General features: G+C 47.6%; 4 protein-coding genes and 1 pseudogene across 7 annotated transcripts; all 5 read right to left on the bottom strand.

Moving 5' to 3' along the window:
• Window positions 1-16125: 16125 nt before the first annotated feature.
• Tbxt (T-box transcription factor T) lies at window positions 16126-23735 on the bottom strand. 3 transcript variants are annotated; one of them, XM_032896342.1, is made up of 8 exons: window positions 23423-23735; window positions 22735-22999; window positions 21954-22088; window positions 21150-21211; window positions 20982-21043; window positions 19434-19607; window positions 18251-18380; window positions 16126-16988 (listed from the first exon to the last, which is right to left on the bottom strand). In XM_032896342.1, the coding sequence occupies exons 1-8, from the start codon at window positions 23626-23628 to the stop codon at window positions 16712-16714; spliced, it is 1311 nt and encodes a 436-aa protein (XP_032752233.1). In that variant the 5' UTR covers window positions 23629-23735; the 3' UTR covers window positions 16126-16711. The 3 variants fall into 3 exon arrangements, with proteins under 3 accessions (XP_032752233.1, XP_032752232.1, XP_032752235.1); XM_032896341.1 differs by having other exon boundaries at window positions 16712-16988; window positions 19434-19610; XM_032896344.1 differs by lacking the exon at window positions 19434-19607 and having other exon boundaries at window positions 16712-16988.
• Window positions 23736-36246: 12511 nt separating this feature from the next.
• Window positions 36247-99726, bottom strand: LOC116892813. Its single transcript, XM_032894691.1, is given in 13 exon segments — window positions 36247-36611; window positions 37016-37126; window positions 40833-41033; window positions 41764-41824; window positions 45797-45903; window positions 46852-46935; window positions 61581-61694; window positions 66644-66744; window positions 68774-68912; window positions 69830-69898; window positions 82538-82543; window positions 89536-89644; window positions 99630-99726. Coding segments are annotated over 12 exon segments (1152 nt in total). The 5' UTR covers window position 89644; window positions 99630-99726; the 3' UTR covers window positions 36247-36560.
• Window positions 99727-104765: 5039 nt separating this feature from the next.
• On the bottom strand, window positions 104766-106809 carry LOC116893509 (annotated as a pseudogene).
• A 10484-nt stretch (window positions 106810-117293) lies between these two features.
• Window positions 117294-119523, bottom strand: Prr18 (proline rich 18). Of its 2 annotated transcripts, none has more exons than XM_032894689.1 (2): window positions 119053-119523; window positions 117294-118762 (listed from the first exon to the last, which is right to left on the bottom strand). In XM_032894689.1, exon 2 carries the CDS (start codon window positions 118753-118755, stop codon window positions 117829-117831), a length of 927 nt encoding a protein of 308 aa, XP_032750580.1. In that variant the 5' UTR covers window positions 118756-118762; window positions 119053-119523; the 3' UTR covers window positions 117294-117828. The 2 variants fall into 2 exon arrangements, with proteins under 2 accessions (XP_032750580.1, XP_032750579.1); XM_032894688.1 differs by lacking the exon at window positions 119053-119523 and adding an exon at window positions 118877-118967.
• Window positions 119524-125101: 5578 nt separating this feature from the next.
• On the bottom strand, window positions 125102-140811 carry Sft2d1 (SFT2 domain containing 1). Its single transcript, XM_032894687.1, has 8 exons — window positions 140627-140811; window positions 133142-133228; window positions 132579-132661; window positions 131403-131484; window positions 130260-130295; window positions 128644-128702; window positions 127554-127583; window positions 125102-125573 (listed from the first exon to the last, which is right to left on the bottom strand). Exons 1-8 carry the CDS (start codon window positions 140687-140689, stop codon window positions 125534-125536), a joined length of 480 nt encoding a protein of 159 aa, XP_032750578.1. The 5' UTR covers window positions 140690-140811; the 3' UTR covers window positions 125102-125533.
• Between the last annotated feature and the right edge of the window lie 2271 nt (window positions 140812-143082).

Here is a 143082-nt window from a genome sequence, read left to right as displayed (position 1 = left end):
TTTAATTTTTTTATTTTTGTTTTTTCAAGACAGATTTTCTCTGTGTGGCCCTGAATGTCCTGGAACTCCCTTCTGTAGACCAGGCTGATCACAAACTCAGAGCTCTGAGAATGGGGATTAAAGATGTGCACCACCACTGTCATTTTGGGGATTTAAAACATTGTTAGCTATATGTGTATCTGTATGAATGTTTGTGCACATGAGGACAGGTATCCATGAGGCCCGAGGCTTTGAGTCTCCCTGGAGTCGGAGTTACAGGCAAATCAGAAGCCAGCCAGTGTGCATGCTGGGACTCGAACCTGGGTCCCCTCTCCAGCACCTATGGTTTTCTGTTGTTTCCTTGGTTCACTTTGGTGCCAGGGTAGCACTGGCTCTGTAGAAATACTCCCTGAAATTCTTCACCTCTCCTCATGTAGTAACCTGAGAGGAACTGAGTTGTTCTTTAAGGGCTGACAGAACTCAGCAGCTTTGCTCTGCAACTGGGAGACTTTCCCTGTGTCCATCTCGCTGATCGTTATCCGCTTGGTTAGGTTGTTTATTATATCTTTTTAACTTTGGTAGTTCAGACATATACTCAAACTATCTGGCTCTTATAGATAGTCTGAGTTTATTGGACTTTAAGGGTTTTTAAGATTTTATTTTATAGAGAATGCCACAGGTGTGGAAGTACCTACGGTGGCCAGCAGAGGTCGGCATATCGTGTGCTTGTGCGTGCGTGCGTGCTTGCATGCGCCTGTGTGTGTCTGTGTGTTTGTGTGTGTCTATGTCTGTGTGTGTCTCTGTGTTTGTGTGTCTATGTGTGTCTGTGGGTGTCTGTGGGTGTCCCTCTCTGTGTCTGTGTGTGTTTATATGTGTGTCTGTGTGCCTATGTGTGTGTCTGTGTATCTATGTTTGTGTTTCAGTGTATGTATGTGTGTGTGTGTGAGTGTGAGTGTCTGTTTGTCTGTCTCTCTGTTGTGTGTGCATGTGTGCATGTGTGTCTAAGTATTTCTGTCTGTGCGGTGTGTGTGTGTGTGTGTTTCTGTCTGTCTCTGTGTGGTATGTGTGTGTCTGTCTCTCTGTGGTGTGTCTCTGTGTCTGTGTGTGTGTCTGTGGGTGTCTGTGGGTGTCCCTCTCTGTGTCTGTGTGTGTCTATATGTATGTCTGTGTCTGTGTGTCTGTGTCTATGTGCCTATGTGTGTTTCTGTGCCTATGGGTGTGTCTGTGTGTCTGTGTTTGTGTATCTTTGTGTTTCAGTGTGTGTGTGTCTGTCTGCCTGTCTGTCTCTCTGTGGTGTGTGTGTGTGTGTGTGTGTGGTATGTGTGTGTGTCTGTGTCTGTGTATGAGTGTGTGTATGTGTGACTGTGTTTGTTTATGTATTTGTGTGTGAGTGTGTGTTTGTGTGTCTGTCTCTCTGTGATGTGGTGTGTGTGTGGTGTGTGTGTGTGTGTGTGTGTGTGTGTCTGTGTGTGAGTGTGTGTGTGTGTGTGTGTGTGTGTGTGTGTGTGTATGTGTGTGTGTGTCTGTGTGTGAGTGTGTGTGTGTCTGTGTGTATGTCTGTGTATGTGTCTGTGTGTGAGTGTGTGTGTGTATGTTTATGTGTGTCTGTGAATGTGTGTGTGTGTCTGTGTGTGTATGTGTGTCTGTGTCTGTGTATAAGTGTGTGAGTGTGTGTGACTGTGTGTGGAGTGTGTCTGTGTGTGTGTGACTGTGTTTGTTTATGTATTTGTGTGTCTGTGTGTGAGTGTGTGTGTCTGTCTCTCTGTGGTGTGGTGTGGTGTGTGTGTCTGTCTGTGTGTATGTCTGTGTGTGTCTGTGTGTGTGTGTGTGTATGTTTATGTGTGTCTGTGTGTCTGTGAATGTGTGTGTGTGTCTGTGTGTGTCTGTGTGTGTGTGTGTGTGTGTTCAGTGGTGGGAATGGCTTGCATTGTCTCATGTTCACCCTGTCAAGAGCTCATTACGTGATTCTTTGAAAATGTTGTTTAGATTCATTTTATAATAAATTGTTGAAAGAGAAGCATATGGAAAATACAGCACCAAGATCCTGACGAGCCTCCATGATCGAGACATCTCCCTAAGCCTGCCCTGAGTCTCCAGAGTCAGTTTGTTGCGCAGAGGCTCCTGAACCACCTCACGGCTAACAGCGCTCTGCCCTGGTGCGCTGTTCTGTCAGATTGAGACCCAGAGGTGGAATCCCCCAAGGACCATTTGACGCACGGCTAGATTGCTCCTCTTTCAAGAAGACGCCATCTGCCATTCAAGAAGGAGACCCTCACTCTGGCCCACACAAGTGTGAATAGTTTTTTCTCAGCACAGGTGATTCACAGATTCCTTGGAAACAGTCACTAGTCCCTAGCAACCACACATCATTTTCCCTAGACATCTACAATCGCTCTGCAGAGACAGTTTCTTTGGCTTCGGTCTTTGTGTGGAGTAGACAGAAAGCCTCAGCTCCCCTCATCTGGTCAGCGTAGGCTCATGTATACTGAGCCAAAGCTGGGAAGCAGCAGTGGACCCAGGGCTACCACAGCCAGGTCACTTCTGTGTCCCTGGAAGCCTAAGGGAACCCTGCAGGAGTCAGCTCCTGCCAATAAGCTTCTGGGGCCCCAAAGGAAAATGAGCCAAGTGGGGTGCAGAGAGCACAGTTTCTTCCTGATGCTGATGTCAGAGCTCTAGTGACAGACACACACACACACACACACACACACACACACACACACACACGGAGAGAGACAAATAGGAGACTGAGCAGAAGGAACCTGGAACTCTGTCCTGGCAAACCTTGGTCTAAGCCAGTCTTACTGTGGCTCCTACCATGACCCCTGGCTCCTAGCTCACACTGGCACCCTGTCCTTACCTCGCCGACAACCCCCTCCCCTCAGCTCTCAGCTCACCAGTGTGGGTCGCCTCTTTACCCCTCCAACTCGCCGCCTAAATAGAGCCCAGTCCCAACATTCTCTCCGCGACATTCTCCAACTTACCATCACGTGTCTGCCTGCCTGCACCTCTTGGCAGACCTGATGCTAGTGTGAGAGAGCCCTAGAGGCCGGAAGTCATGGTGGGAACCAGGATAAGACCCTGGCTTAGAGTGAGGTTTGCCGGGACACAGTTCCTGGTTCCTCTGCCTCAGTCTCCTACAGGACTGTTACTGTGACTCTCGCCTTCTGGGCATCTCATCGGATCTTTGACATCGGCATCAGGAAGAGACTGCACCCTGAACCTCACTTGGCTTCTTAGATGTTACAGCCCAAGTAGGTTCCTGGCAGAAGCTGACTCCTTCTAGGTGTCCCTTAGATTTAGGGACCTCCCAGTGTTCCCCCCTCCTCTCCTCCAGTACGTTTCCTCCTTGACAGAAACCTTCCTGTTCCAGAGAACAAGCCTTGAGGGAAGCCACCCACACACCAAAAGCCAAAAGCACAGAAGCCAAAAGCGAGGGTGATCACTGGGTGTCGCTGCCCAAGGCTTCAGTAGCTGGGGGCATTGCCATAGGCAGATCTGAGGGTGCCTCTGGGTGTCTAAAGTCAGCAGAGAGCCTGCAAGGCGAGGGAGGGGTGTCTGGAGCAAGTAGATGTGGGTCATCAACGAGAGTAACACCCCTCACCGATCCAAGCTGAGGTTTTTCCGCTTACGTGGACAACATTCTGTCTCCTTCCTTGAGTAAGGGTTTCCAGAAATGACCAATGACCACGGTGTGAGAATTAGCACCTTCCCTCACCGCTAGGCAAAGCCACTCTCCTCCCGACACCAATTCTAACCTCCTAAATCTAAGAGGATTGAAGAACAGAATGCAATGACGAAACTAAACTTAGGCTAAGTACACACTGCGTCTGAGAAGCCCCTGAGCACCGCTGCAGGGAAGGCAGAGCGGGACAAAAGCACGGACAAAAGCATGGCAGCGAAGTTTCAGCCCTCCGTGCTGAGCACAGACCTGAAACAGAAGCCTAGTCATGGCCGGGAGGAGGCTATGTGACACATACTGGGTGACATGTGCTGAGACCAAAGGGAGGCAGGAAGGCGATGAAGACTGGAGACCTCGGCACAAGGGCCCTTTGTGAGCTGGGAAGTCTGTGGCAGGCGGAGGCAGCCCAGGCTGCACCCAGGGAGGGACAACAGTGAAGAGATCTGAGTTATAGATTGCACGTCCCACTTCTCGGTTCATATTGATTATGTATTGTTAGTGAGCAGTCATTTGTCTCAGAGATGGTTTTCTCATTGGCAAAATGGGAAAAGAAGAAGTCATGTGTGTTTAAGAATATATATATTATTTTGTGCATATGACCATGACCATTAAAGACCACGAATGTCCTATATGCTAATGTACATTGTGTATGCATATGAATATAAAAGTTTATACACATATATGTGTGCATTCTATCAATATACATGTGTGTATTGTATATGCACTTCAAGATTTATATTTATTGAAATAAAGAAGCCCAGTGTTGCTGTGTGTGCATGAATGTGTTTGTGCTTACATACGTGAATGTGTGGTATACACACCCATGACCATTCCCTTGTAGCCCACTCCATCTTGGCCCCAAAACCACCCACAGCACTTCAGACAGTTCTAGATATACAACTGTATTGTATATAATATATAAATATGTAAATGGACATTCACATATGTATATATATTATATATGGATGAATATTTAAATGTGTACTGCAAAATGAATACATGTGTATGTATTAATATGAACAGTACGCATGTTTACATAGGTACATGTGCTTATATAAATGTATATATTAACATGAATATATGTATTAATGTGAATGGAGTATGCATGGTTACATGAATATATGTATCTGTGAGTATACGAGTGTGCATGTGAACACATGTGTGAAATGTGTGCTGTGTGCACACAGATGTGTGTGTAAAGCACCCACGGCACTTCACACAGTGATGTCTTTCCTTCCCCTCCCCTCCTTGAGAGAGAGAGAGACCTGAGGGGCTGTGCCATCCGCTGAGGGACACAGCAATCTCTGCGGGAAGTAGGAGCAGCCATGTACCTGGGTGCTTAAGATTGGCCTGGCTACCACCTCCCCGAGAGAAGCCCAAAGCTGGTCCTCTTACCCCAGGTATCCTAGCTCGCCCATCCTCCCACTGCTCTGCTCTGCTCTGCAGCTGCCTCCGCCCACCACTCTCTAAACCGTTTACATTTAAACGTTCACGGCTGTATGGATACATTCATCACTGTGCTGACTAGCTGTATGTCAACCTGACACCAGCTGAAGTCATCTGAGCGGAAGGAAGGAATCTCAGTTATAAAAAATGTCTCCATGACATCGGGTTGTAGGCAAGCCTGTAGGGCATTGTTTTCATTAGTAATTGATGGGGGAAGACCCAACCCACTGTGGGTGGTGCCATCCCTGGGTTGGTGGCTCTGGGTACTGTAAGAAAGCAGGCTGAGCAAGCCAGTAAGCAGCACCTCTCCATGGCCTCTGCATCAGCTCCTGCCTCCAGGTTCCTGCCCTGTTTGAGTTCCTGTCCTGACTTCCTTCAGTGATGGAGCCAAATAAACGCTTTCCTCCCCAAGTTGCTTTGGTCGTAGTATTTTATCACAGCAACGGAGACCCCAACAATGACTTACAAAGGCATGCCAGTGACATATAAGGAAGACAATGGCATATATAATTAATTAAATGCATATTTAAATGGCATATAATTAAATGCCTATTTAAGCACACACTTTCACAAGTTCGATGGTGTGTAGCCCTCAGAAGGTTGCAGTCAATAGTGAACACATCCCTCACACCCAAGCACACTCTCCTGTGACCCATCTTTCCTCCCATCATGTTCTGCAGGCTACCACTTACATCATCTCAACCAAGTTGTGTTGTATGCAACGTTACACAGACATGACAACATGTATGTTATACTGTATAGCTTCTTATACACAGCTAATAGCCTTGAGATTCTTCCTTTGTTGCAACTATCAATCCTCTATCCTTTTTCATTGCTAAGTAGTATTTTGCTGTGTGCGTATACCAAAGTATGCTTAGCTGACTGACTATGCTGGAGATTTAAGGTGGTTTCAGGGCTGAGTGTGTCAAAGGGTTGTGGAACGTGTGTGTGCTACTGTTTCTGGAAAACAAGATTCCCATTTCTTTTGGGGAGATGTCTCAGCCAGAGCTCCTATTGATGTGATAAAACACCGTGACAGAAAGCAACTTGGGGAACAAAGGGTTGCAGTCTATTACTAAGAAAGTCAAGGCTGAAACCTGGAGAAACTCTGCTTACTAGCTATCTCCCCATGGCTTGCTTATACTAGCCAGGATGTCCAGCCCAAGGATAGCACCGCCCACAGTGGACTGGCCCCTCCCACAGTGGACTGGCCCCTCCCACATCACCCATTAATCAAGAAGCTGCTCCACAGGCTTGCCCATAGGACTATCTTACAGAGGCATTTTTTTTTTCAATTGAGGTTCCTCTTTTCAAAGGACCCTGGCTTGTGTCAATTTAACACACAAACGCATTACTGCTAAGCCACAGCCTTTCCTTCCTTGTCCACCCCAATATTTCATATTAATATTAATACCACAATGTTAAACACTTCATGTTGGGAGCACAGAGGTCCTTGGGCACACAGTTAGCACCAGGGAGACCAGGAACATTAAATACACAGAGTTATCTTTTCAAAGGGGGTAAAAAAAACATTTTTTAAAGATTTATTTATATATTATTAAGGTTTTTTTTTTATGTGTGTACACTGTTGTTGTCTTCAGACACACCAGAAGAGGGCATTTTTAGAGAGATTTATTTTTATTTTATGCACATGGGTGTTTTGACTGCCTGAAATCGGAGTTACAGACAGTTGCGAGCTGCCATGTGGGTGCTGAGAATTGAACCTGGGTCCTCTGGGAGATCAGCCAGGGCTCTTACCCACTGGGTCATCTCTGCAGCCTTTCAGTGGGAAAACTTATAACCTGTTTTTCACCCAGAAGGCTGAGAATGGAGCTAGCCAACAGCCTAGTTGATCCTTGCACTATGGGTAGGACCAGGCCATACCAAGCTCCCATAACCAGGACCAGAGGTGGCTTACAGCCCAGATGACCTCTACGTGAGACACAGCACATCCTCCCCTCGGCCCTTAAGACAACACATTAACCTCTCTCCACAACCCCTCCTTGTGGAAGAGGGAACATGAACCCTGAGAAGAGCTTTGATGTAATTTTGCTTCCTTGAGCACCGGACATCGTGTTACACCAGGAAACTTTTCCCCAACTGTACTGTACTAAAATACACCTAAAATGAACTGCCCACTGTCAGACTCCAGAAGTCTGAACAACACACCAGCTACTGAGTTGTGTTGAACCCGGCTCCCTTCTTGCTGGATCATTACTCCGCTGGCCATGGCGTCGCCATAATTCCAAACGTTAAACATTTCACCAATTCAGTTTAAAAGTTCAGGGGTTGGGGATTTAGCTCAGCGGAAGAGCGCTTGCCTAGCGAGCGCAAGGCCCTGGGTTCGGTCCCCAGCTCCAAAAAAAAGAAAAAAAAAAAAAGAAAAAAAAAAAAAAAAAGTTCAGTCTCTTTGTCTCTTTCAAATACCCAAAATCTCTTTCAAAGTTCAAAGTCTCTCTAAAACTCCAAAGTCTCTCAACTGTGGGCTCCAGTAAAATCAAAACAATAAGTTTACTGCTTTCTTATCTCAAGAGGGAAGAACCAGGACATGGTCACAGTCAGATCATAAAAAAAAAACAAAGTTCAATGTTGTAAAACACTCAGTTCTTGAGGTCTGGGGCCCACTCACGACAAAGTGCTCCATCTCGCCACCTCTGTCAACCGCAGCACTTGCGGCTTGTCCCTTAGCTTCCTGCTGGCTCCATTCCCGTGTGCTTCTGTCCTCGGTGGGGTTACTGGTCACTGTATGGCATTACTAATATGCTGGGGTCTCCACTGCGCCTGGGCTGCACCTTCACCAACATCCCTCTCCTGGGCTCTCTCTTCAGGGACTCTAGCCCTGACGTATGACACCGAGCCTCGGCTGCTTGCCACGCCCACCCACTTCATGCCTTCAAACCCAGCACCACCTGCGTGACTCTCACACATTACCAGATTCAGCTGCCAACGTGAGACGTCACCTGGGTTACAGCTTCCGCACGCTGACCAGCACCAATTCCCCAGCAAACATTTTGCTTCAGTGATGCTGGTCTTATGTTAATCACAGCCAGTTCTTCAGTCCCAACTGACCAGAACCATAAATTCTCAGTTCAAAATACTGAACGGCCCCCCAATAGAGTCTTTACTTTCCTCTGAAACTTCCCAAGTCAGATCTCCAATGTCCACATTTTTCTCAACACTCTTCTTTTTCAAGTTCTCACAGACAGCCCCCTAAGCTCTGAGCACTCAAGGATTTCTCCATCCCTAAGTTCAAATGCCACCATAAGCGTCCCCAAACCATGGTCAAGTCTGTTGCACCAATGCTGGTACACAACCTGGTACCAATTTACCTCTCCCTCTCTTTTTTTAAATTTTTTATTGATTCTTTGTGAGTTTCACATCATGCACCCCAGTCCTGCTCATCTCCCCATCCCCTCATAGCCACCCTTCACCCTTGAAACCCCCCCAAAAAAATAGAAAATAAAGACACACTAACAAGCGAAACAAAACAAAAAGCATAGAAAACATCTCATCGCGGAAGCTGTAGTGTGTCAGTGCAGCCCACAGGCTATCCCTCTGTCCACACATCTTCCCTTGCAAATGTTCACTGCAATGAGTCTGGGTCGAGATCTCTGGCTTCTGTGACCATCAGTACTGGGTCCTCACTGGGACTCCTCCCGGTTAGTGCCCTGTGTCATGGAGATCGTGTAGCTTTGGATCTGTAGGACCAGTCCCTTTCACACGCTCCAGCAGCTCACAGATGGAGTGATTTGAGGGTAGGCCCTGGGCCTGGGCCTGGTTGGAGGCTGAGCTGGTCAGTCTGCCAGCTCTCCTGCACCCGAACCACCAGGGTAAGCTCCCCAGCGAGGCCACCCAATGCCACCACTGGCAGAAGTCAAGGCACACCTACAAGTCCCCACACCTACAGAACCAGCTCCATTTGCTAACCAGTCTAGGCATGGAGGCCACTCTCCCAAGTGCTGTAGCCTGTGAGGGGCTTGGCCAGCTCTCCAGCTCACACACCCTCCGGACTGGCTCACCAATGCCTTTGGCATCAAGGCCAGCTCCCCTGGGTGCTATTGCCAGTGAGGGGACAGGGATAGATCTCCTGCCCTTGTGCCTCCAGGCCAGCTCCCCCAACTACTATCGATGTTGAGGTGGTAGGGCAAGAATCCCCCTACATCCATGCCACCTCACGACAGATGAGTGGGTGAGCCAGCTCTCCTGCACTCTTGCCCTTGGGACCAGCTCACCTGCACCCCCTCCACGAGCACCAGCTCCACTATGTTGCCCAGGCAAGGCCCACTTCAACTTACTTCTGATTTACAGTTTGTATTGCAATCATAAAAACACCACCACCCAAAGCAACTTGGGGAGACAAGTCTGGTGGGGGAGTTTTCTTAACTGAGGTTTCCTCTTCTCGGATGACTCTCAGTTGTGTCAAGTTGGTAGACACCAAAAGAATTGACCCAATGACCCATAAGATAATGGAAAATGGTTGTAAAGAATAACAACAACAACAACAACAAGATGACTGAACAAATGGTCAGGTTACCTGTGAGAGCTATCCCTCTGTACCCATAGTAATGACCACGGATGTTCCCCCCTGTGCATCAGTGGAGTGAGGTCTACAGATGCTCTGCCAAAGAATAGGCTTTTATACCCAGCCGAACTGTTGACATGTATAAAGAGATAACAACCAAATCCCAGCAGGTTACTCTGTCCCTATAGAAAAGCTAATTCTAAACTCCAAACAGAGATGTAAAAGACCATGAGGACACTGGAAATAATAGTTAGACAATGTATCTTCTGCGATACCAATGCATAGAATTAAACCATCCTCACCAAAGCTGAATGGCCTGTCAAAAACTGAATTAATAAGATGAACTGCTTAAATAAAATACAAATGCCCGGTGTACAAGAAGCATATGCATTTCATAGAAAAATAACAAACAGGGGTCACAATCCAACGAAAAATACATTTTATGTAAGGAAGAAAAGATAGAAAGTAACATAAAATCAACAAGAGTAACAAAATAAATACTAAAAGTATCCTCCATTTAAAATCTATAATGCCAGCTGGAGAGATGGCTCAGAGGTTAAGAGCACTGACTGCTCTTCCAGAGGTCCTGAGTTCAATTCCCAGCAATCACATGGTAGCTCACAACCATCTGTAATGGGATCCAATGCCCCCTTCTGGTGTGTCTGAAGACAGCTACAGTGTACTCATATAAATAAATAAATCTTTAAAATGTTTTAAAAAGTAAAAAATAAAATCTATAATGCAAAAAGGTTGTTCTGGAAACATCAGAGAACTGCATGGTTTAGGTGAGAGAAGAGTGGAAGGTAAGTGTCTACTATGGAAAGACATTGTGTCAGAAAGAGGTGTGAGCTCTGAGGGAAATGAGCAGCAAAGACAGGAGACACATGTGCACCTGCCTGTCCTTGTTCTCAGGGATACAGAAATGAAGCAAAACACTTAAAGCAGCTCACAGCAATCTAGACCACAGGCCAATCCACTTCTTACAAAACTTTCACACGTGGAGTGGATATGTTTCAAAGATCCACACTCAAACTGCTCTAAGTAGATGATTACTGGTCAGATAATAAAATTTAAAATTACAGGTCTGGTGAGATGGCAGTTAAGAGCACTGGCTGCTCCTCCTGAGGTCCTGAGTTCAATTCCCAGCCACCACAAGGTGGCTCACAGCCATCTATAAGGGAGTCTGATGCCCTCTTCTGGCATGCAGGCGTATATACAGCAGAGCACTCACAATAAATTAAATTTTTAAATTTTTTTCAATTACAATAGACAGTTTTCTGTAAGTGCTGATAATGTTTGTAGCACAAGCTTTGTTAACTGCACTTCTGTTTTGCTTTTTAATGTTCCCAATCTAGTAGCACTCTTGGGGAAAAAAACAAAACTAGATTATTCCTAATTATAATATAATTTAAAGTGTGTTCCTTCTTTAACCTCATCTCAATATATTAGGTGACAATATACAACCAAATTATGAGCATTTTAGCTCACAGGAATATTGGTCTTTGGACATCTTCTTGAAAGTGCACATAGTATTCCAAACCTTCTCCCAACCTGAAATGAAAGCTCAAAACGGCCACCCAAATGCACATTGGCAGCCTCTGTAAGAGACATTTTACAAAGCAACCAAGCCATGCTTAATTATCCAACCAGAAATAAATCAAAAAAAATACTATCACTACTGCGTCGAACACTCACCATCTCCTGCTTCCCAGTCAGCCTCCCATCAATCACTCGGACATAGGAATTTTCCTCAGTGCCCTCTGAACCGTGCGTCCATGAGGACATTCTCCTACCTAGATGAGGAATGTCATGCATTTTCCACACTTAGCCTCTAAGAACAGAGCACACAGAACCAGCCTTGGGGGGGAGCTGCCTGAATCCCAGACAGGGCAAGCAGCCAGGGCCACACGACAGTGTGCTCACTGCACTGCTAGACCCACGATGCTCACAGAGGGACCTTTGTGTCTGGGACACTTCTTCACCACAGCAGTACAAACCAACGAAATTTTAGTCTTCAACAAGCAACATTTCCACATATTAGACAGAAACTCTCAGATGTGTTATTTTCTAAGGGAATTTGGCTAGAAGAAAGTAAAATCTGGACTGGAGAGTAATTATCGTCAGACCAGGGTGACTTTAAAAAACCTGTCTCTAGTCTTTACGAAATAACGTTGCAAATCGTTTTAATTTGGCTTCTAATATATTAGTAAACAAAGTTACTAAGAGGGAGAATAGGGTAAAGATGTTTGTATCAAGAAATGAGATAAAACATCACAGCAGTTTAAAAAAAGATTGAGAATGAAGCCACCTCATAAAATTACCATCTACAGAAGGAACGAAAGGAAAGGGTCACTGCTATGGTGTTGGGGTCACAAGCAACCAGGCAGGCATGAGGTGGATGACTGCTCTGCTCACTGGAGAAACTTGGCCTCTTACAGCTTCTCTGAGATTGCTTGCGATGGACCCACCACAAAGACAAGCAACCTAGGACTATGGTTCCCATATGTAAGCTAATATGTAAACACAGGGATATATATCCAGTTATGTACACACACACACACACACACACACACACACACACACACTCATACAGACACACCATCACCATCACCAACCATTTTTGTTGGATCTGAGATGTGATTATACACTCACGTTTTAAATGCTTTTCCCCCCAGAAGGCAGTGAAATTTCAGTTGGGAAGACTTTATGACACAAGGTCTGAATGCTAGGCCAGCAGGGGTGAAGTTTTGAAGGTTAAAGCCACCCCTGGTTCCAGCTCCCACTCTCTCCTGTCTTCTGCCACATGAAGAGCTCTGCCTCATAGTCCTGTGAGCCTGAACTTTCTTTCAGTCACCATGCCTTCCCCACCATGAGGAACTCAGAAACCATGATCCAAAATAAACCAATTCTCTCTTAAGTAATTCTGTCCAATATTTTGTAATGTCAATAAGAAGAGTAACTCATACAGGAAGCTCTTACAGTAAAAGTGTTTGTTGTTGTTGCTATTGTTGTTGAGGTTGTGAAAAGCCTCAATGTGTGTTCTGTAGACCTTTGGGAACTGCCTATGAGAATAATGTGGAAGACCTGAGAAATGCAGACTAGAACAGGAATGCTGGATGCAAAGATTTATGGGAAATTCTGGTGGGAGTGTGGGGAATGAGCCCACCAGTATCAATGTGTAGCAGAGACTGCTCCTAAGGCTTCAGATGCAACATGACTGGACCGTACTACCTTTTATTCACATTACATCCAGACATAGGATCTAGCTGTCTTGTGTCTGTCTGAAAAGGGAGGCAGAATTCAAAGTAATGGGTTCATTTGTGGTAGACTAAGTTTCAAGACAGTACCTGGGCACAGTTACTGCAGGCTGCTTTTAGACATGTTTATAATGAGGATCGAGAGGGAAAAGATGAGCAAAAGGATTTGAAGATGGGAGTTATCGATGCTATAGAAAATATAACTGTTAAAAAGATTAGGGATAGGCTTGGACAGATGGCTCCGCAGTTAAGAGCACTGTCTGCTCTCCCAGAGGTCTTGAGTTCAATACCCAGCAACCACAGGGTGGTCACGACTATGTATTCTGGGATTTGATGCCCTTTTCTGATACGCAGTTGTACATGCAGATAGAGCACTCATACACATAAAATTAATAAATCCATTTTTAAAAACGATTAATGCTATCATTGAAAGGATGAATTGCTGTCAAAAGTCTCAGGGGGTAAAAATGCTAATTCATTTGAGAGTGCCTGAAACAAACAAGACTCCAGGGCACCATGCTAGAAACCGGTTGCATAGAGAAATGGTTTGGGGGTTCAGCCACAGACATTCAGAGGCCACTACAGGTTTGACAGAAAGTAATTTGGCTGTTTCTTGAGCTGGCGGCAAGACGTTGAAACATCCTGGTGGTTACTGTTGGGAAGTGTTTATTCTGCCCTGGGGAAGTGCTCCCCCTACCCCGGAGTCTCCAAAAGGACAGGATTCCTCTCAAGTAGAAGTTAGCAGGGATGCATAGAAAAACCTCAGAACCTCTGAGGTAGGCAAGGTTTAGGAAGAGTGTACTTGGATATAAGGCTCTAAAAAAGTGACTCTGATAAGCCTTTCAGTAGAGAAAATATTCTACCGGATGAAGCTTCCCCCTCATCCTTGGGCAGGGAAGACACACCCACTCCTGCTCCCACTCTATGATCTGATTTATATTTGCTTTCGTTTGTATTGTTTTTAAGAGAATTTTTCTATCCATGTTAATAAACATTATTAATTTGCCTTTCTTGTTTTTAGAATCAAGTTTGGGGACCAGAAAGGTGGCTCAGTGGTTAGGGGCACTTGCTGCTCTTACAGGCCATACAGGTTCAGTTCCTAGCCTCCTCCCAAGCCTTAGACATGTGTCAGTCTCTCAGGTATCTCTCTCTCAGGTGGCTTAGCTGGTCTAAGAGACCATGCAGCAGTATCTCAACCCAAGACCCCATCAACAGAGCTGCTGTCCAAGTCCTACAACACCACGGCACACCTGGCCTTCTGCCTGCTCTCCAAAGCCTTCTCACAGGCATGCTAAATACTTTCTCCGACGTCACATGTGAAGAGCCTGAAGCTTGGGAGGGAAAAGGTAACCTCCTCAGGTCTCCGCCAAGTAAAGCAAATTAACAGGGCACTCCTCCCTCAGTCACAGAGGCCCCTGCCCACGTCAATCTCAGCCTAAAATATTCAGTGGAAATTTTCAGAAATAAACCACTGATGAGGTTTAAATTGTGCACTGCTTTGAGTAATGTGGTTAAAACCTTGCTCCAGGGGCTGGAGAGACGGTTCAGCAGTGAGCTCACTGGTCCCTCTTGCAGAGGACCTGGATTCGGTTCCCAGCACCCACGTGGTAGCTCGCAACCATCTGGAATTCCAGGTCCAGACCTAATACTCCCTTGTGGCCACTGTGGGTACTGTACACACTTGGCATGCAGACATGCATGCAGATCAAACACTCAGAATCATAAAAGTAAATTAAAAAAATTTAAAAAAGCAATCTTGCACAAGTCTGATCCATCACACCGAGGTTAATCTTCTTTCTGTCCAGAAAACCCAGCCTTACACTCTACTCCAGCCCCTCTTACACATCTGTGTAGACATCGGGGTTTCCCGACATACCAACACAGTATGACTTATCTTCACTCAGCACAGCAAATGAGTGGCAGTGACTTTATTATAATGTCCTATAATAACTACTCACTTTTATTATTGTTTATTATTATTATTATTATTATTATTATTATCTTGCAATGCTTAATTATGGATGGGTGGGCAGGTCAATAGACGGACAGACAGATGGACAGATGCATGGGGAAAACCATACATACTCATACTACCCATGGTTTCAGATGTTTAACAGATGTTAGATCCTATCCCCTGTGGATGAAGGAAGAATGTTGAACTCAAATCTTTTCATTTTATGGCCCCTTGTTTCCACTTTATTACCAGAAAGATTGGTACTGCTTCTCTAATTGAAATCTGAATACGTCTATGAAGTTAAGCGGGCTGGGAGATGCCCACTGCTGTGCATAGAACTTGCCCCACTATGATGCAAGGTTCCTCTCAGAGGAGACGGAGGGCTCAATCAAGGGCATGATCACAAGGTAGGACTCGATCACAGGGTGGGAGTTGTCACAGGGTGACACCTGCTCCTACTCAGACTGCTCAAAGTCATGCCCACAATCTCAGCACCAAAATACAGGAAAATGCAGCTGTTTACACTGAAATCCCACATCCTAGTCTTCAAGTAGCAGCCACTTCCCGTCCTCAACATGGTGTGAAGAAGTCAGTGCTGCAGGGTGCACCCCCAACCCTCAGCCTCTTCCTATTTCATACTTAGTGTGCGCACTCTCCAAGCAGGACTCCTGCTTCACTGGTGGCCAAACTGGCCATCTGCAGCCTTAAGAAAGCAGACGTTTAGATTAAACCAAGACCACGGTCAGACTATGGATGCTGCCAGTGGAGAGATTACCCCTGGGACACGCAGCATCTCCCCACCAATGAAAAAGAGCCAGTGATCCCAAGAGCCATGGGCAGACAGGTTCCTATGGCAACTACACTTAATATTAATCCACTTTTATCAACTCATGTATGCCCTTTTGTGTCAGGTGGCTATCCTGGATTTTATGACATTAGCAGGTTTCAATCCTGACATGCACATTCGTCTATGACTCAATGTTACTTAAAGGTACATCATTTTGCTTTTTTTTTTTTCTCTTTCTTTTTTTTTTTTTCGGAGCTGGGGACCGAACCCAGGGCCTTGTGCTTGCTAGGCAAGAGCTCTACCACTGAGCTAAATCCCCTACCCTCGCTTTTTTTTTTTTTTAAGCCGTTAGATTACATAGGTACAGGAAACACATACCTTCAGTTCCACCACTGATTTCGCTACAACCTTAACGTTCATAGCAGGTTAAAGTACTAAGTATCTGGGGGAGAAAGCCCTTCCCAAAAGAAGACCCGTACAGAACAACCTGTAAAGCCCAGGTGCTGTATATTGCCTTTATTGTGCAGAAAAGGCTTCCTGCAGATTGTCTTTGGTTACTTTGTCAACAAAAAAGTATCACACAGTTGACTTCCCAGCACAAAAAGCTACACGTGCTTAAAGTAGGCATCTTCCAGAGGGCAGAACAGTTTCCGGTTCAGTTACAATCCGCTGGCTATGGTGTTTCTGTCCCCAAATTAACTACTCTAAAGCGACAAGGGAGGACATTAGAAGTGTGCCTTGTGTCTCACTAAAGTAGGACAAATTCCAGTATTTCCAAGTCACTTCTATGTTGAAGAGAAATACAAGGTATAGGACCCTAGGCAAAGGACTCTGACTTGCAGTCACAGGAAATTGGACCACAGCCTCCTCTCTGCCCCTGGCCTCACAATGTAGGACACATCACTACTGCAGGTGTTAAGCAAGAGGTGGGACAAGATAATAAGACATGTACTGTTGCTCTTATTTGAAAATGGAGCTGTTGGTAGCAAGCTTTTTTCCCCTTGTCCCAAGAGCCTGCCATGTTGTGCCTAGAAGATCCAGTTGACACTGGTTGCTACAAGTCTCAGCACATGGAGGAGAGTTCAATTCACATGGATGGAGGCGACACGGGTGTCCACGAGGCTATGAGAAGGCTTTGGGCCGTGTCATACTGGCTGTCAGAAATGTCTGTGACGGTAGCAGCCCCCTCATACATCGGGGAGCCAGAGGATGAGGACGTGGCGGCTGAGACCGTGTGCGTCAGGGGTGCGTAGTGTGCAGGGGAGCCTCTAAAGAACTGGGCTCCCAGCCCGTTGGACACCCCAGCTGTCTGGGAGCCTGGGGTGATGGTACCATTGCTCACAGACCAGAGGCTGGGGTACTGGCTGAAACAGAGAAAACAGAAGTCAGGGGCCTAGGAAGAGGTTGCGAATGAGCTACACCTGGATGAGGTGTGGGGGAAGGGCCGGTTTTAGAACATTGTTGTCCATGCTTGCATCACATGGCTGTGCAGTGTCTCCACTATTACCACATGGATAGAAGCTACTGTGTCAAATAAAATCAACAAGGTATGCACAGTCAACGTTAGCATCCCGAGTCCTGCTGAAAGGGACTCTGGCAAGTAGCTCTATGCTCATTGGCATACAGAATTCGTACTGAGCACCAAGGCATTGTGTCCCCAACCACACCACCCCGATCCCCAATATCCACAGAAGAAAGTGTCCCTTAGAATTGCTGGCCCAGGCTCATCCAGTAGACAGGAGGGATTAGCGCATCAACATGGGGCAATATACAAGGGACCTCAGGGCCATTGAGAAGTTTGTCATCTTATATTGGCTTTAAGAGCAGGTTAAGGTGGATTTAGTAATACCTGCCAATAACCCCAACAACTAAGGAGGCTGAGGCAGGAGAATCAAGACCTTGAGCTCTAGGCTGTGTAATGAATTCAAAGCCAGCCTGAGACACTATGTCAAAACAAAGCAAAACCAACCAACCAAAGAAACACTAGACAACTGAATTCTTACTAGTAAAGGGCTTTCTCCAAAACTAAAATAGCTAGGACCTTACAGAAATGTTTAATGTTCTAGACCACTAGTGCTCAATCTGTGGGTTGTGACCCCTTTATCTAATATCCAGATATTTACCTTATATTTCATAACAAAAATGGCAGTTATGAAGTAGCAACAAAATAATCTTATAGTTGGGGAGGTCACAACATGAGGAACTGTGGTAAAGAGACACAGCACTGGGAAGGTTGAGAACACTGCTTTAGACATTTGAGGTCAAGCTGCATGGTGGCTGGCTCACTTCTCTGAGAACTGTCCGGAAATCAGTGTCTTCGGGTTCCTCTCCTCAGTGGAGATTATGTATTGGCATCCAGCTTTGCAGTTCCTTGCTATTGTTTCAGTACCCTGGAGAGCTAACACGCCTGAAGGCAATGTATCACCAGCAGCCGGTTCTCAGCACAGTACTAAGGACTCTTACTCCTTTGTCCACAGAAAAAGTCAAGAAATGGGTTGCCTTTGGTGACTAAGGTTCTTCTGCACTGTTACTTTAAACTACCCATGCCATCTTCATCAGCCTGAGACACTGAGGTTGGGGCTACTTAATACCTTTTTACATATAGTCCCTCCCCAGACATACATACCTAGAGCCAGTAGGTGGGCTGGCGTTATGACTCACGGGCAGCATGCTGGTGTGGGCAGGCACTCCGAGGCTAGACCAGTTGTCATGGGACTGCAGCATGGACAGGCATGCAGATGAATTGTCGGCATAGGCTGAGGGATGTGGAGAGGGGAAGTTACCCGACAGGACTTCCAAAAGGAATAAAATGTAACAAAATGTATCAACTACAGGCCTGCCCACCCAACACTACCAACGAAAGCTACCTGAGTAGACTGGGAGAGCAAGACCCCTAGCCTGCTGAGTTCACTGGTGTGGCAATATTTATTATCAATGTTAATTATTAGAAAATACCCCACTTAACCTAAGATGTCTCATCCCACGAGATGTCCTGCGGGCAGTGATATTGCTGGTCTTTCTTTTTATCTTTATGCTATTTATTATTTTTGTGGCATTGCGGATCAGATTCAGAACCTCTCGAATGCTAGTCAAGTGCCAAGCCACTAAGTGACACCCTAGCCTGGAATGTTTCATTTTTGAAGTAAATAAAAAATACTTGCTACGTTAGCTCGTCTTTCCCATAGAGGCTCGGACTGGCTATGGAAACCATGACCTCACCAAATTAAAAATATGATCTCCCCACCTCAGAGCCCAGCCTCTGGTGGAGTCTCCAAGGCTGTTGCCTTTCATTTTGAATCAGTTGTAATTGCTTAATTGTTTTATGGTGTTCTTTAGCCATTTTCCCCTCCCTCTGGAGCAGACAAAGGTTTGGTCTGAGCAGACAAGTGTTAGAGAATCTGCCAGAGGTCTCAAACTGTCCTGGGGCTGGCAATCCATCTTCTGAGTCCAGAGTGGACCAAAAACGTGCCTGGTTCTCAGGTGACACCCATGCTGAGGGCCTGGGTTCTACACCTGGAGAGTCTGTGGTCTGGTCAGGAATGTTGGTACCTGGCTAATCCAATATGGTCACTTTAGAGAGGTTGGTGGGACATCTAAACCAGGGACCCACTCTGGGGCTCAAGCTATGGCTCCATGGAAAGATCCAGACAGCCGTCTTCAAAGCCTGGAGCATATTCTGAGGAACCTTGACCAAGTCTCTTCAGGAGCCACTAGGAGCTGGGTTCCCTATCTTGCGGCCCTATAGAAATGCCTCTCCAGAAGGATCCTCCCACTACCCCAAAGCTGGTGAATGGAGGTTCAGAACCTACTTGGAGAGTTGTTCCGATGAGCATAAGGGCTGGGGTAGGGCGATGACCGGTGGTTCCTCAGAGCCGGGTACCTCTCACAGCCATGTGTGGAGGGGAGAGAGAGCGAACCTCCAAACTGAGGATGGGAGCTGGCAGGTGGACAGAGGGTGCCAGCTCCAGGAACAAGCCACCCCCCTGCTGTGAGAAAAGCATGCTGGGTAACTGGCCCTTGCTTGAGACTCAGTCCTGTCCTAGCTCTAACCTGGGAGATTCTGGAACTGAAGAATAACCAGTATCCCTCCCTCGGGGCAGACTAGTCTCCAAGTGTCCCTGTGGAGCGTCACACGATGTCTGGGATGCCAGCACTCTTGAGAGGCCCAAGCTAATCCCATAGCCCTGTTTACAAGATTAGACCTAAGACCTCTCCCAGAATAAAATGTCAAAGGGATCGAGTATGAAGATAGAGGACCTCAGTGGGCCCCAGGTAGGACCCAGGAGGCCCCTGACAGGTGCTGAAGCCAGTAGCCATGCTCCTGCCTCAAGAATAGTGAGTGGATCCATTTCCTATTTATTCCTTTCTGTTCTGACTCCACCACATTCTCTCCACTACGCTTCCAAGATAGATCTATCCACTGAAACTAATTTTGCACTCCTACTGTACCCAGACAGTTCTTCAGATGATACTTGAGGAAGATACACGTGTCCACACAGCCCTGGTGTGACCCCAAACACAGTCCATGTCTTCCTGGTCAAGTGAGTCACAACAGGGCCCTGTCTGTTAAATTCATTTGTTAAGGGGTTGGGGATTTAGCTCAGTGGTAGAGCGCTTGCCTAGGAAGCACAAGGCCCTGGGTTCGGTCCCCAGCTCCGAAAAAAAGAACCAAAAAAAAAAAAAATTCATTTGTTAAATTTGTTTGGAAGAGGACATTAAAATACCGGTTTAGACTAGCTGGTCATCATTTAAGGGCAGAGGGCTAGGCTGGTCTGGCAGCCACGGGAGTAGCCTGCAAGACTCTTCTCTTCCTTAGCAATGACTTCGATGTTTGGAGATCCCTCCCTGAAAAGAGGGAGGGGGCCAGGTCTTTTCTCTCCCCGTGTGCCTGCAAGGATCTGCACCCATCATGCCTAGAAAACCTCCTGAAGCAGAATTTTTAAAGAACTAGCCACCATCGAAGCCACCAAACTCAGGAGCCACAGGAACTGAGCAAGGGTCACTCATGTGTGTCTCCAAAGATAGTCATTCAGTTTTCAGCCACTAATAAGTGAAAGCCATCTCCAAGGGGGTGGGGTGTGATAGCTGAACCCTCATCACCCCCAAATCTAAACTCCCAGAAGTCCACTCCACCCTGGCTGCAGCTGAACAAAACAAACAAATCAAGAGTTCTTTCCGCCTGCCAGGGTCCAAAGCCCAGAATAGTTAGGCAGCTTCCAAAGCAAAGGGCATGTGCCCAGGGCACAAAGAGCCTTCCTGCCATCCCAGACACCCAAAGCTTCCCTGTGGGTTCTAATTCTAACAAGTCTAGACCGGAAACAAGGCAGAGAGGGATATGGGGGTGCAACAAACCGTACATTGGGAATATCCCGGCTGCTGGCAGTCCCCTGGCTCCTCCATTACATCTTTGTGGTCATTTCTGCCAAAAAGTATTGGGAATGGTCAAAAGAAGAGGGGCCTGGAGGCAGTGGGTAGCCTTCTTTGCACAAAGTCCTCTGCCCCAGGAGTGCGGTTAGAACTCTCACCTTTCTTTTGCATCAAGGAAGGCTTTAGCAAACGGGTTGTATTTAATTTTAAGGGCCGTAATCTGAAAAACAAGAAATATATTTACTAATACAATGTTTGTTACCAGAGGGTTTGATGGGGGGATGGGGGGATGGAGAAGCATCCTAGGCCTGTCAATCCAGGGGTTAGGATGCTGAGGCAAGAGGACTGTGAACTGAAGGATATCCTGGGCTACATAGCAACCATCAAATGGGGGGCACACTACCAAAGAAGAAAGGAAATTGAGAAAGCACAGGACCCAGTTAGAGTGTTCAAATGAATCGGTCTTTGTTTTTCTATCTGTGTCTGAAAGGGCTGAGGAATCACAAAGAAATGCAATTTGTAAGTGAAACTCACAATATCACGTTGCGATATCCCAACAATAACACGTCTAGTCCGGACATAGCCTGGAGTTGCTGTGACGTTAAGGTCCACAGCAGCAGCCCTGGTGACTAGCGACACATTTTCTGTGATTTGGGGTTAGAAGTAAGGACCCTTGACTGCCTTTGCCAGGACTTCACGCTGCTGAGATATGGGACTGTAGCTCCCTGGCCTCAAGGTTTTAAAACCGTGAGGTTGTGGTTCACGCGCCTTTCAAGCATGTTGTAGATGTGTATTAGATCGTTTGAGATTAACAACGTGCTCAAAAGAGTATTTTAAACTTGTTCCCTCCTAGCCACCGAAGTAGTAAATCTGAACTAAATCTTGCCTGTCTTCTGTACTATGGCTTTACCTCCCAGTCCCCAGGACAGGCGGGGTGAGGGGACTCCCTTCAGAAGCCTCACCTCCTCATTCTGGTAGGCAGTCACCGCTATGAACTGGGTCTCAGGAAAGCAGTGGCTGGTGATCATGCGTTGCGGGCCCCCAACTCTCACGATGTGAATCCGAGGTTCATACTTATGCAAGGAGTTCAGCATGATCTGCAGGAGAAGTTAAGGATCAAGAATGGAGACCTGCGCCTACCTTAATACCACAGCATCCACCAGGAACTGATCAATAAGAAACGTATCCAGCTGCAAATGTCTCCAGGAAACTGCCAGCAGTATGGAGGGTATGGGGTCCATTTTACCCAACGGCTTCCCACAGATGGTCTGGAACTGGGATGAGAGGTATACTACACCCTATTAAACCCTGTCAGCATAAGGCCACAAACAACTTTAAATGCCTGGCTTGGTCGCAACTTGGAGTGAGTTCTCTTGGAACAGGCCCCAATTAAAGACTTTTCAGAAGAGTGGAATGTGCACGTTTGTGTGTGTTCCCTTTTGACTTTAAAAGTGACTGAGGATTCAGAGTCAAAGCTCACCTAGGGCCAGAGTTGGTTCCCAAGCCTCAGGCCTTTATCAACCCTTCCAGAGTGAGTGAGGACTCCCAGTCCCCTTCTCCGGGCCCTGGTATAACCCTCATCAGCTTAATATAAACAGTACTAAAGATTTAATTGGGGAAGGCCACGGTGGCTTCTGTGGGGCTGACAAAGGCTGAGGGAGCCTTTCTAAGCTCCCAGGCTGGGAGTGGTAAAGCCTCTCCCCTCTGGCCCCGGGCCCTCAGCTGTCTCCTGCATTGTCTTACCTGTCCTCCTCCATTGAGTTTGTTGGTGAGTTTGACTTTGCTGAAAGACACAGGCGCCTTCATCCAGTGGGCCCCGAAATTGGGCGAGTCTGGGTGGATGTAGACGCAGCTGGGCGCCTGAGGCTCTGGTTTGCCCCCAGGTACCCACTCCCCATTCACATACTTCCAGCGGTGGTTGTCAGCCGCTACGAAGTCCAGCAGGAAGGAATACATGGCATTGGGGTCCAGACCTGACACATTTACCTTCAGCACCGGGAACATCCTCCTGGAAAAGACGGTGCACAGCAGGAGGACCCATCCGTTGGAGAGAGGAAGCCTGCACAAAGTGTTGCCGTCCAGAGAGGACCCTCTGCAATGCGAACTTCTTTGCCCAGGCTTTCTCAGTCCTGGAACCAAATCGCCTCTCCCACTCAACCACGGGCTTTTGAGACTGCAGAGGGACAAATCTAGCCAAGGTTAAACCTGGCCACACCAGTGTACACCTAGGAACCCTAGAATTCTAGAATACCTCCTTCCTCCCCAGGTTTCGTCAGGGAAAGTTTCAGAGAAACCAGGGTTAGGAATCCCCTGGGGGCTGTTAACTCATAGGGAAAAACAGGAAGAAACAAGCTGAGTGGGGGGGAAAAGGTGCTCTCCCCCAAGGGGCGCTCTCCAGGCCCCAGACTGGCGGCTTGCCGCACGCACCTACCTGCCGTTCTTGGTCACAATCATCTCATTAGTTAGCTCCTTGAAGCGCAGCCACAGCTCGCTCTCCTCCAGGCCCACTCGCAGTTCACGTTCGGTGGGGTCGCCCTTCTCGCTGCCCGCCTGCAGCTCGCTCTCCACGGCGCTGAGCAGGTGATCCACTCGGTACTGCAGGCTCTTCCCTGCGCTCTCTGTGCCCGGGGAGCTCATCCTCCCGCCACCCTCTCCACCGCCCTGGAGTCTTGACTCCCTACCCAACAGCCACCTTCACTTCTCTCGCCACCACTTTTCCAAGAAAAAGGATCACTCTGCGAAGCCCAAAGATTACACCTGGGTCCCAGCACATTCGCCAAAGGAGGACCGGGACCGAGATGTGGGGGGAAGGGGGCGGGGATGGGGGTAAGGGCCTGGGGAGCCGTGGTTCCACTTGAACTCCCGCAAGGCGCGACAAGAGTAAGTCTCTGGGGAGAAAATGGGTCCCCCCCCATAAATACATCCGAGGTGGCCTCGCAGGGGGGCGCGGCGGATTGGGCGGGACACCCTTTGAAGTACCGAGCAGCTGCCCATTGGCGGTGCGCGGCCATATCAGACCGGCCGGGCGGGCCCGGAGGCTGGGGGCCAACAATGGGCTCCCGCGCGCGCTTCCTGTAAGGAAAGCGTCGGGCGCAGTCCCGACACCCCCGCCCTCCCCCAAATGTTTGCACCTCCATCAAAGCGGCGGGGCGGACCCTGGGGAGGGAGGGGGAGGGCGAGAAGCCGGGCCGGAGCTACCCAGGTCCGCGGCTTCCAGAGCGGCTGCTAAACTCTCCACTCCCACGCGCACTCCGCACTCTCCAAGTGCACTCCAGCGCCTATGGCTGTGCCCCGCGGAGTGTCCACGCTGCGCGCACCTGTGCGGGACCACGGCGGATCGGCGTCTCCCAGGTCTCCTTGACCTCTTCGAAGCCTCAGCCTCCCAAAGTGTAGCAGCTTCGGGACACATCCCCTCGCCCGTGGACTGCCACTAACTCCCCACCTCGGCGTCCGTGCCCCCAACGACCTTCACCTGCAGAGAGAGGGAAGCTCAATGCGGATCTGTCCCGAGAGGGAAATAGACGAACAGATAGCGACCCTAGTAGGAGGCGTCCTCGCGTCCCACATAAAAGCTGGACTTAGACTGTGGATGAGCCTGCACCGAATGTGGCCCCGGGAGTCCCTGGTCTCTTTGCTCCGGGGATTGTTGGAACGCACGCTGCGCGCGTTTCCCTACCCGCCTGGCCATGCGGTGTGGGCAGCAGTTGGTTTATTACCTCTCGGTGAGAACCTCAGCCAGAGAGTGAGGGGAAGGTGACAAAGAGCAGGAAATAGTTCAATGGGGTCTCTTTAAACAATAACATTCCTCTAAAACGGGAGCCCAGGAAGCGGGAAGGAAGCTGGAGCTCGCGCCCAGTTCTTTAACGAGGGTCTGGGTTTCAGCCTCCGTTTCCCCGTCTTCCACGCGCCCATCCCACCCCGAAGCTCCTTGGGGGAGGCCCCTGAATCAGGTGGGGGCACTTAATTCTGAGTCCGTTGCCTCTCTGAGAGTCTCCCTAGGAAGTCTTGGGGGTCCGAGTTGTGGAGCAAGCCAGGCCCCCGGCTCCGAGTTCTACCTGCCCCTACTTCTGGGAGAGAGGGTTTTCCAGGAGCCAACCTCAGGGGAAGGTACTCCGGAGTGGGATGGGGACGTGTCCTGGACTACCCTCCGCTGCCCTTTCCCACTGACTACTGGGTTGCTCGGTTGCTCTTCTGTAGTCTAGGATATAAAGAAATCTGAGGCTGACCGGAGGGGGATGCTTCCTTTGACAGAGACACCAAAAGGATCTCCTTTGTGCCCAACCCCGAGCCTCCTGCAACGCCCACCAGCCAGTTTGTGTTGTGGGTTTGCGGAAGTATACAAGGGAGATACCATCTTTTCTCCCTCGGAGACCCTAAGGTCTGAGGGCACTTGGAATAAATCTAGGTCAAGGGGGACGTGAAAGTCGAGGGAGGCTGGGTCCGAAAGTGACTGAAGATAGCTAACCTGTGGAGTGAGGGCGGAGCCGGCCCTGGGAATGTGGTTGCTCAAAGATGGATTTTCTCCATCGTTCAGGAAGCTGGTGGAAGATTGCTCTGGAACTGTTCTCCAAACAGAAGGAGGCAAATAAATGTTACTTTTTCTACCGTGAGCAGTGAAATCTCTCCACTCCACACATGCGCGAAGCCACATCCCCGGTTTAGGGATAAAAGCGACTCTTTCTAGGCTTAGCTATTCTGTCCCTACTCTCTTCTGTGAATAGTGTCTGCCTGATCTTTGTCCCCAGAAAGTTGTCCCCAGCCTTTCGGAGAAGGGCTGCAGTGCAGGACAATTTACAGCCAAAAACACCCTCCAGGCCAGCGGTAAAGAATTCCCAGTTACTAACCTGCGCTTCCCTGGGAGAGGCGTGGCCTCACCGCTACTCGCTGCTTCTCTCTCAAGTTGGCGGTCCTAGGGAAGCCTCAACCACCCCAGAAAAGCTTCGTGCCTGGGCCTCTACAGGGCAACATTCCCACCACGAGCAAACAAAGGGAAAGGCCCAGGAACCATAAATGTATACCCGTCGCAATTCCGGGGGGTGGGGGGAGCAGTTTCCCTGGTCTCACCACTTTTCAGACAACAAAGCCCCCTTTCCTTTGGAGCTGGTATGGGTCCTGACCTCACAACTCCAGAGTCTTCTTTCTTGAAAGAAAGGGGGGATTATAATATATATCCATGTTGCAGAACACAGATACATAGATACATGAGCCCTAATAACTTCACCTTGTACCAACCTAGTCCTTCTCCACTTCCTGTTTCCCCAAGATGACACAGGATTCCCAAATCCCAGGTCAGTGTAGAGACAGCTTCAATGAAAACAATCCTGTCACCAAACAATGAAAGAAAATGGTGGCTTCGGTGAGTGCTTTTAAAAGAGCACAATTCTTTAGTCTGCTTAACACTGAACTTTAAAGGGGACATTATGTTGTTTTCAGTGGCCGTGGTTTTGTAGAAAAGAAAATAGAAGGGCCTTTAAAATGAGACAGCAGAACTATATGTGGCTGGTCATTGTGACTGTAGGAAGAGAGTCACCAGGCTTTAGAGGTTCCAAGCTGCAAGCAAGAGGGAGGTGCTACCCTGTGCAAGGGCAGAACTGGGCGAGGGGTAACTGAAGAAGGTGTTTCTCAGGTCCAATCCTATCCTAGCTGTACTCATGAGTCAGAGTTCTGGTGGTTTAGGGACAGGAGTTGACACATTGAAAACAAATAAACCAGCCAACGTTTCTCGGGAAACCTCCCCACTCTTTGAATCCAAGACTCAAGAGGGGACTCTGTGGCCACTGGCTTCTAGGGAGGGTAGTTCTAGTCTCTACAGCCTCCACACCCAAGCTTTCCACGCCCAGTGGGTTCAGGCCTCCTCAGGAGTAAGTCAGGAGAAGCTCTTGCCCCATTCTTGTCTCGGTGCAGGTCTCCATGCAAGCCTCCAGTAATCTGTGCCTGGGAATGACAAGCCCAGCCTATTTTCTGTTTCTCCTGCTTCTCCCCTGAGGTGTTTCATCTCTGGTCCTTCTGCACGGATTGAGTGGTGTGTGAAGTATTTGCACCACACCACCCTATCAATTTGTCTCTAAGTCACTCTTGGGTTTTACTGCCTCCCATGCAGATTTTATTTCTTTGCTGTCCCTTTGAGTTTCAGGCGGTCCTTGTTCCCCCTGAGTCTCTGCCATGCTATTTCTTCCAAGGTCTTCTGTGGCAGCCTTTTGCTTGTTGGGCTGTTTGTGCTTCCTAGCGGCCACCAGGTTCTGCCTTATACTCAGGACTGAAGGCTGTTTTCTGTGACCAATGTTGGTTCTTTCTTTTTAGTCTTGGGCTGTTCTCCTGGCCTCTCCATTAGCCTTTAGTCCTTTCAGGGGAGACTTCATGGTGTTTCTCCTTCCTCCACTCAAGCCGGACTAGGTCTGAGATAAGTGACTCCACTCAGATGGAGTGCCTCATCTCACATCTTCTCGAACCCAGGGATGGTCATGGAAGGCAGCTGTAACTGTGTCCAGGAGGAGCGGCCACCACACTGAAACCCGCCTGCAAGTGGTGTGACCTACAGCCGACCCAGACCCGGCAGCCCTGCACACCTTCTAAAGACAGGTGCCACAGAAGTTCGGCCATTTTTGTTTTTTTCTATCTGTGTTGTTCTGTTTCCTATTAACTATGAACTGGGCCCTCAAGAAAGAGCTATCTCAGAGGAAATAGAGGTAGATAGAGGCAAGCTCAGAGTTCCTCCAGAAATCATTACAGGAGCTCAATCATTTAGTGAAAGGTTGTATACAAGGAATTTGTACAGGAGATTTCTCCCTCCTGCCCCCCATTATATACAAACCACCAGGTGTCACAGCAGGATCTTCGCTCCAGCTAGGACCTGACATTCACCTAGGATAGCAGAGACACAGGAGGGTTTGTGCCAAGCTCCCTTGGGAACCTGGGTCAAGTGTATAAAGTTCCTCTAGGTCCAGGGGCCACACTGGAATCCTCTATACCTAGAGTGCTTGAGAAAGCTGAAGGCCGGGACCCCGCAGGAGAACGGCAAACTGAGACAGAGCCTAATTTAAATGACAGAGAAGACTCAGCAGTTACTGAGAAAGAACTACAGAGAGGGAGGTCAGAGGTCAGAGCTTCAGGTGTGTGTGTGTGTGTGTGTGTGTGTGTGTGTTCAAATAAAGAACGGGAAAGCTCAGGATGAGCCCAAAGGAAGACTCTGAGAGGATGGACGCCTGCAGGCTTCTTATACAGGGGGAAATTTGATGATCTCCAGGGTCCGGATGGAAGGAATTTATAGTCCCACAACAATCCTGGAGGAGAAGAGCATTGATTTAGAGGCTTTTAATAGGAATTTCCAGGGGCATTCGAGAGAAAGACAGTATCAGGAGCAGGAGAATGATGAAATCGTGAGAGTATCCCAGGTCGGCGGCTAGCTGGGGGAGGTGGGACAGAAAACCGCTGGCAGCTTCCAGGAGGAGTGGGTGTGAGGAAGGAGGCTGCGCCCACCTGCTGACAGCCAGGCAACAGGAAGGGCCTGAGAGGAGGAGAGGTAGCGAATGCCCCCGGGGGAGCTTTACCGCAGGAAGCGGGAGGGTTAAGATAAATCTCCCCACATATCAAGGGCAAGACTGATAAAAATGGGGAGGGGGCTCTTAACACACTCCTGAGAACAGATTCAGAATCAGTGGCTCCCAACACCAGACTCCACCAAGCTGAAGAGCCCAGAAAGGAAAGCCCGCTTGAGAGTCAGAATTAGTACGAGCTACGACCCACCATCCGGGCTTCCAGACTTCCAGACACCAGTCCCACCCTCAAATACAAGAAAGCCTGTTGTATGCAGGGAAGAATTGGGTGCACGCCATTTAGAGGAGCAACCCTGTCAGGGCGCAACAGTCTTCTGTCAGCAAGGCAATTAAAGCTCACAGAGGAGTGGACAATGGAAGCTTTGATTTCTGATTTATTTAAATATATTTTATTTCCACTAAAACACCTTAAGTATGTAGAAAGTAAAAGTGAGGTTTCTTTGCTTTTCCCTGTTACTAGCTCACCGCATTCACACAAATAGGTACACAAGGAATTTGACCCCGGGAAGGCAAATGGGATGCACTTGGCTTCCTCCCCCCCCAACACCCCCCCAACACCCCCCCCCGCCCCGCCCCGAGCTGAGGACCGAACCCAGCGCCTTGAGCTTGGTAGGCAAGCGCTCTACCACTGAGCTAAATCCCAACCCCTACTTTTTCTTTTAAGACAAGGTGCCGCTATGTAGCCTACACTAGCCTGAAACTCACTATACAAACCAGGCTGGCCATGAACTGCCACTGCCTCCTGAATTCTATAATTAAAGATCTTTTCCATCATGTCCAGCGACTCCATTTATTTATTTATTTACCTATTCATTTATTTATCTATCTATTTATTTATTTATTGTCTTTGTATTTTCAAGCTAGGGTTTCTCTGTGTAGCTCTGGCTGTCCTGGAACTGGCCCTGTAGACCAGGCTGACCTCAAACTCACAAAGATCCAGCTGCCTCTGCCTCCCCAGTGCTGAGATTAAGGGTGTGCCACCACTGCCCAGCTGCCAACGACTCCTTAAATCTAAAAAGAAAAAAAAAGTCATAGTCTATGCTCTTTCCAGGAAAACAATTTCCAAAGCATCCAAAGTTTTCTCTTCAATGACCCTGGTCTCTTCTTAACCACAGCTGATTCTTCAGCCCCACCCACCCGAACCACAGACTCTCCATTCAAAATATGGAATAAATGGCCAGAATAGTAGTTCCTCTCTCTGAAACTTGACAAGCCAGGCCTCTGTCATATGCACTACTCCTCCAGGCTCCCACAGAGCAGCCCACTGAGCTGAGTGCTCCCTGATTTTTTCAGGCCAAAATTCAAATGCCACCATCATCCCCCAAAACACATCGTTAGGTCTGTCACAGCAAACCCCACTCTGTACCAATTTCTGCAGTCGTTAGAGTTTCTATTGCTGGGATGAAAACAGCAGGGCAAAAACCAATCTGGGAAGAAATGGTTTATTTCACTTGTAACTTGTACTCTATCCTGGGAGGTATAGGGGGGGGGGTCAGGACAGGAGGAACTCAGGCAGGACTCTGAAGGCAGGAACTGAAGCAGAGCCCTTGAAGGAGTTCTGCTTAGTGGTTTGCTCCCTTATGGCTTTCTCAGCCGGATTATTTACACAATCCAGGAATGCCAGCCCAGGGGTAGCATCACCCTCCCACATCAACTGTTAAGCAAGAACGTACCCTAAAGGTCTACCCTACAGACTGAGTTTATGGAAGCATTTTCTCTGTTGAGGTTCCCTCCTCTTAGATCACTCTAACCTGTGTCAAGTCTACAAACCAGAAAAGAAAACATCAGTAGGAAAATCCATCTTTTCTCTTAACGATGATTTTGATTTTTATGTTTTATTTTTAATGATGTGTGGTGGTACCTGAATAGTGTGTAGCGCCCCCATTAGACACAAACCACACCCCGATACCAATTTCCAAAACACAGCAATCCTTTATTAAGCAAGGCAAAGAGACAAAGTGGCTGAGTCTGAATCCAGCAGAAACAGCAGCGAATAGCTTGGCAGGAGTTAATTTTAAGAGGAAAACATGGGAGGTCTGCGTTGGAATGAGCTGGGGCGGGTTGATAGGTTCTGATTACCTGTTTTAATTAAGGTAGCTAAATGGACACTTTTGATTGCTGGGCCTTGATGAGGTGACCAGCCTCAGGAATGAGTCAGCATAAGAAAGTGGCCAAGTAAGGGAATAGACCTACGTGGTTAGCTTCAGGAATGCGATCTAACGGTTTAGGGGAAGAGCAAACATGCTGGTGCCATGTTTGCCCGGCTCAGGCCTCTGTGTGTGTGTGTGTGTGTGTGTGTGTGTGTGTGTGGTGTGTGTGTGTGTTGTGGATGTGGTGTGGTGTGGTGTGTAGTGTGTGTGTGTATAGTATGTATGTATGGGTGTGTGTATATGTGTATGTGCATGTAGTGTGTAGTGATGTGTGTGTATGTGTGTGTGTATAGTATGGATGTGGTGTGGTCTGTGTGTATGTGTATGTGTGGTATGTAGTATATAGTGGGCTATGTATATATATATATATATATATATACACATGTGTGTGGTATATGTTATGGAGTGTGTGTATGTGGTGTGATGTGATGTGTGTATGCATGGTATGTGTATGTGGGTGTATGTGTATATGTGTGTGTGTGTAGTATATAGTGATGATGTAGTGGTGTGTGTGTGTGTGTGTGTGTGCGTGCTAGGACACACGGGTGCCTACAGAAGCCAGGGGCATCAGATCTCCCCGGAGCTGGAACTGCAGGCACTTTTGAGCTGACCTGAACACTGGGAACTGAACTCTTCTCCAGTTCCCCAAGACTTTATTTTAAAATAATTCATTGGATTTTTTGTGTCTGTTTTGTTTTGTTTTTCAATCATGGTACTGCACATGGTGGCAGAGAAGGGGCAGATCACCGTGAGTTTGAGGCTAAGCCTGGTCTACACAGCCAGGTCTACACCAGCCAGAGCTATGTACTGAGGCATGACATTGTGTGCACATAGATGTGTAAGTGTGTATGTGTGTGGGCACAGCACTCACATGGAGGTGGGGAGCACACATTATGGGAGTCAGGTCTCTCCTTCGGCCACATGGACCCCAGGAATCAAATTCACACACCCCAGAGAGATGTGGATCCCCTGAAACTCGAGCTCCAAACAGCTATGAACAGCCACGTGTGAGCTGGGAATTGAACCCAGGTCCTCTGGAAGAGCAACTCATGTTCTTAACCTCAGAGCCATCTCCCCAGCCCCTATGGCTTCAGTTTTAATCGAGTATCAAACAGCTCTTGGAAGTTTGTCCCTGAGTTGATGATCATACCACAAATGGATGAAAGTCCCAAGAGGGCCCTGGGTCATCCCTCCAGGCCGAGGGTAAAGGTGGGACTCCTGCTTCATGCCAGCCGAGGACCAGAGGCCTTCAGAAACAGGATCAGGAAAGCGCACTAAGGGTTGGGCAGGATCAGCTTTGCTCTCCTACCCAGCCACCATTTCCATGCTGCCTGTTCTTCTGACTGGGCGACAAGGTGTAGGTTTCTTGTTGTGGTTATTTTTATTTTATTTTACTTTATGGTATGTGTTTGAGTATTCTGCCTGAGTGAGTGTAAGCGAGTCACTTGTGTGGTGCCCATGGAGGTCAGAAGGCACAGAGGGCATCAGACCTCTGGAACTGGCCTTAGAGATGTGAGCCATCATTGAGTACTGGGGATCAAACCCGGGGCCCTTTACAAGAGGAAGAAATGCTCTTAACCCCTGAGATGTCTCTCCAGCCTCTGTTACAAGGTATTTAAGAGGCAGATGTTGAGAGATCTTAAAGTCTGTACAAATATTCCAAAATCTGGAAGACTCGAGTCTTAAACACCTCTGGTCCAAGCATTTTAGCCAAGGGACCCTTAACTTGCATAAACAGGTTGGCTAGTCTTCAGTCTTCTGGGTCTGTGCTGTGTACCGAGACCTCTGATGTTTAGAACAGAGAGAAAAGGCTGTGTTTACTCAGACCAGTTCTTTTTCTGGCTCACTGGCTGATGAGGAAGTGGCAGCCTGCCTTTCTTTCCTTGAGCTCCTCCCTCTTCCCACCTGTGCTTCCTTCTGTCCTTCCTTCCTCAGTAACATGTTGACCAGGCTGGTCTCGAACTCATGGGCTCAAAATATTTTCCCATCTCAACTACCCTAAACTCCGAGATTCATATTCATTCTCTCTCTCTCTCTCTCTCTCTCTCTCTCTCTCTCTCTCTCTCTCTCTCTCCCCTCCTTTCTCCCTCCCTCCCTCCCATCCTTTCTCTCTCCCTCCCTCCCACCCTTTCTCTCTCTCCCTCCCTCTTTCACTTTCTCTCTTCTCTTCCTCCCTCCTTCCCCCCACACCTCTCATGAATATCCGTGTTGCACCAATGACATGCTAGCAGTACTCAATGTATTTATCAGCGTGGAATGCAGAAACTCTATGACCTTCTTATTTTCTGAAGCTCTACCCTGTAATTAATTTTCTGGTTTTCCCAAGAGCTCAGACAACTCATCTGTGGGAATATATACTTCTACAGATTACAACTCTATTTCCAAGATGACTTGACCGTCCATTTTCCTTGTTAAATATTTATATAATTGTTCCTTCCACTTCATCAAAAATCTTCCAAGGTGGCAGCTTTTCCTAATGTCTCCTAAAGTTAAGCACAGACTGTCTCCCTGAAGGGCTATAAGATAAAGACCATGGTTACAACTGTGTTCGTGAAATACCAGGTGGCCTCGGAAGGTGTAGGCAAGAAAGCAAGGACTAGAGCATGGCTTCTGCTTTCCTTCTGAAGAACCTGTGAGTACCACCTCAGAACCTGGGTCTTTCTTCTCCTCGGGACCTTCTGAGACTGAGACAAGTATCTCACCTAAAGTTAAAACGTATTTGAGTATCTTTAAAGTTCTATTTACTGGACTGGAGAGATGGCACAGTGGTGCAGAGTACCTTTGCTCTTGAGAGCACCCAAGTTTGGATCCCAGCACCCACACACAGTCCCCAGTTCACAACCACCTGTAATTGCAGCATCAGGAGATTGGACATGTCTGGTCAATCACGGACACACACACACACACACATACACACACACACACACACACACACACACACACACAGAGTGATGGTTTGTATATGCTTGGCCCAGGGAGTGGCACTGTTAGGGGGTGTGGCCTTATCGGAATAGGTGTGTCACTGTGGGTGTGACCTTTAAGACCCTCATCCTAGCTGCCTGGAAGCCAGTCTTCCCCTAGCAGCCTTCAGATGAAGATGTAGAACTCTCAGCTCCTCCTGCACCATGCCTGCCTGGATGCTGCCATGCTCCTGCCTTGATGATAATGGACTGAACCCCTGAACCTGTAAGCCAGCCCCAATTAAATGTTGTCCTTTATAAAACTTGAATTGGTCGTGGTGTCTGTTCACAGCAGTAGAACCCTAACACACACACACACACACACACACACACACACACACACACACACATTTAAAAGTCAATTTTGGGGGTTGGGGATTTAGCTCAGTGGTAGAGCGCTTGCCTAGCAAGCGCAAGGCCCTGGGTTCAGTCCCCAGCTCCGAAAAAAAAGAAAAAAAAAAGTCAATTTTGAAAAATCTGCTTATTTATAGAAGAAATGTTTCCAGTAATTAAACACAGCTAACTTTTCCTGTAGCATTTAAACCGTACAGGAGGCTCAGAGGCTCAGAGCACTGGCTGCTCATCCAGGGGACCCAGGCTCAGCGCTCAGCCCTGACGCATCAGCTTACAAACACTTGTAGTTACAGTTCCAGGGGACCCATCATCCCCTTCTCAACTCCTCAGCACTGTGTGCATGTGGTACACAGATACCTGTACACATAAAAAAATAAAATAAATAAATAAGCTTATAAACGATGATAGTTTATCCTTTTTATCCTGCCCTTGTACAGGTCAAGCTTCTCCTACAATATTGCGCAGGAATGGAAATGACATGGGGCCTTGTGTTATCCCTAACCTCAAAAGAAAAGGCTGCACTAGCTCACTGTTGAACACACCTTTTTCTTTATAATACACACACACACACACACACACACACGTGGTGGGGAGAGGCGACTGAGATGGGCAGAAAGTTAGTAGATTGCCATTGTGATTTTAGGAGTGTTGCCTGTGTCATGAGGGACTGTGTAGGTCTGGTTTTGTGACTGAGAATACACTGCCCTGAGGATACACTGCCCCCACAGGAGGATATGCTGCCCTCACAGGATATGCTGCCCCCACAGGAGGATATGCTGCCCTGAGGATACACTGCCCCCACAGGAGGATATGCTGCCCCCACAGGAGGATATGCTGCCCTCACAGGAGGATATGCTGCCCTCACAGGATATGCTGTCCTCACAGGAGGAGCTGGGAACTGTTCCTTAGGCCCTTTCTCTAGAGAATTTATGTTTGAGTTCTATTGTCTCCTCCTTTTGCATCTGCGGGCTTCAATGGCTGGAATGGTGTGCCTAATGTTTCCTTACTTTCTTAGAGGGAGAAAGAAAGTGGTGGGTTTGGCTAAATTGTTATGGGACTCCTAAGGGTTTCAACCTCTTACAAAGGTCCAATCTGCTGTTACTCCCACTAGGGAGCCGTCTACACTTCGGGTGTTTATTCCTTGGTGAGACCTGCCTTTTTCTTTGACTCCTTTAAGGACCTCCATTTTCTGCTGAACACTCTTTTTTCTACTATCCACCCCACCCCCGCACCCCGCTCCCCACCCCAGTAGACTTGCCTGTCCAGGGGAACTCCCTGTATAAACCAGGCTGGCCTCAAACTCAGAGATCCACCTGCCTCTGCCTCCGGAGTGCTGGGATTAAAGGTGTGTGCTGCGACACCTGGATGATTTCTTTTTAACCATTCTTCATCTTTTATGTGCATAGGTGTTTTGCCTGCATGGATGTCTGTGCATTGCATGCATGCAGTACCCACGGAAGTCAGAAGAGGGCATCAGTTCCCTGACATTAGACTCACAGACAGCCGTGAGTCACCCTGTGGGCTCTGGGAACTAAACCCTGGTCTTCTGCAAGAGCAGCCAGGGCTTTTAAGTGCTGAGCCATCCCTGGCACCCCCCTTTTATTAGTATTCTTGCAATGCTAGGGTTTGAACCCAGGGCCTTAAGCATCAAGGCAAGCATTTTCCCACTCAGCCACATCCCCAGGCAGTGCTGTCTGTCATTTCTTACTAGTGTTTGTGGTTTTTTTGGGTTCCCTAAATCTGAGTTGATATTTTCCACCCCTTCCGGAAATCCCTTTCCCTTCAGCACGGCACCTTCCACAGCTTCTCCACCATCGATCTGGACCTGGGGTTTAACTCCCTGGTCTGTGAAAGCCAGCGCTTTGTCTCTTAGTGCTGCACACCCAATCACGTCTCTGCATCTGTTCATGCACTCTATCTTCGGGGTACGCCTGATCCAACCCCTTTTGGAATCCACTTCCACTCGTCCTATTTTCCTACTTACAATGCTCATTTCATCAAACACCCTTGATTCATTTTCATCAATGAGATCCTTATCCATAATTTGAGAGCTGTGTTTTAAAATAATTTTTAAGGCTGGAGAGATGGTTCAGGTGTTAAAAGCACCAGAGGTCCTGAGTTCAAATCCCAGCAACCACATGGTGGTCACCACCATCTGTAATGGAATCTGATGTCCTCTTCTGTCATGCAGGCATGTATAGAGCACTCATGTTTAAATAAATAAATCTTACAAAATAATTAAATAGAAAACACGTTTTTATTTAAGACCCAGGCAGAAGGACCACGAGTCAGAATGAATAACCATGGGCTGAAGCCTCATTCAGCTTCCTGCTCCTGCCCACTGTGCTGTCTGTCTGACCGTCCCCGTCATCTGAGTTCACAGTTCGGGCTCTGCACGACGGTGCCGTTGCCACCTTTACAATGAAAGGACAAAGTGCCAGGCATCTCCTGTCAGGTACAAGCTTCTTCACCAGAGAAGTAATGCAGAACCAAAGAAAAAGAAAGCTGTCATTTCCTGTTTGGATTTTGCCTAATGACTGTAAAAAAAATTCTTATTCATCATCCACATAGTTCACCCAGTACCGACTTGCTGTCTTGGCCTCCTACAGTGAATGAAAGAGAAAAAAATAAATAACAGGTATTCACGTGAACTCTTTCGTTGTTCTCAACAATACACTCTGAGGGTTGCACTGTGCGCTAACTTTGCTAACACACAGTCACCCAGAGTCATTGGCTCCAAGTCACCCAGGGAGCTGAAAGCCATTAGAAAGCTATCCATTCCTCCCTGGTGCCTACCATTAGCCTGACATCTCCCATACTTCATCTCTAGGCTGCCGGCCCATCTAATCTCCAGCCCGGAAGTCCTCAGAAATCTCACACTTGCTGGCATCCTGCTCTGCCCCACCTCCCGGCCTTCCACCATCTCCTGCTCTCCTCTGTCCTTTGATCTCATGGAGAGCTACAGCGGCCTCCACCCAGCACAGGCAGAGAGAAAACAGGAACCTACCACCACGGGATGGGTCTGGACCACGTGTGCAAGGGTCAGGGGTGCTGTAGCTCTGGGGTCTGGGGTCACCCTGGCAGGAGCAAGCTTGCTCCTCTTGTGTTCGAAAGCTTGCTCCTAAAGCAAAGAGAGGAGAGATTCTCTTAGGGATGACATTCAGACTGTTTACTGTTTACAAAGTCAAAGTGCTGTTAACACCAGTGCAGGACAAAGGGCTTTCCTCCACTTTATTCATCTTTAAGACATTAACTTTTTTTGGATTACAGACTTCCTCAATGTAGTCTAAGAATTTAATACAATTTAATGTGTATGAACGCTTTGCCTGCATGCATAAACCTCATGCATGCCATGCCCATGGACGCCAGAAGGGGGGCACTAGATCCCCTGGAACTGGAGTAGTAAGCAGTTGTGAGCCGCCATGTGGGTGTAGGGAATTGAACCTGGGTCCTCTGTAAGAGCAGCCAGTGGATACATACAATCAAATGTGGTATATTTCAAGGAGGCTTTCACCCAACAACTATGAGACTTAACCATTTCACTCCCAGAATGGTTCCTCTCTCACTGGGCTCTGAACATTGCTCTCGTGGTGTGTCTGCCATATTGTATCAGCCATGGGCTCTCTAACTTCTTTCTCAGTAACTTGAACCCACAAGGACATTTTAGCACAGACTGGAATTGACCGCGAACAAAATCACAATAACCCTAAAACTAACAAATTCGATAAAGTTTGGCACTACCTTGGCAGATGGTTTGAGAGCCAGATGCTAAGACGGCGCCTGCTTCTAGAGCCTTCTTCTGATCCTCATCAAAGGTCCTTGTCAGAGAAATGGAATCAAATGGCAAAAAGCAAGGGCACGTGTGTGCAAGCGTGTATCTATGTGTATCTGTGTATGTCCACACATGCTCGCATGTGAGGGTATATAACTACATGTATCTGTGTGTTTGTGTGTGTGTGTGTGAGTCCACACATGCTCACATGTGAGGGCATATATCTACATGTATCTGTGTGTGTGTGTGTGTGTGTGTGTGAGAGAGAGAGAGAGAGAGAGAGAGAGAGAGAGAGAGAGAGAAAGAGAGGAGAGAGAGTCCACACATGCTCACATGTGAGGGCATATATCTATGTGTATCTGTGTATGTCCACACATGCTCGCATGTGAGGGTATATAACTAGATGTATCTGTGTGTGTGTGTGTGTGTGAGAGAGAGAGAGAGAGAGAGAGAGAGAGAGAGAGTCCACATATGCTAACATGTGAGGGCATATATCTATGTGTATCTGTGTATTCCACACATGCTCGCATGTGAGGGTATATATCTAAATGTATCTCTGTGTGTGTGTGTGAGAGAGAGAGAGAGAGAGTCCACACATGCTCACATGTGAGGGCATATATCTACATGTATCTGTATGTGTGTGTGTGTGTGTGTGTGTGTGAGTCCACACACACTCACATGTGAGGGCATATATCTATGTGTATCTGTATGTATGTGAGTGTGAGGGCATATAGCTATTGTATCTCTGTGTGTGTGAATGTGTGAGTGTGTGTGTGTGCATGTATTTCTGTGTGTGTCTGTGTATGTATGTGACTGGGTCTCTATGTGTCTGTCTGTATGTCTGTGTATGTCTGCATGCATGTATCTGTGTCAGTGTGTGTGTGTATCTGTGTGTGTGTGTGTGTATGTGTGTGTGTAAATATCAGATATCCCGAAACTTGCATGAAGATCTAAAGAAATGAGAGATTTTTCCCTGCCCATTATGTATGTGGGACTACTTTGTGTGGGTGGCTCCTGGGGCTCTCCTGGAGAAGAGTCCCCCAGGATGATTCCTCAAAGTCAGGCAGCCGAGTCAAAGAACCCTGGCCCTGCCTGCTGCAGCCATGGTACTGCAAAGGAAGCCACAAGAATGGCATCCATGTCACTTTGAAGGCCAGAAATCAGGGTGGCTCTTGAATGCACAGGAACACTGGATCCCACCTATCAACTCTGGCATGATGCCAGAGCCTGAGCAGCACCAGAGGCTCTCCTGTGTTGCCTGAAATAATCTGGCCAGAAAGCTGTGTTGATTTACTTTTTAGATTTATTTTATGTGTATGAATGTTTTCCCACCAGGTATGTATACCACACGCATGCTTAATGTTCTCAGAGGCAGAAGAGGGCGTCTGATCCGCTGGAACAGGAGTCATGGATAATTGTGAGTGCTGGAAGTTGACCTTGGTTCTTCTGCAAGAATTAGGGCTTTTAACCCCTGAGCCATTCCCCCAGCAAGCTGCTTCTAAAGGACAAGGTGTATGATAGTGTCATTCTAGGTTACAAGGTGCTGTGCTGAAATGCCCATTCTCCTCATTACACTCAATCTAGAAAGGATTCCAGACAGAAAAGCGGACGTTTGTTACCAAAGTAGCTCAGGACTAGAGGGAGCGTCCTATTGGAAGGCTCGACCAAGCCTCACTAAGCTGGAGTGCAGCCAATGTGGCTGTCCACAAAACCACCCTGCAGGGCATCAGAGGGCATCGGGGGCCAGACTGAGGCTGGACAGGGAGCGTTTGCTCAGGCAGCACTCACAGTGAATAATCCTACATCTGAGGCTCCCTGTGATTTGCTGTCTTACACAAGTGTCCGCACCTAGGGAGCATCTAACAGGACAAGCAGGAGTTGACTCTAACCTGGCATGACCAGTGAGGACTGGCTAACAGCCTGCAGCCCTCCATTTGAGATTATGAGATTACCCCCTTATGAGATTACTGGTCAGGAGGGTGAGGAACCGGGTATGGACTAGATCCCAGTCACAACTGATACACAAATGGGAAGGACATTAAAAGAGCTGGTATCACAGGGTTTACATCCCTGAACGTAGTCTTCCAACAGCCCAAAGTGCAGGTGTCATCGTGTACTCAATGTGAGGTGATGAAACACACTGAGCGTCGTTGAGATGGGAGAAGGAGACACAGCCGAGCCCACCTGTGTCAACAAGCGACAGCAACCAAGCCGCAGTAGGGACCAGGGAGTGAATGTGTACAGAAGAGAAACTGCAGGCGTGGGGTGTAGCTCAGTGGTATAGCATTTGCCTGATTTTGGAAAGATCCTAGGTTCAACCCCAGCATGGTAATAACAGCTAAAATTAATCGGTCAATCAGTTAATCAATAAATTATAGATAGTTGATTAATAATCAATTAAGTCCCCCCCCATGGGGTTTCTCTGTGTCACTCTGACTGTCCTGGAACTCACTCTACAGACCAGGCTGGCCTGGATAAACTAAAAGAATCTCACGGGGTGTCTCCCATGAGTAGGGGGTGGCAAGCAGGAGATGACAGGTCACACACCTGAACTCAGGAATGAAAGCCTGTTATGGAATTTGGAGGCAGCAGGGGTAGGCACCTGCCCAACCCAGGGTCCCTGTGAAAGACAGTGGAGAAAGTGGTCTGAGGCTGGCAGAGACCCAAAGTGGGAGGGAACATGGGAGTGGAACCCGAATTACCTACTTCTCACTTCTCCCCCACTCTGAATTCTTCTAATGTCACAGTATAGTTCTGTTTATAGTTCTGTTATTTACTCATTTGCTTTGGCAAGTATCTCATTTCTGACTTATTTTTTTATTTATTTAGTGCATGTGTATGTGTTATACACTTCATGCATGTATGCATGCATGTGTATACACATGTGTGTATGTGCGTGTGTGCAGGATATGTGGAAGTCAGAGGGCAACTTATGGGAGTTGATTCTCTTCTCCACCATGTGGGTTCCAGGGATCTCAGGTCGTCGGGCCTGCAACAAGCCCTTCTGCCCACTGAGCCATCTCCCTGGGCCTGTACACATCACTTTGATGACTCACATGCCACACAGGGTCACTTGGTGTCTTCCTGTCTTCAAGTGAGGACTTCTCTGTGGACTTCCTGGGCTCTGGCACTTCAAAAATCGGAGGGCAGGTCCTGCTCGAGGCCGCTGGCCAGGGGCCGGGGAGTCCTCCTCCCCCGGTTCTCTTGGTGGAACATCTGCCTGTGTATGGCCCCTGGGAACCATGTAGTCAAGCTTGGGAAGGAAAAACACTTGCATTTTGTCATCATGATCGAGAACATGAGAAATGGATTTAGATCAGAACTGGGGTGATAATGATCTACATATTCACATTTGAAATGTTTTGCTGTCTAATGTGTGCCACTATATAAAAAAAACTACACCTTATCACCAACAGCTACCACTTGGGTCTGCCTTCACATTTGCTATGGGAATCCATCTCTTCTCCATAACCGGGCCTATTGACCCGGTGTATTTCAGGAAAGAGCAGAAGATCATGGGAGGTGGGGTGGTCCGAGCTTTGTACTGTTTTAAAGGTAGACTTGATAATTTTCTTTTGAGACAGAGTCCTCAGGTATCCCAGGTTGGTCTCACACTCACTGTGTACCCTAGGATGACTCTGAGCTCTCAATTTTCCTGCCTCTACCTCTCCAAATGCTAAGATTACAGGTTCTTGCCACCATCCCCTGTTTACATGATGCTGGAGTTGAGGCCCAAGGTTTCCTGTGTGCTCGGCAAGGACTATTAACTCAGCTGCAGCTCTACCCCTAGACTTAAGATTTTACCTCACTACAACCCAAATGAACCTATTTTTCTGTCCCTGGGCATGGCCACAAAAGATCCTGATTTGAGTAACAATTCCAGGAACTGGATCTTGTAGCCAGGAGACAGTATACATCCCATTCCAGCCCCCTCTGTACCATCCCAAGCAGGATGGATGCCGTTGGGCCCACAGGACACTGACCAGGCTTCTAGCTCTGTGCTCAGCATCCATCTCTGCAAAGCGACCATCTCTCTCCAGCAGTCTGCCCCGGGGTGGTACCAAACCGAGAAAAGCAAACACAGAGGAAGCTGTCAGGCTCAGCACCCCTTGAGTACACAGAGGCTGCAGTCACATGTCCTCAGGCTGGATGCCGCAGTTGGCTGGGTGATCCTTCAGGAGGCCACGCTGACAAGACAGCTCTCACAAAGCTTGTAGTTATACTGTATAAGTAGCCTGGATTTCAGAGGGCATCGTTACGATGTATTAAAAATAAAGTTTGTCAGAAAAATGGGTGTATTCCGGGAGAGCCTGCAGCTGAAGGAGCACACTATGGTAGAGGGAAGGCTTATAAGATAGTATGCTCTGAAATGGCTGACTGCATTCTTTAATGGACCCTACTAGCTCCCCCAAGCCTAGTTGCAGGTCTGCAGTGAATGGTGAGGGCTGCCTGCCTTTATAAAGATGCTGTTACAAACACACGTCCCACACTGCTCATCATGAGGGAAAGGTGCACCTGATACTCAGTGTTCCTCACCTGCAAGGGGCAACAGACACATGGGATACTGTGTATCCGTGTGTGTACATGTGTGCTTGAGCATGTGTGCATGTGTGTGCATGGAAGAGTGTTTGTAGAGGTATGTGCAAACATGTGTATACACTGTGTGCGTGGGGAGGGAGTTTCTTTTTTTTTTTTTTTTTTTTTTTTTTTTTTTTTTTTTTGGTTCTTTTTTTCGGAGCTGGGGATCGAACCCAGGGCCTTGCGCTTCCTAGGCAAGCGCTCTACCACTGAGCTAAATCCCCAACCCCAGGGGAATTTCTTTTAATATCTTTGGCTAGCTCCAGAAACCAGAGGAACCTCGAATAAACCTTGGCTCTGTCCCAGGTTAAAGTATAGACTTCATTGTGGTCTCAGGAACATCCCTCTATTAACGTCCTCCTGGGAGTTCTTATGTGGTTCTCAGACCAGCTCTATGGGAATCCAGGGTTACCGAATTGGGACTATTTTTCTGTCTGTTTTTATGAGACAAGGTCTCACTACATAGCCCCAGCTGGCCTAGTACTAACTATGTAGGCCAAGCAGGCCTCAAACTCACAGAGACCTGCCTGCTTCTGCCTCTGGGGTGTTGGGATTAAAGGTCTCTGTGTTACTTTGCCAGGCCCTGGCACTGTTTGTGAGGTCCTAAGCTTGAGAACCAATAAGTAACCACTCTGTGTTAACTTGGCTGAGGAGTGCAGCCATAGTCAAGGTCTGTGGATACTTTCCATTGCTTCCTGTGTTGTCCTGATGTGCCCAGAACACCTGAGGCAAAGAATTAGGCCACCCATGCCCGAGGGGCTCAGCTGAGCTCACAACACAGCTGGGATCTCAGGGCTAATCTGCGGGGTCACCAGGGAGCAAAGGCAAGCAGTCTGGGCTGGATTCAGCTGAACTAGGACAGGACAGGTGACATTTGTCTTTGTACACAGGGAACAACAAACACCTAGGTAGAAGCCCACAGTCTTTAATCAGTTGGGAACAGCTGTTTGACAAACTGCTTTCCTTGGAGAAGACCCGCCTGTGGGTGGACGCTCGCTAATTAGGACCCTGGGTGGCTCCTTTGAGGGAACTGCAGCTGGAGAATGTAACTCACTGTCAGAGTCCCAGGGTTACTTGCTCTGTGTGCACCAGGGGTGGGTGGGAGAGGGCTGTCACACAAGGCCTCCTAGAGGCTGAAGCCAGCCTCAGAGGGTGGCCATCTCCCATTTCCGGGAGAGTAAGGAGGGAGGGAGGGAGGCACAAATGTGAGGGGAAAGCTGCTTACTTGATGCAGGCAGAGACAAAGCTGACTCTCGAGTAAGCTATGACTGGAGCAGAATGCAACTTCCTTTTCCCTCAGTGGGGTGCCAGAAGTCACTCACATTCTCAAGAACCCCCAATCTTTAAGTCCCTCTGTGCTCTACGTAAGAAAATATAAACCACAGTGCCAACCTCAGAAAAGAGGGAAGAAAATGGAGGATTTCTGCAAACGCATCCTTCCATCGTCTCTTTAACCTAAAACTTGAAGCTCTTGTTACTTTACCAAAGTAATAGAAGTAATTTATGGGGTTGGGGATTTAGCTCAGTGGTAGAGCGCTTGCCTAGCAAGGACAAGGCCCTGGGTTCGGTCCTCAGCTGGGGGGGGGGGGAGGAAATAAATTACACTTCCAGGTCATGTAAATTAAATACCGCAATGGTCTGTACGCAGTGCCCTGGAAAGGGCGGGTCTTTAACCCACTGGGCTGTGAGCATGAAGTTATTAGGGTATCGGTGTTCAAGTGGCCCTGTCCTTGGCTTCAGCCCCCATATGTGAGATGGGAATGGGCAGATTGGCTTTGTGGTCTGGACCTGATGTGTTCCCATGACTGTGCTGATTGGCTTAATCCAGACAGAGAGAATATTTTGATGGCACTGAAAGAAGTTCTGAGGGAAGTTATGGCAGTGGGCAGGGACGGGACCCCAAGCGCTGCTGGATCTGGGGCTCACACGAGGGGGGGGGGCTTAGAGGTGGGCCTGGTAGCACTCCCAGACCAGACAGCAGTTGCTGTTTCCCTCATTCGAGCTGATTAAAGGACACCAGAGAACAACTTACTCCTTAAATTGCAACAACAAAGGCTCGCCTTCTCTGTTCAATCAAAACAACTCGGCTGCCTGATTCAAATGCTAATAGTGGGGCCAGAATTGGTCCCTAAATGAGGGAAACACTCCCCCAACACCACCCACCGCCCCACAAATGACCAGCTAGCGGCTTCTTTGCCACCAGAATCTGTTAAGCTTCTCCCAGGTGTATGCTCTGTTAAATGTTTCATGGGAAACACCCTAGTGGCAGGAGAACAAATTTCCCAGAAGGGAGTAGGGGGTTGGGGTGGGGAGGCCTCCATCCACACAAGCCTCTGACTGGAAAAGAACTTGGTCTCCTGTAGGACCTCCTCCCAATGCAGCAGATACAGGGCATTTTAACAGGTTGGATGAAGCTTTTGAATGTTTCCGAGGAGGAAGACCACAGCCTCAGTTCATCACAGATTCTGACAGCCTCTGACCTGTGGACTCTGAATGAGGGACTGGGTTTCTCTGCTCTCTGAGAGGCAGCTCCCTATCAGTCAAGGACATTGGCAGACAGAGCCTGCTTGCTTTCCTGAGCTCAACAGGGCAGGCCAGAGTCAGACGGGACCAAGTTCAACTTCTAGGTGGCAACTCAGGCTACGTCCTGGACCGTGCGCTGGGGTTCACTGCATCCTTGTCAGTTTGGGGACAGTGAGGGCAGTGGCTGCATCTCCATGCAGTTGCAGAAAAGTGCATACGGACTGTGGAGAGGCTGCCTCTGCCTTCGGCACTGCGTGTTTGCTTGTAAATCTCTACATTACCTCTGCCTAGTCTGTTACTCACAAACGATGCTCACTTTGACCTCACACACTCCCACCCCACTTAGCAGTTCTGCCTCCAGGGAACGGTGCACAGAGGCCCTGCTGGTGCACAGGTAAGTGTGCGACCATCCTAGTACGTGTGTGCTCATTGCTGGAGTGGGTACTGCATTCAAGCTCACGCCAAGAAGCTTCAGTGATTCCCCACCCCGGGTAGACTATGAAGCCCTGACTCTGCCTTTTCCGTCCCACATTTCTCCGCTGCCTCACAGGGTGGCAGAGCCTTTGTCTCCGTCTTTCACTACACCAAGTTCCCCCTTGTGATTAGATCATAGACTCCTCTTCCTTTTGTTTGGTAGTGACAGTTCTTTGGTGTCTACGTGAACAAAAGCAGTTAAGGTGACCGTAAGGGGACTGAGAAGCAGTCGCTAAGTCCCTGACCTATGTGGGTTTAGAGGGGGGCAGGAGGGGGTGAGGAAGGAAGGAGCAAAGAATGAGGAAGGGAAGGGGAAGGGAGAAGGGGAAAAAACCTAGGTACAGTGGTTCCCATCATAATCCAGTGGGATTTTGAGTTTGGGCTGCAGAATGACCCCACCCCTACCCCCAAGATGCTGTCTCCTAGGGGAAGGGAACTTACCTTCGGGAGAATTCCATGTTAGCAAGGGAGGTGAAATACATCTGATACAACCTGCTGAGATATGTCTTGCTTTGGGAATCCGTCTTTGTCTTACACATAATCTTGCTCTGTAAGACGCATTTCACCCCCGTGAGCACATCTTTTATACTCACAATCCACCCAGCAGCTAGCATTTGAATTTGTCAAGAATGGGACACAGACCCCTTTGGACTACCCTGGTATAGACTGGCAAGCCAGCCACATGCGGTAGCTGTCCCCTGTCCCGCTTTTCATGATGGTTAAGAGGTCACACGTACTCTCTCCCGTTTTGGTTTATAGTGCCTGTGGTGTGTGGACATTTTGCCCTTGTGTTCCTCCCCAACCTCGCATTCCTGGAGGTGTGATGTTAGTACTTAAGCTATTCTGCCTTCATCTCAAAGGACAGCACCAAGAGATGGAGCACGGTGGGGGCTGGGGGGAGCTCAAGGGAGCCGTACCAGCCCAGCACTGGAAAGACCAAACGTCATTTTTTAATAACAGCTAAAGGTAACGGCCAGTGCGTTGTTTAGGATAGTATTTTAAAAACCTAAACACACTGTTAGGAACTACACCACTCTTTAAAAAGTGAGAAAAATATTTATACTTATCTAAACATTTACTCTTTTTATTTTTCAGTGCTGGGGTGTCAAACCCAGGGCTTCAAGCATACTGAACCTCTACTCAAAACACTGGGCTATATCCCCATGCTAGAAATTGCTTTAGAAAAGACAACAAAAGCAAAAAGTATACACAATTCAATTGCAAATGACAGACCACTGGGTGGGAGGGATGGTCTAAAAATAAGAAAATAGACCTTGAAATTGTGAGACTGTGAATCTGGAGGGGAAGGATGGATGGAGGAAACGCCTGAGCTGAGGGCGCGTGCCAGCCCCTAAGGCTGAGATAGATAAACATGCATGTGCAGTGTGTAAATAGACATCCCACTGAGACCTCAACCGTTTGCAAGGGCTAAAGTTGTTCTCAAGGCCCAACACGGGAGAGATCACCCAAAGATGAGGCAGAGCCTCACACCTCACCTCCTCAAGTCCTCGATACAATTTCCAGGCAGTTTCCCACTGTTGACATCTTTTTCTCCATTTCGTGAGCCGATCCAGAAGAGTCTTGGAAGAAAACGAGAGAAGTCTTCTTACAAATGTCCTCCCACGGGCCCTTTGCATCAAGCCTGGCAGCCATGTCCTGGCCCCTCATGTCACCTCTGTCACCTCATGACAGCCCCGCCCTCAGTGTAGGACTCCAGGCTGTGTCCACCCTCACTCAGAGAAGAGAGATGGTTAGACACCGCCCACCTCGGGCTGGAGTAAGTTAAGTCAGACCATCAGAGAGCCCCACCTCAGGCATTAAGTCAGACCATCAGAGAGAAAGTGGGACATAGTGATGAGAGATGGGAACTACAGAAGAGGGAAGAGATCTTGGACTCTGAGCGCCACTAAGATACACATAAACACTTCCTGCAGGGGCTGGGAGGGAGAGCAAGAAAAACCTGAAGCAACGGAACTCAGTGAGAATACAAGACACAAGGTCAACATGCCATTTAGAAGCAAGTAGATCGTCTGTAGAATCCCAGCGAAGCACACAGAACACAGACTTCAAAGTTATACAGTGTCACTGAAGAAATCAAATATCTAACTATTAAAGAAACAACAACAGCTAACCACATTCATGGATGGCGTGTATTTAGTAAAATGGATTTATAGGTAAACACAATTCATACCAAGAGTCCAGCCAAGAGCTGAGGAGACGTCTCACTGGGTTAAGCAGCGCGCCAGTCTCACAAGCCTAGTTCAAATCCTGGAGCTCCAGATGCAAAGCTTGTATCTGGGGGTGCACCTGTCATTGGTGCACATCTGTAATCCCAGCATGCCTCAGGAAAACAGTGGGTGGAGTCAGGAAGACAGAAGCCATGGGCCACACAGCCTAGAGCACAGAACATTACAGCAGCAGGAAGAGGAAGACACAGGCTCAAAAAGGGACAGGCAAGGGCTGGAGAGATGGCTCAGCGGTTAAGAGCACTGACTGCTCTTCCAGAGGTCCTGAGTTCAATTCCCAGCAACCACATGGTGGCTCGCAACCATCCGTAATCGGATCTGGCGCCCTCTTCTGGTGTGTCTGAAGACAGTGACAGTGTGCTCATATACATAAAATAAATAAATAAATCTATTAAAAAAAAAAAAGGGACAGGCAAGATCAGTTGCCCTGTCACCTCCACATGCATTCTGTGGCAAGTGCATAAGTGTACACATGCTTGCACACACATACTAAATACATAAATAGTTTTAAAAAGATTCCATCCAAATCTTTATAAACATAGACTAGTGTACTCTAACCTGTATGGAAAAGTAAAAGCCAGAAAGAGGAGAAAAGGGCTGAAACAGAATTAAAAGGACAGGTGTCGCCCTTCCAACAGGAAGGCTTACAACACAGCGTCACTGATAAGAACTGTATGACACACAGTCAGCTATCAGTAGCAGAGACACACACATTAATCAGGGGAAGAAACAGACCATCCACAATGCATCTATGAGCTGTGCCCATGTAATAACAAGGGTGCATAGGCACACCCTTTCCCACAATGCACCACGTGATAACAAGGGCACACACTTTCTCACCAATTGCACTTAAGCAAATGAGCAACCATGAACAAAAGTGTATACACACACACACACACACACACACACACGGTTAAAACAAACAAACAAAAACCCCAGCAAACTAGAAACCTGTCCAGAAGTGAGCAGGCTCCCCCTCCCCACCAGTCTACCCCCCACCTCCCACAGTCCGTCAATAGCTCCTGCCACCATGCCTCCCCACCATAATGAACTATATCCCCTTAAGCCATGAGCCAAAATAAACCTTTAGTTTAGTGGCTTTAACCTGGTTATTTTACCACAGCAATGGGGAGGGACCACACACTGGGGAGTATCAGCTAGGGTGAAGGGAAGCCCCAGACATTTGCCTTCTAATCAACTCCTTTATACTCCCATATTTAATTCTCACAACACTCCATTCCTTGGCCTTCTTTGTCATAGGATGAGACAGAGAATGAGGGCTCAGGGCCTGCTGATGCCACATAGCCAGTCAGGTACAGATTGCCTCACAGGTTCTTGAGGTTGGCAGTTCCCAGAAGTAAGATTTGTTGTTTTGTTCTGTGCTCTCTCCCTCCTCCCCTCCCTCCTCTTTCCCTCCCCCTCTCTCCCTTCATCCCTCCCTCTCTCTGTTTCCTCCATCCCTCCCCTTTCCTCCCCTCCCCCTCCCTCTCTCTCCTTTCTCCCTCCTCTCTTCTCTCCTCTGTCTGTCCATCTCTGTCTCTCTCTGTCTCTGTTTCTGTCTCTCTCTGTGTGTCTGTCTGTTTCTCTCTCTCTCTCTCTCTCTCTCTCTCTCTCCTCTGAGACATTTCATGGTAAACTGTCAAAAGGTGACCAAAAAAAAAAAAAAAAAAAACACAAAAAAAACAAACAAACAAACAAAAAACAACCCTCTAAACTCCTGGAATTCTTTTATAAACAGAAAAATATTGTAAACAGAGTGGAGGGAACAGAGACTAAAACTCAGCTATGAAATTAAGAGGAGAAATTCTGCGTGTGCCACAGTTCAGTCCACTAGGTTACCAGCCCTCCCCTGAGTTCAAGGAGGCCAAATACAGAGAAAATACATGGGAAACATACAGGAAGAAAGCCAGCCCTGTGGTATCTTCAAATTTAAACTTTGACTCCGGAGTGTTCTCTGCATGGGAACCTCCAGTCAAGGGTTCCCGTGGGCTCAGCCCAGGGCTCCTGTGACACCAATAGCCAGCCATTCAGAGCTGCATTAAACACTGAGGACACAGATCTTGGGGACGGAAATGCATCCTTCCTTGTAAAGTTAGCTGGCAGTTGCTCTCAGCATAATACCTGGGACACCGGGTGAAGAGGAAAAGGAAGTGGTCAAAGTCATGCTTTTTTGCAAACTTCAAAGGTCGCCCCTCCCCCCTCTTTACATTTTACTGTCTGGGGAGCTAACTTGTCTGCAGCTGTCCCTGTGTCCCTGTGTCAAACCTGCCTCCTCCTGGGCTCATAAACTACAGCAGGGAGGTGGGTACAGGTGTGGAAGGGGAAGAAAGAAGTGTCCTAGTGAAGTCCCTAACGTCTCTGGGAGTTGCTGAAGGCTAAGGGCCAGGCCTAGGGAGGTGCCAAGCACACACAGCAGACCTTGTGCTGGGTTCGACCCTGTGTTATACCTGGAATGAAGATCCTGTCCCCCAGCATAACAGGTCCTGTGTGTGCCTCCCAGTAAAAACCCCTTGCATACAGACCTCTGAGTCAAAGAACACTGGAAGCAGAGCAGCCACCAGAGATCTCAGATGCCTTACAGACCGGGTTCTGAGATGGGATACAAGCAGGCACGGGTACTGGATTTACACTCCTCACCAAGAGAAATGAACCGAAAGTAGTGTGGTACACACCCCAATCCTAGCACTTGGGAGGCTACATGAAAGAACATGAGTCCCAAGCCAGCCTGGGCTACATAGTGAGCCCTCGCCTCTAGACACACACCACACACACACACACACAAAGAGAGAGAGAGAGAGAGACTAATACAGAGACAGAGACACAGAGAAACAGAGACAGACACACAGAGACAGAGAGACACAAAGAGATTTTAAAAATCAAATATGTATGTTTGCCAGATAACAGGCTTATGTTGCTACAGGACAGCACACAAAACACTGCCTCTTTTCCAGTACAGAGAAACTGGTCATTTGGAAGAACCATTATATCTTACTTATTTGTACCAATGTCTTGAGGGAAAAGAGGGGAAAAGAGAAACCTGACTTATTTATACAATGTTAAAGGGTTCACGTTGGTTTTATGGAGCAGATTAAAAACTGAACATGGTTACTTCTTGTGCCACCTTTATTATTAGAATCATTATGATCGAGTTTTTTTTTTTTTTTTTTTCAAGACAGGATTTCTCTGTGTGTAGCCCTGGCTGTCCTGGAACTTACTCTGTAGACCAGGCTGGACTTGAATATTCACAGAGATCCACCTGCATCTGCCTCCCAAATGCCATGCACCGTGCACCATAGTACCCAGAAATTTTTTTTTGAAAATTTCACATTAACACAGTGTGTTCACCCTACCCTCTGCTGCCTCCCCTACCTTCTCTCCCCAACTCCATTGCCTGATGGCCTCTTACTCTAACACACACACACACACACACACACACACATATACACACACACATACACACACATATACACACACACATATATACACACACACATATATACACACACATACACACATACACACACATATACACACATACACACACGCACATATATACACACATACACACACACATACACACATATATACACACACATATATATATACACACATACACACATACACACACACGCACACACACAACCTACCAGTGTGTTTTGCTCTGCTCATATGTGCGTGTGACAAACATACTTCTGTTATGTGAGTGCTGGGGAGCTGAGCTCTGCCCCATGCTTTACCCCACACCAAGTACTTTCCTTCTTCAGTGAGCTTCTGCCCAGGTCCTTCGCTGGCTCTGTGGTTTCCTCAGCCACATGACATTTTTCTCAATGAAAAAGTCAGTCTGTGGAGCATGTCACCAAGGCCCTGATTTCTTACGCAGCCAGACCACGTGGTCAGAACAAACATATTTTGGATCATCTGAATCTCACCAAACACCCTCACATCCCCAACCCCTCCAACAGCCCCTAGTCTCCCCAGCCGAGCTCTGTAGACCAGGCTGGCCTCAAACCAGAGATCCACCTGCCTCTGCCTCTGCCTCTGCCTCTGCTTCTGCCTCTGCCTCTGCCTCTGCCTCTGCCTCTGCCTCTGCCTCCTGAATGCTCGGACTAAAGGTGTGTACTACCTCACCGAGAAGATCATCTGAATTCATAAGGTCCCTGGTGTCTAACTGCAGGGAATCCCAAGGCCGGTTTCCCTTGGGGACAAGGCACGTTTTGGCTAACACTGAGGACACACCCATTTGGCACTGACCCTGTGGTCACAGCTAGTTCATTGCATCTGCAGGGTTTAAGCAAATCTACATCATTATCTGCCAGGAGCAGAGTATAAAAGCCACCAGTGTCTGCTGAGAAGTCTGCACTCCCTCTTTCTATCTCCCGGGGACAATCAGTCATCGGAACTTCATGCATTTTACATTAGCTTGAGCACACTGGACGTGAGTGGAGAGTCACACATTTTTTTTGTGTGTGTGTGAAATTAAGGGAAAAGCTATCAGCCTCTATTTATTCAGAAGCAGAGACACTAAAAGGAAAGAAAATCAAACAAGGAACTTATTTGAGGCTCCTCCTGGTTTTATTGACCATCCAGTCACTAAATACAAACATAACGAAAGCCATCTCCTGAGATCAGATGGGAGCATGGTCCTGTCTGAGAGCAGAATACCAGAAGTCCCGGAAAGCCACAGTCCCATTTGGCTCTGTCTTTCCAGGTCATTAGTGCCATTTGTACTATGAAGGACTGTGGCACATCTCGGAGCCCTAGGATCCAACAGGGAGCAGAGTGGAGTTGCACAATATGATGGACCTACAGGGTCTGAGCCCCAGCATTTTGTCTGCCACAATTAGGTGACTGCCTAATAAAAGCCCCCAACGGCAGTTGGGAGGGAGGGAGAACCAACAGCTGGTTCCAAATCTGGCTAAGTGCCAGCAGATCTTATAGCAACAACTGCCCCATCTTCACAAAGCCGGTTCCCGTCCCTTGACACAGAACTTACAGAACAAATCTTAACAGCCCCAGTGGGTTCTGTTGAGTTTCTAGGTTTGGAAAGAAGACTCGCTTCCAAATAGACTGTTCGTTCACGATATGGCTGGATGGACTTGAGGGCATAGGAGGCTGCTGGCTGACTTTTGTTTGGGGGGGGGGGAATATTCAGAAGCATGAGTGGAACTCTCTTTTTCTTTAAATGGTCCTGAGGATTGAACCCAGGGCTTCACACATTCTGGGTGTGTGCTTGGTTGTATCCACAGGGGGCCCTAAGTCTTCTCACTTAAATGCCCCGAGTGGAGTGAACCAGTGTTAGTGCATCTGAGTGTTAGTGCTGCTGGCCTTGCACCCTTGAAGCAGAAGTTCTGAGCCCAACTGAGCCAGGGTAGGAAGCTAAAATGTGGAGCCATGGCTTTTTTGACTCAGTAATGCCCTCTAAGGCCCTCTGACCAGCACTCTCCACTCTGTTCACATAGGACGGAATGGTCAAGTGTTCAATGTCACAGGTAACCCTTCTTTAAGGATATGACATAAGTACAGAAGCAGCTATGGCGTTATCGGAAACCTGGATTTATTCTAACCGCAGCACGGAGGCTCGTCCTGGGAGACAGACGTCTCTCTTGACTCTGCTTTCATTTCTCATTCAACAGCTCGACCAAAACAGTTGTAAATGGCTCGTGGCTTTCTTTCGAGTGGAAATAAGTCGCAGAGCTGCTAAAGGAAGCACTTTGTATACACTTTCTATAACTTAGCGTGTTTATGGAACAGCGTAGCCCTGTGGAAGTTCAGACCCTCAAAGGGCCAGTTAGACATGAAAACCGAAACCTGGGAGAATTGGGGTTTGCCCAAGGTCTGCAAGACATAGCGGGAAGAACAAGAGTGGAAGGATAAAGCAGCTGGGTTTTCCTTCCTTCCTTCCTTCCTTCCTTCCTTCCTTCCTTCCTTCCTTCCTTCCTTCCTTCTCCCTTCCTTCCTTCCTTCCTTCGTTTGTTCGTTCCTTCCTTCCTTCTTTCTTTCTTTCCTTCATTCCTTCTTCCTTCCCCAAATTCCCTTTCTTCTCTGCTGCACAGCCATAAACACTATGGGTTTCACTGTGCTTGGCAGAAGTCTGTTGTAAGGCACTGTTATCACAGTAAAGGAAGAACCACCCCCAAATGAAGAACAGAAGTGTTAGGGCACAGGAGGCCAGGCCAGGAGGCCACTCTGAGCAACTGTCTGCTCACCAACGCATCTGAGAGGGACACTGTACACTTGACAGCCTTTAGTCCCTTCTAAGCTCACCTGTAACTGAACGTGAGTAGACGGGAGAAGCCAGCATGCCAGAGCCAGGGAAAGGTAAAGCCAATGGCCATGGACTTGGTAACACCGATTCTCGCTAACTGTCCCTGAGATGCATACGGACCAGCAGGAGAATCCTCTGCCCTGGAGATATTTCAGTCTAAATCAGATGATATGAGCTGAGGATAAAACATGTAAGTAAAAGGGAGGAGCCTACACAAGCAACAAGGGATAGAAAAGAACTCGGAAACGAACAAACAACAACACACCAGCCCGGATACTGAGTGATGGAGGCCTGGGGTCAGGAGCACGGATATTCCACATAAAAGAGTCCAGGCCAGGGGTGCTCCACACACCTTTAATCTCACCACTCCAGAGACTGAGGCAGGTGAATCGCTGAGTTCAAGGCCAGCCTGGTCTACAGAGTAAGTTCCAGGACATCAAGGGCTACACAGGGAAACCCTGTCTTCAAACAAACAAATGGATGAACGAACAACCAAATAAAGGCAGGAGCCCCAGCCAGGCAGTGGGTTTGGACCCTGCTCTGGGCTACTCTGAGACGATGAGGTAAAAGAGCCACCAGAAACCAAGGGGCACACACCAGCACAGGGACCACAGGAGCCTTGAGGGGAGATAGAGTGTCCTTCCACTGTCGCCATAGAGAAGGCTTGCAGAGGTGCTAAGGTATGAACACGGCCAGAGGACATCTGCAGGGGTGGAGGAGGCAATGGCAGCAAGGAACAGAGGACAGGGGACAACAGCTGCTCCACCTGGGGCGGCAGGTGACAGAAAGCCCTGCCTGCATGCTGAGTTTGTCAGACATGGTACATATGTGAAATGTATCTTATGCACGCATGCAGACATGGTACATATGTGAAATGTATCTTATGCACGCATGCAGACATGGTACATATGTGAAATGTATCTTATGCACGCATGCAGACATGGTACATATGTGAAATGTATCTTATGCACGCATGCAGACATGGTACATATGTGAAATGTATCTTATGCACGCATGCAGACATGGTACATATGTGAAATGTATCTTATGCACGCATGCAGACATGGTACATATGTGAACAGACATATCTTATAATCTCTCTGGTCTTTGTGACATATCAAAGGCTGAATGTCAATCCCCCTTCTGCACACTAGAAATACAGTGATAAAATGAAAGATAAAGAAAACAGAATAAAATATAAATTATGTTCAGAAGTGGTAAGGGTTAAAAAGGAAACTAAAGTCACAGATGGACATCCATCCCCCAGCACGGGAGGAGATAGCCAAGGCACAACCCTTAAATCAAGCAAAGACCTGAAGGGAAGGAGTGGGCAGGGACACGTGGGGTTCCCAGGCAAAGAACCTGCAGGTGCCAAGGCCCAGGGTGGGAATGCGTCAGGATGTGTGAGGAACAGCAAGGGGCTGAGGGGCTGGCCAGAGACCACAAGGGGCAGGCAGCTAATAGGAGGAGAACACAAGGTCTGCAGACTAGGAGGAGAGACCCTCAAAGGGACATCCAGAAGCAAGCATACAGTGCTGTGACATGAATGTCGTGACAAAGGGACCTCACTTTCCACTGTGACACTAGGCACATTTAGATCCCACCACAAAGACATCCACTCAGCTCCATTCCTAATAAAAGACACTAGCTGATCAAGTGTGATAGACTGAGTTCTCTACAGGCCTTCTCTCAGAACCAGGGAGGCTCTGCAGGGCACACACACACTCATATCACACACACACACATACATACATACACACATACACATATCACACGCACAATCACACATTCTCACACATATACAACACACACATATACAACACATACACTCACATACTCAGAACACACACTCACATACATACAGCACACACACATAGCACATACAGCACACATACACAACACACATCCCCACATACACACCAGACACACACTCATATACCACACATCACACATGTTCACTCACACAACACACATGTACAGACACATACACACACCACTCATACTCATATACATACACAACACACATACACTCAACACGCACCACACTCACACACACACACACACACACACACACACACACACACACACACACACACAGGGTAGGGGCAGACAGTGAGATCCCAACCAGGTCACACTCTACCTCCCCTCCACTGCCTCACAAGCTGGTCTTGGGCTACAATGTGCTCTCCTGGAACCCCAGCTTTTCTCAAATGGAGAGTGAGAGAGAGACTCAAGCTGTCTGTGAGAGGCAGGGAACAGAGGCTCTTCTGTCAGTACCTCTGCCCTGAGGAGTCAGGGAGGAAGACTAACAGAGTGGTCTATGCTGGCAAAATGGGATCACCTTTAAGCTGAGAGTAAAACATGCTGTAGCATTTACAAGCTAGGCAAATGTCCAAAGAGGCCTTGGGCATGGAGAACAGATGGTAATGAGGAGACAGGGATGGGGTGGGGAGGTAGGGGTGGGGAGGAGGTAGGGGTAGGATGAGGAGGCAGGGGTATGGTGGGAAGGCAGGGGGTGGGGTGGGGAGGCAAGGGTGGGGGAGGAGGTAGGGGTGGGGTGGGGAGGCAGGAGTGGGATGAGGGAGATGGGGTAGAGTGGGGAAGGCAGGGGTGGGGTGGGGAGGCAGGGGGGGGTGGGAAGGCAGGGGTAGGGGTAGGGAGGCAGGGGTGGGTGGGGAGGCAGGGGTGGGGTGGGGAGGCAAGGGGTGGGGGGGGAGGCAAGGGTGGGGAGGCAAGGGTGGGGTGGGGAGGCAAGGGTGGGGTGGGGAGGCAAGGGTGGGGGGAGGAGGTAGGGGTGGGCTGGGGAGGCAGGGGTAGGGATGAGGAGGCAGGGGTAGGGGTGGGAAGGCAGGGGTAGGGGTAGGGAGGCAGGGATGGGATGGGAAGGCAGAGTTGGGGTTGGGAGGAAGAGGTGGGGAGGCAGGGATTGAGTGGGGAAGCAGTGATGAAGTAGGATTAGAAGCATACAGTATCATATCTATTTTAAATGAGAGATTTTAAAGATATATTATTTTTCAATGTTTACTTATTTGGGGAGGGGGCACACACCACACGCATGCAATCCTGCCTCTGCCTACCAGAGTACTGAACTGCAGACGCGTACCCTGAATCTTGCTGCTTCTGTGAGTTACAGTGGCCGACCTCGGATCACCAGGTTGCAAGACCAGCATTTTTGACCACTGAGCAATTTCACTGGCCATAAATGAGAGATTTCTAATGAATGAACGTGTGGTGTATTTCCAATGAGTATATAGGGAGGCTGATGGACAGGCAGGTGGGTAGGTAGATACATGGATGAGTAGTTAGATGATAAGTAGGTATTCAGATGGCTAGAGGGAGAGGGACGGACCAACGGGTAGACAGTGAGACTTTGAATCTATGGGAGAGTCAGTGGGTGGGGGTCATGAGGGTAGGCAAGTGTGTGGATGGGCAGGAGAGCGATATTTGGTTAAGGTTAGAAGTAAGCATTCGATTTTAACAACACACAGCCTCTTATAGATCACAGCTGCTCAAACAGTGGGTCATAACCTCACATAACGTACAGCAACAATGTGGAGCTCACCAAGTGTTGCAACATAATTGAATAATTCTGAATATTTCCCCAGCCCCTCCCCTTAGCATGTGCCTACCAAGTTAGTACGTCTTTGGATGGTATTCTGTGGAATGTTTGACTCTAAACATCACTAGTTGAACTGCTTACCGATTTGAATTTGGCATTTTCAAAATATTATTAAATAAATCTTGATTAGGGATTAGAGGAGAATCCCGGAATGATTTTAGAATGGCTGCCAGCATGCTTCTGCTACTAATCATCATGTATACTGTATACTTCTGCCGTTACCCTGTCTATAGGCTTGGCAGGGTCCTCGGCATTGAAGACAAGGTTTCTGCTCTCATTGTTATATACATATGCTTAGTGACATTTTCAGCATTGGAGATTATAAAATCTAAAGATCTACTGACTATGATAAACACTGAATATGTTATGTCCTGAAGGATCAAATATTCAATATAAATTAATTATTTTTTTAAAAAATATTTATTTATTTATTATGTATATATTATACAGCTTTCTGCCTGCCTGCATGCCTACAGAAGAGGGCATCAGATCCCATTGCAGATGGTTGTGAGCCACCATGTGGTTGCTGGGAATTGAACTCGGAACCTCTGGAAGAGTAAACAGTGCTCTTAATCTCTGAGCCATCTCTCCAGCCCTAGAATTAATTCTTTATGTGAAACAAATAAGCGATCATCTCATTAGTGCGCAAATTTGTCTTTAATAACCAGTGACATGTGCTAGCAAAAACTGTTAACATAAATGTCGCTATGGTTTACTATTCACAAATGTCTAAGTACATCAGGGCTTATATATCCAGGATCATATAAAAAGGTCTTGAGCAATAATGGATCACAAGGGGAAAAAGTTTTCTCCTTCTTTTGTGCTTTTTGGTGTGTCTCTGTGTATGTTTGCATGTGTTAGTGTATGTGTGAATGTGTGTGTGTATATGTGTGTACATGTGTGTATCTGTGTGAGAGTGTATGTGTCTGTGAGTCTATGTGTGTCTGTGTGTGAATGTCTGTATGTCTGGTGTGTGTGTGTGTGTGTGTGTGATCTGTGTGTCTGTGTTATGTAAGTGTGTGAGTGTGTGGGTATGTCCAGTGTGTGTGTCTGGTATGTGTGTCTAGTGTGTGTATCTATGTGTGTGTTTGCATCTATGTGTGAGAGTGTGGGTGTGTATCTGGTGTTTGTGTCTGTGTGCAGTGTATGTATATGTGTGTATGTGTGTGTATACATATGTGTCTGTGTGTGCTTGTCTGGGTCTTGTGTGTGTGTGTGTGTCTAGTGCGTGTGTGTGTGTGTATGTGTGTGTGTGTGTGTGTGTGTGTGTGCAGGTGTGTGTGCATAGATCACGAGACTAGAAAGGGTCCAACAAAGAGAGGAAAGAGATCTCACGGAAAGGCTGAATCGGGGGTGTGTGATAGAATTCTGAGTGATGAAGCACAGAAGAGAGGACTGTATGGGGAGAGGACGGGCAGCTAGAGTGGGGGGAGGGGTGAGTGGGGAGGAGGACAGCAAAGTGTAATGGCATATCGTGCGGAGATGCTGCAAGGAAACCCATTGCTTCATATGCTGTCTTAAAGTCCTCCCCACCTCATGCTCCAGACAGGGTTTCTCTCATGAGATCAGGCCAGCCTTGAACTCCCAGATCTGCCTCCTTCTGCCTCCCACGTGCAGGGGTTAAAGGTATGCACCACAACCTCCCAGTTTAAAATATTTAAAATAATACTTTAGTGTTGAACAACGTACAAGGATGGACAAGAGAAATAACAGTGCAGTAAATGGGGACCCGACAGGCAGGATGAGTCAGGTTTAAATCCCCAGTACCCACATAAAAAGCTAAGCTGGGGTACAACAGCACATGCCAACGATCCTAGCACTGGGGAAGGAAAATTACCGGGGCTTACACTGGCCAGTCTAGCCCAATCAGTCAGGGGTTCTGTCTCAAAAAGTAAAGTGGAGAGTGATGCAGAAGACTCCAGGCCCTCACAGGCTTACACACATACACACACACACACACACACACACACACACACACACACACACACACACAGAGCAAAACCAAACTGATGAGAGTCACCAACAGATCTCTCTGTGACTAGTGACTTTTTCCAAATGCTTTGCTGTCCCTTTCCGTCTCCTTCCTATCCCTTCCCCGATTTTCCTGGCCCCAGATTCTCTCACCTCTGCCCAGCTTCTGTGCAGAGTGCCCTGTTGGGCTGTCTGCCTGAGCTACACCCTCATCCGGGAAAAGACAAGGGCGCAGCAGAACACAGCGCCTGCCGAACCAGCGGGCTTATCTGAGAATCCTCCAAGTAGCCGGCCATGCACATTGTGCTCAGACCTCACTGGCTTTATCAACCTGGGGGAGAGGGGTTGGAGCTAAGAAATGTCTGAGGCCTAGGGGATGGGCCCTCCATTTGATTAGGAAGCACACTGGTTTACTTTTAGTGACCAGGTTGGTCACTGTGCCCCTGCTCAGGCCGTATGCCTGCAGGCTGAGTGATGAAAGGCAGGGGCTGTGGTCTGATGGGCTGTCAGATCCACCTGTTGGAGGTAATGCCTGGTGCACAGCTGCTAAAGATGGGACCCATACGGAGGTAATTGGGCCACCAGGCTCTGCCCTCTGGAATGGGTCAGTAGACTTCTCTTGGATGTGGGTAGCTGGCAGAAAGATTAGTTTGTGTATACAGGTGCCCTGTTCTATTCCTTCCTCCCTCATAATCTCTCTCTCTCTCTCTCTCTCTCTCTCTCTCTCTCTCTCTCTCTCTCTCTCTCTCTCTCTCCCTCCCTCCCTCCCTCCCTCCCCTCTCTCTCCCCCCTCCCCTCTGTCCCTCCCCTCTCCCTCCTTCCTTCCGTCAAAGAGTGATGGATGCCTCAAGAAGGTTCTCTCCAGATGCAAGTCCCTTGACCTTGAACTTCCCAGACTTCAGAAGTGTGAGAAATGGGCCTCAGATATTCCATTAGTGCAACACAACATGGACTGACAGCAGCAATCACACACACACACACACACACACACACACACACACACACACACAAGTCTAAGTCTCCCTCTGCTTTCCACACTAGGGTCTTTCAATGCCCTGTGGCCACTGTCCCTTACACATTCCATGTGAGCTCACAAACACAACAAAGCCACTTGGTCTCCAGTGCTCTTGGCGGGATGGTGATTGGTGTGTGTGCTCAGTGAAAGGGCTGGTGTGCAAAACACTGAAGTCAGGCAATCTGTCCTAACAGATCCATAATGGAGCTCCCAATTCAACGTGCATGTCTAATGCCTGAGTTGAGCTGGTGCCTAGCTAGGGTCTCAAGCTAGGGTCTTACACCAGAAGTCCCTGGAAGATTGGCCCAAGCCCAGAGTTTCAGATTCAGGAAGTGAGGATGACCAAAGGATTTACATAACCCAGGGTCACTAATCCGTATCACTCAGCCATACATGTGGCATAGCCTATAGGCTTGGTTGTCTTTAGGGCTACTGCCCCACCTGTGTAAATAGTGACCCTCTGCACCATTTTCCTGTGAGAGGGCCACCTGCTCTAGGACAGGTATGTAGAGAACACCCCCTAACCCCCAGAAGTTGACCTACATTTGATCATCAGCTAAGCTGACTGGAGCTTCAGTTTGCTGCAAAAATGCCAGCTCTCTTTTTACACATCAGACTGACCTCTCAACTGGCAAAGGGGCTAACAGCAAGGTTGATGGGTGCACACTGTTTAAAAGCAAAGCAATACCAAGGAGGTGACAGTGGTCATCAGTGAACAACAGGAAGGAATGGACAGTCCCCACAGTGGATAGACACAGCAGACAGACAGACGGATGGATGGACAGATGGACGGACAGACCCATAGCTGCTCTCAGGCTTTCTGAACCATCGCCATTGGCATCTTTCCTTGCATCTCTGCCGGTGAGGGGGACAAACAGTTTTCCCCATGGGACAAAGGCTGCTGGGAGTTGCATCTGGTCCACACAGGCACCATGGAAACCCTAATTCAGAAGACCTGTGGCTTGGTGGTTTACACCTCATTTAGCATCGAATTCAGGACGCACCAACCCAAATCTCATCTCTAATCGAAACCGAAACGAGCACCACGGGGTTAGATAGCCTGCGTGTGCGTGCGTGTGCACACACAGACACAAGCTGTGAAAACATACCGCTGTGTCCCTTGGGTGCTTGAGTGGATCCAAGCCAGGTTGGTGCCGGCCGCGTTTTTTTCTCTCCTTCTCTGGTCCATCCTCCACAGCTTCCTGTGCCCTCCCTGGATGGCCCTGCTTGTTGACAAGATACCGGCCATTACCTTAAATTCATTTTGGATTTAATTTTGGAGGTACTTCTTCTCCTTTTCATGTTTAAAAGAGTCTTGTCTCATTTCAGCTTTATTTTTTCTCACCTTGCTGTGAACCATCCCCTCCTCCTGGCGGCCTCCTGAGTCACCATGTGGATCCCAGATGTGCGTGCCTTGCTCCTTCAGACCAAACAGGAGCTTGGCCTCCCGTGGGCCAGGCCAGATTAAAGGAGGGGAGGGGCGCTTTCTCACAGCTTGGTGCGAGCTGCATCAGCTTCTGTATGGAAACTAATTTCAAATTCACCTGACTTTCCCCAGCAGGGAGGCGAAGAGTAACATAGCAGAAAGCAATCTGAGGAAGGCCTCTCAGACTTAAAAGACACTGAATTACTCATAGATTTTGACATTGGAGGCTGGAAAGATGGCTCAGTGGTGAAGAACTTGCAGTTCTTAAAAGGGACCAGAGTCCAGTTCCCAGCACTCACTGTGACTCCAGCTCTAGGGGATCTGACACCTTCTCCTGGCCTCCTCCTTAGGCACCCTCGTGCATATGCACATAGAAACACACACATAAGCAGTAAAATGCATCCGTAAAAATAAGCATACAGGGCAGGAGATATGGCTCGGTGGTTAAGAGCACTGGCTGCTCTTACAGGGGTCCTAAGTTCAACTCCCAGCAATGACAGGGTGGCTCACAACCATCTGTAATAGGATCCGATGCCCTCTTCTGGTGTGTCTGAAGACAGCAACAGTGTACTCACATACATAAAATAGATCTTTTTTTAAAAAATAAATAAGTACATTGTTGGAATCATAAACTCACAGTCATTGTCCATGAGAAGTTTCCCTACATGCACTGTCCTATGAATCTGGTAACCTCCAGTTTGGGGAGACAGCACACAGTTAGGCCAGCCTAGGTTTAGAGATAGGCTGGGCCGATCTGTACCCAGTAGTTAGCTGGTGACATGTGTGACCAGCTTCTCCCATGATATTTTTCCTAACCTCTAAAGTGAGTCTACTATAAAGTTTAAGTATGCCACTTCCCAGGCTGAGAGGGTAGCATAACCAAGACAGCGTCCAGTCCATATCCAGCACCATTTGTGGTGGGCATACATCTCACTGCCTTCCATGAGGACCAGGGTTCCACACGTCAAACACTTAACAAGGACACTGTTTATTTTTAGTTCATTGTCTAGAGTCTTCCCCCAAAGCCCTTTAATTGTTACAGATGGTCCTTTAAGTAAGACCCATTTAATTTTGGAGGAGGTTATAATAATATTAACACCCCCATAGAAAGCTACTGAGTTGAAGTTGGGTATGATGACACAGGCCTGTCATCCCAGCTAAGACAAGAGGATCGAGGGTTGGAGGCAATGAGGTGGAGAAATGACTCAGGTGTTAAGGGCAGCTGCTGCTTCACCAGAGGACCTGGGTTTGGTTTTCAGAACCCACTAAGAGGCTCCCAAGTGTTTGTGATCCATTTCCAGAGGATCTGACAGGTCTTCTGGCCTCTACAGACGATGTATGTTCCTGGTGTCCTTACATCCATACAGGCAAAACACTTGCACATATAAACTAAAAGAATAAATCTAAAAACTGATTAATGGCTTATACAGCATTAAAGAGTATGCATCTTGGCTGGAGAGAGAGATAGAGGGCTCAGCAGTTAAAAGCACTGACCGCTCTTCCAGAGGATGCAGGTTCAATTCCCAGCACCTGCAAAGTGGCTCACAAATGTCTGTAACTCCAGTTCCAGGGAACCGGACACCCTCATACAGACATACATGCAGGCAAAACACCAATGCATGTAAAATAAAAGTAATTTTAAAATATACACATTTTATCGATGAAGCTTCTTTTTGCAGCAGGAGGAGACCATTTCATAAAGCCACAAACAGCCAAAACACAGATAATAATTGACCAGCCTTAAATGACACATCTACAACATAACTCCTACCACTAATGCATAAGAGCACCACAGACAGCAGAGTGGACAGATTGTAAGAGCCAGAGGCCCAGGACAGCTGCTGCAAGGTGATGTCTTCTCTATTTGATAGGGAAGCTGCACCCATGACATAACGACAATATGGTTACCTCAACAAATAATGACATCACCAGTTGACATTGTTGGCATTTAGTCTGGGCTCCGCCCCACAGTTACCTGGCAACAACCAGGTGTTCCTGACTCACTATAAAATGGGGTGCTTGCCCCATCCTCACTCTCTTACTCTCCTGACCTTACTCCCTTACACTCCTCCCCCTTTTGTCCCATTCCCCTACCCCACCTCTCTGCTCATGGCCAGCCTTTCCTCCTCCTCCTCCTCCTCCTCTTCCTCCTCCTCCACCTCCTCCTTCCTCCTCCTCTTCTCTCTCTCTCTCCCTCCCTTCCCCCCTTTCTCCTCCTCCTCCTCCCCCCCTCAACTCTCCTACCCACTCCCTGAATAAACTCTATTCTATACTATAATGTACTGTGGCTGGTAATTTTGTTTCAAATTACCAACAAATGCAGCTCTCTAGCAAATGCAGTTGATAAATAAATTAAACCTTTGGCTGTAAATTAAACCTTCAGCCAAGTTCAGCCATCTGACAGACTGCCCCTCCCCAGTTTGGTCTGCGTAGCAAGCTGAAGATGAGGCGCTCCTGGCACCTGAGTGTGAAGCAGCCTTCCACAAGAGCGTGGTTCAGCTCGGTTTACAGACTGCACAGGGTAGAAACAATGTGTCTAAGTGTGTCAGCTCCCCCTTGGGCTGAAATAGCTTCCCGGTAGACAAGTTCAAAACACCACACATTAAGTTAATAAAATTATTAGAGCTGAGTGTAGTGGTACCCATCTACAATCCCAGCATTTGGAATGCTAAGACAGGAGGATTGCAAGTTTGAGGTCCAACCTAGAACTATGTAGCAAGCCCCTACCTCAAAAAGAAAAAAAAAAAAATCAATGTTCACACGACCATCTATGGTTGAAAAAATATTCTTTATAACAATTCAGTCTTCATTCTTATCCTCAGAGCAATTGATACCAGGACTTTTCATGAGGGTTCCTCTTACGAGGACCTTATTTATTTATCTATTTATTTACTTATTTATTTGTTTGGTTGGTTTTTTTTTTTTTTTTGGTTCTTTTTTTTTGGAGCTGGGGACCGAACCCAGGGCGCTCTACCACTGAGCTAAATCCCCAACCCCGGTTTTGGTTTTTTGTTTGTTTTGTTTTGGTTTTGGGTTGTTTTTTTTTTATTTGTTTTGTTTTGTTTTTGAGACAGGGTTTTGCTGTGTAGCGGTGGCTGTCCTGGAACTCACTCTGTAGACTAGGCTGGCTTCAAACTCATACATCTGCCTGCCTCTCAAGTGCTGAGATTAAAGGCCACTCTGTGCCACCGCCACTTGATTTTATGAGGACATTTCAAACATTGTTTCTGTACCTCTAGGAAGACATGACTTGGTGGGGGGGGGGGTCACTACCCAAACCATCTATTAGGGAGAGTGGTCAAAAGGCAAGCTCAGTTTTCCTTCCCCAGGACTAGGTTTCTCCCTCACCATGACAAGTGTAGAAGTTAACACTTAAGCAAGTAAAACTGAAACAGTGCAGCCTGGACACACGTGCATGGTCCACACTGACTCCTGAGATCCTTCAGTCTTCAATATCCAAACTGTGGCCCTGAGGCTCCTTAGCCTGGTACCAGTTAGCTGGAGGGAAAGGGGATGCACGGAACAGCAGGGTAGGGTGGGGACTGGAGGCTTGTGGTGGGTCAGATCACCGGCCCCATGTCCTGCGGCAAAGTTGAGCACTGGACAGAGGCAAAGCCAAGTGTCTCAGGAAGGTAGCAGTTGAAAGCAGCTCAGCGGAGCAGCCTGCACTCTGCAGAACAGAGCCCTCCCTCATCAAAACCAAGTCCTGTGAGATTACAAGAGGCGTGTGTGTGTGTGTGTGTGTGTGTGTTGTGTGTGTGTGTTTGTGCGCACCATGCCCATGTGCGCTTGCGCTCACATGCATGCGGGCGCTCACATGCACGCGCACCATGCCCGTGAAGGCCAGAAGGTATCAGATCTCCTGAAGTGGGAATTACAGGCAGTTGTGATCTGCCTGATGTGGATGCTGGGAACTGAACTTGTGGCCTCCTGGAAAAGCAGCAAGCTCTCTCAACCACTGAGTGTTTCTCCATCCCCAACAGGGCTTCCTGAATTGCTTGTGCTATAGGTTTATAGAATAAAAACACTGAATAATTTTCATTCCAAACAATTGCTTCCAGTTGGCCACTGTCGCGGTTCTACTATGACGTACTCCCCGTAGTCTCTCATAGTCCTCATTCCCTGGCTACCGGCATTATTGGAGAGACTGTGGACCATTTGAGAAAGTAATGCCTGGCTGTTGAAAGTATGGTCCCCAGGGATGGGCCTCTGAAGTTTCCCCTAGGTTCAGCTGATTTCAGCTTCCTGTTCGGCCATGATGGGAGCTGCCTTACCACATGCTCTCACAGGCATGAGCACCATGTCCTCCCCATCACGGTGTACCAAGAGTCACAACAAGTATGTATTCTGTTCCATGTGTCTGATGTTTTGCCCATAGTGATGTAGAAATAACTCACTTAAGTAATAACTTAACCTGTCCCTTTCCTTTCCTGGGGCATCTTGGAAGATGTAAAAACAATACCTTTCAAGTAATAAGAATTTAAAAACTTCAGGTCACTCAATTGCTTTCTTTCTTTTTTTTTTTTTTTCGGAGCTGGGGACCGAACCCAGGGCCTTTCGGTTGCCAGGCAAGCCCCCTCCCCCTGAGCTAAAACCCCAACCCCTCCAATTGCTTTCTTAAATGGCTATTTTACCACTAAACAACAAGAAGGACTGTAATGTGGTAGACAGGAAACATTTTTCCTTAATAGAGAAAAATTTGCGTTGAAAAATGCATTTCTTTTTCATGCCAGGAGGAACTCTTACCTGTGTCCCCTGGTGTGTCCCATTGTCCTGACGAGTGGTCACCAGCATCCTGGTGTCCCTTCTCCTGGAAGCAGCTGACCGCCAGGGCCTGGGATTCATCACTGGGGAGAGAGACTAGAGGGTTATCAACAGTCACCTTTGTAACTGTACAGATGTTTGTTTTCCTATGTGCAGGAGAAGTGTGAATCTGTGTCGAGGTGGGCTGCTTAGGGTTAAAAATCCAGCTCGGGGTTTGAGCAGACTGTTCCCTTGGGCATAAAACTAGAACTGTACAAGCGTTTCATCTACGCAAGACTTACTTTTGAATCTCAGCATTCATTTGTCTAACTGGTATATCTAAATGACACTAGATATTTTCATTTATGGAGCTAGGTGTGGTGGCTTCCTTCACCTGAAGCCCTGGTACCCAGGAAGCTTAGGAGTTACTGCCAACAGAAAGGGCGGGGACGGGAGGCGGTGTTTGAGAGAAGCTTGCTACACTTCATACTGAGATCTTGTCTTTCAAAATGCTTGAAGTCATAGAGCAGGGGCTGGTAGCCGACTATAAGTTTGAGGTCAGTCGAGGCAACCTAATAAGGGTGCCTCAAGGGGGTTGGGGATTTAGCTCAGTGGTACAGCGCTTGCCTAGGAAGCGCAAGGCCCTGGGTTCGGGTCCCCAGCTCTGAAAAAAAGAAAAGAAAAAAAAATAGCAACAAAAAAAAAAGGGTGCCTCAAAATGGCTACTGTTGCTGCGGTTGCTTCTGTTTTCATTTTGTTTTTCAAATAAAGAGCTGAAGATATAAGTGTTAGAATACTTGCCCAACAAGCTTGTGGACCTGGGTTCAATTGAGATGCAATAAAAAATATGCCACTGCTGTATATTTGTGTGTGTCCACAGGTGTGCACATGTGGGAGTGTGCATGCATATATGTGTGCACAGGTGTGCATGCATGCTTGTATGGGCATATGTGTGTGTGTGTGTGTTTGTGTTTGTCCGTGTCCACAGGTGTACACATGCGGGGGTGTACATGCATGCTTGTGTGTACTCGTGTGCATGTATATGTGTGTGTACATGTATACAGGTTTGTCTGAAGACCAGAGATTGTTATCAGGTCTGCCTCAATCACGCTCCACCTTTAAAAAGTGAGTCTCTCGCTGCCCAGGAGTTCACTAACTCAGCTATCCTGGCCGGGCAGCGAGCCCTATGGATTCTTGTTCTCTGTCTCCTTGATATGGGATTACATGTTCAGCCCCACACCTGGTTTTACATGGAGGCTTGAGACTGAACTCAGGACCTCATGCTTGCACAGCGAGCACCTCATTGGCCGAGCCGACTTCCTAGCCCCACACTGCTCTTTTGAAAATAGAGACGATCTCTAAGGGCCGAGAGCAGCTCTAACAGCAGACACACTTCTAAACTGACATTGGAAATGACACATTTTATCTTCACACAAAGGTGTTTTCAACAATGAAAATAGTTTGTATACTGTAACTCCTGCAGACAGTTTAAACCCTTTGCCCAAGCTGCATGGCTGGCTCTGTTCATCCAGAAACACTTAGAGCCTATGAGTTTCCTCAGAAGGCTTCAGACCCAATGGCACACTGACAGACAGCTCACTGTGAAAGCTATGCCGCCATGTACCAGCTGGGCCACCTTCCTGGAGCTGCCTCGGGACAACTGTGTTGCCTTCGGGGCAGGGTACCCACAGACACAGGCGAAGGATCTTTCCTTCCAACATTCCACTCATTTGTCACATACACTCATGTGGTTGGTTCTTAGCAAGAGGTCAACAGTCAATAGTTAACGAAACAAGTATCTCTACTCTAATGTGAGAGGGGGGAAGCCCTGGCAAGATCCAGGGGGAAATTCTGTAATCCTATTTAGCGAGGACCCAGTTCCCAACGGGGCCAACTCTGCTGACTCAATGGCAGAAAGCACATAACTGGTACTCATTTTGTCAAAAAAAAAAAAAACTTCATTGTATTAATAAAATTATTAGAAATCAATACAGCTTTAAAATCTTTAACCACAGCTGTCTTGAGAGCTCAACCCAGATGACAAACAGAGCACTTGTTGCTTCTAAGAATAACCAAAACCCCTGCCAAAAGGAACAAAAACCCCTCAAGGGAGGGGGAAAGAAATGTACAAACACTTAAGTTTTATCTTCTGGAGTTTTTCCTCAGTTTCTACTCCAAGAGCTTCCTCCCGAACCAGTTTCCAGAAATCCTCGTAGTCACTCATGTTCTTCAAGATTCCGCATCTGGTCAGCTCGTTTTGCAGCCCTACAATCTTGTTTGCAGAGAGAATGGGCATTCAGATTAATACAGACCGCTGAACGACATTTTAAATGGCAAATGTTAAGTCAGAAAATGAGTGGGAAAGTAACTATATATTTTTTTTCTGAACATCAGAGTGTAACTTCTGGGTAACCTCGGCTTACTCAATTCAAGCTGTCAAAGAGGGACACGGGAACTCATACCACACATCGCACTTTTGGGGTTTTTCTCTCCCTAAATTCTGTGCGTTGTACACACGCCGGCACACTTGGCATCAGGCAGACGATAAGCAGTAAGTCACTGCTAGGTGCCTGAGAGGAGCCTAGTGGAATCGCCCACAAACTAACAATGTACCTGGCACGAGAGACCAGTGAGTTTGATCTGATCTACGGGGGCCTGGGTAAGATCTCCTGCAAAACAATGCGGCCTGAGATTTAACAAATCCAGGAGTAAAATAAAATCGGCCATGCACTGCCCTCTAGCTACGGGCTGGTTGGTGTTCATTCGCTTGTTTTTTGGATGATCAAAATGCAGCTTACATTCTACAGACACCACCCGACCCCCGTCTAATTTCTGATGCAGAGCTGGAAGGCGGGTTAAGTTGGTGAACTACCTCAGATTCAGGCTGTGGCTTCCTAAAGGAGGACCTCTTACCCTCTGGGAAGTGACTAAAGGACCAGGGCTGGGAGTAGGGGACCCTGCCTACTCAAGCCTTAGCCATGCCTGGAGGCTCAAGGTGTGTAGGGTTTGGGTAGAGGTGTTGGGTCTCTCTCTACCTGCTGGGCAGGAGATCAGCGGTCTGTCTCTGGTGGAGGGATTTGTGACAAATGCCCGCCTGGCACAACAGGGAACAGGTCCCCCTTTCCTGGGCCTTTGGGATGCACAGTGTGCTCCTGCACACAGGAGTACATGCCCCGGGTCCTGTCTTACCAGGTAGGCGTCGGACCTGGGAGGGAACCGGGTTGAGGCTTTGGGCGGGGATGCTGGCCAAGCTTCAGGCTGCAAACAAGCAAAGAAAGGTGGTGAGCAAGGCGAGCGGTGGCCAGGAACAAAGCCTCCGGCAAAAGAGAAGTAAACAAGCAACCACAGGAAGCCATTAAGCAGAGTGAGCGCTAATGAGTGCGCGGCAGGGCCCTGCGCACCCGCCCCGCTAAAACCACCGGGGACTGCCTAGCCGGGCAATTTGGAGCCCAGAGTCCTGCTGGCAGGCTATAAACCTGTTTGTAGTCCCCATCGGTTCCCCCTTCAAGTTTGCGTCGTTAGGAGTGAAGAGGAAAGACCATCGGATGCTGTGATCTCTTCTCAGGACCTGCAGTTGCAGGGGGCAGATGGGCTTCCAACTCCAAGGTAAAGGACTGCCTGCCCCCCCCAACCCCCAACACACCCTTTGCTGGCCACGGTGGGAGACCAGGGGTGTTAGGTCTACCTTCCAGAGTCTTTTGAAAGGTTTTCTTCTTTTAAAAGAAGTCATTTGACTTCCCAAACGTTCCTCAGAATTTCCGCCAAGTTGTAAAGCATGCTTCCAAGTTGCTTAAAGGAGCAGTGGCTTGTTTAAGATATTTCAATGCTTACCGCTGGGATGGAATTCGTCCACAGCAGGGGTGGGTCCTAGCCTCCTGCAGACCCTGTAGGGGCGGCCCTACTTCTAGCGCACATTTGGAACATCCTTAGAGATGCGGGTCCTTGCACCTTCTTGTCCTTACAGCAGCGACACCCAGCGGCCATTCTTTGCACCTGCCATTCCTGGTCCTGGGTACCCAGAACCTAGAGAGCTTTACAAGTTCTTCTCACGGACATTTCCCCAGACCACACACAGAGAGAGTGTTAGGAATTCCCAGCCTTTAGAACCCTCGCATCTGAGATGGTTCAGGAAGTGTGTGGGAAAACCAGCTGAGGATACGTTTGCAGAAATTTTCTGAGGATCGCCTAAAACTCCATTACGGTCCTTTATGGGAAGACGGGGATGTATCATCTAAGTAGATCGCCGTAAATACCTTAGTCATATTTAAAGAGTCACAACAAATCACTTTTAAACGACCCCAGTAGGAAGTGTAGTAAAGAGTGAGTGTCTCCTGGGGTCCTTGAGTGAGCCTGTGCACACCTGCCTTGCTGAGGTCCCTGAGTGTGTGCACACATATGTGCACACATGCCTTCACTTTCACATTCCTGTCAATTCATTTTACTCAACGAAAATCAAATGTATTTTCATGTGTATATTTCATGTGCCACGCACTGAATATTAGAAAGCATATTACCAGTTTGCAATGGAACTTCTGACATATTAATCTTAATTTAACTAGCAGGAATTTAATACAGGGGACATACACACACACACACACACACACACACACACACTTTGGGTCCTGAATCTACAACTTCTTGATTTCTTGGACTCAATGCCTTCTTCAGCCCCTAATGCAGCTAGGAGACATAGTTCCTAGTAATTTTATTAAGATATCAGAGTACAGGTGCGTGGTTTGTAATAACTCAAAGTGCTCAGAAACCTTAAAACATCAGATTCCCTACTTTAACCCCCATAAGTGACAACACTCTCCCATAGTCCATTTTCATTGAATATTACAATGTGACCAGGCAAGGAACAGAAAAATAAGCACCGTGCAAGAGAAGGAAGGGTGTGCACCCCCACCTTTCCCTCTCCTCCTCTCCTTTGGATATATAGTTTTGACAGGTCCTGTGATGGTTTGTGTATGCTTGGCCCAGGGAGGGGCACTATTAGAAGGTGTGGCCTTGTTGGAGTAGGTGTGTCACTGTGGGTGTGACCTTTAAGACCCTCATCCTAGCTGCCTGGAAAGTCAGTAGTCTCTCAAAGCAGCCTTCAGATGAAGATGTAGAACTTTCAGTTCAGCCTGCACCGTGCCTGTCTGGATGCTGCCATGTTCCCACCTTGATGATAATGGACTGAATCTCTGAACCGGTAAGCCGGCCACAACTAAATTTGTTTTTATAAGAGTTGTCTTGATCATGGTGTCTGTTCACAGCAGTAAAACCCTAACTAAGACAGGTTCCCTTTCTTGTTTGTTACGAGAGCCCTCTCAGAACAATGCAGACCATCCAGACACTCTTTCTTACACAAATCTCAGGTCTCCTGGGAGATTCTCCTTTATTGTTTAAGGACTAACTCAGCCACACTATTTTCCCAGAATTCTCCACATCAGACCTTCAACCTCAAAGGAAGTTCAGTAGCCCGGTTGTTTGTTGGCTTATATCAGTAACCAGAATGTTCAAAGCCTCTATACCACACCCCTTAATTCATTTCCAGGGCTCGCATCTGAGAGGGAAGTTAAATCTATCCACAGGATGATGAAAATCCAATTACTGTGGGAAATTTCAGCTCTCAGCTGTTATAAATATTAGGATCTATATGCTATATTTTTATAAAGTAAATTCTGCAATGTAAAGTTTGACTCTTTCAGTAAATATATGTAATCAAAGGGTACTTTTTGTTTGTTTGTTTGTTTGTTTGTTTTGAAGATAGGGTTTCCCTGTGTACTCCTGGCCATCCTAGAACTCTCTCTCTGAACATCAGGCTGGCCTCAAACTTGGAAGCTACCCTGCCCATGCCTCCCACGTGCTGGCATTAAATGTGTGTACCACAACTGATTCTTTCAAAATTTCAAGAAAATATTTCCCATAGAAACACAGAAAGACATGTGTAAATACGAAAATATTTAAAAGATCTTTTATTGCAGTGGTAAATTGCCAAAACCTTGGAAAAGGTTAGAAAAGTCAGCTCTGACACTGGTAAGAAAAAAGGAAGGCAGAGGATGGAGCTGGGAGATGTTCAGCTACAGAGAGACTAGGAGTTTTTCCTCTGCCTTCCCAGCTCTGGGAAACCTGACCCCCTCTTTTGGCCTCCAGGGGCACCCATACATGCACACACTCACACAAGAATACACAGAAACTCTTTTCAAAAGCTAGAAGTGAAGAGAGCAATTCTGTGATGTTGGGTAGACGCCCTCTTTAACCTGCCCGTAAGCAGGTGTATATGGCGAGACTCACGATTTACTACTGACTTAACTGGAACGCGGACCCCAGACTGGAAGTTCCTATGAGAGGTGAAGCTCTCTTTCCAGTGTAGAGACAGCTGCACAGGCTGTGGGATGATAACCTGCTTTACATTATTGGCAAGCATGATTCAGCCATTGTCTGTTGACCACTGTGTAGCCTTCACACGCCAACCCCCTTTCTCATTTTCATTAGTTCTTTCAGAGTCTTGTACAATGCATTTGATTCATTCATATTTACCCACCCCCTTTTCTACCCACCCAAATTTCTGGTTTTTTTATTTTTTATTTTTTGTATCTTTGTTTTAATTCATCAAGTACACTTTATGCTGCCCATTCACTAGTAGGTGGCATTCACTAGAAGGTGGCCTACCTACCAGCGTCTACACCCTTTGTCTTGGTTAGGGTTTTACTACTGTGAACAGACACCACAACCAAGGCAACTCTTATAAAGACAGCATTTAATTAAGACTGGCTTCCAGGTTCAGAGGTTCAGTCCATTGTCATCAAGGCGGGAGTATCCAAACAGACATGGAGCTGGAGGAACTGAGAGTTCTACCTCTTGTTCCAAAGACAGCTAAGAGAAAACTGGCTTCCAGGCAGTTAGGATGAGGGTCTCAAAGCCCAAGCCCACAGAGACACTTTTCCTCCAACAAGGCCACACCTACAACAAGGCCACACCTCCAAATAGTGCCACTCCCTGGGCCAAGCATATTCTTTTTCTTTTTCTCTTTTTTCTTTTTTTTCTTTTTCTTTTTTTTTTTTTTAAGACTTTATTACAGATGGTTGTGAGCCACCATGTGGTTGCTGGGATTTGAACTCAGGACCTCTGGAAGAGCAGTCAGTGCTCTTAACCTCTGAGCCATCTCTCCGGGCCAAGCATATTCAAAGGTATTACACCCTTAAAATTGGCTCTCCCTCTCCAAGCAAAGATCAACTTCCAATAGCCCTTAGCTGGGGGTGGGAGGAACTGCATACCACGCCCCCTCCCCAATGCTGTAATCTCGTCTGGCCTGAGCCTGAGTCTTGTGCACGGTCTCAACTGCTGAGGATTCTTATGTGCAGGTGCTCTGCTGGATCCAGAGTACATTCTTCCCATGCAGTCATCCACCACCTACAGCTTCTATAATCCTTCCGCCCCCTCTTCCTTGGGTGGAAGGGTTGTAATGGAGGTGTCCCACCCAGGGTTAAGCCTTTCAGAGTTTCTTATTCTCTGCACATTGGTCAGTGGTGGGCGGCTGTTGATTGATTGCCATCTACAGCTGCTAAAAACTTCTCTAGTGATAGTTGACCAATCCACTAATCAAGGGGTGTGATAATAAACCACGAGGAGTCAGTTAAATACTGTGTCTCTGGGGCCCATGACCTGTCTAGCCACAGGTTCCTGGCTTCAATAATGGGACCAGGTTATGGGTTTGAATTGGTGGAGTAGGACTTAAATCCAGTCAGAAAATGGTTGGTCACTCCCAGAACATTTGTGCTACCACTGCACCAGTGGGCATCTCTTGACAAGTCAGTTATTGCCACAGCTCACAGCGTTCTCGGCTGCGTAAGGCTGATGACTACTTTCCTCCTCTGGTAGCATTTTCCAGCTGTATAAAAGCTATCCAGTAAGGACGAAGCTTCCGAGTAAGTACCAGCATGATTTCTCCATGATCGGTTTTCTTTTTTTAAGATATCTTTTCTTGCATGTATGTCTGTATACCACATATGTGCAGTCCCTGTGGATGTCAGAGAAGGTTGTCAGAGCCCCCGGAGCTGGAGTTAGAGATAGGCTGTGAGTCACCATGTAGGTGCTGGGCATTGAACTTGGGTTCACCAGAAGAGTAGAGTGTTCTTAACCACTGAGCTGCCTCCCCAGCCTCTCCTTGTGGTCTGTGACTCAACTATGTGGTGTCTTAGTGTAAGGGTCTTACTGTCAAGCTCTGGAGAATGACTGAGAGCATTGGCTTAGCCTTTAGATTGTGGGTCCTAGATCATCTTCGGCCTGTAGTGTCTGTGGATCCTAGAATATTGGCCTGTAATGTTTGTGGGTCTAGGACTTCAATGACCAACAACTCCAAAGGAGAGTCAATCTTAACATCTAACTTATTCTCTTGGCAACTATTTTGTTGAATTAAATCTTTGCTGTGCATATTTTTTTAGATGTATTTATTTTACTTTGTGTGTATGAATGTTTTACCTGTATGCAAACATATGTAGACAGAATATCTGTGTATTGTATGGATGCTTGCCTGTCAATTAAAAAGCCTACGGCCTATGGCTTAGGCAGGAAATAGAAGGTGGGACACCTGGGAGGAGAAAGAATTCTGGGATAGAGACATGCGCAAGATGTGAGACAGACATGTGGATACCTGAACACAGGTAACCAGTCACATGGCAGGACGTAGGTTAAAATAAAGGGGTTATCTTTAGTTATTATCTAGTCAGAGTAGAGCCTAGCATTTGTAAATCTATTCTGAGCTTGAGTCTTGTTTCTGGGAACATAGGATTGGGAGGAAGAATTAGGTCTAAGTTCTACAAAATGATACTCAACTTACAGCAGTTGGAACTGGAGCTTACAGCCTGAAAAGGCCGAAGTAAAAAGTCAGAAAAGGTGAGGCTAGCAAGACAAGCGGTCTGGTCTCTTAAAAGGAAGGAAGGAAGGAAGGAAGGAAGGAAGGAAGGAAGGAAGGAAGGAAGGAAGGAAGGAAGGAAGGAGAAAGAAGGAAGGGGGAGGGAGGGAAGGAAGGAAGGAAGGAAGGAAGGAAGGAAGGAAGGAAGGAAGGAAGGAAACAGATCAAAGCCTTCCAGAACATCCCAAGACAAGCAGTTCGGGAAGGACGTTTCCTCGCCAAGGAGCAGAAACTACAGAGAGACAGTGTGGAAGGTGGCTTCTTAAAGAAGCTCCTACTAAATCTAAAGGCAGAGCACAGAAGTTGGGGTTTCTCACCAGGGCAGAGCCCAGCAGCCTCTGAGAGGGAAGAACCAGGCTCCTGCTTACACTCAGGCTGAAAGCAGCCCATAGGGATGGCAAAATCTGGAGACTTCAGGAGAGCACAGCTGTGGGATACGTCACTTCAGGTCTCCCAAGCTTGGTACAGCAAGTTGGCCCAATCCTGTTTTACGGATGCCTTACACTCAGGGCATGCAAATATGCATCCTGAGGTTGGCTGCTACAGAAGGCTAAATCTCTCCCTATAAACAAAGGGATGGGAGCGTGGCCAGGCGCAGCACAGCTTCTGGGCTCTTAACAGCAGACACAAGAGACAGAGACAGGCAGAAAAAGGGGAATGAATATAGGTGTATTTACCCACATAGATATCAATCTCCAAGGAAGATAGAAAGAAATGGGGGTTGATATCAATGTTTTCAAAGGTACATAGCTAATAAATCAATAACTAATAAGTAAGTCCAGGCCCTTGATCTCAATATTTGGGAGACAAGGCAAGGACAGATAGGTTCCTTGTACATTTGAGGCCACCCTAATCTGCAAAGCAAATCCAAATTAGGCTACACAGAGAAACCCATCTCAATTAATAATAATAATAATAATAATAATAATAATAATAATAATTAATAGTTTCAAATTATCTTAATTGTTTTAAATTAAAATGAAGGTGGCTATAAGTTTTATGGTTGTAATGGTATACAAATCCTCTATGAGAGAGGTCAAAACAGAGCAGACCTATGTAAGAAGGAGGCTGCTGGATTCAATCAGTCCATACTCTCAGTGTATGGACTGCCAGACCAAGGACCAGTGTATGTTATGACAGAGGCTCCGTGTTTGTGTTACAGAAAAGAAGAAAAGGCTCTGGACTCTTCCCAAAGGAACAAGGATCAGATTTGATAGAGGGAGACCTCCCCCACAATGATCTTGGCTGTAGTAGGAGAAAAGCAGAAGGACCAGATGCACTGGTAATGTATGATACTAAACTCTATTGAAACAACTCTGAAACTGACCAGGACAGATATACGTCTCCAGCCAGAACTTCAGCTTACATGGCGGATAAATTTTGTTGGCTAGAGGATCCTCATGACGTCATTACATACCGTCCTCTCAGATGGCATGAGTGGGGATTTATATTCCAGTTTGATTGTATGATCAGACGACCTTCTGAAGAAAGGTACTAGCCTTTCACCTGCTCAAACAAAAGGCAGGAAATCGTCCTTAATTAATCCGTGTACCCTGCATGCTTGTACTGGCTGGTTCTGTGTGTCAACTTGACACAAGCTGGAGCTATCACAGAGAAAGGAGCCTCCCTTGAGGAGATGCCTCCATGAGACCCAGTGTAAGGCATTTTCTCAATTTGTGATGAAAGGTGGGAGGGCCCATTGTGGGTGGTGCTGTCCCTGGACTGGTCCTTCCTTTTAAGAGACCAGACCTCTTGTCCTGCTAGCCTCACTTTTTCAGGCTTTTTTACTCTGGCCTTTTCAGGCCGTAAACTTGGGTTCTAACTGCTGTAAGTTGAACACCACTTTGTAGAAGTTAGGCTTGGTTTTTTCCTTCCACCCCCATGCTCCCAGAAATAGGATTCAAGCTCAAAATATATTTACAAATGCTTTGGGTTCTGTAAGAAAGCAAGCTGAGCAAGCCAGTAACATCCCTCCATGGCCTCTGCATCAGCTCCTGCTTCCTGCCCTGTGTGAGTTCCAGTTCTGACTTTCTTTGGTGATGAACAGCAATGTGGAAGTGTAAGCTGAATAAACCCTTTCCTCCCCGATTTGCTTCTTGGTCATGATGTTTTGTGCAGGAATAGAAACCCTGACTAAGATAATATCCCATATAAATGTCTTTATACAACTATGTGTTGCTTGTAAGATTTATATACTGCAGAATGGAAGACCAAAAGGGCACCCCTGATCGGATTCCCCCCTGGGAATTCTGAGACCCGCTGTTCTAGCTCCCTGATTGATCCTGCCTCGAACTGATGCTGCCTCCAAACACTTGCCTCCAGAACAGCTTCAGAAAGCACTGTTAATCCCGGATGACCTTGGCTCATCCAGCCTTCCAGACAGTTCCATTCGGGACTTCAGTTAAGCCTTGAACTTTCTCAGCATACAGAGACTGGACAACAAATGCTACAGCTAGCTTTCTTAAGATTAATCATTTTTCTAATTTTCATGGGCCCACCGAAAGGAATTCTTTGCCCCAATTCAGCAGAAAGCAATTATAAAAAGACTGTCATCCCAGTTCCTTAAGTTGGGGTAGATAGTTTTGGTCACTTGTGAATTATGTTGTCTTTTAGGGGATGATTACAAGTAATTATGGTCTCGGATGGGGAGAAAACAAAACAGGGAACTCAGACTCAGACTTCTATCCATCCTTTTCTCTATCCTTTCTTTCATACAGAAAGGGCAGGGGGTTGAAAAGAAAAAAGAAGAATATAGAAATATAAGAAATTAGACAAATAGGAACAGGTTATTGAATATACTCTTAAAGTAAATATTTTATAGCCATAATCTTACATTGTTAAAGATCTTTATATTTTGATGCAAAAATCAATGTTATGTTTTATTATATTTATAGAAATTCATTTATTGATACAGAAATAATGTTATTTTTGATACAGTGGTATAGGTTATTATATATTGATATAAATTTAAGGCTTGTTTTTAAAGATTTATTTATTTATGTATGTGAGTACACTATCACTTTCTTTAGACACAGCAGAAGAGGACATCAGATCCCACTACAGATAGTTGTGAGCCACCATGCGGTTGCTGGGAATTGAACTCAGGATCTCTGGAATACCAGTTAGTGCTCTTAACTGCTGAGCCATCTCTCCAGCCCCTTAAGGTTTTTTTTTTTTTTTTTCTTTTTGGAGCTGGGGACCGAACCCAGGGCCTTGCGCTTGCTAGGCAAGCGCTCTACCACTGAGCTAAATCCCCAACCCCAAGGTTTTTTTTGATACACATGATGTATATATGTTTTTAATGTTTATTTGAGGTATTGTGCTTATATAATTCTTAAAAATTGCATATAAAGTTCTAGTACTTTTAAAAGCTGCTATTACAAACTGTTAGAGATGATGAAAATGCAAATTATGAACTATTAGGGATAGTTAAGAAATACAAATTAATAGTCATAGTCAAATTCATGGTCATATTAGATACTAGTTTAGTTAATTACAATAAAATGTTTTCAGGGTTATTCAGATAGTATATAACTAAGAATAAACAATGTTTGACAATTCAGATAGTATAGGTATATAATTAGTCTTCAATAACCTCAGAGATTTACAGAATATGGCATTTAAAAGTATTTCATTATTATAAGATCTTTTAACTATGAGTCATGTCTGCTCCTGACAGTACTTCCATTCCATTTCAAAGATGATAAGCATCAGTAACCTCCATGTGGAATAGCTTCAACTGTGGCAAGCTAGACACACTGGACAAGAAAAGGCCCTGACTTCATCTGCAGACAAAATGCTGCCCAGAAAAGACAAGCAGACACAGGGAAGTCAACTGCCTAACTCTGCCAAGACAGAGTAAGCAAGTCCTTCATAACTCCTACTTTTCAAAAGATCCGTCAGCTGTTCTGGGCTAGAAGGCTGAAGATGGATGCTCCAACATATAGGGAATATTGGCACTGTCTAGGTGGTCAGCAATCTCTGTCATTTTTATTATTTTTGGAAGCTATGTTCCAGCACCTCCTACATACTCAGGTAATATTTATTCCTTCTCAGGTCTAGGATGGATTAAAGACTAGTCATAGTCTTACTATCAGCTTAAGTTGTTTAGAATTTAAAAAGATATAAGTTTAAGAAAATATCTTTAAGTTAATAGTACAAATTAGGATAGAAATTGATTTAGATGTAGAACTCTAAGTACACTAAGATAGGATAGACAATTGAAATTTTTCCTTATCGGGGTTGGGGATTTAGCTCAGTGGTAGAGTGCTTGCCTAGCAAGCGCAAGGCCCTGGGTTTGGTCCCTAGCTCCGGAAAAAAAAAAAAAGGAAAAAAAAAAAAAAGAAAAATTTCCTTAGTTGCCAAGTACTATGGATTGGACATTATAAATGTATACATAGTTTTCATAATTGTCTCATAATTGTTATAATTGTATTCAATTTATATTTGAAAGAGAAGGAGCTGTTTATTGGACTAAAAAGGGGAATTATAGAGAGAATATCTGTGTATTGTATGGATGCATCACCTGTCAATTAAAAAGCCTGTAGCCTATGGCTTAGGCAGGAAATAGAGGTGGGACATCCTGGAGAGAGAAAGAATTCTGGGATAGAGCCATTTGCAGGAAGATTACCCTGGGAAGATGTGAGGAGATGGACACCTGGTGCCTGAGCTCGGGTAACTGGTCACGTTGTAGAATGTAGATTAAATAAATGGGTTAATTTTAGTTATAATCTAGTCTGGCCATGGCATTTGTAAATATATTTTGAGTCTGAGTCTTATTTCTGGAAGTATGGGGCTAAGAGGAAGAACCAGGCGTGACTTCTACATGCATGTGTACCACGTGTGCATCTGCTGGATCTCCTGGAACTGCAGTTACAGATGATTGTGAGCCACCATACAAATGCTGGGAATCAAACTCAAGTTCTTTGCAAGAGCAAAAAGAGCTCTTACCTTCTAAGACATCTCTCCAGTCCTGGTCATGTTTAGCTTTTATTTCTGTGGAAACTGTTTTCAGCTTTGTAAGCAGTGACAATTAGAGATACTGGAATGGCAAAGTGTTTTCATGTTCCAGTTTATGCTTCCTTACCCTGGGTTCTCTACAGGTGCTTCCATGGCTCTACAGTTTAAAGCAGCCTGTCACTGTTATGGTAACAATGTATCTGGTGCTGTTTTTGTGAATGGAGAATATTGTTTGAGAATTTACTCAAAAGTGTTTGTACACTGGCATCAATTCAATCGTAAGAATTTAGCATGTTTCCACATTTACTGTTTTATTTGTTTGTTTGTTTCTCTGTGTAGCCCTGGCTGTCCTGGAACTATCTGTGTAGACGAGGCTGGCCTCGAACTCAGAGATCTGCTTACCTCTGCCTCCCAGTGACAGGACTAAAGGTGTTAGCCACCACTGCTCTGCTCCACTCCATTTACATTTAATTGTTTTTCTTTCTTTTTTTTTTTTTTTACATTTTTACATTTCATTGACTTTCTTAAAATAGGAAAGATGTTTTCATTATACTCTCTATATGTTCTTTGGGGAAGCCTAAAATCCTGTTCCCCAAGAGACAAAAATGAACTTCCCTTCCAACACTTAAATGAGGAAATTGAAAATTTGCTTTTCGTACTTAAAAACTTATCCATTTAAAAACTGATTAAAAACAGCTTTGGCTCTTTGGGGAGCCTGCGAGATTGCTTAGTGAGTAAAGGTGCTAGCTGCCAAGCCTGACTATCTGAGTTTAATCCCTGGGACCCACATGGTGAAAAGAGACAAAATACTCCCCTAAACTGTTCCCTGATCTCCACCTTTTTATCACAGTGCATGTGAAAGAGCCAGAGTTGGGGCCAATCTAGGGCCAGTGGGAAAATTCCCACCACAAACCTCCGAGCACAAGGACCCCTCCCTTCCAGGAAGATAAAAAGCTGGTTTAGTTCCTGGAACAGCTACGCCAAACTGTCATACAAAGCTACCTGTGGCTTCCAACTGACCCCCCCTTGGGAAAGTCTTGAACAGTATACTGAGTCCAATCTGAAAGTTGTTTCCCCCCACCAAATTTGCATAGTACCCTGCCTAATTACCATTTTGCAAATTCTGCCCCAATTGTTTGAATTCTGCCCCAATTGTTTACAAGGTACATAACTCTCTGTCAGAGTCTCCCCTTGAAGTAGGAGGACCCCAGCATGTCAGAATTAAACTCCTCTTGTTTTTGCATCGATCACTGCCACTGTGAGTCTCATTCAAGAGGTCCTGGAAGAGGTTCAATTTACTCCCCTAAATTGTTCCCTGATCTCCACCTTTGCACATATACATACACATGGGAATAAATACATACACTAAAAAGTGTGTATCCCACTAGTGGTTAGGATACAGTGCATGAGCCACAAAGTGGAGAGATGGTGCTGACTCCACACCACTCCCTTTTCTGCTGCTGCTGTGTATCCCAGGCTTGTAATGTATGTGCTGTACTCCTGGTTCAGAGCCCCCTTCACTGTTCTTCCATGAGTCTAGAGCTGTCTCAGAGGGTGCTGTGGGATGCAGAGGCCCCAGGACACCTTGGTGACCTCCAGCCACCCATCTAAGCTTGCTGTGGTAATGGTCTTAGGCCCAGTCAATGATAAGCCTGGCTTTCACTCCTCTGTTACAGCCCTATGAGAGTCCTATGCCATTCTTCCTGTTTTATCTCCTGAGCCTTTTCATTTCAGCTTGATGGAGAAAAATAAATAAACATGGAAAAGTGAAAACAGAGTTAAATCAAGTGATTTGGCACACAAACCTGTGATATTTCCTCGTAAGGCATCATTGCTTAGTAAGTCTCAGAATAGCACCTTCGAGTCAAAAGTCTGGAGAGACACATCAATGCAATGTACTGCTGAGGAAATAACCCACTTGAAAACGTGCAGCTGATTGAAAACAGAGTAATTTTTAAGGGTCTAAGAGACCATTAGTATCATTAAGAGATGAACATGTTTGAACTGTTCCTATCAGTCAGAGGGTAACACACAAGCACCTGTGACTCCTGGAGGCAGGAGACCATCATGCTCTGTAGAGTTAGCTCTTGGGACTGAAGAGATGGTTCAACAGTTAAGAGTACTGTCTGTTCTTGCAGAGGACCCAGGTTTAATCCCCAACACCCAAATGACAGCTCACCACTGTCAATTCTGGGGATCTGACACCTCTCCTGGCCTCCATGAACACCTCTTGTATATGGTTTGCAAGTTCGTGTTGTGTGTGCATGCATGTGCATGTGTGTGTGCATGTTTTGTATGTGTGTGCGTGTGTGTTTGTGTGTGTATGTGTGTGTGTGTGTGTGTGTGTGTGTGTGTGTGTGTGTGTGCAGGCAAAATACTTAGACACATAAAATAAAAATAAAACTTCATTAGAGTTAGCTCTGGCTAAGATGGCGTCCCTGAGCTAAGGCTTAAACTCAGCAGTGTGTGAACCTAAGCAGTAGGCCCTGGGATTTTACTCCTAGTGTTCGTTACCTCCCCAGATCCAAACCAATTAAAAAAAAAATATCAGAGTGGAAAAGCTCCTTCCTCTCACTTCCTTATATAGCTCTAGGATCCACCTCATTTCTCTTCTGACACCAGGACCTTCAAACCCTACATCTGTCATCTTCTCATTGGACAGTCACTCTGATTATGTCTCCTGCAAAATGACGGTGTGACGCCTGCCTCTAGTGTAAGAATGTCTTTGAAGGCGGTGCCTACCGTCACTCTATGGTATCTGGGAGGAGCCAGGCACATGTCACCTTTGAGTCTCATTGCTAAAGTGGGAAGCGAGAAAGAGCGACTCGGAGACCATGTGCCCTACACTTGGTCCATAATCTCCCTGTGTACATCAGCACCCTGCCCCTTACATGAGGCCTCCCAGCAATGGGTGAAAGGCCAAGGAACCTTGAGTTTTCGAATACTGAAATTCTCATCTGGGCTCCATTAACATAGACCTCAAACTCTACTGATGTTTTTTTTTACAAACAAATGCAGATGATGTGGTTAACCAACACAGCAAAGGAAGAGAAGGAGGAGAAGGTACAGTCCCAGACAGTCGGGGGCTGCACAGCCAGACTCTGTCTCAAAGACAGACAAGCGTGCACACACACACACACACACACACACACACACACACACACACACACACACAGAGCAGGGCCTAATTAGACCCGTGAAGGAAGAGAGTCATGAAGGACCCAGATTGAGGTATACACACACCGTGAAAGTACCTTCCAATCACTGCTAATTTGCAAAACAACAGATGGCTTTAGTGAGCAAAAATTGTTGAATACTATTTCAAAAATAATCATTTATGAAGCATTTCATTCAAAATATCTGGGCTGGGATTTCACCTTCTCATAGCCACTGGCATATTCCTAGACTCTCTTGTCTTTGTTGAAAAGCAGGGCTGGAGGGGTGGGAGGATATATTTGATATATTTTTAAAGTTTGTGGAATTTCAGAAATGTATTTTTGTTGTTGTTGTTTGTTTGCTTGTTTTTACAATTTTCATTGTTAGGGTCAAGAGGCAAAAATGAGGTCACTAACAAGTTGTTATAACTTTAAGTCTTGACTAAATCTGTCTCAGAAGCAAATTGTCGCTCAAAACAAATCATTGGTGTCTTGGAAGCTTTAACCAAATATCTGTAAACTATGTCTGCTGAGGGTAGTTAAGCTCTTTTTTTTTTTTTGTTCTTTTTTTTCCGGAGCTGGGAATGAACCCAGGGCCTTGCACTTCCTAGGCAAGCGCTCTACCACTGAGCTAAATCCCCAACCCCCCGGTAGTTAAGCTCTTAAGACACCTGAACTCAGTCTCTCCTGTCTGTACTCTCTGTGGGTAGCATTTTAAAACACAATCATGGATGGAATTTCCATTTGGAAACCCAATCTTTTAACACCCGCAAATATTTTGTTAAAGATATTTTACATTGGTTTATGGGAACGTAATTCAAAGCATATAACATTTTAGTAATTGTTACACACACACATTACTTAAGTATTAGTATAGATTCCAGACCAAACACAAAGCCCTTTGTAGCTCCTAAATTTCCTGGGAATGTATATGAGAATCTCACCTACAGCCTTAGAGAGGGACCCAGAAAGGGCTGGTTGAGTGCCACTCAACTGTCGGGGAAAGTGTGTTTGGGATGGGGGGGGGGTGGTTCACTTTAAAATGGAGATTCCCCTTTCTTTTAGGAAGGAAACTGAGGAAGTTGTTTCAAAACAAAATAAACGTTCAGGCCGGAGCTGGAAAAGGGTGTGAAGGAGTGCCCTTTGATTTCCCAACTTGTGTATTTGAGCTCAGACAACATCTAGGTGCATATTAATCAAATGGTAATCCTTGCCTCCTGCGTGGACCGTGGCATTTGACACTAAGTCATCTTGTCAACAGAAGGGCATGGGAGTATTTTAATTCCATCAAGGGGGAGTTGGGGGTGGGGGAGAAGGTGGGAGATCCCCATGTCAGGTTTGGGGACTAACTCGGGCCAGAAGATCGGGTGACAGGAGGAATTATTACCATATCAATGGCCTCTTTGAAAGGCGTCAACTTTGCCCTCAAAGCTTTCATTCAGGTAAAGTAAGGTACTTACTTACCTACTCTGCCCGGGTAAACGTTCACAAACTGGAGTGTGCTCCCAAGGGTGAGCTTGAGGGGTCCACCCCAGGGGCCCAGCAGCAACTTGGGGACCGACCACTTTGGAGACTAAGGGTGCCCTAGCTTTACTGTTCTCTCAGATGTGCAAAACTTGAGCGTCATCCCAGCAACACTGTCTCCAGCTCATTTTGTCCATGTGCCAACGATATCTGGAGGGAACCCTAGAGGTCAGGTTGCTAGGTTGGGAGGCTACAGACAGCTGTAGTTTTATTTTTGTGCCCTAGTGACTCTTAGAGGGCTCTCCTGCATGAGATGGGACAAGCTCTCTCAGCTGTCCACTGTGGGCCAGGTCTTTAAGTTGTTTCTCCTGTACTTTAATTTAAAAAAAATGTTATGTGTATGAGTGTTGTTCCAGATAGTTTTATGTCAGTTTGACACAAACTAGAGTCACTTGGGGAGAGGAAATCTCAATTGAGAAAATCCTCCCCACTACATTTGGCCTGTGGTACATTTTCTTCCTTACCGACTGATGTGGGTGGAGCCGCTCCCGGCTGGTGGTCCTGGGTGCTACAAGAAAGCAAACTGAGCAAGCCATGGGAAATCAAGCCAGTAAGCAGTGTTAGCATTTCCTCTAGGCTCTGTCCAACAGTTACCTAGCAATGGCCAAAAACAAGCCAGGAGCCAGGCATATAAAGGCTGCTATGCTCAGGGTCGATCTCTCTCCTTTTCCCTCTCCCTCAACTCCTCCCCCCTCCCTTCCTCTCTCCCCTCATTCTCCATCTATCCTCTCTCTTCCCATATGTCCCCAGTTGGCCTCTTCCTCGCTTTTCTCTTTCTCTCTCTGTCCTTCTTTGTCCCCTTTCTTTCTCTGCCTCTACTCCCTTCTCCAGACTCCCTTTCTAGGTCTCAAATAAACGTCCTTTTATCCTAGGCCTGTCAGTATGGCCGATACCTCGTGGGGGATGCCTCTGCATGGGTTATAAGACCCAGCAAGCAGTGCTCCTCCTCGGTAGCTTATGCTCCAGTTCCTGCCTCTAGATTCCAGCTTTAACTTCATACAATGGCTTCCCTAGATGATAGGGCACAAGCTGTAAGTTAAAGAGACCCTCTCGTCCTTGACTTGTTCGGGCCATGGTGTTTGATCGCAGCAATAGAAACCCTAAGGATGGAAAGGTGCTTACCCAGCGGGTATATTTACACACCACTTGTATCCCAGTTGTGTCAGAGACGGAAAGACAGCGTCAGGTCCCCTGGAACTTGAGTCAAGGATGGTCGTGAGCCACCATGAGGATGCTGGGACTCAAGCCCAGGTCCTCTGGGAGAGCAGCAAGCACTCTTAACCACTGAGTCATCTCTCCAGCCCTATTTCTCTTTATTAAATAAGTCTGTGGGTACTGGAGAGATAGCTCAGCAGTTAAGAGCACTGACTGCTCTTCCAGAGGTCCTGAGTTCAATTCCCAGCATCCACATAGTGGCTCACAACCATCTGTAACGGGATCCGATGCCCTCTTCTGGTGTGTCTGAACAGCAACAGTGTACTCACATACATGAAATAAATAAATAAATAAATAAATGTGTGAGAGTGTGGGTGGGTGGGTGGGCACACGCACATGTGTGCTCCAATCTGTATTTGTAAAGGCCAGAGTCAACCCTGGGTGTTGTCCCTCAGGACACTGTCCACCTTGTTTTTTGAGAGAGGGTCTCTCATTAGCCTAGACCACACCATTCAGGCTAAGCTGGCCGGAAGGTGAGCCCCAGGGATTCTGCCATCCCTCGTTCCCATTGCTACAGTCACAGGTGTGCCCTCACACCTGACTGCTTTATATGGGCTTGGGGGACAGAACTCAGACCCTTATCCTTGTAAGGAAAGTGCTTTACTGTCTCTCCAGTGTAAAAAGTAATTTTTTAAATAGGGGACTATTTACTCTGAAGCTCACACTATCCTCCACCCTACACTATAGAAGCTTGGCTTCTGTCTGGCCATCTTGTTTTTTTGTTTTTTGTTTTTTTTTTTTTTTAATCAGGTTTTTCGAGACAGGATTTCTCTGTGTAGTCCTGGCAGTCCTGGAACTCCATTTGTAGGCCAGGCTGGCCTTGAACTTACAGAGATCTGCCTGCCCCCACCCCCACCAAGTGCTGGGATCAAATGCGTGTGCCACCACCACCCAGCTTGGCCATCTTTTAAAAATAATGTCTTCTTGGTCTTTGTGTGTACGATCATGTATGTGTGCATGTGTGTGGGCTTTCAGGGGTTGTGAGATGGGCATGTGGCATTGAAGGCTAAATCTATACTTTTTCTGGTACTGAAACTTGGGGTTTTTTTTTTTTTTTTTTTTAAGAAAGCCATGGATCTCTCATCAGAATCCTTTAATCTGTGAACAAAAATAAAGGTGGTGCTTCATTTGCTGTGCTTAATTAGAAATCTAGTGTGCCATGAGATACTGAAAGCTGGGACCATTGGTGACTGTGCCCTAGGAGTCTCAAATGCCTCAGTGTGTCAGGTGAGTACCAAGAGGGTCAGAGGGAGTCCTTCCTGCATAAGAGCGCCCCCTGTTCAGAGCACCCACAGGCCCAGTTCCTAAGGCTCTTCAGATGGTCCCTGGCCCCAATTTTTCCTCTGTCTTTGCCAGCCCTTGTTCTGTCTACGCTGCTGCACTAAGTGTTTTAACCGTGGAACTCCCAGCCCCGGCCCATTCACACGAGTGTCACCCGCCAAGCAGAGGGGTGAAGCAGAATTGCTTGGGCCCAAATGGTAGGACCAAGGTCCCAGGACTGATCCTCTATACGCTGGTCCTGCTCCGCAACCCGACATGCTCAGCAGTGTCCCTGTGTCCTGAAGCCTGCTTGCTGCCTGATATATGCCACAGCCATTTCCGAGGCTGCCCAGTGTCTCCAACCCACCACCTACCTCAGTGGCCAACTGGCCTCCTTCAAAGTCTGCAAACCTACCTGCCTGGCCTGCTCTCCCTCACTAGCTGGGATCCTGAGGAGTGGGAATGGCCCTCCTACTCAGAACCTTGGTCTCAGAATCCGCCAGAGGTAAACACACAATCTTTCCTCTAGACTTCGAGTTTCTGGATTTTGAAACTCCAGGGTAAAAGAATGAGAGGGGGGGGAGGGAGGGAGGGAGAGAGAGAGAAGTCAGGTGGTGGTGGCACATGCCTTTAATACCAGCACTTGGGAGGCAGAGGCAGAGGCAGGTGAATCTCTGTGAGTTCCTGGCCAGCCTGATCTATAAAGAGTGTTTCAGGGTAGTCACAGCTACACAGAGAAACTTTTGTGTTTATAAAAAGATAAAGAGAGGGGGATTATATTCTATGGAGGTATGGTGAGGTATGGGGAAAGGGGGTGCCTCAGCAGGCCCATGCTGAGACATCCCTTACCCCTGAGGGACCAGCCACACGATGGTAAAGTATAGAATAGAGTTTATTCAGGGCATGGGGAGGGGAGTTAAGAGGGTTGTAGGGCAAAGAAATAGAGAAGTAGAGAAAAAGAAGAGGAGAGGGGTAGAGGCCAGCCATGAGCATGTGGAAAGAAAGGGGGAAGGGAATGGGGAGAGAGGGGACAAAGGGAGAAGAGGGTAAGAGCAAAAGAGGAGCCAGAGAGAACAAGAGAGAGAGGAGGGGGCAAGCAGCCCCTTTTATAGTGTCAGGCATACCTGGTTGTTGCCAGGTAACTGTCGGGGTGGAGCTTAGACAGAATGCTAACAGAAACCCTGTCCCGAAAAACAACAACAAAGAAGAAATTAAGGGTGGGGCTGGAGAGATGGCTCAGTAGTTAAGAGCTCCAACTGCTCTTCCCGGGTCCTGAGTTCAAATCCCAGCAACCACATGGTGGCTCACAAACATCTATAATGGGATCTGATGCCCTCTTCTGGTGTGTCTGAAGACAGCAATAGTGTACTACTCGTATACATAAAAAATAATAAATCTTTAAAAAAAAGAAAAAGAAATCAAGGGTGGATTCACAGAACACAGGAGGATTTGCAGAGTTTGATCCTTGGTGTTACAGTGACTGGAATGGAAACCAGGGAGGCATTTGGGTCCTGTTTTGCGCCAAGTGAGTCCCTCGCTTCAGAAATGCTACTTCCTCTCAGCCCCACCAGAGGGCGCCGTAGAACAAGGAGCCTTTGTTCATAGACTTTCCATATAATTCTTTTGGGTGATTTTAATTCACCATGCGACCTCAGATGACAGACTGCGACTGACTTTAAGAAACAAAAAAACAACTTTGCCGTAATTTTATGTTCTCACATTTTAATTGTCTAGAGCTACTGACTGCGGCTCTAAAGTGCGCGGTGGTATGTCTCATCACTCATTGTGCTTTTGTGGTCAGCATATGTACTGAGACGTTAAATAGAGAAAGATCAAAGACAAGGCGGGCTCCCTTTGTTCACAACGACACAAACAGTGGCTACCTGTTCCGGCAAGATCTGCTGTGCTGCCTTCTCTTTGTCGTCCACTTGGGTGTGGCGCGCCCTTTGTTTCTTTGGCGTTATTAAATGGTCTCTCAATATCTGGGACATCCTAAGTCACAGGAACAAAAAAAGAAAGAAAGAAAAGAAAAAAGAAAAAAAACCACGTCAAATTTTGAATTACAGCGTTTTAAAGATAGAGTTAGACTTTTTTTTTTTATACTCTGACGTGCTGGACACTTAGCTTGCCTGTGCCTGTGTGTACCCCAAAACAAAAAGATGCACAAGCCAGTTCTGGAAGCAGTTGGGAAAGGAAAGCCCTTTCACAAAGTACACCGAAACAGCAGCTCCTTGATGCTGCAGACTGGCCGTCTTCCCGTGCTGGCTGACGCTCAAAGTGGGCACACACAGGAACAGTTACAGAAGGTGAGGAAGCAGGCGAGACAATTCTTAGCCTCCCAGACGCCGCTGGAAAGGAAATTGCTTTTCTAGGCACAGCAGCAGGATCCTCTAGGCAGGGAGGGGCTGCGGACCACAGCGCTGCGCTGCCTCGCTCTGGCTGGCCACAAGCTCCGCCTCCAGCACAGCCCCCTCCCACGAAGCATGCTCCTTCTGTTTCTTGGCTTTGTGATCCCAGCAGCAAGCAATGCTATGATTTCTGTAGCTGAGCAACGGGACTGAGGGGTGCTGGATGGTGGAAAGCAGCCCTGGCAGGTGGTGGTCAAAGACGCTGGAAATGGGGGCATAGCATTCTTAGGGCTTATAAGGGAGACTGGCAGCCATCGAAGACAGTTATCACAGGGCTCCCAAAAGACGGTCTTCATGATTCCACCCTTCCCTTCCCTTCTCTTTCCCCATAACCACCTATATAACCTCTTCTTGACCTTTGCAGGACGTTTTCATATATAAAAGGTTGGAATAGGAACTGGAGAGACGCCTCAGAGGTTAGGAGCCCATGTGCTCTTGCAGAGGACCCAGCACCCATGTGAGGCAGTTCGCAACCACCAACTCCAGAGGTATCTGACGCCTTCTGGCCTCTTCCCATATGAACATAGCCCTCACACAGACGTGCATATAATTAATACATGTAATTCATTAATCACATAATTAAACCTAATTCAAAACAGTTTTAAAAACTGAGGCACGTAATTCGTATACTCGAAACTCACTCCTTTAAAGCTTCGGTGGGTTTTTCAGAGATGTGCAATTGTCACCATAATCAAGTTCTGAGCATTTTTGGTTGTCCCAAAAGGAACACGGCGTCAGACACTTGCAGCTTTATCTACGCTCCGGCTTTAGAGATGTTACAGACTGTTTAGACACAGTCCCCAACAGTCACAAGTGGAAGCCCCAACCTCAGTACCTCAGAATAGGACTGCATTTGGAGACAGGGCCTTGAAAGGGGTGATTGAGTTAAATGAGGTCACAGAAAGGGCTCTGATCTCACCCAGTGTCCCTGTGAGAGGAAACGTGGCTGCACAGACATGGGCATGCATGACAAACCATCAGGAGCACGGGCTGCCAGCAAAGAGAGTGGCTAGGGAGCAACAGGCCATGTGGCAGCAGCTGAGGCAAGAGGCTTCCGTCCTCCATGCCCTTCTGCCGAGATCTGACCTGACAGAAGTTCAGCCGACCACATACCCCACTTCACTGTGAGCCCACATAACTCTCCTTTCTTATTTCCACGGGTATTTTGTCATAGCGATGAAACCCTAAAACATCTTCCTGCCTCTCGGGAGCACTGAGGTCACTCCAGATCACTACACAGAAGACAGGAGCCTGCAGGACAAGCAAGCGAAGACTCGGCTATTTGGTGGGGGAGGGGCAGTGTGCTGGCTCATCTTATGTCATCTTGACACAAGCTAGAGTTACCTGAAAGGAACAAACCTTAATTGAGGAAATGCCTCCTTAAGATTTAAGACATTTTCTTAATTAGTGGTCAATGTGGGGAGAGCCCAGTTCATCGTGCCTGGTCCCATCCCTGGGCTAGTGGTTCTGGGTTCGATAAGAGAGCAGGCTGAGCAAACCATGGGGAGCAAGCCAGTAAGCAGCACCCCTCCATGGCCCCTGCATCAACTCCTGCCTCCAGGTTCCTGCCCTGTTTGAATTCCTGTCCTGACTTCCTTCATGATGAACAGGAGATACCCAAATATCCCCCACCAGGCAATAGAAATCCTAAGACAGGCAGAAACCAAAAGCAGAGACATCCAACTAAATGTTTGGTTTTGTCATTCAGGGCTGGAGAGATGGCTCAGGCATTAAAGGTTAGGCTCAAAACCAAAAATACTAGATTTATTTTATGTGGTTGGGTGTTTTGTCTGCATGTATGTGCACCATAGTGCCTCATGGCAGAGTGTTTTCTGCCACTCACAACAGACCCTAAGTCTGAGATTGGGGCCATACCAGATGATCCACTAACTCATGGCCAATGACCGGTGTCCTGTCAAACTCAAGATCAAATTTCTGCTTCTCCCCAAAGTGTGGTTTAACTTTTTATTTGAAGTTTTAAAAGTCTTTGCTTTGGTCACTGAATCTTTGTCGTTCATTTGTTTGTTCCATCGAGACAGGGTTTCGCTATGTAGCCCAGGCTAGCTTTGCACTTAAAGCAGCTCCCTGGGCCAAGTGCCCAGATACTGAAGGTTAACCCCACCCCCCCAGCTGTCATTGAATCTTGATGATAAAGCCCGATAGCTTAGTAGATTAGGGGAAATAGGCGTTGACTTAGCATCCTGGTCCCAAACAAGATTTCACGTAAGGATCAGAAGGAGATATATATTAATTCTTTCCACACTCTTTATCTTACATTTCTTCCAAGGCTTTTATGCCAGGCTGTGGTAGAGCCCCTGCTTTGCAAGCATGAAGTCCTATGTTGGATATCCAGTATTCTTCTAATAAAAAGAGAGGAACAGAGCTAAGGAAGAAGGGGGGAGGAAGAGAGAGAGAGAGAGAGAGAGAGAGAGAGAGAGAGAGAGAGAGAGAGAGAGAGAGAGATTAACAAACTGGAGTCTGGCTGTGCTCTTTTTAATGAGTAATTAGGGTTTACAAAATACTCCTCTTCTGATTGTTGGCCAAACAATGAGGAAGGTAAGTAGCTTCTGAACTTGTGGACAATGGGACTGGAGAAGGATGTCATGTCTGCATCAACTCTGGAATACTCCCTGGAAGAATGACATCAGCTAGCCTCTCCCATTCAGCCTTGGAATGGGGAGGGAGGAGAGAGGGGCCTGAGCCATCACTTGTCAGGCATATAACCTGAACAGGGCATCCCAAACTATGAAACCACTGAGGTCGTGTAATCAAGTAGGTGTGGCCAGCAAAATATCCTATGTGATAGAGAAAATAATGTACTCTGTTCTATATAATATGGGAATGATTTTCATTTACACAGTGAGGGTAAACATTGTCTCATTAATCTTTTGTTCCAAGTACACATGCACGTACGAACACACACACACACACACACACACACACACGCATGCACGCACAGTCACTATGTAACACACATTTCTTTGAGGGCTGGATCACAGACAAGGTCAGAACAGATCCTGCTTGAGGAAAGGAGGGAAACCAGGAAGAGGTAGGAGAGCAGGTGGTCGGGGCCCAGGCAGCTTCAGGGAACTTCACAGCACACGAGTGCAGCCTGGCGTTAATTAGCTCTGGAAACAAAGCAGGCACCAGAAACGCAGAGCCCGCAGGGCTAAGCAGAGGCTGCATCAGGTAGTGTTACCATGGCGAGATGGCCATAGCAAGGAGGGATCAGGCACCAGATGTCTGTCCCCGATTTTCTCCTGAAGCTGAATTCAATACCTAAGGTGAATCTGAGCAGGAGGGGAAGTGTGCCAGCCCCTCGGAGACCAACAAGATACCGACGACGTCATCTGTAGTGTGTGTGCTATGATGCAGCATCCCAAGAGAGGCCTGCTGCTGTGTTGCCATAGCAACATCTTCCCCAGCCTGTCACCATTATCTCATCCTGCCGCTTCCTTTGGCTGTGAAAACTGGCTGCCATGCTGGGCAGAGCCCCGCCCCCCACAAACCTCCAGCCCTCTTACTCCCCCCCAACCCACCCACCCCTAAACCCCCCCCCTGCAACCTCCGGTTGTCACCACCACCTCCACAAGACAGGTGGGAAGGAAGGCTTCTCAAACAGGGCTACACAGGCCCAGCCCTAGCAGCTACAGGGTTTTCTGTCTTGTATCAGAGACTGGTCTAGAGACGGGAGGGGGGTGGCAGACACGATCCTGCTTCCTCAGTGACAGCAGAGCAGAAACTTGGATCAGGGCCCAGCAGAAGATTCAAACCAGTTCCCCTGCAAGTCAGCAATGGTGAAATGAAAGAAAGGAAGAAGACCCGGGTGATTCAAAGGCTCCAAGGAGAACAAAGGCCACCCCTCGCGAACACCGGAGACAGCTGCAGGCGCGCTAGCGCAGAAAGGGGGATTGGCTTTTGGATCAGAGTCAGGCCTTCATCCACTCTCTGCTTCATGCCCGCAAACACATTTGCATGCCGATGTTTCGGTCACTGAAGGAAGAGAACTCAGGTTCTTAAAGCAAAAGCAACAAATGAAAATGTTTAAGCAAAACAAGAGCTGCAGCTGCGCCTGCACCCAGACCTGTGGGCTCTGCGTTGCTGCTACACTTTCCTTTCACGGAACTCTGAGTCCTTCTGTTACAGGATCTTTGAGTGTGACAGCTTGTTTCGCGGCTTAGATGGGTTTAACACAATGAACGAGGAGGGCTCTGGAAATGCAGTGGCCACCCAAGTCACTCTGAACGAGAAAACACTGATACACATAAACGTAAAAATATTTCAATGATTTATTCTTATTGTGTGTGCCCTGGCATTTTGCCTGCGCGTGTGTCAATGTGAGGGTGTCAGATCCCCTGGAAGTAGATACAGGCAGTTGTGAACTGCCATGTAGGTGCTGGGAATTAAGTCAAGATTCCCCTGGAACAGCAGTCAGGGCTCCTAACCACTGAGCCATCTCTCGAGCCCCCAAATAAATATATATTTTTAAAAAGAGTAGCAAGAACTGCTGGGCGTGGTAGCATGTGGGTTTAATTCCAGCACTCGAGCGGTAGAGGCAGACAGATCTCTGTGAGATCAAGGTCGTGAGTTCAAGGCTAAGCAGGTGAGCGAGAACAATGGAAGATCCAGCAATAGTTTAAGGAGGCAGAGCGGCAGGTCCCTACAAGGACCCTGGCTGGGTCCCTATTGTGCTCAGTGCATGAATCTGGATGGGTAATAAAGTAGGAATATTCAGGCTTAGCAAAATCCTATCACAAAGTTTTGAGAGAGAGGGAGAATCAGGAGTCGAGAAGAGTAAGAGCTGGCAGTCAGCTATAGTTATCTGGGTGAGGGATTTTAAAAATCTGGTGGAGCACATCTTTAATCCCAGCGCTCACTCACGAGGCAGAGGCAGGCAGACCTCTAAGTCTGAGGCCAGCCTGGTCTACAGAATGAGTTCAAGACAGTCATGGATGCACAGAGAAACCTGTCTCAGAAAACCAAACCAAACTAAAACTCTGAGCTAAATTTACAGAGAATTGAGTTATCCGGGCACTGTGCTCTCAGGCCCACTGCAGTTCTTGCATTCAGCTCCTTACCTAATTCCTCAGCGTTTGGGACCCAGCTTCTGCATTCACGATCTGTGCAGAGTTCATGGAGAAAGCGTCTGCTAGTTTGCAGATATCTCTCCCCGGGGTTAAGCTTAGAGCCTCTGCCTGCACGGAGTTCACCAGACGAGCTCTGCCTGCTTAGGAGAGGTGTGTAAGGTGTGTGTGTGTGTGTGTGTGTGTGTGTGTGTGTGTGTGTGTGTGTGTGTGCGCGCACGCGCACGCGTCTAGGGTCCTCTTATCCTAATCTGACTGCCAAAAAAGGAAACTGCCTTCCTCAGATCTCTATCACTTTCCCTTGAGGTCAAGGACTCTCAAGACTGCATTGAGACGTCAGTCTTCAAACAGGCAAGCTAGTGGCTCCACAGCAGCACCAGAGAGACCCAAGTTCGATCCCCAGAGCCCACATTACCTGGTCTGGGTGCAGGGGTATGTACTACTACCCCAGACCCGGGAAGGCAGAGGCAGGCAAATCCCTGAAGATCCCTGGCCAACCAATTTGACTTACTCAACAAGTCAGGCCAGGGTCAAAACAACAAACACAAGCTGAATGATATATGAGGATTACATAGTGCTGGGGATGTCATATACCCAGATACGTATGAAAACACACAGGAAAAATAGTCAAAAGTATCTCTTATTGAAAAGATACAGGGATGGCGGGGTGGTGATGGCACATGCCTTTAAACCCAGTGTTTGGAAAACAGGGATGGATGAAGGATCTCTGTGAGTCTAGGACTAGCCTGGTCTACAGAGTGAGTTCTCAGACAGCCAAGGCTAGACAAAGAAACCCTGTCTCAAAAAACAAATAAACAAAGGAAGGAAGGAAGAAAGGAAGGAAGGAAGGAAGGAAGGAAGGAAGGAAGGACTGGAAACAACCCAAATGTTCGTCAAGATGTGATTGGATAACCAGGTGAAACAGGGCACCACATGACTCCAGCGAGATCAGCTCTCTGAGACTAGCATGGCCAAAGAGTCCAGATTGAATTGGAGGATTTTTCACATGGAAAATTCTAGACATGCAAACTAAGCTACAGTGAGCAAAAGGCACTTGGAAGTTGCTCTAGTGTGGAACTGAAGGAAGCAGGAGGTGGCACCCCAAGGGACCTGGGCCTGGGGGTAGAAGTGTGTTCAATGTTTCAACGAGGGGAGGTACGTTGCATGTGTCTGAGCCCAGACCTGGGGACATGCAGTGTGTGTTGTGTGATTCCACAGCCCAGAAAGGCTGTGAAAACCAGCAAGCGCCCGTCTTCGCTTCTGCAGGCCCCACACCACTGTCACTGCCTGTTCTCTCCTTCACCTTCATGGCCTGCTCCCCCCGATCCACACTGTGCTCCAGTTTCTACTGCACAGCCCTGGGGACGTGCTTCTGCATCATACCCAAGGCCAAGGGTGGGTCGTACTTACCTAGGGGGCATCAGCATTTAGACCAGAGCCCCAAACAACACTGGACCAGTGTTCAAAAGAACCCCTGCTATGCCTCACCTCCACCCGACTCCAGCCAAGTGTCCCCACCCTAAAACACGGGTGGCGTGAGACGGAGGAGATCCAGCCCAGAGGGTGTGACCATCACCTCCTCAAGCCTGCACATTCTGCTGGCCATAGCCATCTCCGCCTCCCCAGTACTATGTTTGCAGAAGGAAGGTGTTCCTGACTTGCTGTTCCCTGTGTGTCCAGTTCTGTGTGTGTGTGCACGCACTCCCTGTGCATGTGGCCCTGTTACCTGCCCAGCTCGCTCCCTCATTACCACGTCTCTCTCCTCTGTCAGTTGGTAAACTTCACTAGTCCTCCCCATCTGACCTGAGATCTCCCTGTCCCTCCTCTCTGTGTCAGTTGTGTATATATGTGTGTGTGTATGTATATGTGTGTGTATGTATATGTGTGTGTTTCATTTTGCATAAGTTTTGTCTAGAAGTTAACACTACCATGTGTAGCCTAACAGTGGGACTGGCATAGCCCAGACTCCTTCACATGCTTGACACTAGAAAGAACACAGTAAATGTCAGTTGAGTAAAAGTTCTCAATCAAGAGGGAAAGCAGAGGGATCCATCCATCTGTACCCAAATCAGACAGCCGTGAGTGTGTTCAGAGATGCTGCTGGGTCTTGTGGGCAGCAAGGACTGTGGGGTAACCCCTAAGCAAGCCAAGTGTGTTCCCAAACAGATTCTGAGACAGACTTAAAGCTGGGAGTTTTACCTAAGCATGGATCATGCAACAGGCACCTCTCTCTCAGGAGCCAAAGCAGGCAAGCCCACACTCGCACATGTTAACGTCAGTGCCCAGACAGAACAAAGGGGTGCTGTTGAAAAGTAATCTTGGTTTTTGAGACAGGATTTCTCTGTGCAGCCCTGGCTGTCCTGGGACTCATGCTTCAAACCAGACTAGCCTCTAACTCAGTTATCCACCTGCCTCTGTCTCTGCCCCTCCCTCCCCAGGGCTGTGAGTAGAAGCATAAATGCCATATCTTAAAAAAAATTAATCATTTCAATGGAAAATTACAAAGAAAAATAAGACATGTAGGGTTAAATGGGAAAAAAAGATAAAGCCCCAGGAAACGATCCAGTGCATGTGCGAGCCAATTCTCTTGGTCCATTCGTGGAGCTACAGCAGAGCCACACAGGCTGGCTAGTTCTCAAAGCACGAAAGTCTGTCACGTAACAATTCTGAGGCTGAGGCTGCAGGAATAGAATGGGCCACTAGCATGTGGTGATGTCCATAGCTGGGCCGACCCTTGAATGACAGAAAGCAAGAGAGGAGAGGGGACTGTTGAAGCCTCCTCTTACAGGGACCTTGACCCCACTCTCAGGAGGGTACCCCATGGACTGATGGCCTCCCTAAGGCTGGTTTCTAAAGATTGTCTACCTGCAACACCTGGACTTTAGGTTAGACGCATTCAAGGAACTTAAGTAAATGCTTTCCTTCTGTTTATCCTTGGTGCTGTGACCACTGAGCAGTGAGGTGGCTGGATGTGGTGGCCTCTACAGGGATCAAGCACCATGTGGCTTTTGGAAACAGACTATGGAAACTGTGGCATGGAACAGCATGCCTCCCAGATTTGAGGGGTGGCTGAGCCAACGTCGGAATAAAGGCAAGCACAGGAGGTCTCTTGGTTCCTTCCAGTTGTCTAAAATTGGGATACAGGTTTGGAGTGCCATTAAAGTCTGCTCCACCAAGCAAATCCACAGCTAACCGTGCAGTTAGCCTTCAGGCCACACGGGTGCTCACAGGACAGTCTTCCCAGATGTAGCACGTAGTTTTATATCTGCCCCATTTTAAGCAATCGGCCCCTGACCTCTTTGCTGATTGCTCACAAACCAATCGGGAAACAGGACCTTAACATCAAAACCACCCTCTACACATAGACAGCCACCATGTTTGTTCACTGCTTTGGAAGGTGTGAGCTCTACTGTGCCTTTTAATTTCCAACTCTCTTGCCCCTGTAGGAGCCAGCATGGGGCTGCTGCTCCGAGGGACCACAGATGTTTCTCCCATGACATGTGTTGCAAATGTTAATAGCTAGAAGGGCTGCTGGTTTTGTTTGTTTGTTTTGCTACCTCCCTGAGCTTCTTCTTTTTAAAAATTATTTTATTTTTGTGTATGGGTGTTTTGCCTACATGTGTGCTTGTGTACCACATGCACGCCTGGTGCGTGAGGCCAGAGAGGGAGACCAGAGTAAGAGATGGTTGTGAGTTATATCCGGGTGCTGTGAAAACTCTCGTTCACCAGGCTGCTGCCCCTTGGATGCTCCTTTCCCCATGACCAAAGGTGCCATAGACTCTGGGTCTGTGCACCCTTAGAGATGAATCTTCCAGAACAGAGGAAGGAAGAGGTCAAGCGACCCATTGATACATTCTGGGCCCCAGATGTGCAAGAGTCCCTAAGACCCTAGTCCCTCTCTAAAGGGAACCCTGGACAGAGCAGTGTGAGAACAAGAATATGAATCCCAAGAGGAAGATGCCATGTGGGTTTTCCACTGGCAGAGCCATCGAGACTCATTGGCCACACCCGAGCAACAGAGCCTCATCTTCCGAGGGCAGCTGCCTCCAGGATTGGAGGTGGCAAATGGAGTTCCAAGTCTCCCTTGCCTTTCCCTCCTCAGAATGCTCCTACTCCTCCCTCTTCTTCTGACTCCTCCTCTTCTCCCTCATTGACCTGGCCTTGCCACACCACCGGAAGGCACATGTCCTAACAAGGAGGGTCCTCACTAGAACAGGACTTTGATTTCTCAGTTTTGTTGTATCATGGAGTTGAGTTCAATATTTTACACACACACACACACACACACACACACACACACACACACACAATACTTGACTGAAAGGAGTTTTAGCTGTGTTAACATTTACTTGAGCATGTCACCTCTGTGGCCAAGAGCTAGAGAGCAGCTAGGATTCTCTTCCGGCTTCAGTCATGGGACACACGTGTCCCTTCCCTCTTAGATGTAGTTCCTTATCCTCTCTGGCCGCTCTTCCAAGCAATTACCTGTTGGTGAGGGCTTTGTGCTAGGCAGCTTCTCAGGAGAGGCAGAGTCAAGCCCTTGTGGTAAGTGTGGAGGCCCGTGGGCATGTTCTGAGGAGTTAGACCTGTGGAGATAGAACACACTTAGCGCAGGGCAGGCCTAGAGCCCGGCCTATGGCTGTGGGGAAGGAAGAAGTCACCTGGCTGAAGAGAGAGGCTTACAGGTGATGGGGAGGCTGAGGGCAACATCCCCAGGGCTCAGACACCTCCGCTATAGCCATGTGACTTTAATTACTGAGCCCAAAGCCACCTGGCCACAAAGTACAAGTTCTTCACAGGTGAGCCCAACACCTTAGGACACTCGGTCTCCCTGTAGATCCAAAACCTTGTTTGCCAATGGAATTGTTGATCCTGAGTCAGCATTCAGGGTTCTACCCTAGGACGATCTACCCCAGGACGCCCTATCTGCAAGGAGAAGGGCGTGTTCTATCCAGACTCATATCAGCCTCATTTTACCTGACTCCTCACCACTGCTTTAGAGAGGGTTCAGCTATGCAGAAAGTCAGACCACAGCTTTCTTCAGATTGAGAACTAATTTTTCTCTCGGACTTTCCAACTCCTCCCCTTATACTCCAAACATGGAGTTTTCCTTCAGAGTGTATCTCCATGAGGGTTGGAGAAGGAAGAACAGGGTCTACAGGTTACCTGAGTGGATATCTTCAGACAGCTTGTAACAAGTGTCTTAGGAAGTGCCTCATATGGTAGACTCACTACGGAGGCAGGCGACATGCCCTGGTCATCCCCCTAGAGCCAGACGCACTGCCTGCTGGCCTAGGTTGGTGGGTTTGTTGGTTTTTTTTTTAAGCAGCCAGGACTGAGCCTGTCCGTTCCTCACACAAAACAGATGGGAAGAAAGGCAAGAGGCTTGACACTTTCACTCTTTGTCATTAAAATGGGAGTGGGACACACGTGATCACAGAGAATATTCAGGGATGTAATGAAGAATGTTTTTTATATTGGCTTATATACCCCAGGCTGCCCTCTAATTCATCATACAGCCAAGGATGACGTTGCACTCCTGATCTCCTGCTGTATCTTCCCAGTGCTGGAATGACAGATTTGGGACCTCAGAGTGTATGCTGTGCTGCTGCAGATCAAATCAAGGGTTCCGTGCATGTTAAGTAACCCACTCTGTAAACTGGGCTACAACACCACCCCCTGATTTTTCTGCGTCTACATGAAAATTAGAGGGGACAGCAATCTGACACCAGCAGCTAGATTTAATTTTGCAAAAGACACCTTTCCCCACCAGGTACCAAACTACCTACCATCTCACTAAAGCCAGGGCTATTGTGAATGTCCTCACCTCCCAGGCCTGCCACCTCCAGTCCCTAGAGAAATTCATCAGGCCACAGGGCCTTTCTGGACTCACACAGTTGGTGTCCAGATGCCCTGAGTGCCTCAGCTCCTCCTCATATCCCACCCACTTCTACACCAGGGATCTCAGCTGTGCCCACCCAACGAGGCTGGGACCTTGTGGATCCCACAGTCAGACTCACCACGGACTCCAGGACACTTTGTTGTCACAACAAGACAGCCCTGGTAACAAGAGGGCAGGAGTCTTGGTGTGTTCTGCCCGCCCAGTGCTCGGCCTCTGGCCCTATAGCTCTCTCTCTCTCTGGCTCTGAAGAGACTTGAGTTCTCCCAGCTCCAGCTTTCTTGCTCTTCTTGGCTCTTTTTACCTAAGTTCCTTTTCCTGTGGGGATCAAACTCTGGCTCTCAATAGCTCAGCAATAGTTCATATCCGTGCAGAAAAGCCTCTGAGCACTGCAAGCTGCTAACATCCCTTCCACACCCAGTTAGGCTAACTGTGGAAATGCTGTTCATTCTTCCATGGGGAAACGGAGGAAGCAAGCACTTTGAGCTCAGCTCCGCGTTCCTGGGTCCTACCATTCCAAGTCTTGAGCGTGATGTGCTTGCTGTAATCCCAGCTCCCTCAGGTTGTGAGAAGCTTCTTCTCGGGGAGCATTTCCCTTGCCAAGTACTGAGAAGATAGTGCTTGGTGGTCTCCCAGGACCCAGAGTAGGCTCATGTTATGAGGAACACTCCTGGGGCTGGAACAATGGCCCAGTGGGTAAGAGCATTCATTGCTCTTATGAAGGGCCTGCATTCAGTTGGCAGCATCCACATGGTGGCTCACAACTGCCCGTAAGTCCAGTTCCAGGGGATCTAATGCCTCCTTCTGGCTTCCTGACCTCCCGGGCACCAGGGTGCACATGGTGTACACACACACACACACACACACACACACACACACACACACACGCCCTCACACCCTCATGCTCATGCTACCTGACTAGGGTGCCAGGGTCATCTTTGGCTCCTCTTCTGGGCAGTCCCATGCTCACCGCTGAGCCACACCCTGGTCCCTCTGGCCCTGCCCCCTAACAGACTGTACACCCCAGAAAGGGCAAGTGACCCCATGCATTTCCGTCTTTGCCTTCCTGAATGCAGAGTCCTGCAGGACTGATCTGCCTCCTCTTACCTCTCCCAGGCCTCTTCTAGACTGGTGTATGGCTCAGGCCCTCTGGTCCTTTGTCCTTTGCCTGACCAATCTCCACAGGTGTTTAATGGGGGCACTTGCTGCAGTCACCTCCCCAGTGACAATACTCGGAGTTCCTAATTTAATTCCGCCCTGCCCAACGCAGGCTCTAATGAAACCAGATCTGCTTTTCCTTCCCCGGCGACGGCGCATGTCATCTAATCCTATGCCTTTTCCACATTGTTTATGAACTGCTGCCTCTTACCTCACGAACGTAAGCCCTGAAGGCCTCCTCAGCTAGGGATGCATCCAGCTCTCTAGCCCATGCCTCGTTCGTAGCTGTCACAGGGTAAGGAAACAGTGGACACTACTGCCCTTTTCTGTTCCTTTGCGCTGCCTCACTAGTTCCTCCTCTACCCCTCCACCCTTTACAACACTAGTCACTCACCGCAGAGCAACTGTCAGTGGTCACCTCACTGCGTCCTCCTGAGAATCCCTGTGAGCACCCTCAGACCAGGCAGGTTTGGAGATGGTTGGTGTGCTGGCTGGTTTTATGTCACCTTGACACAAGCCAGAGTCATCTGAGAGGAGGGAACTTCAGTTGAGAAAACGCCTCCAGAAAATTGGGCTGTAAGGAAGCAAGCCTGTTGGGAATTCTCTTAATTAATGATTAAAGAGAGAAGGCTCAGCCCATTGTGGGTGGTGCCATTCCCTAGGCTTGTTGTCCTGGGTCCCCTAGAAAGCAGGCTGAGCAGGCCATGAAGAGCAAGCCAGTAAGCATCATCTCTACCGCCTCTGCATCAGCGCCTGCCTCCAGGTTCCTGCCCTGACTTCCTTCAGGATGAACAGTGTAAGCCAAGTTAACCCTTTCCTCACCGAGTTGCTCTTGGTTGTGGTGTTTCCTCACAGCGACAGCAGCCCTAACTAGGGGAGCTGGTGCAGGAGAGGTAGCAGTTCCAGCCCTCCCCACGATAACTTCGTTGTTCAGAAACACAGAGCAGGTCTCCTGCTTTCTTGGTCTTAAGATTTTAAAAGGAAAAATAGTTGTCACTTATGGGTCTGTGTGTCAGGGTGCCCACAGACCAGAAGGCTGCACGGATACCCTGGAACAGGAGTTACAGGCACTCAGTGGATCCAGGGTGCTAGAAACCAAACGTGGGTCCTCTGGAAGAGCAGCAAGAACTCTTAAGCTCCGTCAACTCTCCAGCCTGTTGTTGTTTTGGTTTTGGGTTTTGTTTTTTTTTTTCCAAACAGCATTGTGTATGTATGCGTGGACAACATTTTTTTGGCTGTCCTGGAACTAGCTCACCAGTCTGGTCTCAAACTCAGAGATCTGGGCCTGTCTCTGCCTCCCCAGTGCTAGGATTAAAGGCACACAGCACTGCCACCTTGCTCTCCAGCCTATTTTTGTTTGTAGCCAAGGATGTTCTTGATCCTCTGATATTTCTCCAGTTCCCGAATACTGGGGTTGCAGGTTTGCACCTCCACCCCTGGTGGAGCTTGGGTAGAACAGGTGCTTTATGCATGCCAGGTGAGTGCTCTACACCAAGCTACCTCTCCCACCCAGGTCTACTGCTGTTTTAGGGCTCCTTTTGTTGCAATGAAACACCATGACCAAAAACTCAGAGAGGAAAGGGTTTGTCTTACACTTCCACATCACTGTTCGTTATTGAAGGAAGTCAGGACAGAAAACAGGGCAAGAGCCTGGAGTTCTTACTGGAACCTGGAATTCTTACCTGGAGGGGGCTGCTTATTGACTTGCTCCCCTGGCTTGCTCAGCCTGCTTTCTTATGAAACCCAGGACCACCAGCCCGGGGATAGTATCCCCCACAGCAGGCTGGGCCCTCCCCCATCAATCACTAATTAAGAAAATGCTGTGTAGCTGGATCTTATGGAGACCTTTCCTCAATTGAGGATCCTCCTTTCAGATGACTCTAGCTAATGTCAAGTTGATAGAAGACTAGTCGCAATAACTGACCCCTTGTCAAGTGGACACACAAACACATCACTTTTTTTTTTTTTTTTTTTAGAAATAATACTCTTTTTAAAAAGTTTATTTTTTTTATTGTTTTTGTTTGGGTTGGGGAATGTAATAGAATTTGAGAGCAGGTACATAGGAAGCCATGGGGTCAGATCCCTTGAGTTAAAGGTTATTTATTGTAAGGCAGTCTACATAGATGCTGGGAGCCAAACGCGGGCCGTCTACAAGACAGCCATACTGGTTCTTGAACCGCAGACACATTGCTCCAGTTCCATAATTACATATTTACCAACAATGACTACAGAGCGGGTGAGATGTAATTTAGCATTGTCATGCCAATTTTACTAACTATAAAGATTCCCTTCCCAGCAAATAGAGGGTCTCTATACACAGTCCAGGCTGGCCTTGAATTTAGTGATCCTGCTGCCTCAGCCTCTAGAGTGCTAAGGCTACAGGGACATATCACTACGTAGAGCTAGAAAATATTAATAATATCCACTGACAATGTACCAACTCATACATGTTGAAGACCACTTGCTCATTAGTAAACCGAAGTGTTTTCTCCGATGTGAAATCATTTTGCTTAATTTTTTTCCTTTAAATCCAAACTAGGAATAGGTAACTTTTCTCCTACAAATTAAATTGCTTTATTGCAAACTGCTCCTCTGATTTTATCATCAGTCTGCTCTAAGGATATCCACGTGTTCCATATGCTCACGTGAAGTTTGGCCCACACCAAATGGCTGTTTATCCCAAATATCTGAGCAGCAAACTGAGTTGGTCCTTCTGGAGAAAGTATAGTTGAACGGCCAAGACCACTGGGCAGTCAAAGAGATGACCACATATCCTGAGCATAGACTGGTGTGACTGGGGGACAGCTGATAACTGGATATGTGGCATTACCAGACATCACTGGGCCTAGTCCATTGCTTCTGCCTGCCACAGCGACAAATATAGTAGATATGCCATCCCCTTCAATGTCTGCTTTCATCCTCAAAGTTTCATCTGGCCCTTTATGTGCGGATGTTACTCTAAGGTCACATGGAATCCCAACATCTCCATAAGCCTTCTTACTTTTCTCACAGTGACCAAGGTCAGAGGTTGAACCCATCAGCACTACCTTCCAGAGTTACTTCTTTCAGATCACAGTAACTGTTTGTCTTTCTGCTGGCTCCAATCTCCCGATGGCCATATATCTTCAGGAATCATTTTCTATGACATTGGCAAGGACAATCTCTTTGGTGGTTACATCAACGCCAAATTCAATCTTCATATCAACCAACGTACCATTCTGGGGCAGCCAGGATTTCTCCAGAATTTCAAAACTAGCTTGTGTGGCATGACACGTGATGTCCACTTCAGTCTGTCCTATAGCAAGTCCAGCAAAACAACATTTTGCAGCTCTGAGTTGCTCCTAAGACCACTGTGGGTCATTATTGGTATCATCCTTGACAAACATCTCTACTTTTGGTGGATAAAACTTATACCCCCCTTCACAGCAGGGTTCCTTTTGAGAAAAGATCCATTCAATTGGAATCATTTCACATTGGGGTGCAGTGAAAGCAGTCTCCCCACATTTCTTGGTGAAAGCCGTTTGTGTACCAGCTTCCTCTAACAACTAACGTATGCGGCTGGTGACCTTGGTGGAGATGGGAGCTTTCCCTTCCAGGTGGTTCTTTCTAGCTGCGTTTCCTGCTGTAATCTGGTCCTCGGACTGCAGGAGGACTCTTCCTGGTTTATCTAACAACCCATAGACTTCTTTTGTTTTACCTTCATATATTTTCCCCCCAAGGTTCCGTACTTCAGCTGTCGACGTTATCCTAGATAAACTGGAGGAGCAGACCACGCGGGGAAAAAGAGCAACACATCGCTTTTTAATTAGAACTTTCCCTTTCTCACTTTCCCTAAGATGGAGTATTAATATTAATATCATAATATAAAAATAAGTTTAAAAGTTCCACAAATCTTAAAACTTCAAACACATTAAAAGTTCAGTCTCGGGTTGGGGATTTAGCTCAGTGGTAGAGCGCTTGCCTAACAAGCCAAGGCCCTGGGTTCGGTCCCCAGCTCTGAAAAAAAAAAAAAAGTTCAGTCTCTTTCTCTCTTTTTTCAATCTCTTTAACAACCTGAAATCTCTTTTAAACGTTCAAAGTCTCAGCTGGGAGGTTGGTAGCACACACCTTTAATTCCAGAAGATCTCTGCGATCTAAGGACAGCCTGGTCTACAGATGGAGTTCTAGGACAGTCAGGGCTACACAGAAATGCTATCTAAAAAAAGTGTGTTTGTGGGGGACAGGGAGACAAAGAGCCCCCAACTGTGGGCTCCTGTCAAAACCAAAATTAAGTACTTTCTTTAAGAGGAAAGAACCAGAACAAAGCAAAAGCAAACTTCAACAGGGTAAATAATTCATTGTCCAGTTATCTGGGACTCACTTCCAGTCTTCTGGGCTCCTCTAAAGGGCTTGGGTTACTTTTCTGCCCCCTCCTGCTGTAGCACACAGAGCTTGTCTTCTAAGCTCCGGCTGGCTCCGCTCCAGTGCTGCTCTGGTTCTTGGTGGTCCTCCCACGGCACTGACATCTCCAAAATGCGGGGTTTCTGGCTGCACCTGGGCTGCACTTTCACCAGTAGCTTCTTCGGGATTCCACTCCTGCCTCACAGTGCCCAGCCTCAGCTGCTCCATGACCCCGTCATGCCTTCAAAACCAATACTGCCCGGGTGACTCTTACACTGCCAAGTTCGGCTGCCGGCGCAAGGCACAGCTGTTCTCTTAATCACTGCTAATTTCTCAGCCCCAGCTGCCCAGCCCTGGGGATCCCAGCAAGGGAAAGGTTTCACTTTAGTCGTTCTGGTATCTTGTAAATGATAGTTGATTCTCCAGCCCCAGATAACCAGAACCACAGATTCTTCACCCAAAAGGCCTGGTAAAGTCTTTGCTTCCTCTGAAACTTCACAAGCTGGGCCTCCATTGTCTCTGTCACTCTCAACGTTCTTACCTTCCAAGCTCCTACAGAAAAGTTCACTGAGCTCCCAACACACGACAGCTTTTCTACCCCAAAGTTCCAAAGTCCTTTCCCAACACTCCCCCAAATACAACATGGTCAGATCTATCACAGCAATACTCCACTATCCTGGTTCCAATTTGTCTTTTTTTTTTTTTTAAAGATTTATTCATTTATTACATATAAGTACACTGTAGCTGTCTTCAGATACACCAGAAGAGGGCATCGGATCTCTTTACAGATGGTTGTGAGCCACCATGTGGTTGCTGGGAATTGAACTCAGGACCTCTGGAAGAACAGTTGGGTGCTCTTGACCACTGAGCCATCTCTCCTGCCCCCCCCCAAGTTATCTTACTTTGGGTTTCTCTGCCTGTGACGAAACACCATGAACAAAAAGCAAGTTGGGGAAGAAAAGGGTTTATTCAGCTTACACCTCCACAACACTGTTCATCATTAAAGGAAGTCAGGATAGGAACTCAAACAGGGCAGGAACCTGGAGGCAGGAGTTGATGCCGAGACCATGAAATGGTGCTGCTTGCTGGCTTGCTCCTCCTGGCTTGCTTGACCTGCTTTCTTACAGAACCCAAGACTACCAGCCCAGGGATGGATCCACCTACAGTAGACTGGACCCTCCCCATCAATCACTAATTAAGAAAATGCCCTACAGCTGGGTCTCATGGGGGCATTTCCTCAACTGAAGCCCCCTCCTCTCTAACAACTCCAGCTCATGTCACGTTGACTTAAAATTAGCCAGTGCAACTGCTTCCAGCCCGTTGTCTTGCAATTTAAAACTCCGTCTTTCCTCAGCTCCTCACTTGTCTTTCCAACCAGATCCACAGTTCTCCACAGTCAGTGGAGCCACACACAAGGAAGTGTGACGTACAGGACGATGTCTGCTTCCCCTGGTCACCAGGGTCTGATTTCTTCCTATGCTGGTGTGAGAGTCCACACCATCCCCCCACCCCCTGCAACTGTAACGTGTTCAAATCCCTACCCAAGTGCCTATCATCTGTGGGGCATCAGCATGGCATAGCTGAGGGGCTTCGAATTGCTCTAAAAGGTCTGACAAGGCACCATCTGCAGGAAATACATGCCCCAGGGGGGCATTTAGGGCTGAAAATCTTAGAACAGCATAATAGGTGCTACTGTCCGCAGCGCCCACCTTTCTTTGGCAGTCACCATTTTGTACATGTGAACTTGGGTGAGCATGCATCTGAGGGTCTCTTTAGCTGACATGTCTGCCGTTGCTGCTTCTCCACAGAACTGACACAGGAGCGGGCCTGATCAAAGGGCCCTTTGTCCGAAGTCGCTGTGCCTCAAGTGTGTTTTGTTCCCGAGTGTGATGGCACCACAACCAGAGGATTCAGACAGGGGCAATTGTCTCAGAACTCTTTGGCTTGATTGTCCCCAAACTGCACATGTTGTGGTCAAGTGAGGCTCACAACCTGGGGCAGTGCCAGAGAATTAGACTCCATGGGGACAGAGGATAGCAAGGATCATGTTATTGTGTGCCAGGCCCGGCCTCCACACTTGGGAGACAGCAGGGACAAGGGAGGCTAAGCCGCTGACTGAGGCCTGAGCAATGAGCCAGGTGGTCGGATTCAGGCATAGCCTGGCAGTGTGTGGTCTACCTAGAAACATTGTTGCCAGTGTTCCCTTGCTTCGCTATCACGTTATCAGAGGCTTGGCTTCTCCCTAATGTGTCTTCTAGCAGCTCCCAAGAGGAAGGAGTCCGTGCTTTGAGGACATAGCTAAGTGGCCCCATCACTGCACTGTCCTGTGATGTGAGTAGGAAAGTTGTCACCTGTACTCTCTGAATAACCAATGGCCTGAATTCGATGGAACCAGCCCCCTGCTGTGAAGAGTGAGAAGGATGTGGGGGGTTTGGCCAGGATTCGTTAGTGGGAATACCTTGATCCCTCTGGGCATGTGCACAGAAGGGGCAGGGTGGTCACAGAAGGACGCTGACTGCACAGTTGTCACACTCACAGCAAAGTCTCTCTTTAACTAAAGGTTGGGCCAAGGCAACGAATTGCATTCGAATCGAGGACAAAGAGCTCAGAACGAAGCCTGGTCCCTTTGCTGTGTTATAAGGAGGTTATGGTGACTGTCCCTTGGCATCTCTCCATCCTCTGTGCTGGGATGGAGAAACTCACTAAGGCCCAAATCTTTTTTTTTCTTTTTTTACTATGCCTTCCTTTCCATGAGTTCTGGAGATTTGAACTCAAGTCCTTGTGTAGCCATAAGCAATATCCAATCTCTCTTTTTTTATGTCTTTCTTATTGGATACTTTTTATTTATTTACATTTCAAATGTGATCCCCTTTCTCAGTTTCCCGTCCATAAACCCCCTATCCCATCCCCCCTTCTTCTATGAGGGTGTTCCCCTACTCATCCACCCACCCCTTCCTGCCTCCCCACCCTGACATTCCCCTACAAGGGGGGAGGGGTCGAGCCTTGGCAGGACCAAGGGCTTCTCCTCTAATTGGTGCCCCATAAGGCCATCCTCTGCTACATATGCAGCTGGAGCCATGGGTCTGTCCATGTGTACTCTTTGGATGGTGGTTCAGTCCCTGGGAGCTCTGGTTGGTTGTTATTGTTGGTCTAAGGCCCAAATCTTACTCCATCTGGACTCCAGCATGGGGCAGGGAAGGTAGATGCCCAGAGATGCCACATATACCCCTCTGCTGAGCACTGTGGTTGGCACATCAGGATCTGGAAACAGAGCAGAGTACTCACAGGAGGCAGTGACTACTGGAGAGTGCTTGCTTTCACTGATAAAAGGTTAGCTTCAGTCTTGTGCATATCAGATGTCCTGAATGGGTGACCACTAGGGGCAATCACAGGCAGGATAGTTTTTCAAAAATAACACAAGCTTATTGGTTAGAGTTCATTCGAACACCATCACTGGTAGCAGACTAGAAGGTCCAGTGTGAGAGCATGTATGAACCCATACGCACCACACATATATACATACATACACACATACACACACACATACCAGACACATACATACAACACATACATACATACACACATACACACACCACACACATACATACATACATTTATATACATGCACACATACACATATCATACACATACATACACACACAGAACACACATAATTGCACACACACATATACCACACATATATACAGACACATACACACTCACACCACATATACCCCCCCCACATACACACCACACATACACACAAACAGACACACACACTTAATGTATAAAAATAAATGTAAAAAAATCACAATAAGAGACAGGAAAATAAGGCATAAACAGAAATCAGCAAAGTCCAAAGTGGGTTACTTTAAAAATTAGTTGTATTGAGCACATTCCCACACGATTGATAAAGAAATTTAAAAACGTGATGAACTCTCTAAGATGAGGGCTAAGAGAAGGCCTTTACCATAGTTCCTATGGGTTTCAGTGGATTGTCAGAGTCCTGGACAGTGTCTCACTAGTCCAGGCTAGCCTTGAATGCACGGAAACCTTGCTGCCTCTGCCTCTTAAATGCTGGGATTAAAGGTGTGTGCCTCTAACACTAGCAAAGCCTTCTCTTTTGAGCTCCCCAGTCTGTGGGTTCTGCTACGGCTGCTTGAGCAGACACTGACCAATGGCTTTTGAAAGGATCTGATCAGTCCAACCTCCCGTTGCTGTGGACAAACAATCCCTCAAAGGCCTCTTCCCACAGGCCAAGTCAGTGAGGTCTGTAGGGACCAGGAACCAGCAGAAATGACATTCTTTTCCAAATGAAACGCTGGATGATTCTCTCCCACTGGTGGCTGTCCTGATGAAAGGGCTGTGGCTGTGAGTACGGGTTGGAGTGGGCGAGACACAAGATTCTCACTTCCAGAAAGTGAGGGCAAACCCATCCTGAATATGAGCAGTACTGTCTCGTGGACCGGGATTCTGACCAGAATTCTGGCCGGGAAGAGGAAAGTGAGCTGGGCATTAACGCCCATCTCGACTTGCTTCCTGACTGATGCAATCTGATGAGCCACTCACATTCCTGCCCCACAGCCAAAGACTGGCACTGTCACGCCCACATGGATTTCAACCTCAAACTGTGATCTTAAACTCGTCCTCCCCAGTCCCTACTTCTTTCACTGCTTTTTTTCTGGTGCTTTGCAACAGAAACAGGGAAAGTAACTAAGGCTCCTCCAGGGGCCTTGCTGTGATACGTGTGACCATGTGGTTCATAGACCTTTGGACCTGGTTGTGGGGGAAACGAGGAAGAGTTTGAAGCCTAGGGCCAGAGAAGGGCTTGATGAACCATCCAAATGAGACTTCAAAAGACCAGGGACTATGGGGACTGTCAAGGCTCAGTTCACGAGGCTTCAGGGTGGAATTCGAAGGGACTAGAGGACATTTACATGCTATTCAGGCAGAGAACCTGACTGAGTTTTTCCTTTATCCTGAAAAATATGAGGGAAGCTAAATTTAAAAGTAATGGAGCTGGGTGGTGGTAGTATACTCCTTTAATCCCAGCACTGAGATGCAGGTCTACAGAGTGAGTTCCAGGACAGGCAGGGATAAACAGAGAAACTGTCTGTAGAGAAAATAAAGACTGTGAGGACTGGGGGGACTTAGTTGTTTGTGGAGGAAATGTTGTAAGATAGTATAACATTCAGGCTGTGGGAGGGTTACTGCTCACCGCTCTTAGATCTACAGTGAATGAGAATAGAAATGTTGCGGGAGAGGGGGGGTGTGCTGTTTGGAAAATACAAAGAGTGTAGATGAGCTCAAAGATGCCAACAAGAAGGGTACAGACAAAAGAGCTCTGAAAGAGAAATTAGAAGAGCTGGAGAGACGGCTCAGTGGTTAAGAACGCTTCCAGCCTGGGTTCAATTCCCAGAACCCACATGATGGTCCACAGCTGTCTGTAACTCCAGTTCTAGGAAATCCAACGTCCTCTTCTGGCCTTTATAGGCACCAGGTACACGAATAGTGCGCACACATATAAGCAGGTGAAACCCGCATTTACATAAAAATAAATACAAAAACAAGATAAATGTGCCAGCTGGTAAAAATGCAAGATTATTAAAAGAGAGACTGAGCTGATGTCATTGCTAGAAGGCTTTCCCACTCAGAAACATCTATTCCAGGAAGTGTTTTCCAAGGTTCATCTCCTGCAGTCCATAGAAGCCACTACTGCTGTGGTAGAAAGATACAAGATGCTATGTCCAGCTGGCAACAGACCTCAGCGGCAGCATCTGCATGCTGACATTTTTGTGGCGTGGGAAAGGCAAAAGTTACGGGATCATAGAGCTTTGCACCCAGGTTCCAGAAAGTTACCAAGGCTTGGGAATGTGCAGAAGAATTGGATTCCCTACAGGAAGCCCAGAGAAAGCACTAAACCCTAAATCAGAGTGGAGACCCGGGATGCTGGAGATGCCCAAACCGTGGTCTGTCCACCATGGGAAGCTGCAAACACAGCGTGGAGACCTCAAGGGAGAGGCCAGGTGTGCTGCAGATGGAGAGCTGGAGGGAAAGGCAGCTGTGCCCAAGGCAGCTGGGCCCAAGGCAGCTGTGCCCAAGGCATGGAGCTGCAGCACTCAGTGTCTGCCTAGCTGTGTGTTGGTCTCGCATTGGCCCAATCCTTCTTTGCCATGTTTCTGTCCCTCCTGTTTGGAACAACAACATTTATTGTGTGACACTGTGTGTCAGGAGCACATAACTTGCTCACTGGTTTTTATAGAGACTCAAAGTTACAAGTTTATCTTGAGTCACAGAAGAGACTTTGGAGCAAAGTAGGGACTACCAAATGTTGCAGAGGCTTTCCGATGTATTTTACTTATAACATTAATTTTTTTCAAACCTTATTTTTAATGATGGCTCTTAAATGCTTCAGCCTTTCTTGTAACCTGCCACCCACCAGAGGTAGTGGAAAAGAAAGGACACTCGGAAAGTGGACCCATTTAGAAAGGTTCTTTGGAGCAACTCCTATCTGTGTTGTCTGGAAATCAGCAGTACATCCCACAGGTCAGCAGGCAGCGGCAGCTCGACCCACTGGCAAACACCTCACAGATACACCAGCAGTCTAGTTTGGTAGAGTCGGGTTAGGAACATGGTGATGTGACCTAGCAGAGACAGCCAGACCTCAGCCTTGGCTCCAGTCAGCAGGAGGGACCACCAGGAGCTCTTGGCTGTGCCCCTCTCAGTGAAGACAATAGACTCACAAGGGTTGCACAGTAGCTGTACCAGCAAGCCAAGCTCTGCCTCTGTCACTCCATGGAGTCCTATTTATATCCTCCAAACATTATGTGTCCTCCATGTGTCTTGCCTTAGCACATGCATCCAGTCAGCCCGAGTCCGTGGAAGTGACAAGAAACAGCAGCACACCACCAGAAGGTTTTTGTGCACTTCTCTCTGTGGAGTCCTGACAAATGCAGCTCAACTATGCAATGGAAGGTGAACCAATACATGGGTATCGTTAACAAATAATCCGTCATCACATGTCCTTTCTTATGCTTGCTTTAGCAGGACATCCTCTCTCCTGTGTCTGCCTCAGCAAAACGTTCCTTCACGAGTCCACGCCTTAGCCTTTCACACCTGTGTCCACTTTAACAAAAATGTTCCTTTATGTGTTTGCCCCAGCAAAGCACTGTCCAACTGACTTTCCAAAGAACCCTTAAATTTCCACTTCATTTGCTAGCATGCATTTTACTAGCTGGAATGAGCTAGTAAATGTCCCTGTAAGGGACAGAGGTAGAATGCTTCCGTTTAGAAGTACTGTGTCTGGCTGTCCCCGCGTTGCTAAGGGGTGGTGTGGTCAATATAGAATCACCCAGGGGACTCGCCACATCTGTGAAGGGGGTTCCAGAGAGGCTTAACTAAGAAGGGAAGGCCCTCTTGGAATATAGGCAGTGCTATCCCATAGGCTGGTGCTTTAAAAGAAATGTAATAAATAATAAATTAAAAGGGGAAAGCAAGCTGAGTTTCAGTGTCCCCCTCCCTCCTCGTTGTTTCCCAAGGGAAGATGCAATGAGCGGCGCTCTCTTGGCCATCAGGTTACTAACTTCCCCTCCACAATGGATTTGATCCCTCACAGACTTAAAGAAAATCCTTTCTTCTTTTTTTTTTTAAATTTATTTATTTTATTTATATGAGTACACTGTAGCTGTCTTCAGACACACCAGAAGAGGGCATCAGATCCCATTACAGATGGTTGTGAGCCACCATGTGGTTGCTGGGAATTGAACTCAGGACCTCTGGAAGAGCAATTGGTGCTCTTAACCGCTGAGCCATCTCTCCAGCCCAAAGAGACAATCTTTTTTTTTTTTTTTCCAGAGCTGGGGACTGAACCCAGGGCCTTGCGGTTGCTAGGCAAGTGCTCTACCACTGAGCTAAATCCCCAACCCAAATCCTTTCTTCTTTAAGCTGCTTTTGTCAGTTATTTGTAGCAAGGGGCGAAGTAACCAGTGGATGAATTTCTCACAGTCACAGTGGCCTGTGCACCGAGGTCAATGAATGAGTTGCTTGTGTGGTTGGAGACCCTTTCTTTCAGTGACATACACAAAGTTACCATGCTAAGAAAAAGCAAAGTGGGGGTTGGGGATTTAGCTCAGTGGTAGAGCGCTTGCCTAGGAAGCGCAAGGCCCTGGGTTCGGTTCCCAGCTCCGAAAAAAAGAACCAAAAAAAAAAAAAAAAAGAGAGAGAGAGAGAGAAAGCAAAGTGTCCTAATGGCAAGATTAACTCGCTTGGACCCCACAGGATCCCAAGATCAACCACCCTGAACTGAACTGGACCGTTTCAGAGGAAACCACAAAACTAAAGGTCCTGACATTTTGGCATTGATTGCTATTCTACAAATTAAGGAAAACAGTAACAATACCTATCTGAAAGTGTGGGGTACCCTCTAAGTGTCCCACTAAGTGTCCCCGCAAGGTACGGAGATGACGTCACAGTGTCAAACTCTGGAACTCAGGCACACACCACGGGCATGGTGCACGATTTTCTGTCACTTCACCTGCAAGGTTACCGTCTTGGATGTACACCAACCTATCCCGTAAACATATGGGAGAAAGAGAGGGAACGGTTCGTGACTTTACCTTCACCATTCTTTTCTACAGGGGCTTGAGAGTTAACGACAAGTCACACTTACTACACAACCCAGTAGCAATCCAGCCTGTTACTCAAATGGACCATTTACTTCTGGCTGGGATGGCCTACAAGGTGGAAAGTGTGTTAGGCGGAAGCAAATGTTTCACTGGGTGTACGCAGGACACAGTGTCACCAAGGTTCCATAATCTGCCTGAAATACGTGTGTGCTAGACGCACTGTTCTCGTTCTGTGGCGTGTATTTGGAATGAAGCGACAGGGGTGTGTTTGGGACAAAGCTTCCACGGGGAATTTGCAATCTCTCCCAGCATCCTTAGAAAGAATTTTGTTCTTAAATTTCTCAGAAATCCAGACAATCTCTAGTAGTGTGACCTTTGGTGAGCCCAGAAATCCCCAGGCCTAAAGAGGGCAGGCATCTCAGGGGTCGTCCTAAAACTGTTCGAAGGTTCCTTTCTGGACCGTTATCCATTATCTTCTCCAAGAAGCAGCACACAGCATCCAGTTACTTTTTTTCTTTTTTATTTAAATGTAAAGAAATTGTAGCACAGTGACTAGAAAACCGTGCTCAGGATGTCAGCAACGAGGAAGAGGCCTCACAGGTCACGTGCGGGCCTTCCTTTTCTTACAGAGAGTCGCTGGCCACCCAACACAAACATGCCGCCATCTCTGAAGTGAAGAGCCTCGCTAACCAGGGAGAGCAAACTGAGCTTCTCACTGAGGCCAGTCAGAAAGGGGGGCTGCCTGGAGGAGACATCGAGGGAGGAAAAGCAAACCAGACAGACAGGGATGGACAGAGTGGTATGCAGACCTACATGACGGACAAAGATGGAGGAAGATCTCCCTAGAGGCCACTCCTTTAGGAGGTACCAGGAACGCTTTCCGGTGTTGTTAAGGCTGCGGAGGGCAGGGCGCTGAGCCTGTCAAGTACTGGCAGTAGTGATGAGTGCAGACAGGGCGGAGCCCTGCTGTGCCAGGCTTGGGGGCAGAGGCAGTGCTCTCTCCACCTGACCTGCCTGGAGGAACAGCCTCCCCCCCCCAATTTTGCTAATTTTCCCCCTTTGGCATTAACCATTTACAATCAATAAGAAGCTTTAAAAAAAAAAAAACAAAAAAACAAAACTCATCCGTGTCTGATGTAGCTCCTTCTAAACCGAGGCCTCTTGGTTGGCAAAGCTTGCGCCAAGAAGGAAAGAGAAGAGACGGAGACAGAGAGAGAAAGCAAAGATCTCTACAAGGAAAATATATAATTCGTCTTTAAAAGTGTAAGGCTTTGCTTTAAAATACAGTAGAGAACTGACACGTTAAAGTCTAACAAGACAACATTAAACTGGTTATTGACTTGCATAAGAAATAAAACAATTGAGGTAATGCATTATGTTTCCACGGGCAACCTTATCTGATTAGAACAAACACTTCCTCCTCATCCTTGGGGTTAAATCCACTCAGGCACAGAAGAAATACAAAAGACTCGTCCTCCAGTTAATGGGAAGGGCTCGGCTACTAAGAGACAGTTTACCCTTCAAACAATCAACAGAATGTAAAAAGTCAGTATTTACAGCTTATAGAACTTCTATGTCACTGATCTTCACAGTGATGAAAGACACCTGCCCTCACCCTCAGCTACTTCCTGTTTCCGCCTCAAACGCTCCGGTGGGCAGACTTGCCCTGCCTTGCTTTCCACCCAACGACTTTTCTTCTCTGTGCTTCTGAGCTCCTTCCCTAGCTAGTGAGGGAGACCTTGCTGTGCCCTCAAACAAAAACTGCACTTACTAGGCAGCAGCCCTGACTCCCGTCCCCACCTTGATCCAACTCTTGAAAACAATTCTAGCTGTGCCCCGGGAGACACCTGCGTGGGGCTGTGACTCCCTGCACATGGCCATGTATCCACTTGTCTGTGAGAGTGTCGATGTATGTGTTGTCGTGGGCATGTGTGGTTAGCTGTGTATGTACGCATGCGCGGACACATGACTGCTAGTGGCATGAGTGTGTGTGGGCATTGACAGGGGAGTGGTGTGTGTGTGTGTGTGTGTGTGTGTGTGTGTGTCTGGGATGCTGAGTGCTCAGCTGGCAGGGGGAGCACAAGTCTCACCCAGTGGCAATAGAACACTGCTGCAAGGCTGCTGGATTACAAGTTTTAGTTAACCAGAGTTTCCAGTACCCGACTTGCTGATTTGTAAGGAAACAGATCATATACATAGCACCATGTCCTAGCTCTGCAACAGAAGACCACTCCACCCTCAGTGGTCACAGGCTTGCAGAGTCCCCAGGAAGTGGGACGCCACCTGGGGCAGAGGACCTCTGGGTCCAATCCTTAGTTAGGGTGGGAGGTTAGAAGGCATTTCACAGGTCCTTCCTCCCCACAGGGGGGCAGGAGGAGCACGGGACAGTTGCTGGAGTCAGGTGAGTCTGCTGTGTCCCACACTGACCTAATTGCACAGGAGGTGGGTGGTGGGCGTTAGAAAAGGCTGTGGGTCACTCATGAGTAAGCACACCTGGGTGAGGTTCCAGGCAATAGTCCTGTCCCTTGCTGGCCTACCTGGTTCACACGAGCCCAGGTGTGCAAAGAGCGCAGGAGGCGGCGGTGGGCCTCGAGCAAGGCTGGGTCCCACAGGCTCGCCTAGCTCACAGCGTGCTCAGGTGTGGCAGCGAGTCCAGATGCCCAGTGCGGCCCCTCGCAGCTGCCGCCGACTCCACCCCACGCAGCCACTCTGTGCACTTGCGCACGAGGCCCTCGTCCACCACCTCCACCTCCTCCTCGTACTCCTCATCATCATACTTGTGCTTCTCATTGAGCAGCGACACCTTGAGCACTGGGCGCAGGCTGGAGGGGCGCGGGTTGGGCATAGTGGCCTGCAGACCTCCTGGCAGCAGCGAGGCACGGGGTGGGCGGCTGCTGACAGCCACAGCTAGAGGCGCGTCGGGGACACTGGTGGGACCGCCCCTCCGCAGGGTCGAAGACCTGGTCCGGGGACAGGGGACCAGTGGGCGCCGCGGGTCAGCCGAGGGCGCGGGGAAGGGCCTTCGGGGTCGCGCCAGCAACTGCTTCTCCAGGTGGCGCCTCTGGATGACCAGGATGGCTTCTGGGGTGAGGCTCAAGGAGAAGCGCGTGGCGTCGTCGGGCCCAGCCCCCGCCCCCGCCGAGGTCCCCGAGGCGGTGGATCCCGCTGGGATGTGGCTGCAGGCGACCCGCCGGGGCGCGGAGCACGTGGCCGAGGTCCCCCCACGGCCTGGAGAGGGCTGGGGCGGGACGCGTGCGGAGGTAGGGGGCTGCGGGGTGCCGGGACCCAAGCCCGGGCCGCGCCGTGCTGGGGGCCTCTTCAGGGTGGCGGAGGGCCAGGAGCTGGAGAGTAGCATCTCGGGCGGCCTCCTCTTCTTCTCGCCGGCGGCGGCGGCCGCAGGGGCGGGCGGCGAGGGTGCGGGCGGCGCGCAGGGTCTCCGGGATAGCTGGCGTGCGGCGGGCCCCCCCAGGGTTCGGGCGGGCGGTGGTGGTGGCGGCGGCGGAGGCGGCATAGGCGAGAATGACATGACTCTGCCGAGCAAGCGGAGCATCAGTGTCCTGGAAGGAGAGGGGCGGGTCTCAGTCACCGCGAGCGGAGCCGCCCCACTGGCCCGGCGACCCCCGGCGCCTCCCCATCTGTTGCTGATAGCCGCGCGCTCCCCTCACACCCACCTGCCAGCAGCCGCAGCATCTCCCACTCCCTCCCAGTCTCTTCAAGCGATGGCGCCTCCCGCCCCTCCCTGGACTCCGTAACCCCGGGAGCTCCCTCCGTGTGCTGAGCTGGGTCCTTCGGGCACCGCCAACAGCCGCCCCACTGCTGGAGAATCTGGACGTCGCCCGGTTCGCACCTCCGAGATGCGCCGGGCTGGGCCAGGCGGCAGGAGGAGGAGCGCGCGCTGGCACGGGCTTGCCAAGTCCCGGGCTGCGCGGGGCTGCCGCTGTCGCCGACTGCTGAACGCTGGAGACAAAGTGCCCAACATTCGCAGGGGCGGGAGCTGGTACCCAGTGCTCTGAGGCTCTCCTCTCCGGTTCTCCCATGGCCCGAGAAGTGAAGAATTAATCCATCAGAAGCCAGGAGCTAGGTCTCGAGGGAACCGGTGGCACCAAGTCACTGGTGGAGCCCTCCCTGCACGTTAGACAGAGAATCCTTTGAGATGGCTCAGGAGAGAAATTTGGAGCCAGGCTGGAATCACAGGGAAAGCAGCCAGTACCCGGCGGGCCGTTTCAGGGCTACCTAGGTTTCCTCAGCATTGTTGATGCCACTCCTTGGGGGTTTACACATTAAAATCATTTGTTATCTATGAATAGGCAAGGCGTTTTGTTATACGATAGCAACATAGGAAACATAAGATGTTCTGTTTTATCAAGTGACTTCCTCCAACGTGATGTGTTGTTATACAGACAAGGGGAGCCGGCTGTAAATACAGGGAAACAACCACTGAAAGATCCAATAAGCGGGCCATCCAACAGTTATGAGACAATGCTCCCAGAAGTCAAAGGGTTTTACCAGGCACCTGTTTCACTTAAAGAGGAGCAACAAACAGCTAGAGTTTAAAAACTGCTCCCCAGCACAATGAATAGCTCTGGCCCAGGGCGAGCACGTGGGAAAGTGGGTAAGCCTCTGTGCCAACAATCACCCCCACCCCCTCTTCTGTTTGTCCTTTCCAGCAGCAACTGGGTAGCCAAGGAAACTTGGGTGGCGGAAGCTTTTCTCATCAGAACAGCCAGGAAGTTGGCATAAGGCCCCACAACCACCGCAGGCATCTTCATTACCTTCTCTCTATGCAAAGGCAGCCAGCTAGAATCCAGAGAGCTGTGAGTGGGGCTGCCAGGGGGCCCAGGGCAGTAGCCTCCGCCTTGAGCTCAGGCCAGAAGCACACAGCTTAGCTCCCAAGACACTGAAGCACCCTTGTGTTGTTTTGGTTCGGGTTCCAGTTTCTAGGTAGTTGTGGGGTAAGCATGGTGCAGGTTGAATATTAAGGGGAAGCAGTCAGGAGCCATTTCTGTAGGTACAGCTGGGGAGGTCATCTTTGGAGGAAAAGTAACAAACTGCTGGACGCCCAGATGTCCTGTGTGACAATGGAAATGTGCTATGTCTGGAGGCCACTGCTCACCCCCCCCGCCCCCCATCTGTGTGTTCAGATTGCTTCCTAAGACTTGGGTATTCAGAAGTAATGCTGTGGTTGGGGTGAAGGTCAGAGGTGGGGGTGGTAGGCAGTCTCATAACTTTGAGAGGGTGACATATTGATGTACCTTGTCCATTCTACTGTGAAGGGGTGGCACTTCCAGAGGCTCCAAAATGCAGTGAGAGACAGGACAAGACGCAGCACCTCGTGAAAGTCCAAAGCCAGAATGGGCTATTACACTAAAGACAAGGAAGAGTCTGTTGGTTGGGGAACCCTCATAAGTGAACCCCCCTCTCATTGGTAGAGATTGGCATGTTAAAAGCCCAGAGGAGCAAGTGAACCATTACCAGGCTGACAGCTAGGTCCAAACTAGGTACTGGAATGTTCCATGTTACCTTAGCAGCTTGCTCTAGGCCAGGAGCCTTCAACCTGGGAAGCTGAGCATTCCTTCCCAACCCCCACGCTCACCCCCCAAGAACTCAGGAGGAATGGAAGCCGGAAGCCTGAGTCCAGGCATGACCTCAGGGGACTGCATTCCAGTACCTCATGCGAGCTGCCTTAGCAGGAGCATTGCTCACTTCTGACTCAGGGAGCAGTGTCTACCCATCAGTGGCACTTGTCTGTCTGCCCCTCTCCCTCTGCTTCTTGAAAGAAGTTAGGAAGACCAGGGCACCTGAGAGGAAGCATGAGATGGGTATCTATCTACCCTTGACTCAGTCACCACACTGGCTGTTATGGAATCCATTAACATTCACTTTGGTGGGAGTGTTTGGCAGGTGACAGCTGGAACAATAAGTGATGGTGGTCAAATAATAGACTTTCAAGGAGGAGTTGCAGAGCCTGGCAAGAGAGGATAAAGACACTTGCTGCCAAGCCTGATGATCTGGGTTCGAGCCCCGGAAGCCACACAATGAAAGAAGAGAACTGGCTCCTGTGAGTTGTTCCCCGAGCTCTGTATATGCACTGTGGCAGGACACAGCCAAATGCATACAAAAGTAAATACACACAAAAACAATCTAAAGTAGGTTTTCTTTAAAAAGCAAGATGCGGGGTTGGGGATTTAGCTCAGTGGTAGAGCGCTTGCCTAGTAAGCACAAGGCCCTGGGTTCGGTCCCCAGCTCCGAAAAAAAGAAAGAAAAAAAGTGAGATGCGTGGTATATTGACGTGATTACTTGACCAGTACACATTTTTACATAGTTTTATAAATAATCATAATTCACTTGGAATTTCATGTAATATGGGGAGTGACTGAAGGAGCACCAAACCTTGTTACACAGCACACGCACAGGCATGCACACACACACACACTGACTGATGGTGTCCCCCCATATATTTGAGTACCCGGTCCCAGGTAATGGCTGTGTGAGGAGGATTTGGAGGTGTGATCTTGTTGGAGGATGTTGGGAACTCTGAGGTTTCAAAAGACACAGCAGTTCTGAGTCAGCCCCCTGCTCTGTGTGCAGTCTGAGATGTGAGCTCTCAGCAGTTCTTGCTGCCTCGCTCTGGCTCTACCATCAGAAACCCAGCTTTCTGGAACCTTCTGGAAACATACGCTTTTGTTTAGAAGTTACCTCAGTCATGGCGTTTTATCACACCAACAGAAAAGTACCCCGTATGCTCACTGAACTTACTAGCCCGAGGAAGCCATTTCATAGAAAAAAAGCCCAAGTCAGCAAGCCCAAACAGACACATAATTTGGCTCAGTCCCAGTTCCTTGTCATCTTACCTTAAAATTAAATTAACTTGTTTTCCAGACTTCAAATATGATAGTCATTAGCACAGCCTTAAAGATATTTTCAGAGGGAGTTAAGTGATTACATCTCGGTCCCATTGTCATGGCAGGTGTGTTTTGAGTCCACCTGCGGGGGCTTTGGCCTGCCCCCTTTACCCCAGTTTTAAGCAGTCTCTTAAGTCATTTCCCTGTGGGCTAGGGGCAGTGGCACTGCAGGAAGCAGGTCTGGATGGGATAAAGAACATGTTAATAACATCAACAGGCATCCCACCCATCCCGCCCTCTGTGCAACCAGGAAAAATCCAGCAGGAGCCACAGATGCTTTGTAAAAGCATTAATATTCCAAAGCACCGCACAAACATCTTTCCTGATAGTTTTATACTTCAAAAGCTGCCTTAGGTAGCATTTAAAGGGAAGAGGTGAGCAGGGTGTGTGTTTGCTTAGGCCACACCAGTGTGGGCAAAGACAAAGCAGTTTGCAAACAGGGCATTGGATGCTTGCCTCTGCCCCACCCTGAGACTGGTTATTTTCGGGATCCTGCCAACATATGCCAACATAACTCTTCGGGCTGTTGGAAACCAGTGCTGCCACAGTATGGGTTCCCAGGTCACTGTTGGGGATTATGACACTGGCACTACCTTTGATGGCCCAGGATGAGAAGCTGCCACAAGTCACATTAACCATGACTGCCATTTGCCATCAGTGAACACGACTCCACTGTCTCATGCTGACAAAGTGGCTCATCTTAAAAGCACTCAGACCCCAGGGCATTGCATCTCAGACTCTGGAAAGTAAGAGCTTTCTCTGCCTTTTACCGCAGGCTCCTCCCACAGATGCCTGGACCCTTCGTGAATGGTCTATGCACTGAGTATTGCCTACCAAACACCAGCATGCCTGCGGGCCTTCCCGTACAGTAACAAGCAGAGCCTGTTAACTCTCAGATGAGGAAACTGAGGCTGGGTGGAGGGCTTGCCTAAGCTGTGAAGAGCCCACACCTTTGCAATGCTCAAACCTCCACATAATAGTAGTGTGGACATTCTGAGGGAGGGCCCAAATAACCTCTTTAGGACATCTATGCCCGTTACTATGCATTCCACACCTTGGAGGTTCTGGAAAGGTAGTGGGAGACTAAAAACACTTTTTTTTTCTTTTCTTTTTTTTTTTTTTTTTTAAGTGAGCTATGGGATCTCTGAGGACCAGTCTGCAATGTCTATTCTCCTGATGTGAGCCCCACCACGGATCTAGGGGTTGGGGGATTCGGATCCTCTCTAGTGTAAAGTGATGTTAGCTGGCCAGCAGCTGGCATATGCTACTACGTGTGCTACCCAGTGTGACCCTGGCTCATGCTGAGGAACTAGCTACACAACACGTGAGGAGGGCTGCAGGATGCTGGGTGAGAAAAGCAGGAGGGACAGATCATCCCTGCCCAAAGGACTGACCCTGCTGTTCAGAAACCAGACACAAGTCACAAGAGCCCTAACCACACCACCCCACAGCCCGGCTTTAACGGACTACAACTTTCACACTGTAACGGCTGTGCCCTCCCCTCTATTCCCACTGAAGACCCAAACTCAGTCTGTCCTGTTCCTCTCACCAGCAGCCCTGCAAACTCTCCAGTCAGGATCAGGGCTGGAATGGAAAACTAGATTGGCTCGACTACTTCAAGATCAGTGTTCCAGTGCCCCACCTCTGCCTGCCTGCCCCCACACATCAAGTATGCATGCCCCCTCACACCTCATTCTGCTACAGGGCCTGTGCTCCTCAAGTTTGAATCCTTCCCAGCACCATCCCATTATCTTGCAATGCCCATGCAGACAACACCGCTCCTGCCATCGGGCCTGGGTAAGGACCTGTCCTATCTGGGAAGCCCTGAGATTCCAGCAAAGGCAAAACCCTGTTGTCCAGGCATTCTCTCCACATCAGTGGGCTTAGGATCCCATTTCTCCATCCTAAGGCCATTCTGCTGCCTCTGTGGATGTCTTTATTCCAGTTACTCACCTTTCCCTGGGACCTGTACCAACACTGACCCACCCTGAGGACTGCTTTCTGTGAGCCACCCTGATTCTAGTGCAGGAAGAACTCCAAGGTCTACAGGGTAGGCTACCCAGATTCAGTTCTTCCAAATGGCCTCTGCTTCTTTCTCTCCCATGGTCCGAAAGACCCTTTCCTTGGGCCTGGTTATACCCAACCAGGACAGGGTACAAGGTGAGCAGACAGCACCTGGGTTTTAAAGTCTACTTGGAGATATTTTTTGAAGGGGACCCCTCCCCACCCCCCCAGTTGTGCTTTCTTCAGAAGGTATGGCTGATGGCAGCAAGGAAGAACAAGGTGACTCAAAGGTACACAGCAGGGCTTGGCCACCAGAATCTGGCCAACTGGACAGGACAGGCACTTGAGAGGAGCCAGAAACCTGTAGGGAGCATGGCATGTGGCTGTTCTTCCCTGAGCCTGAAATCCAAGTTCTTTCCCTCACTACCGTTGTATGGGAATTCTCTAAAACCTGTCTTCAGCGTTCACTCTGTAGGTGTGAGCCCAGCAGGTGCAGAGCAGAACAGCACACGTGCCACAGGGTGGAACCTCTGTGCATCCCACACTTCCTCGCGGTCCCCAGAGCCTCAACTGAGCACGGGTGTCTGTGTTCTCATCTGCCGCCTAGAGGCTCTAGGGTAGGCAGGTGAAACCCTCAGTCCGCAGGGCTATTTTACAGATTTATTTTTGTGTATAAGAGTGCTTTGTTTACATGTATGTCTGGTCAACGTGTGCATGTGGTGCCTCTGGAGGCCAGGAGAGGACTCAGATCTCCTAAAACTGGAGTTAAAAGATGGTTGTGAGCCACCTTACGCATGCATGCTGGGAATTAAACTGGTTCTCTGGAGAGAAGCAAGTATTCTTAGTGGAGCTGTCTCTCCAGCCCCCAAGTCCACAGGGTGTCCCTAGCTGCTTGTCCTCTTCCACCATTTCTGTACTTTGAGACACTGAGTGGTGTGAACTGCCCACAAGCTGCACCTTCTCCACCTTATACGGCTGATCCAGAAAATGTTACATTTCCAAGTGTTTATTTCAAAACTGTCAAGATACATATATTACTTTTTATTACACGTAATAAGTAATTTTAGGCTTAAAGTATATAAAGTTTCACATTTTTAAAGTTAAAAAACTCTTTAAAGTTGTGGAGCATTTAAAAAGGCTGAATAAGTGGGATATATCTTACAACACAGGTTTACACCTTAAATATTCACATTTCAGAAGCTGTCTGTAAAGATTAAAAACAGGGTAACAAGTATTTACAAGTGGCAATGATTACGATCTTGTCTTTGGAAGCAGAGGTTAACGGGCAGGGACCGGAGGGCTGCACAGTGAGGTTCAGCGGTCCATGGCACGGCTGAGACTACTGCCGTCTCTGGAGTGATCGCTGGAGCAGGCACAGCATCAGTACTGTTCCCAGTCACTCCTCCTGGGCAGAGACGACTTTCAACTCAAGATGGAGGAGCAGCACTTGAGTACCGCGTCCCTGGGGGAAGGAAGAGAAAGGGCCATGGAGGAGCAGTGTGCAGGAGCAGCAGCAGAGTCCCACCGTGCATTAGCAACTTCCAAGCAGGGCTGGACGCTGCTGCAGTTTCCAGGGAACCAAGGCTTTGCTGAGAATCACTCAGAACACCAGCAAGTGCTTTTAAAGTATTCTTGCTAATATTTGAAATGGTATTTGTCACAGGAATTTTCACTAGCACATAGCCCTAATTTTAATAAAAGAAACGACTCTCAATAACAAAATAATCTGGGAGTTAAGTTTTTATAAGATTTTTTTTTTAACTTGCAATGATCACAACAGCCAAGCTATGGAATCAGCCTACATGTCCAACAGTGAGTGTGAATGGACAAAAAATGTGGTTTTTTTAAACTTTTTATTTTTGTGTATGTTGTATATGTCTGTGTGTCTGCCATGAATGTAGGTGCCTACAGAGTCCAGAAAAGGCAAACAGACCCCAGGACAGATGGATGAGGCACCTGACGTGGGTGGTCTGGTCCTCCAGAGGAGCAAGCACTCCTGAGCCATCAACAGAGTCTTAGTCGGTCACAGAAAGCACAGAATCCCGCAGCTTGCAGGAAACCAGGCTGACCTGGCAATGACACTGTCCTGTACACATGAATCACATGAGTAGGAATCTCAGCTGAAGGTTGGTGGATCACACTGGCCTGTGGGCACGTCTGTGGGGATTGTTTTGATTATTAATTGATACAGGCAGGCTCAGCCCACTGTGGACAGTGCCAGTCCCCAGGAAGGGCTCCTCCTGAGCCTCACGGCAAAGCTGGCTACACTAAGTCCCCGAGAAAGGCAGCAAACAGTGATCCTCCACGGTTCCTGCTTGAGTTCCTGCCCTGACTTCTGTCGCTGACCGACCTGGAAACGTGAGCCAGATAAACCCATTTGTGGGTGGCGAGCCTCACTTGTGTTCTCTCTTGTGTGCAATCTGTCTGTGTCCTGGTTATTTACCAGTTGGGATCTGGCCAGAGAGAGGCAGGACATCATGGTGGCAAAGTGGGAGCAAAGCCGCTCACTCCAGAGTCCAGGAGGCAGACAGTGAATTTCATTGCTGCATCCTAAAAACTCCCAAAACCACGTGATGAACTTCATTTTCTTTTCTACGTGTCCAAGCCATCATATAATATGCTTACATTAAAAACAAAAACTCCCTACTCAAAACACTCGCTAATAAATCTGAAATGCATCCTGCCTGCTGCCTGCTGCCTGCTGCCTGCTGCCCTTCGCCTCTCGCCTCTGCTCCATGTGAGCCTCTGCCTCATCCAGGGCCTCCTTCCCGCAGCCCACACTGCTTTGCTGTTTCTCCTTTTACGTGTTTGTCAGAAATAATCACTCACAATAAAAGATTGAGTAAAAACAATGTCTTCCACTGTTCACATTAGGCGTATTAATTCTGCTGTCTTTAAATATGTAAGGCATCTCCAAATTCCACAGAGACAAAGCCCTACTTCAGCAGAACTGTTTTTTCCAAATCTATCAGGTATAAGGTTGGAATTAACATTTTTCTTCTACAACTAAATCATCACATTCCTCTAGAAAAGCAGAGAAACAGCACAGCAGACCACGCTGGCTGCCGTGGGTCTGGACATTCCCCTATCACCCCTGGCTCCCAACCAGCAAAGAGTGAGCATGGTGCTAGCTAGGAACATTAATGTGCTACACCTTGACCCCTGACCCTAACTTTCCTTATCACTTTCCAAAACAGAATTATTCCTGCTGGAGTCTCTGCCTCCTGGGTACTGACCAGAACGATCCAGAATTGTTTTCAAATTCCCTGTTAGTGTTCATACAGCAAGGCAGGAGCAGTGCCATGTGCGGCAAGATGTCATTTACCTAAAGGCAGTGTATACACCCAGCTGTGTAGTCGTCCTTAAAAATAACTTTCTACATAGCTTAATGTGAGAATTATTTAAACTTATGTCCAGGAGTATAATGGAATCCAGAGCTTACCTTGCATACGGGATGTAGGACAGACTATACCTGCAAAAGAGAGTCAAAGATGTTGATACTTTGTCTACACCAAGCCCTATGCCCACTGGACACAGTGCCAACTGCAGCCACCTCAGCAGCCGAACATAGGCCAGGGGTTCTCAGACTGTTAGGCCATCTCAGGCGATAGCACTGACTGGGAACTTGTGAAAGATTCTGACTTTCCGAGACCGACGGCCTCACAAGCAGCCTGTAGACTTTGCTGTACTGGGGATGGAATCTAGGTCCTCTGCCACTGAGCTACAAACACTGATAATATGTTCAGCAAACTTCAGGACTCTGGTGCTGTGCTGAGGCCTGCTGCACAAGTTACTCTCTTATCGTTCCAGCAAAAGCTAACATTACTAAGAATGGTGACAACTTCCTGGAGACAAGCCACCTGGAACACAGTAAAGGAAAGTACAATGTTAGAGTAGCCTATGTGAGTCAGCCTACATTCCCATTTCAATGAAAAAGTCAAGTCACCTTTCAGGGTGAGCTGAAACACACTGATGTATCTGTCGGGGAAAGGTAGAAACAGCCAGAAGAGCTGAGCCCAGCTGGGTGACAGGCAATGGGAAAGACACAAAACAATAAAATTGAGAAAGGCAAGGAATTTGCTCTGTAGTCTGAGGGGGAGCAGGGGAAGGAGTGGCTGGCTGGGGCTTTCCAGGCAGGGGAGTGGAGGCAGAATGAGTCACATGGGGCTGTGAGGAGGATGTGGCACTAGAAAGAAGACACACAGCAACAGCGGGTGGAATCCCTAGGGGCAGCTGACACCCGTGGGTGCACCGTGTGAGCTTCCTCTTGTGGGAATCCAGGTGGCTTTGTCTACATTTCTGATCGGTTCTCTTCCCACAGTAGCCTGCCCCCATAGCCAGTGCACCCTGACACCACAGCTCTCTCTACTACCAGGGAGGCACAGAATGGGCCTCACTCTATCTGACTCTGCAGGAATCTGGCTACAGGCATAGGCCTCTGCCCCCCCTTTCTAGGGCTCTCCAGAATCTAAATGATGCTTCTAACACCCTAGACAGTCTCCATTCTGTAACTGGTATAAGAAGAGACTTACCAGGTCATTGACAAGAACTGCAATATGCAGAAGAGTAAGGCCAGCCCCTTCTTCCGCCACTGGCAACAAACAACACATTTAGGGTTTTAAAAAGTAGCATTATAAGTCAGGTGAAATTCTTTGCTTTAAAATGGACAGCCTGGGGGTTGGGGATTTAGCTCAGTGCAAGGCCCTGGGCTCGGTCCTCAGCTCCCGGGGTTGGGGGGATGGAGGAATGGGTGGGAATAGCCTATTTATCAATTTTATCCCTATATATTTTAAAACTTTAAATATCACTCATGAAAGTACATTTCCTTTCCAATGCTACCTCTACTATCTTAAATGCTGTAAAACACACAGCATAAGTGACTGCTACAGTTATGCAAAGGCTGGAAATCGGAACTCTTGAAGGTTGCAGCTTGACCTAACTTTGATACTACCAAAGTGATTTAACCTTTCCTAGAATCAGTATTTCAACCCTGTAAAACTCCACAGAATTACCTATCCCGTGCCTCCCCCCCTGCTCCTTCTCCAGATTTTGTTCTTTGGGGATGTTTCGCTACACAGCCTGGACTGGCTCTGAAACTATCGCGATCCTCCTGCCTCAACCTCCCATGTGCTGAGATTGTAGCATGCACTATCATGCCTGGCTTCCTGAGGTTTTTGGGTTTGCTTCTTTTTTCTGAGACAGGGTTTCTCTACGTAGTCCTGGCTGTCCTGGAACTCACTTTGGTATCAAATTTACAAACATTCTCCTGTCTCTGCCTCCTCAGAGCTGGGGTTAAAGGCATGCACCACCATCACCCAGACAGGGGTTTTGTTTGCTTGTTGTTTAAGAGGACAATTAGACTACTGCGGTTTCCTGGGATAATATAAAGTTCCTACAATGCTCTAAGATAACTAACATGAGAATTCTAATCTTGTGGGGGAAGAAGGTGGGCAGGTGCTGAGGGAGGGTCAAAACCAGGACTTGTCTCCAGCCGGACAGATGCTTTCTACCACTGAGCTACACGCCTAGCCCTGCCCTTAAAGGAGAGACGAGATGGATCAGTGGGTGAAAGCAATTGTTTGCCAAGCCTGACATCCTGGCACCCACGTTGTGGAGAGAACTGGCTCTCGCAAATTGTCCTCTGACTTTCATTATAGCACAACCACACATGTATAAAGCCCTCAGCTGACCTGGAAGTTACTATGTAGAGCAGGCTAACCTCAAACTCAAGACAGCTGTCTGTCTCTGCCTCTAGGATGCTGACTAAAGCTATCACCACCACATGCGGTCCTGATGGAGATTCTTTTTAGTCGTGTTTGTCCATCTGCTTGTTTTCTGGACCACCCTTCTCTGGGAGCTTTTCACACTGCTGCTTCCCCCAAAGTACAGAGTCTGCAGCAGGCAAAGCAGAGGGCACAGGCCCAGTCTAGGATGCTGTCAGAGCAGCAACCTGGTCCCTAAATGTGCTCACAGGGACCCACGCTTAACAACAACCTCTGAGTAGGTTGTAGAGAGCAGACTCCACCTTACATCTGTTTCAGGGGCACTGACTCTCTGGAAGGCTTCATGAAACTGGCCTCGGTTCTGTTCTCAGACAATGGTGGAGTGGGGACAGTGAGCAGATGTCAGCATAGCTGACATAACTTACCCAGAGAGCAGCACACAGGGTAAACACCAGGCACAACTACGGGGAAGGAAAGAGTGTGTGAGAAACCTGAGGTTCTTCAAGGGCTCATGAGAAACTACAAACTTCTGCACTCACCTGCTTGGATAGCAACAGAATAAACAGACAAATGGGACAGTGGGCTCTGCTGCCGCCTTAAAGCCTAGAGAAACGATACCCGCTGTCCCAGCAAACTGAAGCCCTAAATATTGTGCTGGTCAAGCAAAGGGAAAGACTGGAAAGTAAAAGTTAGAGCAGCAAGAGGCCACCCCTGCACCTTGTGAATGCTCACAACAATGCCAACAGCAGCGCCAATAGCGTCAGCATGCTCCACCATGTTTACAGCGTGGACAAGCTTCACACAGGAGACCGCATGAGCTTTACACAGGACACTGCATGAGCTTCACACAGGAGACCGCATGAGCTTGCTGCACACCCACTTCACCTGGACAGGCCAGGAGAACAGAGTGGGAGTCTAAGCTAGGAAGGCCTGCTGTGAGCCCCGTCTTGGGGGGGGGCTGTCTGAGGCTCAGCTTTCCTCTCTTTAACCAGAGAGAGCACCTGCACACTGCTTCATCGGCACTGGGGAAGCAGTTGTCTTCACCATACTGTGAGGCAGAATCTGTGTGTGCTGCAACTTAACATTTCCTGCAAACAGTGTGACTCAACAACCAGCACTGAGTGACAGCCACCGTAAGAGCCTGTTACAGGAAGGGACTCAACTCATAGCACTACTGAGAAACTGTCCCACGACAACAGGCAAGTCAGCAAACAGCAGGAGACAGAAACCGTACAAGTTAAAATTCCCATTCTCCCTGAGAAGATTCCTATGAATTCACAAGTACTGCACTTTCACTCCCACGAGGAACAGATGTCCCAACACGTGTAGGCCTTAAAAATGAAATACAACAGCTGATTTTCCTAACTACTCCCAGCTATATAATGCACATGCACCAGGAAGCATGTTCCACCCAGCCAATCATATTAGACAATGCTATACAACTCTTCAACATTCTGTTACTACACACACACACACACACACACACACACACACACACACACACACACACACACAGAGCAATAATGCAGAAAAGGTGTACATTTATAAAATTAACATTATTTACTTACCAGCATAATAATTGTTGCAAGCAATCTTGTTGTTTCAAACATTTTCTTCAGTTGCTTCACAGGTCCCATTAAAAAGCACGTACTATTTGAAACAAAGTAAAAGATGGCTTTAGTAATTTGTCTGGCTATGCAGAAATAAATTGCTATAAAATAAACTGTGTGAGTTGTTTTACTTTTTGCTTTACTTGTCTGTGGATCTGTTGTCTTTGTGACTGTTTGGGACAAAGCCTAGGCTGGCCTTAAATACCTTATCCTTCTGTACTGGGAACTTCCCCCCAACTTAGTTTGTTGTTCCTTTGAGACAAGCTCTTTCTATGTGGCCCTGGCTGGCTATATACTCGCAATCCTCCTGCCTGAACTTCTGAGTACTGGGCAGTTACTTTCATTTTGTTGTCATTTTGACACACGATTTTGCTACTAGCCCAGGCTGGCCTAGACTTTGCGATAGTTCTGTTTTCTCCTCCAGAATACAAGTATCGCATGCATGTCCACCATACTTGGGTTTCCCCCTTACCTTAGAAAAGACACTAAAAGATATGCTATTGATTAACATGATATTGGTATGATGGTGTAAAGGGTGAAGAGACCAGACTGCCTCCCACTCCCACATGGGTGGAAGCAAGGCCCTAAGGTGACCCTCCAAACATGGGAGTGCATGCACCTCAGGGATACAGGGTGCAGCTCTCAGCAGACAACTGAGGTGCTGCTCTTGGACTCCCAGCCTGCAGAAACATGTTGTTAAAGCATCACAGGTGGCCTGGATGCTCTACTCATCCCCACAGCAATGCTCTCTCAGAAGATGCCCGGCAGCTCCAGTCCCTGCTGCTCACCAGCTTCCGTTCTCTGCACTGCACCAACACTGTCACATCTGCTCCTAGCTTCCTGTGTGAGCTCTTCCTCATAAAACCTTCACTCCACAAGAGCCAGTACTGAAGGGCATAACTACACAGCTGGGCTCTGGAGCAGACTCTAGGCCAGAACCTAGCCTCTGTGCTCTGCACACTGCTGAGTATCCCCAGTACTCAGTCACACAATAGCAGTAATAGCATAAATTTTGCCGCAATATTGATATTATAAACAGTCAACAGAAGCATGCTACTTATAAAGACTTACGAGGAAGAAAATCTGGTACCAACAGCAAATAAGGCATTTTGAGAAGCAAAAGTATATACATACCTGGCCAATGCAGCAAGGTTTCCAAGGGTATAAAATACTGCAAAGAGCTTCACGCCATTGGGAAGCCATAGCAACCCAGTTCCCTATGTAGAAATTATAGTTAGTTAGATAACAATATGATCTTCAGAGCCCAAAATTAGAAAGTTCTACTACAGTGGTTGATACTAAGTACTGTACGGTAGTGCTTAAATAAAACTGTGTTAATATAGTCTCTTGTATCAGTGTATACAAATGTGCTCTAACAGAACTGTCTCCACGCTTGTCTGAAACTAAGTATTCATTTAAATGCCAAGTTAAAACAGGCTTACTAAAACACATCTAAATTACCGATTGTCTAGTTTTCTAGAAAAATTGGTGTTTCAAATACAATTTTAACATTTTCTCCAAGTTACCATAACATTAATTTGTTTATTTTTAATCAATCCCTACACATTTATTTAAGGTCACTGTATTCCATCAAAATAATCTAACATTTAGATAAAGCAGGATATTTCTGCTGGTGCTTAATTAAAATATTCATTTAGAACAATATGACTATTAGAAGAGACAATGCCTTAACTCACAAGGATTGAAAAGAAAATGCCAGCAACAAAGCATATGACAAACCACTTCAACCTGGTGTTGAAACTCAGGGATGAGGCATCCAGGACCTTAGAAAAGAGAGACAGTTAAGAAAGTTAGATCAGCGTGTATACATCTCACTCTATACTACATTAAGCAAGCTTCTTTGTCTTTTGAGACAGGGATTCTCTCCGTATCTCTGGCTGTCCTAGAACTCAGAGATATGCCTGTCTCTGCCTCCTGAGTGCTGGGACCAAGGTGCGTGCCCCCATGCCTGGCAGCATATTGTGAACATGGACCTGACTCTATAATACAGTCACTTCTGTGGTTATAAGAACATCAGCTGACCCTGGCAAAGGGCCCGGTAAGTATAATCACAGTACGTCTTAGGCCTCATCAAGTCCTTGCGTGTTGGGTGCAGTACATGCATGTTTATCTAGGCAGAACAGCACAATGGTAGAGATGCATCTTGAAACCGAGATAAAGCTGTGGGCTGCATGCTGGGAACTGCTGAGGCTGGGCCTGCACACACCTCTCACTTCCGCCCGGCCTGCGGAGTGAGGCAAGGATGATCTCAGGGGAAACCTTTAAGGAAGCAGAGGAACTGGAGAGGGAAATGGAAGGCCCCCAGCAAAGGTGTGCTTCACCCGGAGGTGAGCCTGTGTCCTCAGTGAACCACACTGCAATGGATGTCCAGCCTAAAGAGCAAGCTGGCTTCTGGGACTGTTGAAGAAACTAGAAATTTAGCTAGGCATGGCAGTGTGTGCCTATAATCCCAATACTTGGGAAGTAGAGGCAGGAGTTCAAAGGTAGCCTCAACCATACAGCAAGTTCAAAGCTAGAACTAGAATTTAATCCTAATTTTATCCTAAAATTTAAGTTTCTAATGGGCATTACCAAATACACTTTAAAAAAGTAACAACAGCAGCTCAGGACATTTTCAGTGTTGAAATCCCAATAGAAATTTGTGGGCATCAGCTTGCAATCAATCCCCTTGGTCTCCACTCCTTACCTCAGCAGATCATCTGGAAATCCTTATGCAGCATGAAAGGCAGAGAAAAGTTGAAGTGTTCCATCAGCGCAACACACCACGTTTAATGTATCTTAGTGTCTTCGCACTTTAACATCCTAATTCCAACAATGCCACCCGCTACAGCCTAACTGAACATGTGGTTGTAAATTGGGTGAACCCGAAGCCCCTTCTTACAGGGATGCATACACTACATGGATTTTAGTCACAGAATAAAACATCCCAAATGTGCACATCGCTTCACAAGTAACCTGCTGTCAAACATATCAGAACACCATGCTCTGCCATACATGCATATAATTTTCACTTTCTATTTTCAGGACTTCTTGCCATCACATGAGACAGTAAAGTCTTTGACCAAAGGGCACTGAGAAGACACAGCAAGGAATCAGGACTGAAAGATGCACTGTGGCAAGCTCCTCAGCCAGGCAGGCAGTGAGAACAAATGGACACCACGCAGTGACCCCTGTACCTGATGAGAGAGAGAAAGGCCCGGAGCCATACCACCTGCAGGGCCAGGGAGAGCCACAGAGCCCAGAACCCAGTCCTCCAGAATGCTTGCTATGGCTTTCGATTAGCGAAAGCCCTAATTTCTGCATTCCCTCCATTTCTCTCCCCAGATGACTGCATGTAAAAAGACAACAATCAGCAGAGGCTGAAGGTCCTGCTCCTCAGAGCTATTCTTGCCCCCTTTCCTCCTGGGGTTCATATGGTAAAGAGTCACTTTGTCCCCCAATTGCCCCTGATCATCTTTCAGGACTCCTGGCCACAAGGCCAGTCCCACTGACATGGTAAACTTCGCCTGTTCTCCATATTCAACATGGACTGCCCATCTGAATGTTCTTCAACCCATTTCTAGTGGCTTTTCTCTTTCATCCCACCTACTGACCTACTGCCAAAGCCGCCTTCTTCCCTGCAATCCCTCTATCTCTGAAATCCTTGTTCAAAAACCCCAGTCTTGGGGCTGGGGTTCAGGAGTTAATAGCACTTTCACAAACACTGGACCTGGGTCCAACTGCCAGCACCATTCCCAATTCTAGTTAAAGAGTATCCCATGCTGTTTTCTGGCCTCAGTGGGCACATAGTGCACATACATACACATACATGTAGATAAAACAGTCATACACAAAAGGAAATTAGTCTTAAAAAAACAAACAACCAATATCCTAAGTTCTGTCTAAGCTCTGCTTCACAGTTACCTGGCAACAGCCAGGTATGCCTGTCACTATAAAAGGGGTTGGTTGTCCCCCCACCCCTGCCCCTACTCTCCTCTCTCTCTTGCCTTCCTGTTCCTGTTCTGTCCTCTTATCCCTTCCCCATCTCCCTCTCCATGTGCTCATGGGCAACCTCTATTTCTCTACTCTCTCTCTTTTTCTCTCTCTGCCTTTTTCTGCCTCTACCACCCTCTTGACTCCCTTCCCCATGCCTTAAATAAACTATTCTATACTATACTGTTGTGTGGCTGGTCCCTCAGGGGGAAGGGATGTCTCACCACACCTCCACAGAAATACTCCCTCTCTTTATCTTTTTGTAAAGACATCACTAGGAGCTGCTGTCTCACCTGCCCCACAGGCCTCTTATCAGGCCCTCAGCTTCTCCTCATTTCAGTGCAATAACGTTGAGCACCACTCTTGGTCAAGCCTGTTTTCAGTCTCCCCAACCCCAACCTGCTTTCTTATTAGAACTTCCTCAAGCCTCCTAGTTCTGCTTCAGTGCTTCTCTCTGAACAGACAACTCCACCTACTGACAGCAGAGAAAACTGAAGGCAGCAGTGGGAGCTCAGGCTCCTGTGGTGGTTTGAGTGACAGCAGCCCCCACCGGCTCACTTACTGTTAGTGTTTGGCTCCCCAGTTGGTGGAACTGTTTGGGCAGGATTAAGGTGTATGGCTTTGCTGGGATGGGGGTGGACTTTGAGGTTTTGAAGGCCCATGGCATTCCCAGTTAGCTCTCTGCCTCATATTGTGTCTCAAGATGTGAGCTCTCAGCTACTGCTCCAGAGCTATGCCCACCTACATGGTGTCATGCTCCTTACCATGATGGTCATGGACTCACACTCCAAAACTATAAGCCTCAAATAAACTCTTCTGTAAGCTGCCTTGGTCATGATGTCTTATCACAGCAACAGAAAAAAGTACTTAAGACATCCACTTACCAGAGCACCCAGGCCCCTGCTCTGGCTCCCAGGAAGGGACTCTTCCTACCTGTCCCAGGGAAGTACACACTTGCCTAGCTGCTTTAGGGCCCCACCCCTCAGGCCTGCTGCAGGAACTACCTTGAAACAAAATCTCAAAAGATGTCTCTCTCCAGCCTCCACAGCCAGCCAGCCAGCCACTCCCCGATGAGAGCAACTATGTGCACTCCCTGATGAGAGCAACTATGTGTGCTTCTAAGAACTTAGGTGAGGGGCTCAGCTCCTGGTTACAAACAAACACTATATGCTTATCAGGCATGGTGGTACCTGCCTTTAATCCTAGCCCTCGGGAGGCAGAGGCAGGAGGAACTCATGAGTTCAAGACCACCCTTGTCTACATAGTGAGTTCCAAGCCAGCCAGAACCACATAGACACTTTGTCTAACAAACAAACAAACAAACAAACTAGTATGGTACGCTGTAACAAAACACCACCATCACCACCATCTCCATGACTTCAACCACCATCACCACCTCTTCCTTATCTTCCTCCTCCTCTCTCCTCCTCTTCCTCCTCCTGATTCTGGAAACTGTGAGCCTAGGATCAAGTGTCAGGAGACACGGTGTCTGCTGCCTCTGCACAGGATAGAAGGGACAAATGGTCTCCCTGGGATATCTTTAAGGACACCTTCTCTTGAGACTATCATGCTGGGAGTCAGGCCTTAGTATATGGATTTGGGGGGAGTTCAGAATGCAGCATTGGATCTGACTGTTAGGGCATGACTACGAGCAGCGACATAGCCTCCTGGGAAGCTGCCATTCCACATGGTCCTGGAGTACCATGGGCTCTGAAGGGAGCTGTAGTCCTGATCTTTTTCTGTGACTGTTCTAACCCTGCAGCTATTTAGAGGCCCCAGCCACCAGGCAGCTCAAGAGCATACAGATGCAACTCAGAGACCACATGAATTTTTGGAGTTATGTGACCAAAAAAAGGTAACTGTCTTAGGTTAGGGTTTTACTGCTGTGAACAGACACCATGATCAAGGCAACCCTTATATGGACAACATTTAATTGGGGCTGGCTTGCAGGTTTAGAGGTTCAGTCCATTATCATAAAGGCAGGAACAGGGCAGCATCTAGGCAGGCACGGTGTAGGAAGGGCTGAGAGTTCCACATCTCCATCTGACGGCTGTTAGCAGAACACTGACTTCCAGGCAGCGAGGATGAGGGTCTTATAGCCTACACCCACAGTGACACACCTATTCCAACAGGGCCACACCCTCTAATAGTGCCATTCCCTGGACCACGCATATACAAACATCACAGTAACTAAATGTTTCACAGTACCTTGGCAGGTCATGTTCAGTCTTCTGATAGCCACTGCGTGGCTTATGCAACAGGGTTTTTATTAATTACCATCTTCCCTGTGGCGACTTTGAAGGTAGAACATGGCAGTTTCCTTAGTTAACATGGACTAGTCATCCACATGCAAATGACTTCTCTGCTACACCATACTAGAATATGCACGCTGGTGCTCCCCCAAAGTCTAACCTTTCAGAAACTGGTGCTGGACACGGAGCCTGGGGGGACATGCAGAACACAGGAACAGAACCTTTGGGAGTGAGATTAGTTTCCTTTCCCAGGGAATTCCTACACCCCTTCCACTGAAACTAGAATGGTGCATCCACTGGCCAGAAAGTGGCCCCGGGGAGACACAGATTCTGCTTGTGACCATGACCTTGGGACTGTCAGCCTCTAGAATAGTGAAAAATAAACTTCTGTGGTTTCTAAGCTACCTAGTTTTTGAGTTCTGGTCAAAATCTATGAGCACACAGTTCATGGCAGAGACCTGTTAGACTTCAATGACAGGTCGCAAGACAGATGGGTCTTACATGCAAATGGGGAAGTCAACCGTGTTAACAGCAGCCAGAGCAAACAAATAGGAGGGTAACTAGGAACAGGACTGGTCTCTCTGAAGACACTCAATGTTGACTCTACTAGAAGAACCAGGTTGGAGCATTCCAGAAAGAATGACTTTGCTAAAAGACTGCCAAGCTATACAGATAAGAATGGACTCGGGCAAGGAAGCTGAGACACCTGAAGCACAGTTAAGTCCTGGCAGGTGGAGGAGGGGCCAGGTATGCACAGGTCTGAGAAGCTAACCTAGGTTTAACTCTAGAAGCACAGTGATGGGAGAGCAGGATGGGCTGAGTCCTGCTTCAGGCCTTTCCCTCTAGGAAGATGTCCCAGACACCTCCTAAGGAGGGCCCAGAACCCTAGCTTCTAGTAAATCCTGGGCCTCAAGCCGCTCAGCAGCAGGATGGGAGTAGCTCAAATTCCAGGGTGCCCAGACACCCTTGTCTAACCCGGTTCCTGGGCAACCATCTACTTAGAGGCCCTATTCCATCCTGCAGTATAAGAACTCACCACTCTGGACACCTTGCTGCCCGCTCACCCTGAGTACCCACAGCTGCAGAACACCTTGAACTCTCACAAACTTTCTGGTCCTCACCATCTTCTAAGCATCTCTCACCTTGTGACACGCGCTCTCCAGACATATCCCACAGGACAAGCAGTGGGCTAAGCACTCTTCCTTCCCTCTGGGCCCATGCTCCTTTCCAGACACCTTCCACTTCAAGGTCACCATAACACTGTACCCTGTCCCTCATCACTGTTACACCTCTTACCCTCAGAGAGCAAAATATTATACATATGAAGTAAAAACATATCTTAAAAAAATAAGAAACTTGGAGAACTGGATCAACATAGCTGAGGTTTCCCCATGAACAGGCTCAGGCCCTTACCCCCTCTTCTCAGGGATGGCACTACTTTGAGAGGTTCTGGAAACTTGATATGCTAAGGCCTACTTGGCAGAAGCCACTCACTAGGGTTGACTCCTTCCTGAGCTGCAAAGCGAATCCCCTCTCATATATCTATCCCGGAACTGTCCACGATGCCTTCCCCATCATGATGGACTAAAGCTCTGAAACTGAGAACTACAACATACCTTCCTCTTCTTGAGTCGTTTCTGCCAGGTACTGTGGTCAGTGACAGGAAAGTGGCTAATACTGTATCAATCACTCACTGTAAATTGAAACCCTCTCTCCACAGCCTAGGAAATGCAAGGGGACATAGAGTCTTCCACCTCTTCTTGCCTGTCTTTGTCTCCTACACATGTCCCTCTTTCCCTCTGTCCCAGCCACTGTAACCGTACCTTTGTTTGAGATGTAAATTTTGTGCACCAGAAGCCTCCATCAATCACTGTTATTACATCGACAGTGACAACTATATAGAGACCTGAAGGTCTATTGGATCACCGCCAGAGCCTTTGACCTTTGATTGAACTCTTCTCTGCACAACTTTCTTCTCCTCCAGAAACTACTTCAAGGAACAAGATCACTTCCTTGTCCCCAGGATTTACAAGAGCACTCCTTGACCACACTCGGGAATCATTCTGTAGGTGCAATCAATGTCTGAACAGTAGCCACTGACCCAAAAAGTGGGTTGTACCACTAAGGAAATAAATTCTAAATTTTAATCTGTTTAAATTTAAATGGCTACAAGTGGTCACAGCTACATCACAGATCTAGAACAAAGAGTGGAGCATGAAACAGTTGTTACTATCAAGCTGGTTGGATAAACCATATATACTGCCATTTCTGATGTTACTATGTATAGGCTTTTGTACTGCAATTACAATACAGATTAGAAGCAGGAGGACCTTTGTAGTTCCAGGCTAGCTAGGGCTACACAGTGAGACCTTGTCTCAGAACAAAAACGAAAAGAACAAATAAACAAAACACAATATAGATTTCACTTGTCTTAACACAGGCTACCTCAGTCACGCCAACAAAGAAGTCAGAAAGGAAAAAGGAACAAACAAAACATCTTCATGTAATACAAATTCAAGTCCATGTCTGTGCCAAGACACACCAAAACGTGCTAGCATGCAAAACACAGAGCAGTTCCTGTTTGCCTATTTTAAATTCTTACTGGAGGAAGTTAAGTCTTTATCAAGTTTCATGTCTGGGTCACATGCAAACAACCAGGGCTCTGTTAAAAAAAACATGCATTGCTAAGGAGGGCTGACTTCACAGGCAACCTTTGGCACGGTGTAGCTTCAAGTTTATGTCTGAGACCTGGAATGCCCGAGGTGGCCACAGGCAGCCCAGCCCCAAGGCCTGAGCCTCAGAGCTCGCTGCAGGGTCTGCGGAACACGGGTGCAGGGGGGAAGGGCCCAGAGAAAGGCCACGGCAAAGCAGCCGGGGCCGATTCTCCGACGGCGGTTCGCGGCCCCCTCCCACCGTCGCCGCGGCTGAGAATGTTACCTGTGCCGTCAGGCCTTGCTCCTCGTCGTCCTGGCCGCTCAGGACGCGCCGTAGCTTCTCCATGGCCCTGTCCTACGGCCGAGCCTCCGGCCACTTGTTAGTCCGCCCCGCACGCCCACCCGGAAGCCAGGAACCCACACCCTCACGCGTCGGCCGGAAATCCGGGCTTCCGCTTCTTTCGAGCATGCGCACCTCCTCGCTCTTTTGCTGCTGGGGCGGGTTTGAATGCGTCATTTTCGGCGCGCCCACCGGTTCTGCACAGGGCTGTTGAATTGTTTTTTTTCCACCCTGAAGATCGTTCACACTGCCAGCAGGGAAGGATGCAGAGTTAGAGTTGTCTGTCCGGCCTGTTGCAGAGAATCAGTGTTTAGTTTCATAATTCTCCGGTCACTGAATGATAGGTCCTGCCCCGATTGTTTTGTGTTGGAGAGATAGTAATGAAAAGGTCTTTAACTACTTCACTAACAACTTCCTCCTCAAAAATTGGATCAAGAAAAAAAAAAGGGTTAATTGTCTATCATACTGCCTTTCGAAAGGCAGTCATTACAGGAACTCTAGAGAAGGAGATCCTGTACTGATGAAACTGCTCCAGCATTCTTAGGGAGTTGGAACTGAACGAAGTATGAAAACCCTGCCCCTTTGCCCTTTGAAAGATAACAAAGATGATAACGAATGTACAATAAAATCGTCGTTGAATGTACAATAAAGTCGTTTTTTAATATAACGTTTTCCTTTTGAAGTATAGTAACTCTTCTAGATTAAAAAACTCTGACACCAGTAGAAAAGTCTGTTTTCCAATATATTTGAAATTGCCAGTACTCAACAATATAGTTGAAACCCCAACTTGAAAGAGTCAGTATGTACTTGAAATGATTAGTGGCAGTTCAGGGACAATGGTGACATATACATTGGTGGAAATGTCACAGTGAAACCCATTAATTTGTACAAATGATAGGGTGTCAATTATAATAACAAGAGTAAACAACTAGATCCTAGAATGTGTTACCGAAAGCTATTTAGTAACCCAGGTTTGCCTGAGACTTAACCTCTAAGTGTTCTGTTTTGATATATAGGTGACCCTCCCTTCTGTCCTTTTTAAAAAACATTTATGTGTATGGATGTTTTTGCCTGCCTGTGTGTCTGTGTACCATATTCATGCACTGCTCATAGATAGCAGAAGAAGGTGTCAGATTCCCTGGAGCTGGAATTAGGGAAGGTTGTGTGCTGCTATGTGGTGCTGGGAAACTGACTCCTCTGGAAGAGCAACAGCCAGTGCTCTTAACTGCTGAGCCCATCTCTCCAGCCCCTCTGTCATTCTTAAGACTGAGTAAGATCTTATGTAGAATAGAGATGCTGGACAAGACACGTGTCTTGAAGTGTAAATTGCCTGATAAATTTAATTATATAGAACAAAATGTAATTATTAAAAACAAGGACTGAGGGCTGGAGAGATGGATCAGAGGTTAAGAACACTGGATGCACTTCCAGAGGTCCTGAGTTTGATTCTCAGCACCCACTTGGTGACTCCCAACCATCTACAAAGGGATCTGATGCCCTCTTTTGTCATGTATGCAGGTGTACATGCAAATAGAGCATAATAAATAAATTTATTTATTATTAATTATTATATAACATTATATTATATAAATAAATAGAGCATAAATAAATCTTAAAAACAAAGTCTTAAATAGAGGTGGTGGCACATAGCCTTAGTACCAGAACTCAGGAGGCAGAGGCAGGCGGATCTCGAGTTTGAGGCTAGCCTGGTCTACAAAGTGAGTTCTAGGACAGCCAGGGCTACACAGAGAAAGAAACCCTGTCTCAAAAACCCACAAAACCAACCAACCAAAAGGTTGGTGTATAGGTTTTGTTGCTTTTTGTATCCTAGAAGCCAAACCTGTCTTCTGAACAATGCTACCAAGAATTTATTAGATCCATTGTTGGGATAATAAAATGAATAAGGGCCTAGGATCTGGAGAGAAGCTGTGGGTTAGAATCTTGCCCCACCCCTGTAACCTGGGGACTTGAGATAAATCACCACAAACCTTGGTTTCAGATGTAGAAATAAGGAGGGCATAATGGTGCAAGCCTTTAGACCCAGCACTTGAGAGGCAGAGCAGTGGATCTTTGTGAATTCAAGCCAGCCTGGTATACATAATGAATAGGAGGGACAACAAGAGCTACATAGTGAGGTCCTGTCTCTAAAACAAACAAACAAACAAGTGTGAAAATAATATCCATTCCTTCCTTACAGAGCTGTTAGGGAGACTAAATGAAAAAAAAAAAAACACTGAAACAATCCTCATTACCAACAGGTTCTGGGGTTGTAGATGCTACAAGTCAGTCAACCCTTGTAGCATTTTCCAGGACATGCAGGTTCGGGGTTAGAGTTTTGGTGAACCTCAAGCCTAGCTGAGACACAGAGAGTGTGGCTGCCTTATTTCAGTTCATATTAT

This window comes from Rattus rattus, chromosome 2 (assembly GCF_011064425.1).
Source record: "Rattus rattus isolate New Zealand chromosome 2, Rrattus_CSIRO_v1, whole genome shotgun sequence".
Taxonomy (NCBI): Eukaryota; Metazoa; Chordata; class Mammalia; order Rodentia; family Muridae; genus Rattus; species Rattus rattus.
Note: the sequence above shows the minus strand (reverse complement) of the source record. Positions and strands in the feature narration are given on the sequence as shown.

Excerpts from the sequence above, each read along its gene's own strand:
- Sft2d1 (XM_032894687.1), bottom strand. The coding sequence starts at position 140,689 with ATGGAGAAGCTACGGCGCGTCCTGAGCGGCCAGGACGACGAGGAGCAA. Across the intron at positions 132,662-133,141 it reads GCATTTTCTTTTCAATCCTT|GGAACTGGGTTGCTATGGCT; the intron begins GTGAGTTAAGGC and ends ATTTCTACATAG. Across the intron at positions 127,584-128,643 it reads CAGTTCTTGTCAATGACCTG|GTATAGTCTGTCCTACATCC; the intron begins GTAAGTCTCTTC and ends TCTCTTTTGCAG.
- Tbxt (XM_032896341.1), bottom strand. The coding sequence starts at position 23,628 with ATGAGCTCCCCGGGCACAGAGAGCGCAGGGAAGAGCCTGCAGTACCGA. Across the intron at positions 21,212-21,953 it reads CTGCCTACCAGAATGAGGAG|ATTACGGCCCTTAAAATTAA; the intron begins GTGAGGCTTCTG and ends CTTGTTTTTCAG. Across the intron at positions 19,611-20,981 it reads GCAGCCGGGATATTCCCAAT|CAGGGGGGTGGCTTGTTCCT; the intron begins GTACGGTTTGTT and ends CTTTTCTCACAG.
- Prr18 (XM_032894689.1), bottom strand. The coding sequence starts at position 118,755 with ATGCTCCGCTTGCTCGGCAGAGTCATGTCATTCTCGCCTATGCCGCCT.